The sequence below is a fragment of the Eretmochelys imbricata genome, chromosome 1 (genome assembly GCF_965152235.1).
Source record: "Eretmochelys imbricata isolate rEreImb1 chromosome 1, rEreImb1.hap1, whole genome shotgun sequence".
Classification (NCBI taxonomy): domain Eukaryota; kingdom Metazoa; phylum Chordata; order Testudines; family Cheloniidae; genus Eretmochelys; species Eretmochelys imbricata.
Genome location: NC_135572.1, coordinates 158,733,247 through 158,845,792, shown reverse-complemented (window position 1 = coordinate 158,845,792; position 112,546 = coordinate 158,733,247). Strand labels below are relative to the sequence as shown.

At 40.9% G+C, this 112,546-nt stretch overlaps 1 protein-coding gene across 18 annotated transcripts; it reads left to right on the top strand.

The window, feature by feature from the left end:
* Nucleotides 1–23,246: 23,246 nt before the first annotated feature.
* PKNOX1 (PBX/knotted 1 homeobox 1) lies at nt 23,247–87,503 on the top strand. 18 transcript variants are annotated; one of them, XM_077817939.1, is made up of 17 exons: nt 23,247–23,343; nt 34,822–35,074; nt 36,876–36,936; nt 39,039–39,128; nt 47,351–47,452; nt 49,190–49,416; nt 54,532–54,659; nt 56,226–56,397; nt 71,559–71,729; nt 74,169–74,268; nt 76,160–76,257; nt 79,721–79,759; nt 79,928–80,056; nt 81,076–81,152; nt 81,713–81,885; nt 82,258–82,344; nt 83,174–87,503. In XM_077817939.1, the coding sequence occupies exons 6-17, from the start codon at nt 49,303–49,305 to the stop codon at nt 83,383–83,385; spliced, it is 1,500 nt and encodes a 499-aa protein (XP_077674065.1). In that variant the 5' UTR covers nt 23,247–23,343; nt 34,822–35,074; nt 36,876–36,936; nt 39,039–39,128; nt 47,351–47,452; nt 49,190–49,302; the 3' UTR covers nt 83,386–87,503. The 18 variants fall into 18 exon arrangements, with proteins under 18 accessions (XP_077674065.1, XP_077674088.1, XP_077674156.1 ...); XM_077817930.1 differs by lacking the exon at nt 23,247–23,343 and adding an exon at nt 25,609–25,999; XM_077817958.1 differs by lacking the exon at nt 34,822–35,074 and having other exon boundaries at nt 23,325–23,343.
* Nucleotides 87,504–112,546: the final 25,043 nt, after the last annotated feature.

Here is a 112,546-nt window from a genome sequence, read left to right as displayed (position 1 = left end):
CCCCATTCTCCACCTATCATGCTGGCGGGAGGAGCTCGGGCTTCTGCTCTGAGGTGGGGTGATGGGGGTAGGGCTTCTGCCCTGCAAAGAGGGAAGTCTCAGGACTTCAACCTTGCGGGAGGTATCTGCTGGTGATCAGGGCTTCAGCAGGAGCAGGGCTGAAGCCCCAAGCCCCGACTCCCTGCTGGGCTGAAGCCCCAAGACACCCCACCTCCCCACGAGGCAGAAGCCTCTAGCCCCACCACCACGACGCAGGATTGAAGCCCCTCTCTGGCTGGCGCTCCCCAGCTCTCGAACTTCTGAAGATTGCTGTATGCAGCTCAGAGGGTCAGTATGTTTGGCCACCCCTGGTCTAAGCTGACACCTAACATTTGATATATAATCTGATTCTAAACTTTGGCCTTTATTCTGCCCTCTGATTCACAGCACTGTTTATTTTGAAGGAAATTAATGAATGTACATCTGTTTTTCCATTATATGCATCTCTGTATTATTATTATTTATTAATTTTATTACTTTTATTCTGCTAGTGTCCACATTGTGATGTTCTCTTCATACAAGAAGACAATCACTGCTTTAAAGAGCTTATGCATGATGTGAGGACTAAAGCCTTTGGTTGAAGATGGGGCTATGGTAAAGAATATCCTTGTTGATAGAAGCATTTGAATATAGATTTTCCTTATATCCTTACATAACATACAAAATTGAGACACTCCTTGGAACTTGTAATAGAGCAAATGAGGGGGCACCCATAAAGCTGATTAATTACAGCTTTAGTTGATTTTAGTTCATTCTATGCAGGTTCTCTGAAAAAAATCAAGCTATTTAATATTTAATGGAACATCAGTTGGACAATTCTTAATCCATTACATTGCATCAATTAAACTTTTAGGGGTATTATCTCCATATGTATGACAATTGAATATTTAATAATTAAAGCAACAGTGATAGTGTAAATCAGTAACTGCTTGTGCTGATAGGGTAGGAGCTTTGGTGCATAGCATTGGGACCATATTTAAATTCCTACTGTTCTTTCAGAATAAAAATAAAAGTAGCTGTTGGGTCTCACTTAATCTATGAAAAATGTGCTGTGATGGGAGAAAAGTAGTCTTCATTTCATAAATCCTGTGTTAATGGTTACATTGGTCCCAGTAAATTTATATTTTTATCCTATTAGTAACCACCTTCCATCCACTGGGAAACTACTTCGATGGTTGCCAGCTTATGTGTGTTTAGTTCCACTGTGGTTTTCTTCTTTCTATTTTAAAAATTAATTGGCCTTCAAGCAATGTGCTTTGCAGCAACCCCAGAATTTTCCATTACCTGCTTTTACTTTTACAAACACTAGAACAAGTTTGGTCAAAGGGAAAATGAAGTCAGCCAGTGGACAATCTGGATATTGGCCACAAATCCCTGGGTGCCATTAACAAAGCAGTTAGTTATATCTTCACCCAGCAAAACTAATTTAAAAAGCATTTTATTACTGTAGTAAAAGTGAGCAAGAGGCCCACATGAATCTGTTGCTCAGCGTTTTAAGTAGGAACCAAGAGAACTGTTCTTTGCTAATAAAATGAAAGTAAGACGCACATTAATCCTGCATTAACTACACTTAGAGCTGTGAAATTTAAAAATCAGCAAATGGAAAATACAGAGCCATGTGTTAACTCTTCATGCACATTTATACTAATAATGTTGACACTAACGTTAATGAAACATCGGGGTTCACTGGGACAGCAAGTCCTATTCTGAAACCATATATACTCTACCTGTAAGATGGGAAGGACTGTGCTGTTACTAAGAAACATAAACATGAAAATGTGTGTTTTCAAAAGTAGCCTTGTGAGTTTTCCTACTGAAGAGCTAGTCTTACATCAGTGAAGTCAGTGGGAGTTTTGTCATTGACTGAAATGGGAGCAGAATCGAGTCCTAAATGCACTGCATGTCAGGCCTATAATACAGAACTATACCAGTGCTAAAATATCTGCAAACCATGGTTTTAGTTTTGTAGTTACATAAGGAGTCTGTAGATCATGTCAGATATTATTTGTATAGAGTAAAAGTAAAAATAAAGTACAGTCTAATAATAATGAGTTCTTGTGGCACCTTCAAAAAGAAAAGTACTTGTGGCACCTTAAAGACTAACAAATTTATTTGAGCATAAGCTTTCTTGACCTACAGCTCACTTCATCGGATGCATGCAGTAGAAAATACAGTGGGGAGATTTTATATACACAGAGAACATGAAAAAATGGGTGTTACCATACACACTGTAACGATAGTGATCAGGTAAGGTGAGCTATTACCGGCAGGAGAGCGGGGGGAGAGGGGGAGAAATACCTTTTGTAGTGATAATCAAGGTGGGCCATTTCCAGCAGTTGACAAGAACATGTGAGGAACAGCGGGGGGGGAGGGGGTGTGTGAATAAACATGGGGAAATAGCTTTACTTTGTGTAATGACACATCCACTCCCAGTCTTTATTCAAGCCTAAGTTAATTGTGTCCAGTTTGCAAATTAATTCCAATTCAGCAGTCCCTCGTTGGAGTCTGTTTTTGAAGTTTTTTTAGTTGAAGAATTGCAACTTTTAGGTCTGTAATAGAGTGACCAAAGAGATTGAAGTGTTCTCCGAGGGGTTTTTGAATGTTATAATTCTTGACGTCTGATTTGTGTCCATTTATTCTTTTACGTAGAGACTGTCCAGTTTGGCCAATGTACATGGCAGAGGGTCATTGCTGGCACATGATGGCACATATCACATTGGTAGATGTGCAGGTGAACGAGCCTCTGATAGTGTGGCTGATGTGATTAGGCCCGCATTGGCACCCTGACAGCAGGATTGTCTGGCTATGTAGACTCCCTCCTCAGCTGGGAGTGCTGGTAGCGTAGGGCCTGGGGAGGGAGTCTACATAGCCAGACAATCCTGCTGTCAGGGTGCCAATGCGGGCCTAATCACATCAGCCACACTATCAGAGGCTCGTTCACCTGCACATCTACCAATGTGATATGTGCCATCATGTGCCAGCAATGACCCTCTGCCATGTACATTGGCCAAACTGGACAGTCTCTACGTAAAAGAATAAATGGACACAAATCAGACGTCAAGAATTATAACATTCAAAAACCCCTCGGAGAACACTTCAGTCTCTTTGGTCACTCTATTACAGACCTAAAAGTTGCAATTCTTCAACTAAAAAAACTTTAAAAACAGACTCCAACAAGAGACTGCTGAATTGGAATTAATTTGCAAACTGGATACAATTAACTTAGATTTACTTTGTGTAATGACACATCCACTCTCAGTCTTTATTCAATCCTATTTCACCCCTCTCTTCCCCTCCCTCCCCCCACTGTTCCTCACATGTCCTTGTCAACTGCTGGAAATGGCCCACCTTGATTATCACTACAAAAGGTTCCCCCCCTCCCCCGCACCCACTCTCCTGCTGGTAATAGCTTACCTTACCTGATCACTCTCCTTACAGTGTGTATGGTAACACCCATTGTTTCATGTTCTCTGTGTAATAAAATCTCCGCACTGTATTTTCTACTGCATGTATCCGATGAAGTGAGCTGTAGCTCATGAAAGCTTATGCTCAAATAAATTTGTTAGTCTCTAAGCTGCCACAAGTCCTCCTTTTCTTTTTACAGATACAGACTAACACGGCTGCTACTCTGAAACTTGTGGCACCTTAGAGACTAACAAATTTATTTGCGCATAAGCGTTCGTGAGCTACAGCTCACTTCATTGGATGCATGCAGTAGAAAATACAGTGTGGAGATTTTATATACACAGAGAACATGAAACAATGGGTGTTACCATACACACTGTAGAGAATGATCAGTTAAGGTGAGCTATTACCAGCAGGAGAGATAAAAAACCTTTTGTAGTGATAATCAAGGTGGGCCATTTCCAGCAGTTGAAAAGAACCTGTGAGGAACAGTAGGGAGCTGGGAGAGAGGAAATAAACATGGGGAAATAGTTTTACTTTGTGTAATGACACATCCACTATCAGTCTTTATTCAAGCCTAATTTAATGGTTTCCAGTTTGCAAATTAATTCCAATTCAGCAGTCTCTCATTGGAGTCTATTTTTGAAGTTTTTTTGTCGAAGAATTGCCACTTTTAGGTCTGTAATCGAGTGACCAGAGAGATTGAAGTGTTCTCTAACTGCTGGAAATGGCCCACCTTGATTATCACTGCAAAAGGTTTTTTTTTTTCTCCTGCTGGTAATAGCTCACCTTACCTGATCACTCTCTACAGTGTGTATGGTAACAGCCATTGCTTCATGTTATCTGTGTATATAAAATCTCCACACTGTATTTTCCACTGCATGCACCCGATGAAATGAGCTGTAGCTCACGAACGCTTATGCTCAAATAAATTTGTTAGTCTCTAAGCTGCCACAAGTAGTCCTTTTTTGTTTTTGCGGATACAGACTAACATGGCTGGTACTCTGAAACCTCTAATAATAATGTGGGGCATAGATTTGCTAAATACAATCACAGTGGTGTAGATTGTAAACTCTTTGGGGCCAAGACTGTTCATTTTGTGTGCTCCTCACTAAGTACACTGTCAGCCTCAGAAGTGGGTAAATAATACATAGTTTAGTAGATCTACTAAAAATAAATGAATTTTAGTAGAGTGGAAACACCTTTAGGTCCTAGTCTGTACTTGAAGTTAATAGGAATTTGCCACATAAATCAGTGTGCACAGGAGTAGCCTTTTGTAGTTGTGAAAGAAGGGTAGCAGAGACAACACACACAGAATGTCCTTTTGACCTGTATGACACAGTTCAAGTAACTATCAGATGGTGATCCTCTTCTCCACATCTTTTCATAGATTCCAAGACCAGAAGGGACCACTGTGGTCATCTAGTCTGACCTCCTGTATAACACAGGCCATAAAGGTCAAAATTGGAATAACTTCACAATTCTATCAATACATGCCCTAATACTATGTTCTCTTATAGTCCGTGTTGTAGTCTACAATGAAGAGAAGAGACCTGAACTGCTCTATGCTTCTACCATCACCACAGAAATATTACTTCCTGGATTTTTGTAGAAAAAGTTGTCAGTACAGAGTGAATTTCTTGTAGTTGCTTGTTACAGAAGGACTAGGTCCATTTCTTTTCTGAATGCAGTTTAATTTCAAAGCACCTCTTGCTCTGAAAACAGAATGCAATATAATGATTAAAAGACTTACAAATTTCTAACCTATCATTTTTTTTTATAATTTGTTTATAATACATGATATGTAATATATTATGACATCATCCAGGTCAGGATTGTGTCCTGTTGTCTACCTCTGACAAATGTCTAAGACGTGATCCCTGCTCCAAAAATCTTTCAGCCTGTGATGTTTACACAGTTCTGTTACACCTCCAAAAGTAAAACAAATTAGGCCCAAAACAAGTTCTACAAAACCCAGCAGAAAATTCTTAATAAAAATTTTAAAGCAGTGTTTGCAATCCAAATAATGTAGCATTCTGCAAGTAGATGAGAATGTAAAAGAGAAACTCACTAGAATCTAGCTAAAAGTGAAACTGGTTTATTTTCGTTGTCTAAGATGCTAAGATAAACAGCAGAAATCGATAAGAAATACGATTTTTTTAAATTCAGATGCAATAATTGAAGTTATGAATAACAGAAATATAAAGACTTTTTGTTTTGAGATCCAATAAACAGGTGTACTAGTAGTGAAGTCAGTACTCTTTTTCAGCCCTGTTTTAAATAGGTGAAAAGTCTTTTAACTTGATGGTGTTTAAGATAATTTCTTCCAAAGTGTGTTCCATGTTTTGAAAAGCTGAGCAGAAAAACAATCACTGCTGTTCAAAGTAAATGGTTTTCTGAATAGTTGCATTAGCCCTAGCATGTGAGTCTTGAACCCTGTCTTGCCATTGACCAAGCTGCTTTTAAATGTGCACTATGGTGACTCTTTCTTGTCTACAGTCAAAAGGTAATGAAAATACCAGGACCTTTTCCAAGCATTTAGGAAGGTTTGAGGAAGCTGGGTAACTCTTCAAATAGCTCGTGTTTTCTCTTCCATTAATACTGGCAGATGAGAGCCAAAACTGTCTGAGCCCGCTGGAGAGGTGTGGCAGAGTGGGAATGCCAGTTCTGTGAAATGTTCTGTCCACTTGGAACTACACACTTGAAGAGGTCATGCTGGCTCAGGCAATTGTGCAGAGGGACTGTATCTTCACGCTGTCCCAAGTGTACTGCTTGTAAGGAACCTGTTTTAAGAGCCTTACCAGTTCTTTGTTCTGGAATCCTTCCCAATAGGCTAGAAGTAAACTCAGGGAGTTGAAGCTGAATTATTTGTATTACCAGGACACCTAGAGGCCCCAACCAAGATTAGGGTCCCATTGTGCTAGATGCTGTACAAACACACAGTAAAGGACAGTCTCTGACCCAAAGAGTTTACAGTCTAAGGTCCCTATCCTACATTGTGTAGCATACAATTGTGTAATTTAAGACTGTATCATATCCATGTGCACAAGGGAGGCAAATGAAGTTTAAACAGGCCACATTGATCTGATGTTTCCTAACTTCTGAATGCTTGACTTTGATACTGTTAATGTTCTTTTAATATTTTGGTTTGGTTTTGGGGGATGGTGGTGGAGTGTTTATAAATAATTTCCTTTCTCCTCTTTTAGATGACAATCTTCTGTGGGGATTAGGATTTTAAATAAAATATCCCAGCAACATCCTTTCCAGATTTTCCCATTTCTAATTCTCTGCCTAAATAGATTTGATTTTTTTTTTCTTTTTTTAAATAATTGCATACACTTCATGGTTTTGGAGATGTATCCTAAATGTTTATTTCAGGAAGATATAGTTCCCAATGTACTTTTTCAGATCTGTTGTTGTTACTCCTTGAGAGACTGCGTCCGTTCAGTTATTTTTGGAAATCAAACCCTTACCCAGTGATGGGAAACACTTTTACAATATGTAATTGTGGGGAAAGCCACATTATAGGGCAGTGGTGGTGGTGGTGGAAAAGATGGCACAGTGACAGCCCAGTCTGATGCATGTGTTGGTCTGTAGCATCTACTTAGTGTACTATATACTGTACCTGTATCTTATAGGTTCAGTAAGATTGATACTTAGGTTTTTAGCAGACAACATTTTTCTGTCCCTACAAAACACTCTGCAGTTTGCTGAGCACCAGCTGGTGCCAACCCGCCCTCCCAAATGTGACTATTTCAGTGGCACTGGATGGATAGTTTTGTGAAGTGGGCTGTAGCTCATGAAAGCTTATGCTCAAATAAATTTGTTAGTTTCTAACGTGCCACAAGTACTCCTGTTCTTTTTGCTGTCACATAAAAGTTACTTAATTGTAACATTTGTATTTTTATTCAAATTTTCTGATTGCCTGCTACCTTTTTAATCCCTACCTTGGAAATAATCTGTGCCCTAAAATCTATGCAGTATTCCACAGAACATGTGAGGCTTGGTAAAGACGGCTGAGCCACAGCGCGTACCATTTTAGGCAGATGCTAGTACCCCAGTTAAATCAATGGACCATGATCGTGATGGCTTTTTCTTGCAGCTCCAGAAGGGGGCTAACGGAGGTTAGCCCCACCACACTTTCATTTCCCATTCTCATACATTCCCAACCCTGAAAGTATCCCCAACACTTAACAGTTCAAATTCAGCAATTCAAGCTATGTTTAAGTTACCTAAACTCTCTTCGGGGCTCATGTGAAACTATGAGCCAAAAATTCTCCACTCTTTAGAGGGAAAAGTAGTCTTTGGAAAACACATGTAGGATGTGAGAAGAGAGAGGAAGAATGATCTTGTGGCTAAGGCACTGGACTTGGACTGGATTAGTTACCTAAGGTACCATAGACTCCTTGTGAGACATTGGGCAAATCACTTAGGCCCAGATCCATACAGGTATTTAGGCTCCTAACTTTCAGTGATTTCAGTGGGATTTAGGAGCCTAAATGCCTTTGTGGATCTGTACCTTAATTTCTCTGGACCTCAGCTCCCCTTTAGTAAAATGGGGTAATAGTACTTACTTTCTCTCATCCTTTGAACATCTTGTTTATTTTCAGTGCCAACTGGAGTAAAAAGTAAGAAAAGCATTTTTAAAATATATCTTCCATAAGTGATCGTTTAATCCAAAAACTTTGAGCTAGTTCCAGTTCTCCCCAAGACACACATTATACACATTAACACCATCAGAAAAATATACTACACCTGCTCTGTTTATAAATGCCAGCAATTCTGAAATTACAGTCAAGCAGTGGTAAAGACATTCAGATACAAAATGGCTTTACAAATGTTCCAGGCACTTACTAGCCAGAGGCCTACTAGTGGAGACAGGGAAAATGGGGATTCCTACTCGGTTATTCGATCCTGCTCTGTGGCTTTCATATCAACCTGTTCTTAGCAGGTATCTGATAAAATCGAAGCCTTATTTCCAACCTCTCCTTCCCCTCAGCTGCTGGAAGCGAGAAGGAGTTTTTTCCCCCAACTCCTCATCACAGTCTCCGGCCTCACTGTTTGGGGTGAGGGGGAAGCACCATCTGCACTACTCTAAACTTCCCCAGCATCCTCGTGGATACCAAAGGGCAGAGAGGGATCTGCTAGGCTACACTTCCCACAGCCTCCTGGTTGCTGCTGTGAGTAGGCTTGCCAACTTTCTAATTCCAGAAAACTGAACACCCTTGCCCCTCCCACTGCTCTGCTCACTGCCCCTCCCATTCCCGGAGGTCCTGCCCTGCCCCTTCCCGAGGCCTTGCCCCCGCTCACTCCATCCCCCCTCCCTCCATCGCTTGCTCTCCCCCACCCTTGCTCATGTGCTCATTTTCACTGCAAGGCCCAAAAACGCATATTTATTGTTTTGACAAATATATTATGCTAATTTCAGGTTTTATTTGTTACAGGATGCTAGAGCTGGCAGCAAAATAGTTAAAAAGGGTAATTTTTTAAAAAATGAAATTTCACAAAGGTTTTCATGATTCTTTCCTTCCCCTCTTCCCATTTTTCATAACCAGCTTTACGATTTTTGTTCACTAAAGTTATTATAATTTTATGAGTAGAATTAGGACCACACATTATCACAGCTTCAATGGGTCCATTAAAGGCCCACTCCTGAAGCCCCCCTGCCTGCCCCTAAGCCTAGGAGCTGGACATGCCAGCTGCTTCCGAGGAGCCACGTGGCAGCTAGCAGAGAGCCAGCCAGTCCCACTGTGCAGCAAAGCCAATTGGACAGTCAACGACCTGGTCAGCAGTGCCGACCGGAGCCGCCAGGAGCCGCCAGGATCCCTTTTCGACCGGGTGTTCCAATCGAAAACTGGACACGTGGTCACCCTATCTGTAAGCTGTGAGGGTCTTAATCAGAGTGTGCTAGGCTCCTTATCCTTGGGTACCCCTCCTCCACAAATAGCTTCAGTATTTGCTTCTGCGTTCCCAAGCACGGTATTGCCAACTCAGAGCATTTGAAAATCCTGAGGTGTTCCCAAAAAATCATTAGATGGATTTAAAAATCATGACAGTTAAACATTAATAAAGGTTGTGTTCTTTTTATCTACCTTCTGCTCTTGAAGCCTTAAGTGTTCACGTTTTCAGGTTTTTCCTTCCAACTATGAGGGATGTAGAAACTGTTCGTTTTTTTTTTTTTTAATGGAAGTTTTGTTTCTCAGGTAGTAACATGATTCTAGCAGCTGGAGCCTTAAATAAAACATCAAATATCATGAGACTTAGGATAAAATTCAGAGAGTTGGCAACACTGCATGAAGCAACTAAGTGAAAACAATCTGTTTATTGTCCGTTTCATGTTTGTTCAGGTATTCTGTGAACTTGACCATTCTGATCTGTTTTACTCTGCTGTATCTTAGGAAAGCTGTGAGCAGGAGTAAAGGCAGTGATGCTGTCTGCTCTGAAAGCACCACTAGTGATGCTTCCCGGGGTACCCAGGGTTGTGAGGCACCTAATTACCACTTACCCTGATTGTGAAGAAATCTTGTCTGCATCTAGTGTGGATCAGCTCCCTGATTCTGCCAACCTCTGGCAACACAAACACTTTCTTCCAGGCCTCTGCTAGCCTTGCTTTCCCTGTACAGGTTAGTGCTCCGAGCACCTGTCTGTAGTGCCCAGCTCCTGATCCACTGAATGCTCACAGAACTCTCTGATTCATTACTCACAAATGCATAGGACAGGCTAGCTTACTAGTTTTAACTCAGAATCACCACTCTGGTTAACAAAAGCACTTAGATATATTTATAGTGAAAACAAGAATAAGTTAATTATCAAAGAACAGAAATTCAAATGACAGTAAGTAAGAATATTGGAAGCAAATAGTTACATAAAAACCAAAATCATAATATGCTTTCTAGAGCCTAAACTAAACTCACAAAACATTCCCATTTCCTGCTGAATAACTTACCCTAAGTCCTTTTCCTAGCATTTTCAACCAGGATTACTGAGATCTTCTTTTCATAAGATCATGCCTGTTGGCAATGTATCTTCACAGACTGAAGGATGCCAGGGCATGTCTCTGCACCCTAGATTTACTAAACCAGACCTTTGATCTTCACCTGAAAACAGGGTTCCCTCCCCACCCTTGTTTGCCTTTTCCTGTTAATTTTCTTCTGTAGTCTCCACAGGCTCTTCGTTAACATTTCACTCAGTATGCTAACAGAATTCTATTGTAAAACACTCAGTACACAATGGTCCACTAAGGAAATAAGTATCTCCCACTTCCAGTCTGGAGAAGTTTTTTCTCAATTTGAGTGACTTGCATTTAACTACAAGGCCTAGAGCAGGTAATTTTCAGCATAAATATATATACATCCTCACATTTTCTGTGCATACATCTCATAGTGATTAGGATGACCAGTGTGACACAGACTTTCATTAGAGGCTTTGCATGATGTTCTTTTGGTGAACCTAGGGGATCCCTGGACTGCCATGTATCCTTGTGCCCTCTGCCAGTTGGCTGAAAGAGGTGCTTGGGCAGTCCCACTGGTAAGAGGATTTTACAGCCCTGAAATACAACACATTATAAGATTTAAAAACAAAAATCAGTCTAAGAATATACCAGGATCCTGTTCCAGATGAGCCATTCATAGTGTTAACATTTTTACGGTATGTATTTTCTCAGTTGGTTTAGATCATAAAACAGATATATGTTGTCTTTTTTTATATGCAACCAATAAAAACTTATTGTCAGTAAAAAAAAAAAAAAAAGGAGTACTTGTGGCACCTTAGAGACTAACCAATTTATTTGACCATAAGCTTTCGTGAGCTACAGCTCACTTCATCGGATGCATAAAGTGGAAAATACAGTGAGGAGATTTATATACACACAGAACATGAAAAAATACACATTGTAAGGAGAGTGATCACTTAAGATGAGCTATTACCAGCAGGAGAGTGGGGTAGGGGGAGAGAAAACCTTTTGAAGTGATAATCAAGGTGGGCCATTTCCAGCACATTTCCAGGAGTTAACAAGAACGTCTGAGGAACAGTGGGGGGGTGGGGGGAGAAGGAATAAACAAGGGGAAATAGTTTTACTTAGTATAATGACTCAACCACTCCCAGTCTCTATTCAAGCCTAAGTTAATTGTATCCAATTTGCAAATTAATTCCAATTCAGCAGTCTCTCATTGGAGTCTGTTTTTAAAGTTTTTTTGTTGAAGAATAGTCACTTTTAGATCAGAAATCGAGTGACCAGAGAGATTGAAGTGTTCTCCGACTGGTTTTTGAATGTTATAATTCTTGACGTCTGATTTGTGTCCATTCTTTTACGTAGAGACTGTCCAGTTTGGCCAATGTACATGGCAGAGGGTCATTGCTGGCACATGATGGCATATATCACTTTGGTAGATGTGCAGGTGAACGAGCCTCTGATAGTGTGGCTGATGTGATTAGGCCCTATGAAGGTGTCCCCTGAATAGATATGTGGACACAGTTGGCAATGGGCTTTGTTGCAAAGGATAGGTTCCTGGGTTAGTGGTTCTGTTGTGTGGTGTGTGGTTGCTGGTGAGTATTTGCTTCAGGTTGGAGGGCTGTCTGTAAACAAGGATTGGCCTGTCTCCCAAGATCTGTGAGAGTGATGGGTCATCCTTCAGGATAGGTTGTAGATGATGCGTTGGATAGGTTTTAGTTGGGGGCTGAAGGTGACGGCTAGTGGCGTTCTGTTATTTTCTTTGTTGGGCCTGTTCTGTAGTAGGTGACTTCTGGGTACTCTTCTGGCTCTGTCAATCTGTTTCTTCACTTCAGCAGGTGGGTACTGTAGTTGTAAGAATACTTGATAGAGATCTTGTAGGCGTTTGTCTCTGTCTGAGGGGGTGGAGCAAATGCAGTTGTATCGTAGAGCTTGGCTGTAGACAATGGATTGTGTGGTGTGGTCTGGGTGAAAGCTGGAGGCACGTAGGAGGAATAGTGGTCAGTAGGTTTCCGGTATAGGGTGGTGTTTATGTGACCATCGCTTATTAGCACTGTAGTGTCCAGGAAGTGGATCTCTTGTGTGGACTGGTCCAGGCTGAGGTTGATGGTGGGATGGAAATTGTTGAAATCATGGTGGAATTCCTCAAGGGCTTCTTTTCCATGGGTCCAGATGATGAAGATGTCATTAATATAGTGCAAGTAGAGTAGGGGCATTAGGGGATGAGAGCTGAGGAAGCGTTGTTCTAAGTCAGACATAAAAATGTTGGCATACTGTGGGGCCATGCGGGTACCCATAGCAGTGCTGATTTGAAGGTATACATTGTCCCCAAATGTGAAATAGTTATGGGTGAGGACAAAGTCACAAAGTTCAGCCACCAGATTTGCCGTGACATTATTGGGCATAGTGTTCCTGACGGCTTGTAGTCCATCTTTGAGTGGAATGTTGGTGTAGAGGGCTTCTACATCCATAGTGGCCAGGATGGTGTTATCAGGAAGATCACCGATGGATTGTAGTTTCCTCAGGAAGTCAGTGGTGTCTTGAGGATAGCTGGGAGTACTGGTAGCGTAGGGCCTGAGGAGGGAGTCTACATAGCCAGACAATCCTGTTGTCAGGGTGCCAATGCCTGAGATGATGGAGCGTCCAGGATTTCCAGGTTTATGGATCTTGGGTAGCAGACAGAATACCCCAGGTCGGGGTTCCAGGGGTGTGTCTGTGCGGATTTGTTCTTGTGTTTTTTCAGGGAGTTTATTGAGCAAATGCTGTAGTTTCTTTTGGTAACTCTCAGTGGGATCAGAGGGTAATGGCTTGTAGAAAGTGGTGTTGGAGAGCTGCCGAGCAGCCTCTTGTTCATATTCCGACCTATTCATGATGACAACAGCGCCTCCTTTGTCAGCCTTTTTGATTATGATGTCAGAGTTGTTTCTGAGGCTGTGGATGGCATTGTGTTCTGCACAGCTGAGGTTATGGGGCAAGTGATGCTGCTTTTTCACAATTTCAGCCCGTGCATGTCGGCGGAAGCACTCTTTGTAGTAGTCCAGTCTGCTGTTTCGACCTTCAGGAGGAGTCCACCTAGAATCCTTTTTGTAGTGTTGGTAGGAAGGTCTCTGTGGATTAGTATGTTGTTCAGAGGTGTGTTGGAAATATTCCTTGAGTTGGAGACGTCGAAAATAGGATACTAGGTCACCACAGAACTGAATCATGTTCGTGGGGGTGGAGGGGCAGAAGGAGAGGCCCCGAGATAGGACAGATTCTTCTGCTGGGCTAAGAGTATAGTTGGATAGATTAACAATATTGCTGGGAGGATTGAGGGAACCATTGCTGTGGCCCCTTGTAGCATGTAGTAGTTCAGATAATTTAGTGTCCTTTTTCTTTTGTAGAGAAGCAAAGTGTGTGTTGTAAATGGCTTGTCTAGTTTTAGTAAAGTCCAGCCACGAGGAAGTTTGTGTCGAAGGTTGGTTTTTATGAGAGTATCCAGTTTTGAGAGCTCATTCTTAATCTTTCCCTGTTTGCTGTAGAGGATGTTGATCAGGTGGTTCCGCAGTTTCTTTGAGAGCGTGTGACACAAGCTGTCAGCATAGTCTGTGTGGTATGTAGATTGTAATGGATTTTTTACCTTCAGTCCTTTTGGTATGATGTCCATCTGTTTGCATTTGGAAAGGAAGATGATGTCTGTCTGTATCTGTACAAGTTTTTTCATGAAGTTGATAGATTTCCACTCCATACGGCTAAATGCAGTGCCTTGCATAATGACAGGTTTCAGAGCGGCAGCCATGTTAGTCTGTATTCGCAAAAAGAAAAGGAGTACTTGTGGCACCTTAGAGACTAACCAATTTATTTGACCATAAGCTTTTGTGAACTACAGCTCACTTCATCGGATGCATAAAGTGGAAAATACGGTGAGGAGATTTATATACACACAGAACATGAAAAAATACACATTGTAAGGAGAGTGATCACATAAGATGAGCTATTACAAGCACGAGAGTGGGGTGGGCGGAGAGAAAACCTTTTGAAGCGATATTCAAGGTGGGCCATTTCCAGGAGTTAACAAGAACGTCTGAGGAACGGGGGCGGGGGAGAGAATAAGTCTCTAAGGTGCCACAAGTACTCCTTTTCTTTTTGCGAATACAGACTAACATGGCTGCTACTCTGAAAATTGTCAGTAAAGTAAGCAGTTCAGGCTCTGAATGCACATAAGAAGCAGATGTGTTGAGGAAGAAAGCATTTTCACATAGTCACTTTTCTAACCATATCATTTTAAAAACTATTTGTTTATATAGAAACTAAAATATGGCGTGATCTGCTGTTGCATGGATAGCCACCTCACTGTGGAAGTGCAAGTTGATTAACAAATCCTGTTTCCCAAGCTATAGTGATATTATGAAAGATACTGTACTGATACACAAAAATACAGAGTAAAACAAATGGGAAAAGACAAAACTTACTTTTGAGCTTGTAAAAGGAGTCTTCAGACAATAGATAATGAAAGATTAAGTAAAATGAAATATTCTTTAAACATTTTTGAGACTATGGGTGAAATTCTGGCCCCATTGAAGTTAATGGCAAAATTCCAGTTGACTTCAGTGATGCCAGGATTTTGCCTTGTCAGTACATAGTTCTTATGGTGAAAATGTTTCTTGTCTAATTCATTTTTGCAATTTAGATAAATATAGAATAACATTTTTGGTGTTTTTCAGCCCACATAGGGCCCAATCCTGCAAGATGCTCAGTTGCTGAGCAACTTGAACTCCTAAATTAAGGGTTTTCAGCACCTTTCATGAGGAATTTAACATCCTGCAGGACTGGACTCATAATTGGTGGACATGTATACATTTCCTTCCATGGATTGTGTTTACACTTGATCCCTTTTTATTATTTTCTAAAATCTTCATAGTTACTCATAGCTTCCCTTTCTCTACCCTAACCTGCCCCACCCATTTCATTATTATACTGAGTTTTTATTTTTCAAATCCTGACTTTGTTATTGAGTATCAGATTGCAGGCTGGGGGCATTGGGATGTGTTAGAGATCCCTGGAGATCTTAACAAAACCTCATAACTGTATATTTAAAGTACATATTTTTCATTGTTCCTCAATATTCACCTTATTTTTTCACTATATTATTCACTCAGTCTCATGCTATTAATAGTTCCCTTTTGCATTATGAATTTTTATAGCTTTCTATTCCCCCTCTCTTTTTTCAACATCCTATCTTTTGTTTAAAACAGGTAGAATGGGTCAGGTAATATTATGCAGGGATTGCTACACCAGATAGTAAGTTTTAGGTGTCTTACTGCAGCTAGGGAGGTTTATAGTATACAAAGGAGAGAGGGTTACTGGAAGTATAACTGAATAGGTAGTAGGGTTTATATATAATGTATACATCTGTGTGATGGATAACTTTTTATTCATTATGACATTTTCAAATGACTTGCAGATATATTACTGCTGCAGCTGTTATAGACCTTATAATGGCATTAAGCTCTCACTCAGAGTAATTTTGAGCCAATGGATTCTCGCAGTGACTGCAGTTGCGACTACAGTCTTTTCCCACTAAGCAAACCATTATCAGCAATAGGGATGATGAGGAGAGACTGGACCTGGGATAAGCCTGGACCAAAACTTGACATAGAGGCATGGATTTTGAAACCTTTCTCTCTTTTAACTATCCCAGTAATGTCCCACCACAGTACTACCCGCTAGGGGAGTATCTGGAACTTATGTAGTCATTACATTTTTTCCCCCACACAATATTTTCAGTTTCTAAATATCTTCTAACCAGATTATTTATACTAAAAGCAAAAAGCTTTGGTAGGGTAAAATGTTATTGGTGAACTTTTTAAACCAAAAATGTATAGTTTTTATGGTTTCTGTAGCAGCTATAATTGGGCACCATTGTGCATGTATGGTGTCTTTTGTACACTTTTATGTTATAAAATTGTGTTACTTTGTGCTCTGGAGACTGTATATAATAATCAATATATTTATTTGGTTGGCAGTGTGAACCATGCCATTGTTCTAAGGATTAACATATAAAATAAACAATATTGTCAAATTACAGTTGACTTTTACCTTTAACATTGAACTTCCTGACTCTTATGGGCTTAAAAATGTCCACCATAATACAGAATTAATGTGACTTTTTGCATTTAATTTTCTATTTTTTTTAATTAAAGAAAGAAAATGTTGAGAATTGATTGAACATTCAAATATGCATACAGAGTACATTTATATGAATATCACACTGAAATAGACACTAAGTGGGTTTGTTTCAATCTTCTGATGTAAAAAATATATGGGAAATACAAGCATGCTCATTTTTGTGAGCAGACATTTTCATTTGCAGGGGCCAGCATGGCAAAAAGTGAATGAGTCTGACAGTGTTCAGTGGTGTTGCTCATAAAGCAGGAATATGTGAAACAGCCCCTTGAGACAGAAAGCTGAATTGGACATGTGAAATCTTTACTGTGAATAACATCAGAAAGCACATATGAAGAGGGTATTTCATTGGTGTAACTTCTGATATTTCAGAATGTTTTATAGGGTGTGCCCAGTTACAGTTCTGAAAAGTTAATTTATGGTAGCTCAGAGGGCTCTTGTAGTCTATGTAAAGGTGATAAAGTCATATATAATAGTATTCCTGACACTCTTTGAAAGTAGTTCAGGTTATGACACCAACATTTGAATTCTGGACACAGCTCAGTGTGATATTTAAGTGTATAGTTAAGTATATTGAAATTTATAAAAGGCACACAATCAACATAAAAGTATGCTGTATTAAAGTATCACCGCTACTAACAACACTTTACATTATTAAAAGAGAATTTTTAAAATATTGTTTACTTTTTACTATTCCTGGAATTCTCAAATATTCTGATAGTATAGACCATATCTTAATAGAGATTCCCCGTAATAAAACTTCTCATGCACTTCTAGTCACATAATATCACCCTGGGAACTACAGCAGTTGCTTGTATTGAGCAGTATTATCAGGAAAATATGTATGTATTTTAACTGCCTTAATGCAATGCATTGTGTCTTTTTTATTATATTCTTTATTATATTTATTATGTTATATTCGAATATATTCTCTTCTTTTCCTCTTCCTTTCATTTTTTCCTCCCATTTGTTCTATTTCTCTCTGTTCATGCTTCTCGACTGTTTTTTGCCATCTTTTACGTTTCTTTCGCTGCACATGCTTGCTTGATATGTAGTCCTCCTGTACCTCTGAATACATTTTCCCACAACTTGATTCTGTTTTCTCCTGGACATTATCTCCAGCAGCTACCTGTTTTTTTGGACATACCACCTAGCTGCCTTGTTTTCTTTTCTTCTGCTCCCCTGGTCACTCTACTCCCGTTTTTTATTCTAGTTGCTATGCGTAGCTCTTGGTTCCTCTCCTGTTCCATTTATACAGCAGAGGTTGGCTGGCTGGCTCCTTCACCTCATTCCCGGCTGCTCTTGGAAAGCCTCCCAGATCTTCTGTGCTATAAAAACCCTGGAGACCTGTAAAAGCAGCTGGAAATGAAGAGTAAAGGCAGGTCTCCATGGACCATAAGCAAGTGTTCTGTGGACCTTAGTTTGAGAACCTCTGATGTTTGTTTTCTTTTGGCATTTCATTGCATTTCACTTAGGACCCAATCCATCTCCCGTTGAAGCCAACAGGAGTCTTTCCACTGACTTTAGATTTGGGGGATGGATCTCACCCATTTATTGGAAAGTGAATGTAGACTAACTGGTTTTATTTTTATTTCTAGTCAGTTTCATTCTCAGGTTCTCATGCACTGACTAGAACAATGTTGTTTGCATTCGCAACACTAAAGGGTAACATTTAAATAAAATGTTCTCATTTAATTTTTATATTTAAATCAAGAAAGTGTTTTGATACATTTAAGGGCCTCCCCTCCTTCCCTGCCCCCCTTTAAAAAAAAAAAAAGATTAAATTTAGGTTTAAAATTTACTGTGTCTTTTCAAACAGTTTATGTTTTGGAAGAAAGTTTGCAATCAAGTGACAAATATCCACAATTTCTTGGCACCAATAAAAAACAGATAATTTCCCCTCAAACTCTGTCTATATAATTTGTTTATGATATCTCAAATGGAAAATAAATGTAGTGAGTTATGAAATAATTTAGCTCCATTACCATTAAATGCCTGTAGCAAAGAGTGTTGCAGGCAGGAAGGCAATATAGGGGTAGGGGTATTTTTGTAATACTATTCACTCTGCTGTATTTGTTGTACTGGTACTATCCGCTAACTTTTCAGCCATTTGTTAAAATGTTAAAACGGGAGTGAAAGGTGTCGAAGTATTGGCGAACATATAGAATGGAATATATATATATTTTATAATCAAGATAACCTAACATTCTTTCCAAATAACGCATTCGATACTGGTAATGCAGTGACTCAACTGTATAAACAGATGGAATAACTATTATGCAGCCAGTGATTCAGCTAATGTACTGCCCTGGAAATTAGAACTTGTTTTAATGAGAGGGAATGCCAAACGGGAGATAGGATTTATTCCTTTCTCTTTTTTGGGAAATGCCTTGAGGTCTTTACTTTTTCTCTGAATAGAGATGGGTAAATGAAACCACTGTGTGATATCTCATCCAAAGAATTACATCTTGATTACTGTGCAGAATTCCCTTTGAGCTGTACTGCACTGCAGTGCCAGAATTTGATATGAGCCCAAAGCCTGCTGTGGAACATGATCTCTTAACATTTTTTCCTAGAGGGAATGTTATCAACTGAGTTATACTGTATTCATGGGCTTAATATCTACTTAGACTCAGTTAAATCATTAATATTGATTTAAATAGATTATTATTAGTATTAACATGAGTCCCACATCTATTGTACAATGAGTCTCAAGTTTTTTTCACTACTGTTACTATGCCATATAAAACTCTAGTAGACTATATGACTGTTCAGCATACATGGACAGACATACAAAGGCTGCTTTTCTGGATGCACTCCAAATAGCCATGGGACATCAAAATGGTTAACATGTATCTCTTATTATTTAACTGTTTTTTTTCCATCAGTAACAAAAGAGAGCAGCAGTTGAGCCCTTCCTTTGTTAAAGCTCAGCACTTAAGAAACTGACAGCATTGTAATGGAAACCTGTGAAAAATACTGTTATGACAATGTTATGCCAACCTGATAATTGGGACTAAAGTTTTTATTCAGTATAATGTTATACACATTAGTGATTGCCACATACACAGTAACCCATCCCAACACCACTTTAAAACATAGCTTTTAATGCTTATATATCAAAAAGCTTCAAAGTACATAATAAAGACTAACTATTGTCAAATGAAATGTTTCCTTTTCTCTGTTTGAATACGTTAAGTATAAAACTTACATCAATATGATACTATGCATACCATTTTAACAATCAGAACTTAGGATTTGCAAAAGTTAAGGATGTCACAGTAACCTTAACAGGTATACTGTGTATATACAGGATCCTGTTTTGCCCTCAGATACAATTGTGCAAATCCTATTTCAGAAAATTGTGGTTGTATGTATATCTCTGAGAACAGAATTGGGCTTGTTATATATTAAGGCTACCTTTAATAACTTGAGTCCTGAGCTTGCAAACACTTAGGCAGATGCCTAACTTTACAACCATGAGCAGTCTCATTAAAATCCTTAGGGTTACTCGTGGTAGTAAAATTAAGCATATGCATAAGTGTTTGCAGGACTGGGGCTTAAGTTATTAAAGGTAGCCTTACTATATAATAAGCCTAATTCAGTTCTCAGAACTACACATACAGTTTGTATTCAATATGCGAAGTGTGAAAAAAAAGTTAAAATTAGCATGAGAACCGTGGTATTTAATTACTTGAACTGCAAGACTTTGGTAGTGCCAATCATTTTAAGCTTTTTGCAAATTGTAATTGAAAGCATTAAATACTATGACAGCTATGGCAATATCCTGGGCAAACTTTATTGAATTAAATTAAACCTTATCAAATTAAGTTTAAGTATTTTAACAGTTCATTGGATTAAAAATACAAAAGTTTATGCACTCTTAAGGGATTGTATGAATTTCTGTGTGCGAAGGGGACCACAGCCCTCCGGGAACTAAGAACAGTGGGAATTTGGGGGAGTGCGATTGGGCAAATTAACTCCGTTTGTAACACCTTCAGAGAGCTACCACCACCTGGAAAGAGACTTGCCTATACTGGTTCAAACTGAATTCTCCAGGGAATTGTCCAACAAAGAGGATTTTTGGTTAAATAACCTGAGCTAAAGTGACTCAAGTGCTTCATTCTGATCCAGCAAATGGACAGACCTCTGCTCCAAGTGGGGCCCCAATTGTTAGGGATGGGTTAGAAAGTCTTTGGTCCACTGAGGCCCTATTAGATATGGGAGTAAGTTCTGAGAAAAAACTGTTATGAACTGGAGGGGTTTGAAGGACTAATCACCAGTCAGAGCCTTGTTGGGGCGGGGTGATCTCTGGTAAGTTTACTAGCATGAGTGTAGGTTCTTTTACTGTTTTTAATATGATTTGTCTGTAGTGCTTTTAGCCTAAGAATAAAAGTGGTTGCTTAGAAAGAGCTGTGTGGTAACTTATAACTGTGGGTAATTACACTGTCTAATGTCTCTGAACAGAGCAGCAAAGCAGGCCTGCCAAGGCAGTCTATCTTTTGGGGTATAACACAGTGGAGGCAGGTAAATGTTCAGCCTGGAAATACCCCAGTCAGAAGGGAGAGAGACACAGGTCTCTACCCAAGAGAATTGACAACTGCGGAGCCTGGAGCTTAGAGCCTAGAATGTGTTCCCTTGATGGACCAAGGAGGGGGAATACAGATGCAGTTGCCCTGAACTGTGACAACCATTTTATGCAAAAAAGTTTTTGTATTCACTTTGCATGTTTTCTAAGTAAAAAAAAAGAGACTTGCACATCAATATCATCATTGCTTTATATTATGTATTCCCACAGCTATGGAACTCTACAGAGTGCAAAAGCACTCCACCCACCCCCCTCATTGTGGCTCTCCTCTACCTTTTGTTGTATCATTACTCCTGTCCTGGACCCTTTGTAGTGCTGGGAAGGGGGAGCACATGATCGTTTGGCAGCTAGGGGTGGAGAGAGAAAAGAGTGCATATTCTTTCCTCCAATTCCTTTTCTATGTTTTTCTTTTTCCTTGTTTTCTCCTTTCACTGTTGCCAACACTTGCAATTTTAATGTAAGTCTCTTGATATTTTGGTGGTTTTCTTAAAGCTTTATCTTTTGGAGTCAGCTTTCATTTTAAAAAGAGGATGTTTCTAGACCCAGTGGTTGCAGAGTAAAGCTTGACGTGAACCCTAAAGGCTCAAAAGCCAGAAGGGAAATAAAAAATACAAAATTTATTATTATTAAAATCTCATGATTTTTTAGACAATATTATGAGTTTTGTCACCTGGTTTTTGAAAACTTGAGGTTGGCAATACTGATTTCTCCCTGTTTCTGCCACACTTATTCTTATCACATTCACAGTCTCTAACTCCACATGGATCTGAATGTACAGAGAAGTGGCAAGAGGGAGCTCACTTGGAGTATTGTCTACATCACACTGGCACAGCAATGGTGCTACAGCTGTGGGGCTGTAATGTAGACACTTCCTACGTAGACCGAAGGGGTCTTTCCTTGATGTAGTTCATCCACCTCTCTGGGAGGCGGTAGCTAGGTCAATGGAAGAATTCTTCCATTAACCTAGCTGCATCTACAGTGGGAGTTAGGTCGACCCATGTTGCACAGGATATGAAGTTTCTCACAGCCCTGAGCAATATAGTTAGGGCTACCTAAGTTTTAGGTGTAGACCAGGCCTTGTAGGCCTCCTCAGGCAAGAAGGTAACTAAAATGACAATATATGACTGGCGAGGTGCTGATGTAGGTGTAGGGTGACCAGATTCTCAGAGACAAAAATTGCAAGTGGGGACAGAGTAGGGCTTTGATAGATGGGGAGAAGTGGGGTCATGTTTAGGGGATATGGGACATGCTTGCGTATTACATAGACACTCAGCTAGCCTGCTGCCAGTTTCACCAGCTCAGCTGGCCAAGGCTCTTCACGCGGCCTGGCTCTGCAGAAGGCTATGGCAAACGGAGTGCAGCAGTGCCCATTTGTGTAACACCAACAGAGCTGCTGAGATAGGCTCTGCCCATTCCCAGGCTGCTCCCCTTTGCCCCCTGCCTTTATTTGCATCCCTGAGCGTGGGCAGCTAGGCCCTGGCAACAGGCTGGCTGTGTGTGGGGCGAGCACTAGGGCCTTGCGTGGCTGGTGGGGTGGGGGGAAAGGGCAGCAGAGCGACTGGGACACAGGGGGTGGCAAAGCCACACACACACAAGGAGGCCTGGGGGCACCGCACCTGCCAGAGGCTGGAGGGAGGGGCGCCCTGGCAGCAGGGGCATTTGAGAGCCTGGGGGCGGCAGAGCAGGGGCGCCAAACGCCCGGCCTCTCGCGCCAGCTCAGGGCAGAACCATCAGGGGCAGCTCTAGCAGACCCCGCTGCAAATGCCTGCAGCTCCCCCTCCCCCGCTTCACTTGGTATCTCCGACCCCCCCCCCCGGACTGCCCTTGGGAGTTGGTTTCGCCTCCTTCCCACCCCGACCACACAGAAGAGGCGGGGAAGGGGGCGTGACAGAGACGGCGCTCGCCCCGCCCCCTCATGAGTATTCATTACGGACGTGTGGGGGCACGCCGGCGTGAGGAGGAGCCGTGCTGCTCACCTCGCCCACTCGCTCCGGCGAGTTTCGTGGTGGGCGTGCCTTGCGCCGCCGCTCGCCCCGCCCCCTTGGTGAATATTGATGAGGCGTGATGCGCAGCGTGTTGTCGTTAAGTGTGGCGCGGGCGGCGATTGGCCGGGTGCGTGTGTGCGTGGTGACGCGTGTCGCGGCGGTGCGGGTCCCGATTGCTGCAGCCGCTTGTCAGTGTGACGAAGATTGGCACCCAGGTAAGCGCTGTCACTCAAACCCGCTCCCAGCCAGCCATCCATCACGGCGCGCCCGTCGCCGGCGGCTAGCCGGCCGGGCCCAGACACACAAGCAGACCGGAGATGGCGGGGGAGCGAGAGCCCGCCACACGGAGCAGCGGGGAGGGGGGCACCCGCGCTATACCCAACTCGGGGGGGAGGATAGGGGCGGCGGCGGGTAGGCGCGGGGAAGGGAGGGGGGAGCGAGGAAATTTCTGGAACAGCCGCCGACTAACCGTTGCCTTTGTGGGAGCGCGAGGGAGGCGGCGCGCGCGTGCGCGCGCGCCCGCCCGCCCGCCGAAGGGGAGGGAGGCGGTGCGAGGGAAGGGGGACGGGTAACAGCTGTTTGTGCCGCGAGGGCGGAGGCGGCGGGAGGGGGGGATATTTAAAGGGCCTTTGCGAAGATTCCGATAGAGCGGGGGTCGGGCTGCTGCCGGGCGGGGGCATTGCTCTCCACCCCCGCCGCAGGGTGGGAGGTGGCTGCGGTCGCTGCCGCTGTGGCCTCGCCTGGCCCGGCCCGCGGCAGTCCCCGGGTGAGAGGAAAGAGCAGCTGCCCGCGTCGGCGCTAGCCGAGCTCGCCCGGGCCAGCGCCCCTCTGCGCAGTGTTAACCCCCCACCCCGCCACATCCCCGCCGGGGCCGGGCCGTGGGCTGCCCGCCGCGCCCACCGGCCTGCTGCTCCGGTGGTTGTTGGGTGCTGAGAGTTTGAGCCCTAGATCCCCAGATCACCTAGTCTGAGCTCCTCCATGGCCCACGCTGCTTCCTCCCTATAGAGGCTAGAAAAGCTGCCAAGGGTCCCTGCCCCAAGGGGCTTACAGTGTAAACACTTGAGCCTGACACCAATAGACCTGGCCTCCAGGGGTGGGTTGTTAGGTCCCCACATAAACAACAAAGATACCAACTGTATAGTTCACAGCCCTCCTCGCATCCCATCTTGAATTCCACTTTTGCCTTGACACCCACAAGAAATCAGCCAGTTAATGATGGCTATCTTGACTAGTGGTTGGGCATGATGTCTTTTAAATTACTCAGAAATTCCAAGTTGTGTTCATAGCTAGGCTAGGCAGTGGCTGGTCTTATTAGCTCTATGCTAAACTGACCTGCTACGTTATCGGTGTTTCAGTTTATATTATAAGCAATTTGAGACATGGAGCATGACTTCCTACATGTTTGCACAGCACCTAGAACAATTTGGCCCCAAAACTTGACTGGGGCCTTTGGGCACTGTTGTAGTACATATACTTAGATAAAATAGGGTACCGATATTGTTACTATCCTGAAATATTCCCTCAATTAGCCACACATCTTGAGTTTCTGGAAATGTGCGTCCCATGTACCAGTAGATATCACCCAGAGCTCACCAGTTAAACCTTCACTGGTTAACATATATACTGTGTGTTTCTCTGCCTGTCTTGCTTTATTTATTTTTAAGATTATTTTTCATCTGTAGAATGGTGTCCCAGCAGCTAACATTTCCAACACTCTTGGAGATACAATTGCTGTTTTTGGCTTTGTATGTATCTTTCAATTAATGTCCTCTCTTTGTCCCAGTCATCTACATAAGTGTAACTGATGTGTGGTTTCAGTGGGGAAAGTGAGGTTCCAGGTTTATTTTGATAGCTTTATGAATTAGGAATGTTGTGCTACATAATAAACTATTTTTCCCAAATAGAGCAATCCAGGCAAAATTTATTTTTTAATTTTTTTCCTTGACCCTACTTGGACTATGATGTCTGTTCCTTCAAATATCTTTCTGGTGTAAAGAGTATGAAACACATTTTGGCTTAGTTTGTAGACTTCTTTGGAGAATTTGGGAATCACAGGGTTTTTGTTTTTTTGTTTTTTGAAGGTCACTTTACTGTATTGTAAAAGGTTCATCTAATTTACAATGTCCAACTTAAAACTTGATTTATTTATTTTTTTAAAAATGATTTCTTGTTACACTGATCACTGGTTATCACTGCTTGCTTGTTCTAAAGTCCATGATCGTGCTTTCATTTCCAATGTTTGGTCTGTACTCAGTTTTTATACTGGTATACCGGATTCGGTTAGGGTTTTTTTTGTTTTGTTTTTATTTTAGCTTGAAGGAGTTATATTAGTTGGACCCCTAGTTATATGGGATTGGAAATAAACAATACCTATATGAGTATAGGTTTCAGAGTAACAGCCGTGTTAGTCTGTATTCGCAAAAAGAAAAGGAGTACTTGTGGCACCTTAGAGACTAACCAATTTATTTGAGCATAAGCTTATGCTCAAATAAATTGGTTAGTCTCTAAGGTGCCACAAGTACTCCTTTTCTTTTATATGAGTATATTGATACAAAGCATCTTTGTACTGGCATAACTGGGTCCACACAGGGGTGTTGTACCTCTTTGACTATACATGTATAGTCAAAGTGATACAGTGTGTATGTGTAGACAAACCCTAAAATGTATTTCAAGAATGTTAATTGTGTATACAGGATACTTTAATCTCTCAGATTATATTGCAGGCCAGAAAACTGATGACTGCTGGAGCATCAGAAATTTCCTGATCCAAACCCACAATCTCCAGGGTAGCAGATAATAAAAATATATTGTGGACACATTTTCTTAATACCTCTGCCAAAAATTGCAGATAATTTGTATATTTATAAACTAGTAAGTACAAAAGTTATAATGAACTGTCTTAAATTATTGAAAATGAGACCAATAACAAAGCAAATTTATTTGGTGAAATAGTACAGTGTGTCTTTTGAGTTTAACCTCTTTGTTTTTACTATATCTAAATTAGTGCTTCTATATTTTTTGTTACAAATGATAATTTCAATGCTCAGTTTGGGTTCCAAACATATCTTCAGTTTAGTCTGTCACCATGAATATTTTCAATTTTAGATATTCCCCTGTCCCTGATTTATAATAAAGGGCACAAATGTCAACGTCAAAATGTAAACTTTATGGCAAGTTCTTAATTTAAGCCTTAATTTAGTAAATCACTTAAGGACATATTTAAGCATATGAATAGTTTCATTGACTTCACTGGCAGTGTGGTGTAGAGGATTTAGCACTAGGGTGGAACTCAGGAGATCTGCAGTTCTATTCCTATCACTGATCTTTTGAGTGACCTTGGGCAAGCCACTTCGCCTGTTTCTCCATTTGTAAAGTGGGGTTAATTATACCTGCCTCCTTTCATCTGTGAGATATTTATTTATTACTCACTTGCTTTAAGTGCTCAGCTGAACTATAACAGTTCAGTTATCATTTGCTGTATGCTTTATGGAAGTTTAAGAGTTCTGTGTGGTGCGTTACATGGAAATTGTGATACACCTTTGGAAAGGCCAATTTGGCATACAAGTTGTTGGCTTACATTCATTTTCTTTATAGTAAAAGGCTTAACTTTTAGATTTTTGTTGTTTGTATTATTTTCCATGTTAAATATAGTTGTAGAGGCCTGCGTACTCCTTTGAGGCATTCTGTGTTTAAAAATACCATATTTTTAAAACAAGGTCCAATCTTGTATTCCCTATACTCCCACTTAAATCAGTAAGAGTTTGGGGTATGCTAGAAATACACGTTCAATCTCAGATTTTTCAGATTCTTACAAATTGGGTGTCTTTTGCTAGTTTTTGTTGCTGCGTTTTTTCTCTTTGGAAAAAAACAAACTACTGTGCAAGAACCAATTTTTATATATTATTTTATCCACACTGCAAATGCAATGCTGTAATAAAGTCAAAGGGTCTAATAGCTGATGTATAAGTAAACTGGAAATGGTTTAAAAGGCATTACCATACATAACTATTTGATTTATATTGAATGGCATATACTAACAACCAAGTATGAATGACCCACAGTACCACTGCATTCATGGAATTGTCTGTTGTAATGGTTCTGTTAATGTCCTGAATGCCAAAGAGATGATCAAAAACGTATGAGATTTGTATTTAGTAGTCTGGGGCTGAAGAGGCATTTCTGCAAAAATTATGCACCTGAGTTTACAAAAGTGTTGTACACCAGCAGGGTAAAGACATTAATGTGCTTTATTGTAGTAAGTGAAACAATTAGAGCTATTTTAGCGTAGTTTTAAAATTCCAGATATATTATTAATCTCTTGCAGTAGCTGGTGCCTTTTTACCTCATTTGTTTATGGGGTGTGTCTGGTTAAAAAGAATAACTCTGTCAAGGGATTATCTTACTCCATTTTTACTGTTTTACCATAATCCGTATTGTGTGCAATGTACAAATCACTGCTTTTCTAAGTGTTGTAAGGTTCTCAGAACAGTAAATTAAAGACAGAGCTGTAGATTTAACTCTTTGCTTTGGTTGCACCCAGACAAGTATAATACTTCATCAAAAGCCATCATATCCTTTCCCATGATTGCTGAATACTAAAATATGTTCATCCATAATCAAATTTTTCCTTTTACTCAGTTCATTCACTAGTATCATTATTTCTGATGTCACACTTCACTATCATGGAAGTGATTCTGATGTCATAAGCATGGAACATTGGTAGCCCGGAACGAAAGTGAAAGTGGGGGGTAGAAAATACAAGGCAACCATCATCTGACAGCGTCAAATATTAGCTAAGTAAGCCTCAAAACAATCCTGTGAGATAAGTAAATAGTAATAGCCTCCGTATTCCCATCCTACAGAGGAAGAAACTGAGTTATTCTATACTAGAGACCTTACAGCAGCACAACTGTACCGATGCAGCTGTGTCGGTGTAAGGTCTCCCATGTAGCTGCTCTATGCTGATGGGAGAGAGGTCTCCTGTTGGTGTAATTAAATCATCCCCAACAAGTGGCGGTAGCTATGTCAGCAGGAGAGCATCTCCCGCCGACATAGTGCTGTGCACACTGGTGCTTCTGTTGGGGTAACTTATGTTGGTCGGGTTGTGTTTTTGTTTTTTTTTCCCACATCCCTGACTGACAAAAGTGCTAATGTAGACATAACCTGAGTTAAGTGACGTATCCAAGGTCACTCTGTGTTAGAACTGGAAATAAAACCTAGATCTTCTGCTTTGCATACATGTGTTCTTCCTCCTTGAATGTACAGAACAAGTTTGTGGACCACTGTTTGGTTTAATATGATAAATGTGTGAACTAAGACAGAGTAGTTGTTGGTTATTCTAAATGTTCATTTCAGTTCTAAGTGGCAAAGTATAATCAAAAATTTAATTTACATAACCCTGGACTTTGATGGGTACTTTATGGGAGGGAGGGAGGGAAGGGTTTTCAAGTTGAGAGTTTAGCTAGGTCTCAGAGTGTTGTTTCTGGAGACAGTCTTTCTTGTTCTGTTATAATCTGTGTGTCATTTCTGTGTTATAATAGAAAGAGTATGTCAACAACTTAGTACATAATTTAAAGCAGTGATACTCAGACCTCAGTGGTTCAGGAGCCAAATTAATGATCAACATTACTCAAAAGAGCACAGTAGCATGAATTCGTTGTTTCATTTTCTATACACACATTTAACTATTCTCACAGCAAAATGACTATCAACTACAATTATTTAATAACATAGTAAAAGCGTTCTGATTGGTTAATAATTAAACCATACTGTTTTAATATCATGTACTTCAAAGAGCCTCAGGAGATGTATTAAGAAGCCACTTGTGGCTCCAGAGCTTTAATCTCAGTATCACTGATTTAAAGAGTGTATTTTCTAAACAATTTATAAAAAACCCAACTCTTAAAATTCAGTGGTGTGCATCAGCAGTAATAAGCCATGTTTAAATTAATGTATTATTTGTGCTGCTGTATTAAAGAACAAAAAAACCCTTGCTATTCCTTATTTGTCTCTTACTGGTGAAGCTTTTAGTAAATATTCAGCTGATAACTCAGCAAAATACTTTATCAAAAATATATAATAGTTGGGTCTACATTCCAGGCTTTGTAAAGCAGATCTTTACAACTGGGGGTAGAATTGCCAGCTTAAGTAATAATCATATACAGCCATTAGAGTGGCATTCTCTGGCTCTGTCTGGTGGAACTCCCCTTCTTCTGCAGTTCCTATTGCTGATAATAAAAGGGATATGATGATTTACTTCTAGTGGAATAAAATAAAAATGAATTACACTGCCAGCAGATTAAACCTGTGTTTGTGGGCTTTCGGGATTATTTCTCTGCCCTTTTTGAGGATATAGTGTGTTTTGGGGGTAGTCACAGTGGGCTAGGCTCTCTCCATTTACTTGCTTTAGAGTTAAAAACAATGGACTAAAGAGTGGGGAAAACAGTAATACAGGCTTAGTTTTTGTTCTCTCAAATATATGTCCTATATAAGAAACACGGGGGATTCTAAAATAGGAGTTGGAACTGAAGTACATAATATCTGTGTGTATAGAATATAGAGGAGTGAGAGGTGTGTGTATGTATGCACTTCTCATGCTGTACCTGTTTAGCCAAAGAACTTAGGTTTCCAGGTCAGTCAGTTCATAACCACTAAATTCATTTATATATTCTAAGTGATGAAGATAGCAATACCTATAGTAAGGTTGCCTGACACTCTCCAATATAAAATCCTGTTTTCAGTTGCTTCTAACTTCGGCAAACGTAAACTGTTTGGGCTGTCTTAAAATGAATTATTTTGGAAAGTTCCAGCTAAAACAGTTCAACCATTTCTGAGAATGCGATTAAGGAAAAATACATTTTGCCAATTAAAAAATCTTACATCCTTTGTTTTGAGGGACCTGGATGCAGAGACTTGAAATTTGATAGGGTGATTGCATTTGTGCCAGGATTATATTTTTTGCTGCCCCTGTGAAAACTTGCCTAAATTTGAGTTATAAGCCTCTGAAAAAAGTTTACATGTGATTAGCAGTTTGTTAGAGTTTGGCAGCTAAATTCCATGAAGATTCCATCTGCACTGAGCATGCAGCATCCCAGGGCTGTATGGGCTGAGCAGGACTTTCCCTGTAATTGCTTCTACCAGTTACCAATGCCACTGTGGTGCCAGGCACAGGAATGGAGTGTCTCTCCTGTCAGTGCTCCTCCTGCTGGTGCTCAGACTGCAAGAAGAGCAAGGAGGAAGCAGCCTTAGTGAAATGCGGAGGGGTAAAGAGCAGAGGGGTTGGTAATGAGACTAAGAACTTGGTGGGGAGGGGAACAGGAGCAGGAGTCAGGAGAGGGCAACAGGGGCAAGATTCAATAGGACAAAAAGAGGGGAAAGGGAATGGGGGAATAGGAACTAATGGGGGCGGAGGGAAAAGAGCAAAGGGAATAAGGGAGAGGGATAGGAGTTGGGTGTGGGGGCAGCAGGGGTGGGGATGGGCCAAGAGCTACGCACGGTGGATGGGAGCAGGAGGGGATAGGGAGAGGCTAGGGGGAACAAGAGCAGAAGATTCTCTAACCATTATAGCACACTGGAATTAAACCCATTATTTTTGACTCAACATTCCTTTGCTAGATACCAAATAGTTGTGAAAGCCACTGACAAAATTTGTCTCATGTCCCTCTAGTAGCAGGTCCACATAGAACATCGTCTTCTACTGCTACTGGTTAGTCCATTATCTTATGTGGCAGAGAACTGTGCTGTGGATATAACCATCCCAAACCTGCTGGACTCCTGACTTACTTAGTGCACACAAGGACTGTGCTCTCTAGAAGAATCCAGATTTTGTAGTGAATGAGGCTATGGTCTTTAGCACCCTTACTTCATTTGTTGCAGAAGTTGGAAGGTATGCTGTGAAAAGGCAGGGGACTGCAGGACGAGGAAAGGATGGTCTTGTGGTTAAGACAATTGAATGCGTCACTAGAGAATTGGATTCTATCCCTGCCTTTGTAATGTAGTTCCTCTGTGATTCTGGGCAAGTCACTAAACCCAGTGTTTTCACAGTTAGCTACTTATTGGGTGTGCCTTGTTTTCTGGGTGCCCAACAAGAGACATCTTGGGCCAAATTTGCAGAAGCGTGAAGAGCTCATGATTACAAGTGATGTGAATGGTAGCTCCAGTCTGAGCATATTCATTGCTATAAAATACTAAGTACTTTGAAAAACCAGGCCTTGGGCGTCTCAAGTTGGGCACCCAAAATTAGTAGACACGTCTGACATTTTTGTCATTGGTCTCTGTCCCTTAGTTCATCATGTCTAAAATTAGGATAATATCTAATCTCACAGGGATATTGTGAAGATAAATTCATTAATGTTTGTAAAGAACTAAGGTGTTACATTGAGAGCACCACAGAAAAAGCCTTAAGAAATTAATAATTCTTTATTCTGTGCTGGCTTTGGATGAAGTGCAGTAAATAGTGTATGGGCCACACTGAATTATGAGGCTAAAATAAAATACTGAATAACTACCTATTCAGAAAGCATTGCCTATGTTAGTCCCATGTGAACATAATTTGGCTAATTGGAGGCCAAGCGAAGCTGCTAAAGCCAGTGGGAATAGGGGACTGTGATGAGCATCCCAAGGTTCACTAGCAGGAGGCCACAAGCTTTCTAAGGTTCATGATGTAAGGAAGCCGGCATGAGCAGGTGAGTGAATCTTCATTTACCAGAAAACCCTAAATGGGTCCTGGAGACTAGTGAGGAAAGGCCGAGATCCCCTTCATGGTGCCTTGAGAGCAAAAGGAAGGATAAGGAGATTCCCCCTCCTACTCCACTTCTTCTGAACTTCAGGTCTCCTTCCAATCCGCTTTATTCCTCACCACCATTCCTGCAGGATTTAGGAGGACAGCCCAAATCCTGTGTACAATAGGAAGCTGAGAGGAAGGGAACTGTTGTGTCCTGTAGGAGAGGATCCCTGATTCTGAGTACCCTTGTAGAGTTACAGGACTTCCCACTCCCATCTGGTAAAGAGGACACTGGTTATTTGGAGACTTTGTAGCCAGCAGCCCCAGGTAGCATTCACTCGAGACCTCCAGGATATCTTCCAATCTTTGGACCCCCTTCGGTTCATAGGAAAAAGGGACCTTCCTCCAGCTAGCCTAAGGTTTCTTTTTAAAAACCCAGAACCTTTAAGGTGAAATGGAGATTGCAGGCATATATATTTGGGTTAAGTGAATGTTACCTCAAGAATGCTAATGTAAAAACAAAAAAAGGAAATGCAGAGTTAGGTTGTGCTTTTTAAATGAGGCATCCTAACTTGTTTAATTTTGCTTTCATAGTGATGCATTTAGAAAATTAAAAACTTGTACTTCCTTATCCATCCATACTAAAGTTTCATTTTCACAGTGACCGTAAAAACAGGTTCATTTAATCATACATTGGTTGTGCCAGTTCACAACATTGTTAGTCATAAGTAGCACATATAAAATAATTTTTCAAATTCCTGGTTTGATAAACTGTATATTGAAGGCAGCGTTTACTCACTCATCATTAAGGACCTAATCCTGTCAAATGCTGAGGGCACATAACACTTCCTGTGAAATGCATAGTACTTTATATGCTCAATCTCTATGATGGCATGTGGCATCCAATTTTCCAAGTGTCACTAGACACAAAATGATCCATATGCAGATTTAGCATGCCCAGATTATTACATTATATTATTACATGAAAAAAGCAAAGATTAATGTAGTAACAAAGTAACAGTAGAGATGTGTCTATGAAACATAAAACCAGTGTTATGTAATGCATATCTTTAACACTCCACATGCAAAGAAATGATGATGATAAGCTTTTGTCTCCTCATGGGCAAAGTTTGGGTGCCTTGCTTGAGAAATCCAAGCTTAACTCTATGTTTCTTGGATTTCCAACTTAACATTCTTGAAAGGTAAGATGCACTCAAACCTTAACTTTGCCTTACACTCTTTTTCATGTCTGTGTGGGGTAGTGGCTTGATTGGATCACAAAGCAATCGAGAAAAGTTACATAAAATCAAATTTTCCTCTTACTGTAATGGAAAATCATATCAGTGACTTTCTTAGGGCTTGTCTACATGGGAAAATGGACTAGCTATAGTGGAATAACTTTTCAGCTATAATGGAACAATTACTCTGCTACAGCTATGGTGTTATAACTCCCCTGTGTGGGCATACTATTCTGGAATAAAAGTGACACTCGGGAATAGAATGGCCATGCTGCAAAGTCACTCCAGCATAGTGGAATCATTCTTCTGCTGTAGATATGCTAGTCCATTTCCCCGTGTAGACAAGCTCTTTTTGCAAGCTGATGCTCTGGGAATCCCATAGACACATATGAATATCCTCCAAACAAAGATTACAATATTATTGGAAAAAAGAAAGGAGTGCTTGTGGCACCTTAGAGACTAACCAATTTATTTGAGCATAAGCTTTTGTGAGCTACAGCTCACTTCATCGGATGTTCATCATATTATTGGCTATCCTATAAATAACAAACACAGAACAACTGTAGTATATCTCAGTAGTGTTTAGGTAAGTCAGAGACAAGTAATCACTTCAACTGCAGTGGAATGAGTGAGTCCCTGTAACACAGTACACTCTTGTACACTATGTTGCTGTATTATTGCATTAGTAAGTTCATTGATTTAAACAATATCTTTAATGTATGCATCTGTTAAGGTATGCACAGGTCTTTGTGTTTTTAATACATAAAGTAGGCATTGTGAGAATGAGTGTGCAATGTAAATGCTTCAGTTAAGATGCTAGGGTATTATTTTGTGTGCTTTCTTTTATAGAATTGGGCCCTTGGGCCCAGGTTACCTTGTTTTGCTTTTTAGCAAAACCTCAATGGAGCTTTGTCTTTTTTATGTGACAAAAGCAAACTAACTTTGATTTTGACTTCCTAACCTATAGGGATATGGAGGATTTTACACTTGCCAAGTTATTGTACTCTCTCTGACCATATCAAGCTAAAATGGTCTCCATTTTGGCTTTCATTGGTTAAATTTAGGCAAGTTTCATTGGTTCCATGGTTAATATGGTTTTCTGCATATAAAAAACAGGGCCAGCATTAGCGGGTAGCAAGCAGGCCAATTGCCCAGAGCCCCATGTCACAGGGCCCCCACAAAGCTAAATTGCTAGGCTTTGGCTTGAGCTGTGGGTGGCAAGGTTCAGCCCTGCACAATGGGGCTTTGACTTTCTACCCTGGGCCCCAGAGAGTCTAACACTGACCCTGCTTGGCGGACCCTCTGAAATCTGTTCATGGCCCCCCAATGGGCCTCAGACCCCTGACTGAGAACTGCCGTCTTAGAGCACAGGTATTAGAAAAAATCCAATCTTGTTTTAAAAATTGTCAGTGATAAAGAATCCACCATGACCCTTGTAAATTGTTCCAATGGTAAATCACTGTCACTGTTTTTAAAAAAATTGTCTTATTTCCAGTCTGAATTTGTCTAGCTTCAACTTCTGGCCATTGGATTGTGTGATACTTTTCCCAACTGGATTTAAGAACCCATTATCACATGTTTGTTCCCCTTGTAGGTACTTAACGGACTAATCAAGTCACCCCCTTAACCTTCTCTTTTGTTAAGCTAAATAGATTGAGCTCCTTGAGTCTATCACTATACCACATATTTTCTAATCCTTTAATAATTCTCATGGCTCTCTGAACCCTTTCCAGTTTATCAACATCCTTTTTGAATTGTGGACATCAGAACTGGATACATTATTCCAGCAGCAGTCTCACCAGTGCCATATATGAGGTAAAATAACCTCTCTACCTCTGCTCAAGATTCCCCTGTTCGTGCAGCTGAGGATCGCATTAATCCTTTTGGCCACAATATCTCACTGGAAGCTCATGTTATGGTGATTGTCCACCAGGATCCCCAATTCTTTTTCAGAGTTGCAGCTTCCCAGGATAGAATCCCCCTCCTGTAAGTATGGCCTACATTCTTTGTTCCTAGTTGTATACATTTATTTTTATCTGTATTAAAATGCACATTGTTTGCTTGCGCCTAGTTTACCAAGCGATCCGGATCACTCTGCATCAGTGACCTGTCCTCTTCATTATTTATCACTCCTCTAATTTTTGTGTCATCTGCAAACTTTATCGGTGGTGATTTTGTTTTCTTCCAGATCACTGATAAAAGTGTTAAATAGCATAGGGCCAAACACCAATCCCTGCAGGACCCCATGAGAAACACACCTGCTTGATGATGATTTCCCATTTAAAGTTGCATTTTTGTGACCTATCAGCTAGCCAGCTTTTAATCCATTTAATATGTGCCATGTTAATTTTATGTCATTCTAGTTTCTTAATCAAAATGTCATGTTAGTACCAAGACAAATGCATTACAGAATTCTAAGTACATGACTTCAACACACATTTATCAACCAAATTTGTAGTATCATCCAAAAAAAAGGTACCAAGTTAGTTTGACAGGATCTATTTTCCATAAATCCATGTTAATTTGCATTGATTACCCTTCTTTAATTCTTTATTAATCAAGACACATATCAGCTGCTCCATTATCTTGCCCTGGATCAGTGTCAGGCTGAGAGGTCTATAATTACATGGGTAATCCTGTTTAGTCTTTTAAAATATTGGAACAACATTAGCTTACTTCCAGTATTCTGGAACGTCCCCAGTGTTCCAATACTTATTGAAAATCAACATTAATGGTCCAGTGAGCTCCTCAACCAGCTCTTTTAAAACTCTTGGATACAAGTTATGTGGGCCTGCTGATTTAAAAATGTCTAACTTCAGTAGCTGCTGTTTAACATCCTCCTGAGATACTAGCGGAATGGAAAGAATGTTATCATATGATATAACTCCCTCATCTTTTTTTTCACCTACATACAGAACAAACATATTTATTGAACACCTCTGCCTTTTCTGCATTACTACTGATAAATCTACCATTTTCATCTAGTAATGGGTCAATGCTATTTTTAGGATTCCTGTTGTTGCTAATACACTTTTAGAAAACTCCATACTGTCCTTAACTCTTCCGATCATAGATATCTCCTTGTATCCCTTTGCTTTCCTTATCCATATTCTACCATTCCTAGTTTCTGATTTATATTAACTACTATCAACTTCTCCTTTTTTCCATTTGTTTATATTTGCCTTCACTTCCTCTCTAAACCAGGTAGATTTTTTTTTTTAACCAATATGGCATTCTTCCTCAATTGTGAGATTTTGGGGATTTAGTACGGTGTTTTTAATGATTCCCAATTATCATTCACACTTCTCTGGTTAAATTCCTCTTTCCACCTGACTTGGCTCATAAGTGTGTTAAGTTTTGTGAAATTGGCCCTTTTAAAGTACCACGTATATATATTAGTGGTCTGGACTTTACATTTTTAGTGTGCAAACAGAATAATGAAGTCATGATCACTTGTATTTAGCTACCATTAATTTTTAATTTTGTGACCAGGTCCTTTTTATATGTTAAGATGAGGTCTTATATAGAGTTCCCCTATGTTGGATGCAACACTTCTTGAGTTAGGAAATTGTCATCTATACTGTTTAGAAATCCAAGAATATTTTATTGCTGCAGCATGAGACATCCAGAATATGTCACTCAAATTAAAGTCCTCCATGATCATGTAGCATTTTCCCCTATATTTTATAGATAAGTGTGTAAGGAGCTGGTCATCCTGTTCCCTGCTATGTTTTGCTGGTCTGTAGCAGACACCAACTAATACCCCATCTTGTGCTTTATCTGTTAGGACATTGATCCATAAATATTCAAGATCATTTTCTTCCAAGTTGTCAGTGATTCAGAAACAGGTAATGGCATTTTGACATAGCGTGCCACTCCCTTTCCCCTTTATCCTTCTTAAATAGGGTGTAACCATTGATTTTAACATTCTAATCATGTGAATCATCTCACCAGGTTTCAGTAATACCAACTAGACTGAATTTATGCCCAAAAAATGAGCAATTCCTTATGTTACCAGCATCCTAGCATTGGTATTTAGGCAATTAAAGAATTCTTCTCTTTATGTCCTTTGGTTCCTTCAATTTCTTATCAGCATCTAAATCTGTGATATATGAGTGCTCATACCTTCCCTCTTTAAATCTTGCCCTATTTGTAGGAGTACACGAGGAATAAAATTAATTTTAAAAAACCTCAGCAATATTAGACTCAAGCCCAGGCTTCACACTATCCCAACCTATGGAGGCCCCATGATTTCCTGTGGCACTCCAGTCTCCTCTGATGTCTTCTACAGGAAAACATAGTGGTCTGCTAAGGCCTCAAGTATCTTCATGGGGAGGACTGCACAACCACAGCCTCATGTGATTCCCTCCCATTCAAACTAACACAATTTCCTCCCACAGCATCTTTTCCCATCCAGTCTCCACACTTCAGTAACACCCTTCCACCTGGGTCTTGTCCTCCTTAAGCACCTTTCCCTGCTCATACTTGGTATCTTACATGAGGGAGGGTCAAGGGACTGTTTTTAATTCCTAGAGGAGCAATGTTAACCCTCCCCCATAGAGTAGAATACAATCCCTAGCCCACCACAATACATATAACGTACCGATAACATTCATAAAGCTAATGTAGTGGTCCCCAGATATACGGCCTGCAATTGCGGTACTGAGGCCACAGATCTCCCTCCACAAAGACAACAGTGGGGAGTTGCAGAAAACTAGGGATGTCCAGCTTCTTGGGGGAGGTGGGGCTTTGGTGGATAAAGGGAGAAAGTACTATGAACCACTGTGTCCTCATTATAGTTTATCCAAGGAATAAAAACTGGCCATTTGAGGTACTGGTTCTACACTGAACACAACTGAAGTTCTAGATCTCAAATCCAACCATTTCCAGTTCAGTTTCCAAAATTTGGATTTGGGGTTTTTCTTTTTTTCATTGTAGCTAAATTTTAGAAAAATTGCTTTATGATTAGAAATATGAAAGTCTTGAATAAGTGAATACATAGTTTTATTTTAAATCACAACTGTGTATTAAAGAATCACCACTCTTTAGTTGTTGTTGTTTCACCATTTGACCTCTGTATGGCGTTAGTATCTTGACCATTCCCCTGAGATAGTTTTATTGACCATAAACTTTGCTCTGGGTTAACTGCCATTTTTCAATAGTGTTTTCAGGAACCATATTTTCTGAGTACATTTTCATAATTTCTGCGTCAGCACTCATTAAGTGCTAGTTTTAATATGTCAAACATAATTCAATATTAAGTGATAATTTAAAGAAGTCTTTTTAAACTGCTTTGTAAACCTACAATACAACCTACCAGCTTTCTGCATATGGGATGAATAATTCCCAACATTACATTCTGCATATTTTTTCATGTAGTAGGTCACTTATTTTTTTCACTAATAATTGTTGAACTTATTTTGAGAGAGTACAATTAAGAAGGATATCAAAAAAGCTGATTAATAGTTCTTGGCTCTGTGTTTGATTTGATATGGAAGAGCTTCCTTTAAGACAGCTTCCTTTAAGACAGCTTCCTTTAAGACAGTTGTTCTGATTTGCCATCACTAGATTTATTTTGGAATTTGCCTTGTGTTGCCCAAGCAAATGGATGTTTATCCAGAGAGTAAAATACAAAGGTTCCACGTACAATGGAAAGATGATCAGCAGTCACAATATTTGCTTTCCTTTGCAAGCACTAACAAAAGCAACATTGGAGGTCGTAAGATCAGGGCAAGTCAACAATAAAGACTGGGCAGTTTATTCTTTTTTTTAATACATCCTTTTTTCCCCCCAAAATAGGAATGGTAGAAAAAACATCTTACCATTACATTTTTTTTATAACCCTTGTTTTTATTACTCTGTTTTCTGGGGGGAAAAAGATTTGTTTCCAGCTGATAAGCTATTTGCCAAATTATTATTTCCATCTGAATTTTTCCTTGTTGATTCCTAGGTGTGTATCTGCTATCTTGTGCAGCAATGAGCCTGGAATTCAGTCTGCTGGAATAAGACAATGGCTTCTACGTCCAGTTGAAATAAAGGGGTGAGCAGCTTCATTGCAGCTGGTACCATGTTAACTCCTCCTCTAACAGGCAGTGTGCAGATGGAGGCAAATTCCATTATATTTGAATGGAAAGTGCAGTCTGTTCCTCGCTAGCCTGCCTTGGGCAGGAGAAATACCCATTTTTATTTTTTTTCACTTTGCTATGTATGAACACAAAACCATGGACAGTTGTATAGAAAGCATTGGTACTACTACTGGTACTGCTACTAGTCATACTAGATCAGGTCAGTGGCCCACATCTACAGTATCTGTCTGTCTAACTGTGGCCAGTACTAAATGCTTCAGAGGAAGGTGTAGTTTAATAAACAAAAAATCCTATAAGGAACAATTATGCACTAATAATTCCATAGAAGTTTCTTCATGACCCACGGCAATTAATGGTTGGTTTATACCCTGAGGAATGAGGTTTTAGATCTCTTATAACTATCTGCCGTATGTAGTCTTCCTGCAAATGACATTGTTTATATCTGTGAATATCTGTTTCTTTATTGAATCCTACAAAGCTCTCTTTTAGCCATATCTTGCACCAATGAATCCCACAAGGTAGTTATGCTTTGAGTTAATATCACTGGATGTCCACTTTCTTATTATGAGAGTAAATAGGAGCACATGATTGACCTGTATACCATTAAGGATTTTATATACCTGACTCAGCTCACCTGTTGATTTCCTGTCTAAACTACATAGACCTTCTTGTTCACACAAGGAAATCTTTCCATGCCTCTAATCATCATTGTTGCTGTTCTGTGAACCTTCTCTATTTCTGCTCTATCCCTTTTTTAATTGAATTATATTTTTGCTGACTAGAATTGAGTGCAGTATTACAGATGAGGATGTACAGCCAATTTATATAAAGACATTATATTGTTCTTTCTTATATTCTCCCTTTCTTAATAAAACCTAACATAATTTGTTTTTTTTGCCACCACTGCATAATGAACAGCTATGTTTCTTTAGTTATACACAATGAAGACTCAGTCTTTCCTGAGTGGATTCAGTTAATTTAGAGCCAGTCAGTGTGCATGATTATCTCAAATTGTTCTTTTCAGTTTGCGTTACCTTGGAGTTATCTTAGCTGAATTTTTATCTGTCATTGGCTTGCCCAGTATCCTCCTCATCCACAGAAGGAGGCTATAGGGGAGGACCACTATGATAGGATTCCTTTTAGAGGTCCTCCTCAAATGTTCCATTTAGAGGTGGTGATGTTGGAGCCCTTCTCAGTGGAATGAGCTACTGATCTGCTTCCAATTACCAAATATCTCTTCCTCCTCCCCTTCCACCTAGGTGGGGGAGGTGCAAACGTGGAGAGTCTCCTCTGTGTCAGAATCAGGCATGATGGGGTCATCCAGGCCATTGTTAGGACCTTGTTAAGTTCCTCATGTTCTTCTGTAGTGTTGATTAGTGTACATAACTTATCTTCAGAATTTGCCACAATACTGTTCACACTATTTTCAGGTCATTTAATAATGGTATGAAATTACATTAGTCCGAAAAAGATTCCTTTGGACAGACTCCCTTTACACGTTGAAAATTAATGATTTATTCCTATTTTCTGTTTTCTCTCTCTTGACTAGTTTCTTACAAAGAACAGAACATCGTCTCTCATTCGGTGACTACATAGTTTCCATAGTAGCCTTCTGTGAGGGACTTAATATGAACTTTCAAAAGGATTTTACCAAATTATGTCTTCTGATTCTCCTTTATCCATTTAATTTGACTTATTCAAATAATTATAGTAGATCAGAGAGGCACAATGTAAATTTATAGAGCTATGTTGGTTTGTCCCTCTGATATCCCCCTAAGACATGAAATGAGAGTAGCCTATAAGAGTAGGGAAAATGTACAGTTCTTTTCCTCACTCCATTTAAGTGAAGACATCTACATGGTTTCCCCAAGCATAAACTGTCAGATAAAACAGAAAAAGAGACACACCTGAAGATATGATGAAACTCTGAGAAAGCAGCCACTTTAGAATGTGGCCCTTTAGAATCCTACAGATTTTACTGAAACCTCCACTTTAACTATTAAGATGAACGCTGGTCTTCACAAGACTGCTTAGTCCTTACAATCGCGTGTCTCAGTACAGTAACAAAATAATACAGGTTTGATGAGTAAGTGCATTTATTCCTTCTATTCCCACCTTCCCCTCTTTATAACTTCTGTACTGGAGAAATCTGTAATATTTTGCCATTCCAAAAAACATATACTGAATCTATAGTTTTATGGAGATGGAGTAGCAGTTAACTGATACCTTCAAGCTAAATATGCTGCTCTAGTAAATATATGGGATAGTGGAATTTAAATAGTAAACCCAAGATAAATGTAGCAAGAACTTTAAAGTGTTCCTCATTCTTTCCATTCCATAATTAAATAGTGGAATGACACTAACCTAGTAGTCATTATTTAATAAATTTGGGTTAGAAAATAGAAACCTCCAAGTATCTAAGGATTTGAGAAAACACGTTGATCTAATTCCCAAGAAAATAAATGAAAATTTGGCTTATGAAACCCTCATTTAAATACTTTATAATTTCATTATCCTTTTTTTATTTTATTTTTATTGGACTTTCCTAAGGTGGTATTTATAAAGTAGTATAATAGGTGAACCTTTTATTCATCCTTGTTACATTAATGGGTGGTGCCACACACAATATTTAGCACCACGTTTAAGAAATTAAATAGCAAAAATCTATGTTAAAATAAAGTTGTTTCTTGGTGCTGTAAAAGTTTTACAGAACATAAATACTCTCACCATCTTGAAGAGATTAGTCTTAGTAAGATCAGATAAGCACAAGATATAGGAGAGCTGGATTTATTTGAAGAGGGGCAGAGAGGGAGCTTCTCAGAGGAAGCCAAGGAGGTTGTTCAGGGGTAGTTGGTGGCAGTCTAGAAGGCAGAGATCTGAGGATGGAAAAAGGAGACGAAGGAAGGAGGAAGATAAGCGGTCGGGGGAGGGAGTGAAGGGGAAGAGGAAGAAAGCATAGGAAATTGAGGGGAGAAGAAGAAATGAGAGCAAAGATGTACGTGGAAGAAAGATTGTGTGAACCCTTCTAGGTGATGAGAAGGAGCTTTAATTTTTTACAGCAAAAGATGGGAAGGATGGAGGAATTAATAGGCTGCAGGTTTAAAACAAACAAAGGAAGTACTACTTCACACAATTAAAGTCAACCAGTGGAACTCATTGCCAGGGGATGTTGTGAAGGCTAAAACTATAACTGGGTTCAAAAGAGAATTAGATAAGTTCATGGAGGACAGGTCCATCAATGGCTATTGGGATGCAATCCCATGCTCTTGATCTCCTCAGCCTCTAACTGCCAGAAGCTGGGAGTGGATGACAGGGGATGGATCACTTGATATAAATATATCCTGTTCAATCCCTCTGAAGCATCTGGCATTGGCTACTATTGGAAGACAGGATACTGGGCTAAATGGACCATTGGTCTGACCCAGTATGATCATTCTTATGTTCTTAAGAATAAAATGTGGTAGTCAAATGGTGTGTGAGAAAACTAACATTAGTAATATATTGGAATGGTAAAAGATAATTGAAAGTTATCAGAATCAAGGTAAGAGGATGATCAGGTGTAGACATGTTTTGATCAATGGTCACAAAGAGAAAAGGACAGATTTGGAAATATTAAAGAGGAAGAAATAACATGAATTACAGGGATTGGATACATGAAGAGGAGGAGAGAGAATATAGATTTTGGAAGTATTGTAAGGTTGTCAGTTAAGTCAGAGAAGGGAAAAGTTTTAATAGAAAATCTTAAACCTGTTTTAATAGGTCTTAAATTTGAGATGGCAGTTAAACATGAAAAAATAGATTCTTCTTCGAGTAGTGTCCCTGTGGGTGCTTCACCTTAGGTGTGTATGCGTCCCTGTACCTAGGATCTGAGATTTTTGGTAGCAGTGCCTGTTGGACTGCACATGAGCCCATTCTCCCCTGGTCTCACGTTGTGAGCAGCAACTATGTAGGGCTGTGTAATCCAACCGTCATCCATTCCTTTGCAACCGCCCTTGTCCAGAGACAGAGTCTTTGCAGAGCCCGTTCTAGTGCCTTTAGTGCTTTTTATAATGATATGTTTTTTCTTTAAAATTTAGATAGTTAATAGTTGCTTCCATTTTCTTTCCCTTTTTCTCCTTGTTAAATTTTTTTTCTTCCTCCTCGTTACCCTTTAGTTCAGATTGGTATTTCCCTAAATTCTTTCCTTCACAGGAGTTATCCCTACATGGGGGTTATGCCAGGATACCCTGGGTTGAAAAGGTGCCTCTCTTGCCGAGAGGCATCCCCATGAGCAACGGGCACTCCCAATGCATTCGTTGCTTGGGAGAAGTGCGCTTCCCACAAAAATGCACACAGTGTCTCAGGCTCAAAACTCAGGCCTGAAAAGCCTGTGAATTGAAGCTGAAACTTTTAATGATGGAGAGTTTGCTGCGGCTAGCCTCAGACTCCAGTCCTGGCATCTCTCCAGAGCAGCGATCACCGACAGTACCGACATCTGCCACCTCACACTCTCCACTATCCATGAAGAGAAAGGCAGCAGACTCTCACAAAGAGAGTAAGAAAAGAGCCCCAAGTTTGCCTACCAAGGAGCTATCCCAGAAAGAGTTCCCTGACAAGGTCAGTAGCCTCCATGCTGTCAGGTATAAACACAGTATCTTTGACTCCCTGGGACCTCCAGTACCAACACTGCCGATAAGTCCAAGGACCCCAAGAGGACCGGACTGGACAAGACTGCACTGTCAGGCAATAGAGGCAAAGAGAAGCCCAGAACCTCAAAGACGGCACAGAGGACACCACCTAAACACACAGTACCAAGTGCTTCGGCACTGACAAGAACTTGGCCACCACCTACCTCACAATCGACAGAGCACATAGTCATCTCGACACCATCAGCACCAACGGTATGGGCATTGATGCACATGCTTCCCATGGTACCGACGCAAATACCGTCCCTGATACCGATGTTGTTGATGCCGGTAATACAGGAATTTAGATTCCCAAAAGACCTGCTCATCTCTGAAACTCTGGAATCACCCCTGCTTTGACTGAGCTCCCAGCGATACACACCTGTCCTTGCACAGTGTAACCGGTACCACATTGTTCACCATCACCATCTGGGACTGCTCGCTCCTTCTCAAGTGAAGACAAAGATGTCGATGAAGTTCTGTATTCAGTGATATTGCATACCCCCCCCCTCATATCATGGACTACACAGTGTGAACTGCACACGCGTATTAGATACCAGGAGACCAGGTGTGATTCTGGGCCTTGGTATGGGCACCCATGGATGGCCCCCCAGGCCTATGCCCATGCAATGACCTTGCTGGGATTCATGAGTTGCTTTTACACAACAGTTTCCCAGAGGGAGAGTACTCAGAGGGAAAGACCTAGACACTCCCCATCCTTCTCGGTATCCAGATCTTAGCCTGAAGCACAATCTTTTGAGGAGCAGGAGAGAATAGAGTAGTGTCTCCATTTAGGTGGTCCCTGACGGTGAGGTGGCAGAGAGGTCAGGGGTCCTGATCACGGGGTAGGGTGGTATCTTCTCCTCTGTGAGGTCATGCGCTCACTAGATGAGGCGCCAACTGTGTCTCAAGATGACTACTGCACAAGTGTGTCCCAAACGGGCACTTCTACTCAAAATGTCTGATCAACGGCACCGGGATGCACCGACACCTGAAGTAGAGCATTCACAGGGACAGCACTCAAAGAAGAAAGCATTATCTCCATTTTACAGATGGAAAAACTGAGCCATAAGGCTGTTTTAGTGACCTTCCACCTCAGTCTGGTCTTGTATTTCTAGGTAACACATGGAAGGAGGCACTGCTCTCCGGGCCACCTAAGGTGGAGAACCTTTAGAGACCTCCCTCACCAGATGGTACAAATACCAACTACCAACCAGGCTTTTGGCCACCGCTTACATCCTTTTTACCATGGTGTCAATCACTATGGACCAATGAGGTTTAAAGATCCCTTTAAAGGTGTTATAGAAGTCTAGTGTTGTAATATCTAGGTACAAAATACCTTTCTTGTTTTGATTTTTATCCCAGTATTAATGTGTGTAAGTTTGTTTATGGCAATATAGCAATGTACTTTTTGTCATGAGAAATTTTATGTAAGAAAGATTGTTATAATGGAAAAGTTTTATGAAAAAGATTGTTAATTTCTGCCCTACCCCCAGGGGTGCTGGAACTAGGGGTGTTGGTGGTGTAGCAACACCCCCTGGCTTGAAGTAGTAATAACAACCAAATACATGGTTTCTGCTTTCAGCACTCCACTATAAAAATTTGTTCCAGCATCTCTGCCCGCCCATATCTATATAGATTAATGAGAATGCAATGCAGTATTAATAGTTCTTATATCTTCAGTGCTTGCTTTGGGGTTGTGTGGGGTGAGTATAAGGACAATTGCATTTTAAATGGAGATGGGCCAAGAATACACAAATCAGGCCTAGGCTTTCTGTTATTAAATGACAGAATCTCATGATCTGCTCTTGTGAGGTTTTTGACTTGGAATGGTGTAACTTCTGCCAAGATCAGGTGTTCTTGTGAGGCTTCTACTGTCTTGGACTGAAATATTGTAAAAATCCTGTTCTCTCGAGATCTTTGCTGCCTCCAGACCAGAACCAGAAAATAGCCTCCTCCTACTTTTTCATTAATACTGTAAACAAAGGTTTAAAGGATCTAGGAATGTGAATCCAATCCCCTTTCTTCACAAAATTGAATGTCTTTCTAAACATTATGCTGAGCTCAACCACAGGATAAAGGCTTGATTTAGGAATTGCTGGGTGCTGTTCTATGGCCTGCATTATGCAGAGGATCAGATGATCATAATGGACCTTTATGGCCTTAAAATCAGTGAAAATGTACAGTAGTGCCTAGAGGCCCCAATCAGGATAGGAGCCCCCTTTAGGTGCCATATAAACACATACAAAGGCTTGTCCCAAAGAGCGAAGACTAAGGTTAACATTTTGTCATGGTTATTTTTAGTAAAAGTCACTGGCAATCAATAAAAATTCACAGGAGCCCATGACCTGTCTGTGACTTTACTAAAAGTAACCAGGAGACAGGGCTGGGGGGTAGGGGGGAGAGGTAGGGAAGAAGAATGACACCTGGAGCCCCAATTGGGGGTACGGACTGACAGCACCAGCCCCACTGCCATGGGTGGGGGGCACGCAGCCCCACGACTCCACCTCTGGCCACAGCTGTGGGGCAGGAGCACACAGTCCTGGCTCCAGCCCCAGCAGCAGCCATGGTGGGGAGTGCATAGCCCAGATTCCAGCTCTAGCCAAAGCCATGGGGCAGGGGCCCACAGCCCCAGCGGGGAGAGAGGAGTGGACAACAACATATGGCTCCAGCCATTTTCGTGTGGGGAGTGCGGCAGTGGCGCATGGCCCTGGCCCCAGTATGTGGGGTGGCAGTTTGCGCATGGCTTTGGCTCAAGCCCCAGCCAAAGGGGTAGGGAATACACAGCCCCAGCTGAAGCCGCACAGTCCCGGCTCCAGCCCCAGCTACAGGGCAGGGCACACATCACCAGCTGCAGTCAAGGGGGAAGGGGTACGTGCACAGTCACAGCCCCAGGACAGGGGCTCACAGCCCTGGCCAAAGCCACGGTCCTGGCTTCAGTCCCTGACAGCCGAAGAAGTCATGGAGTCCAGTAAAGTCATGGAATCCGTGACTGCCGTGATCTCTGTGACTAAATAGTATCCTTAGCTGTGACCTTCCTCTGTTCATGATATGAAAACCCTTCAACAAAATGAAAATGGAGAATATTCTTCAAACTACCTGAAATGTTTTCTCAATGGAAAAACTCCACTTGAGACTGTTTTTAATATCTAGAAAATAGAATACATCTGGAAAATAATGAATAATTAGTCATCTTAATTGTCATATACTACAGTGATATGCAAGAGTGTGGGAAAGATTTGGCAACAACCAAAGCACTCCTGATGACTGGACACATTACAGAAGGAAAACATGTAGGGTTCAGAGCCTTAAATTTCCATAGCTCAATTAATTTAAATGTTTTGTTTGCGAGAGTGATGGCTGCGTAAAAAAATAATATAATTGCATGATCAATTAAATAACTGAGTCACTTTGCTGTTGCGCACACAAATTTTGGTAACATTTTTTGCATTGTGTAGAATCCATTTTAAAAAAAATTATTTTTGTAACTGACATCTTTTACTCTTTTCTAGAATATGTGTTCTTTCTTGTGATGATTTGACATTATAAACCCTTCATTAACCATGATGGCAACACAGACATTAAGTATAGACAACTATCAAGATGGGCAACAAGTGAGAGCATTTTTTCTCCTCTGTGTATTGCATTACTATTAGCAAGTGAAAAATTTACCTTTTTGTTTAAGGTTAGGCTCTATATGTGATGTGATGTGATGTTGCATCTTGGAGCAGTGGTTCCTAAAACTGCATTCAAATTAACATTAGTCTGTGGGCAAGTTATGCCATTGATCCGCACTCTGAAGACCTGTTCTCCATTATTGCTGTATGCCAGCCTGAGCAGTAGGTACAAGTCTTCCTGCCAGTAGATGGAGATAGTGTTAACTGTCAGAAGAAAAACTGAGTTGTTGCTTCCCCTACAAAGAGGCCTGGTTAGCTGAACAGTAAGTTCTCTTTTATTTCCCAAGAGGCAGGTCTCTGGATTGCTGTCTTCTTTTTGGAGTACCTCCTGCTTTTATTTTGGAGAGCTTTTTTTCCATAAACCCTTTTCTTTGACAGGTTTACTTAGTTTAGAATACTTATTTGCCTTGGTAAAGAGATGGTGGAATGGTGGATAAAAATCACTGATTTTTTAAAAAAAAAAAATTTAAAAATTGGATTATTTTGATAAAATGCTTTTTGAGGAAAAAACCTATCTAAAGATATCTTTGAGCTATAATGTATCTTAATTAAAACAATCTCATCATGGAATAGGGATTATAAATTCTAATTCTATAGTATGAGACAATATGTTCATGTAATGTTTAAGAAAAGTTTTGTAAATGAGTTCCAATGGTTAATGGATTAGGGATCCAATCTTATGAGATTCCAGGGGCTTCTGTGTAGATTGTTTAAATTAATCTTTCTATCTACCCAATGGGGCTCAGTCTAGAAGATACCATCAGAGATGCTTAGTTTTGCAGTTCTCAACCTGTGAATTTGTGTCTGCACTCCAGAGATAACATGCTTGTTAACAGCAAAAGTGTTTTTAAATAAATAATATATAGAGGTGAGAAATAACAGACCTCGCCCTGTTGTCCCTCTGCAAATGTGTGTACACAGAGTCAATCCCTTTTATCTCTCTAAAAGTGCGAAGTTTCAAAAAGTTCAGTGAATAGAAGATTATTGGGGGCGCAATAGATCTGGACAAGGAGAAGAAGTCTGAAGATAAATGTGAGAAGGGAGGGACAGGCAGTAGAAACAAAAGTGAAACTATTCAAGCAGCATATTCCAGAAGTCTTAAGGTCTTTCTGAGTGTAGCCTTCATTGATTTGAGATCTACCATGCCATTCTCTCACTAGAAGGGAAAACCTATAATGGCAGAAGACTGTAAAAGAGACCCGGTTTGGGAATATTTTAATGTAGTTCCTCTACCTGTGGGTAAAACAGGCATGCTTGCAAAATGCAAACAGTGCAACAAAGAAATGCAAGGCCTGGTTGCCCAAATGAAACAACATCATGAGAAGTGCTCCTTCTCAGGAGGAAGCTGTATTGAAGATGATGAAAGGAACGTGTCTGAATATGCAGGATCTTCAGGTTGGTAAACTTTTTTTATTTCATACTTCTTTCTTAAGGACTGCCTGTCTTCCTTCTGGACTCTTCTTAAATTGTCGTGTTTGAGCAAAAAATATATTTGTTACTCTGTGGTACTGTCATTTTAGATGCAGTTGTGATAAAAAAAATAACTGAAATAGGCGGATCATCTTTTTACAATTTCACCTTTAAAGTAGTACTGAGTATCAGTGAATGAAATGAGTAATACTAAATGAGCAGTATGGTAATAATAAAATAACTGCATTGACTTATTTTGTTTAGGAGAATCCATCCTCAACATACAGGATTCTGAAGACTATCCACCTTCAAGATCACCATAATTTTCCATAGTTTCAGAGTTATCTGCCAATGATAATATTTCAGTCACATCATGTATGTCACATAGCCACAGTATATCAGCTGTAGCAAAAAGAAAAAAAAATCTCCATCATCCAGAAACAACCAGTAAAGATAAGTTTGTGATAAAAACCAGCAGATTACAAAAAGAGGTAATTGATGAAAAAATTGCCCGGTTTGTTTATGCAACAAACTCTCCTTTCCATATGATTGAGAACCCACACTTCATTAACATGGTTCAGTCACTCAGACTGGGATACAGTCCACCAACAGAGCAGATGTTGCAGGCAAATTTGGATAAAGTGTATGAAAGAAAAATTGAGCAGTGTGCAAAAAGTTTAGAGGGTAAAATTGTTAACCTGAGTCTTGATGGGTGGAACAATGTCCATAATGATCCTGTTGTATGTGCTTGTGTGACAACAGAAGAAGGGAATGTCTTCCTTACAGAAACAATTGATACATCAGGAAATGCACACACAGCAGAATACTTACAAGAAGTAGCAGTAAAAGCTATAACAAAGTGTGAAAAAAATTTCAAATGTCTGGTATGCAGTTTGGTCACAGAAAATGCTGCAAATGTATCCAAAATGAGAAGAAATTATTTAGAAGAGCATGAAGAGAGTCCCAAGCTAATAACATACGATTGCAGTGATCATGTGATGCACCTCCTAGCCAAAGACTTCAGTGTTCCAGAAATAAAGGCTAATGTTGTTGAAATTGCAAAATACTTCTGTAACAACCACTTTGCAGCGGCTGCTCTGAAAAGAGTGGGAGGAACCAAGCTAATTCTCCCACAAGACATGCGGTGAAACTGTAGTGGACTGTTTTGAGCACTATATCAAGAACTGGCCTAATCTGATGACAGTTTGGAACAAAATCATGAAAAAATAGATGGTACTGTCGCAGCCAAAGTTCTCAACGTTGATCTTAAGAGAAATGTTGATCTTAAGAGAAATGAACGCATGCTGAGTACCCTGAAGTCTATTTCCGTAACCTGGAACAAAATGCAGGGAAATAGCTGTTTTATTGCTGACGCTGTTGAAATTTGGAAGGAACTGAGTGAGATCTTAAAATGAGAAATATGCAATGACAGAGTTAAATTACAAGCATTAAAAAAACGAATGGGACAAGCACTATTTCCAGCTTATTTTCTTGCAAATATTCTCAATACTTGGTACCAGGATCAAACCTTAACTGCTGAAGAAAAGGAGTTGGCTATGACATGGACATCCAGCAATCATCCCTCCATAATGCCAACTATAATAAACTTCAGAGCTAAGGATGAACCATTCAAGAAATATGTTTGCTGATGATCTTTTAAAGAAAGACACAAGAGTTAACTAGTGGATTTGGAGTCTTCAATCCATTTTCAACAGAAAAGCACTGTTAAAGTCTCTGTAATCAGAAATAAGGTGTCAGATGGGGGTTTCAATTCTTTTTTGTTTTAAGCACTTGGATTCAGAGACTGCTGAAGTGATAATCTCACTTTTAACAGCAGTAGCTTCTTCAGCCAGTGTAGAAAGAATATTTTCTTCCTTTGGACTAATTCATTCCAAATTGAGAAATCATTTGGGACCTGAAAAGCTTGTTTTTTCTTTCCCAGATTATGACCAAACAGGAAAATGAAGGTAAAGACAACTGAGTGAGCTGCAGAAGCCAATATTTTAAGTTTCTCATGTTGACCTGGATGACATAATCAATTTAATTTTTTTTAAATGTTTCATTTAACTATTTTAGTTTAAAAACAATTTTAACAAAAACAAACCTGGTTTTAAAAAAAACTTGAATGTTTAATTAAATTCAAAAATTCTTGTGCTTGTTTTGTTAAAATATCACACGTTTGCTGTTGAAGAGAAAAATCCAGAATACATAACGTTGTTTTAGTTAAATAAAACAATTTGAATGTCTGTCTGGTGGTGATCTCCTCCTAATACAGCATGGCAAGAAAATCCTCCAAATATTAATGATTAACCTGTTGAATTGGAGATAGTTCACTTCCCAATGACTTCATAAATATCTGCCTCAGTTACCTTTGGTAAATGAAATAACCAAACAATTGTTTCTTTTCTGATATAGCTGTAAAACTAATCTGAAAAGTTTTCACTTTAAAAATGTATAGTGTGCACCTTCTAAAAATGAAACCTACATCTATCTCTGAGTTGTGAAGAATATGTATTAAGGTTATAACAACCAACAAGAATGCACTTTTATGTAGAAATCCATGATTAGATCGAGTCTTCCTGACTAGTGATTTAAGTCATGATTTAAATCAATTTGATTTAAATCAAATCCACCCTGGCTAGTGGCAGTTTACTCCTGGGAGAATTCTGCACCCTAAAAAAAATTCTGCACCATAAGTTTAAAAATTCTGTATACAATAGTTTCAAATTTGGCAAAATTCTGTATATTTTATTTGGCAAAATAACACAATATAATTATGCCAGTTTCAATTATTTTGGTAATTTATTTCAAAATATCTATCCGCAATTATGTAATTTTGAGTAGTAATTTATTTAAACTACAATACAGAAATGTATTTCCCACACCCCTCAGAAGCAGTGCAAAGACTTGGAGAAGTCAAGGGTAATGGAGGAGCTGAGGAAGAGGAAAGTAATTGCTGGGAGGGAGCCTAGGTGTGAACTTGGAGGGTTGTTGGGTATGTGTGGAAGAAGTATGGAACCGTTTTTTGGGGGGTGGAGTAGGAGGGGTTGTTAGGGAGCCTCCCCCATGCAGACTCTCGCTGATCCCTAGCCTCATTCAGTCAGGCACCTCTGCCCCTTCCCCATGTGTCCCTGAACTCCCACTCAGCCGGCCACCTTTCCCACCGTGTCCCTGCACCCTTCTGTCCCCATGTGTCCCCACTCAGCCATCCCCATGTGTCCCTGCACCCCCATTCCCATTCAGCTCCCACCCTAGTCTGTCCCCCCTTCTGAACTAGCCCTTCTGAACCCCAGTCTGTAACTCCCCAGCAGCTCCATGTGTTCCACCCTCCCCATATACCATGCTTCCTGAACTAGCCCCACAGGTAGGATGCTGTGAGGAACAGAGTCTTTTCTCTTCCCTGTCTGCAGCTGGGGCTGCTTCCACCGAGCAGTGTCTGCTCTCTGTTCTGGCATAACAGCGGCCCATGGTGGGCAAAAGGCGTAACTGCAGCACTTCTTGGCAGAATATATTTTGTGCTGAGGAAAGAAAATTCTGCACGGCACACGAATTATGTGAATGCACAGTGGTGCAGAATTCCCTCAGGAGCAGAGCGGTGGTTCTTTTTTTGTTTTGTGCTTCAGGGCACTCTGCCACAAGGTAGTCTTCTGGTTTTGGTGTGTCTTGGCTTCTGTCATCAGCAGGAAACAGCTGAAAGAATGTAGCCCCCAGATTTAGGTAACTTGTTTTCCCATTGTTAGCCAAAAAATAAGTCCATCAATTATGTCTTTCTCCAGGCACAGTGGCTTCCAAATCAGCTAACCCTTCCAAGAGAACTTCTTGAGGGTTAGGAAGTTCTGCCATTTTCTCAAAATTTCCTGTTGAGCTAAAAGAGGGCTCAGCCATGTCAGACAACAAAGTCCAAACAGCCTATGCAAGACTCACTCCAGGATAGTGTCTTAAATTCCTTTTCTTTGTTGTGTGCGGAATTAGGTGAAGCTTTGTCCCTAGATGACGTCTGAATTGGTTACTCTAATATTTATTAAGGGGCTGACTCTTTCTTCAAAGGATTGCTCTTGAGAACAAGGTGGTGACAGCCCTTGTGAGGGTGGGTCCTTCTGTGCTTTTTAATTTTCTTTCTGAGGCCTTGATCCTAATGTGGTGTTGGTGCTTAATGCAGCCTGGCTTTTCTGCGTAAGACACAAACTGCCATGGTTCAAGCAGAAAAAGAATCTTCTTATGCCACTGGTTCGGTGCCCCTAGGGGGACGTGACAAATGTTCAAGCTGGAAGAAAAATGCAATCCTTTTTGAAGGGAAGATTGGATTCCATGGTGGATAAGTTCTTCAAGTGGGATGATCTTTTTGTCCCCCTTAAGCGGGCTCTTAGTCTAAAGATACCTTGCTGTAGGTGAAAAAGAATGGAAGTCCCATTTTAGAAAGCCATCAGAAAGTCTCAAAGGCATTCCCAGTCCGTTGGTGCCATTCAGGATGTTCTATATGTGCAGATTGAATTGCCCTACTGTAACTCTAACAATGTTCTTGTGGAGCTATAATATACCCAATATGATCATGGAATAGCATAAAACTACCCAAAGATTACAGGACTCTATATCCTGTTAGTAATGTTTAAATCATGACTCTTTAAGCTTATCTTTTAAGGTGCTTTGGTGCTTTCCTGTTTTGCATCTTTTTCTTGCCTCTTACTATTGCAGCATTTACTTGTGCCCTGCACTCCCACACAAACTGCAGAGTGGCTTTTCAGACTCATAGTCTCTCTCTAACATACGCTATTGGATGCCTTTTTAGGCTGGTATCTTTCACTTAACTTGATTTTAATTTGTCGTTGTTCTGTTTTAAGCTGATTAAGTTTGTTCTGCATGGATATGAAGATGAGCTCATTTAGTTGAACTGGCAAACAAATGCCTTGTTAAAATATTTTTAATGGCAGTTACTTCACTCCATTCTGCTGAAAAACTAGTAAATATTACTTTTTAAATACAACTACTGTTGCTTTTTACATTGAGTAGGTATTCCTATATTGTTTAATATCATCTGCATATGTAAAAGTTTAGAGGTAAATTGTAAGGCGAAATTACATTCCTGATTAGCGAAAGACTGCAACAAATGCTATATTTCAGTTCTGTATAACAAAGTGTAAATTTTAATGGATTAGGAAACTAGCTTCAGAGTCCCTATTTCCATCAGCATATCTGTGGAAAGGGAGAAGGAAATCAATAGGAGGGTAAAAATTTTATTGTGATTTCACCACAAAGGCTGGTAAGTCAGCCTTTTCATAATCTCATTTTTGGAGTAATATATGTCTAACCTGTTCCAAAAATAGCTGCTTGGAGACACAAAATGCTTTAGCAGTTCACTAATATCAATCATCCCAATTTTAAAGCTGAGTGCTGAAACTTGAAATGACCTTTACACTATCCAACAGAAAGTGTCAAGGATTAAATGAGTTTCTTGTTACTGCTTATGCTTTTTGTATAATTGCCAAATCATACCAACCTTCTGGCAATTTACTAGCTTTTTGCATTGCTATTTACTTAGAAAACAGTATACTTACTAATAAATCTTTGTGCTTGGTGACGTAAAATAACTTATCCTCCTTTTTCTACAGATGCAAGTGGTAACCGAGTTAAAAACTGAACAAGACCCAAACTGCTCTGAAACTGATGCAGAAGGAGTGAGTCCTGCCCCTGTAGAATCTCAGACGCCAATGGATGCAGACAAGCAGGCCATTTACAGGTAGTATTATGGACTTTGGTTGTGTATTTGAAGGGTAAAAAGTACTGTTCGGGGTGTGTTTTTGCCTTTTTTTTTTCTTTTAACTAGGCAGATTAAAACCAGATGAGTTGTAGTTTGCAAGTAAACGATGAGTAAGTTCAAATAAAATGGTTTCATTTTTAGATTCTTTACTTAAGGCAAAAATTTCCCCAAATTTAGGATTCTGTTGCATGATCTTGAAGACTATTATGAAGTGCACATGTCAGTTATTAAAAACAGATATTGCTATAGCTGTAGTGTGGGCAGCAGGCATCAAGCTTTAAGTTAGCAATAGTATTTTGTCTAGGCTATTGAGGAATAGTGACTTTAACTCAAGCTGTCCCGTTATATTTTATATGTTAGAATTAGCTTCAATAGTATGTAAGGCCTTTTCTCATTGATTTTATTTTATTTTATTTTTTTGTGATCAACGAAACCTGTACCACTTTTTCTTTAGATTAAAAATAAATAAATAAAAATGTGCCTTTTCTCACAACTCTGTAATACAAAAATACTTATCTTAGCACTTTTCATTTGAAGATATTAATCAGTATGTATAAACTGCAAAGTGAGGATGTAATTATAGCATGTGTAGGCATACCTGTGTTAGCTTTAATCTAGCTAGTGTGGGTAACAGTAGCAGTGTACACAGAGTGGCAAGGACTTTAGTATGGGCTATCAACCAGAATACAAGCCCTCCATGGACCCTACCCATGTACTTTGGTTGGTAGCCCATTCTGAAACCTGTGCTGCTATGAATACACTGCTATTGTGACCTGTGCTAGCTAAATTTAAAGCTATCATATGTATGCCTAGCCATGCTACAATCACATCTTCACTTTGCAGTGTAGACATACCAAAAGTGTTTTACAAAAGCACTGTTATTGCCAGTTTACACATGGGGAAAATGACACATAGGAGGGAGGGTAAGTGAGTTGGCCAAGATGACAAAGTGAGTTAATGGTAAAATCATCTTAGTCCTGACCTTAGCCAAGTTAGCTAATTTCACAGTGAGTCTTTCATAATACAGGCCGTTCTCAATTGTACCAAACTGTAAGGTGATTTTATTATATTGAAATGGGGCACATATTGGAGACCAGATGTGTGCTCTCAGGCTTGTTTTTTTTTGTAATTTAAATCTGGTTTCATTCTTTGTGTCAGTGTTAATCCATTACACAGTGTACTAATACATCACCTTCTACTAAATAACAATTAATAAAATGGCATTTCATAGCTTCATAACTGCAATTATGATTTCTTCTTATTAAGGTCCAATTACATAGTCCTGCTTTATTATACAGCTTTAGTTATGTCTAAATCTTATACAGTTTCACTCTTATTTAAAAAAACAAAAAAAACCCTCACATGTATTTTGGCTAATATTATCAGCTGTGTTGTATATAATCTGTTAATAAAACTTACAGAATTGCTTTTCTGGATGAGTGGTGGTTAGGTTTTTACTTTTTGGATACCTAACATTATAAAGTAGTAAATATAAATTAAAAAAATATTTATTCAGGCCTGATTTTATTATTTATTTATTCCTAGGCACCCACTGTTTCCATTGTTAGCACTATTGTTTGAAAAATGTGAACAATCTACACAGGGCTCAGAAGGCACTACCTCTGCTAGTTTTGATGTAGATATTGAAAATTTTGTAAGGAAGCAGGAGAAGGAAGGAAAACCCTTTTTTTGTGAAGATCCAGAGACTGATAATTTAGTAAGTATAAAGCATTTTTATGAAGCAAATGACACTTCTCCCTCTTATTCCCAATTACTTCTCTCAACTGCTGCTCTTGGTAGATTCCCAAATCTTTTGATCCTACAATGGGGTATTGTTAGTATTGCAAGTACTGAATTCTGAAACTATAGATCAGAAAAAGTTTGTAAACTTAGTCTTTTTATCCTTTTTTTTTTCTTATCTATAAACATCTATTGCAGTGATTCCCAAACTGGGGTTCATGAACCCCTGGGGGTTCACGAAATGTTACAGGGAGTTTTCGGAGGGGGAAAAATTCCCTAATGGCGGACAGAGCTGTCTCTAGGGACCCCAGGCAGCCCGGGGCCAGCAGTCCGGAGCCCTGGACTTCCAAGAGCTAAGCAGATCAAAGCAAGCATATCTATCACACACATTTAAACTTCAAGACTCCTTATATGAAATAGAAAGGGAGATGGATATTTTTTTCTGTTTTTAAAATTAAATAGGCAACTAATATTGTTTTTAAAATTATTATGAAGAATAAGTTTAAGCTTTGTTGTAACGTGCGTTGTGTGCCTGGACTGCTCAAGACCTGAATGCTTGTGCAAGAGGAAGTCTTTGAGTTGGCTTCTTAAATACCTTCACTCTGTTTCACATCTGATACTCCTTGATGAAACATAGGAGCCTTGTCTTATAACAGGCTTATTCAAAATTATACAAGCTATGAAAGTGAGATCTTGGAAGAATGTTGCCTTTTTCATAATGTAATTATACATAATAATTAATAATAAATAGTGTATAATCATGTCATAAAAACAAATTTTATATTTCCAAGATCACTGCTTTTATAATTTATACTCAGGTAAAGGAGAAAATCCCTGGAAATATTCATTTTTAGGAGAGGGTTCGTGAAACTTGACATTTTAATGAAAGGGGTTCACAGGTTGTTGAAGTTTGGGAACCACTGATGTATTGCATCCTTCATTTTGACCACATGCCTCACATTTTTCAATAGTTGTTTCCAGTATGTGTTCATAAAACAGCTGAGGTTGACATTATATTTAGAGATGAGTTAAGACATATACCCACTACAATCCAGTCGACTGTACAGAGTAGTTTCTCAGAAAGCAATCAGATAATTTTTGCTTCACTGTTTTATATAACTTATCTAGTCAGATTTTCCTGTTCTGTGTTCTTTGCCCTGATGCATCCGCATTGTCTGAGGGAGGAAAGGTTAGAAAATTTGCCCACTAACTTTTATACATAAAAATAAGTCTGAGGCATGGTATGCAATAGGAATATAAGCAAATCTTTTTTTAAAAAAAAAATCAAGTAGAACAGTTTGTGTTGAATGATAAATCAGTTTGAGACAGCATTTCTAAATGATACTCAATTTGGTATTTTGGGCCTATGTAAAAAGCTGTTCAAATGTAGAGTCCTATAAGGTTGTGTCTGTTTTGTAGCAATAAATGGAATTCTGCCATTTCAGACAAGACAGAGAGAAGGAACTTCAAATTAGGCTGCTCATGAGTACTTGCAGGTAGAGGATCAGAGATTCAGTACCTCTGAAGTCCCAGTTGCTCAAAAGAAGCCTACCAAAAGAGCATTCCAACTTACACAGAAAGAACTCACTGTCTGGTCCAAAAAGGCCCATGTGACTCTTTTGGCATGCATCACACAAATGTTTGACTACCTTATTTTTATGTTACAGTGAAATATCTTTTCTCTGTATTCTACTTAAGTCAGTGAGTCCTGCTAGTTTCTCATGCACACATGTCAAGCCCAGTAAAGGCCCTTCTCCATAAATTCAACCTCAGAAGTTTGTCTTAGTACATTTTGCATTGCTATTTCTTGTTAGGGCTATGATTTCGGTGGTTTTAACGATGAGTGTCAGAAAAATGTTGGCTTGGGATCTATGGCATCCACACAGAGTTCCAAACATATTTTTACAAGGTATTATTCCTTGAAGTCCACCTCATTGAACCTGTTGAAAGCAGGCAAAAAAGATTATTGTATTGTCTTTTGATCAAGATATATTTTACGTTTTTGGTTTTTGCACTCTGTTACAGCATATTTATATTATTCCTACATGGTTGCAAGTTCTGTATTTTTACAAACACAGTCTTGGAGCTTTAGAGACTCAGAATAGTGATCTATTATGTATCTTTGGAGAAAAGAGAGTTTCATATCCTTAGTTTTCTAAAAGTGTGTGCATAAGTATATTTTATAGCTTAAAAGACTGTAAACAAAGATTAATGATAAATGGTAATAGATTGAATTGGGGAAGGTATCTATTGGGATGCCCACAAAGGCTGATGTTAACATTTTTAGCTGTCTTGAAGAGTCAGTAAACATGTTTCATTTATGAATTTAACGAAATTGGGGAAACAAGTCAGGGCAGAAGAATGTTGTAATAGAAAGGGACTTAGAAAGATTAAAAACATGCAGTTAATAACTTGGGGGAAGGGAAAGGTGGGAGACACAAGTCAATACATATAGAAAGACATGATATCATGGAGCAGGGAGGTAGGTAATAGTTCTTATCTATATGGCACTTGTGTGACTGTGGTTGAAATACTGGGTTTCTTTCTGGGTACAAGACCAGAAAGGTATTGACAAACTGGAAGGAATTCAGAAAGGATCATTGGAAACTATCAGGGGACTGGAGGGAGTGAAGTATAAGGAAACATTGAAAGAGCTTAATACATATTTAAATTAAGCTACTTGGAGGGGAAGGAAGACAATGTGCTGTATTGGAAAGGTTACAATAGGCTTACTTGCAGATTATATACATTTGAGGTGCAGAGAGGAGCTCATGGTGGAGGGCGACTCATGACTAGACTTGAATGAAAGGGAGATAGTTAGCTTAGGATATTTCCATTGTCAAGTAGAAAGTTTGTTTTGGTGACTTCTAATTGAACAGAGTTAGACTGGAAGACCCAGTTTGTGTTGAAGAAAGATGGAGACGTAGTTAAGGAGTTAGTGAAATATTTACATTATATTTATTTATAGGCCTTTCAATGGCACTCCTCTGTAGTCTGAGTACCTTAGAGGCATTAATGCATAATCAACACCTATATGAGGTGAAGAGATCTTACTGTCCCCACTTTGCAGATGGGGAACTGAAGCACAGAGATTCAGTGGTTTGTCCAAGGTCCCAACTAGGAAGAGAATTCAGAACTCCTGAGTCCCTGTCTAGTGTTTCAACCATGAGGCCTTTGTATCTCTCTAACAGAGAAGCAAGGTTTGATGTAACTTGCATAAGAAAAGGTCATTGACATTGTGAAATAATTTGCCCAGACAGAAAGAAGAAGAAATGTGTTTGTATCCTATAACGGTTCTGTGGCTAAATCCTGTAGTAGAGTGGCTTTTGCCACCATAGACCAAAATAATGAACAGAATGTGGAAGAGAGAAAATAAACCAGGTCCTTCCACCGGCTTTTTGAAAGCTGCAAGCAGCAGGGGCACGTGGTGTTTGTTCATTTTAACTGGAATGTTAATGACCCAGTGAAGCCTTGTGAAGTACTCATACCACTATATTATCATAAGTATTGGTAATAAGAATAACTGCTATGTTAATGGCTATAATGATATGTTCTCTCCCATCATATGAAAAGTGTAGCCGAGGCAATAGAAAACACTGCAGGTTTACTGATATTCTGTAAGACCCACCACATTGCTGCCACCATTTTAGATTCCTCTTGAAAAGGAAAGAGCCCCGCTGCAGACATTTCACACCTTCAAAGATTGTTTTCAATTAAAATATCTTGTTTAAATATGAGGTTCATTGTCAAGGGGGGAAATACATTTAATGGTTTTAAATAGCCATAAAGATTTCTTTCTGAGAGAGATTTCAGCCATTATTTCAGATTCAGTCATCTTTAATGTCATGAGTGACATGGTACGTGCTCTTGTGAGTCTGCTTGCTAACATGACAGAACTGTAAGCAGAATTCCCTAAACAGACCATTGGTGTTAGTCTCATTTTTAAGTCCATGATCCTAGTATATTGACTGGCAGGAATTCTTATAGTTTTAGAATTGAGGGACAGCTCTTTTCTTCCCTCAGTTCTGCCAGTTTATTAGCCTGTAGTGCCTCTGTCAGTTCTTTCACGACTGACAGCAATGGAGTGCCTGACTGCTGCTGCTCCTATATCAGCCACAGCTTTTGACTGGCATCTTAACATTTCCTGTGGGTTTTTTTTTCTTCCAGACTTCTATTAATCTGCCTTAGATTCTGTCATCAAAATAAGTAAAAATGAAAGTCATTTTATTCTGCATGAGGTAGATCAGATGATACTGCCTCAAGGTATTTTTAACTTTTTGAATATTAACAAAGACGCTGTTTTCCTTTGTCCCCCGTTCCTGGTTTCTTTCAAGAGGAATAATCAAAATCTTTAAAGCTCATTTGCCCCTAGATCATTTTGGCCTTGTTTATGTCTTACTCCAAATACCTTAGATAGGTTCTCAATGGTATATGTGTTCGTCATACTCCTCCCCTATTTGGGAGCTTTCCACTATGAGATAATTAAGAAATGACACCTCTGACCAGTGTAACCTCTTCCCCCACCTGTTGGTATTATTGGACATTCTGGATTGCTCACACGTCAATATACAGTCCGGTCAGTCAAGGGCACCAAAGAAATGAGCAGAAGAGTTACTCCCCAGGAGCCAACCAGACACAGGGTTCTTATGTCAACCCTCCTTGAATTATTAGTGCTCCCACAACAAGGGAGGCTTGCAACTGGTTGCAATGGCAGCCTTTCCTCCCTTATAACTTTTAAATTATATATATATATATATATATATATATATAAAAATCCAGGTGGAATGGGCAGGAACCTTCATTACAAGGTTGATTTCTCCTCCTCCTTCCCCCCACCCTCCAGCTTCTCTTTTTCTGTCTTTGGCCCCAGCTCATCCTGGCAAAGAATGCAGGCACCAACAGGGACTGTTATCAGGACAGCCCAGAGAGACTCAGAGTGGGCCAGACGACTGCAACGCTCCCTTCCTTCCAGTCCAGTCCCCGTTGCATTGCCTCAGTTCTGACCCTCTGTCTCAGATTAGTGGTGATACTGTAATTAATGTTAAAGCAAGGACAAAACTAACATAAGATCAAGTGAGAGCTAGACACACTAAAAACAAGAGAATAAAAATAAAATTCTAACAGAATAGTCCAACACAGAACAAATGGATCATAGAGAAACGCTTCCAGACTGGAAGGAAGGGAGCCTTGCAGTTGTCTGGCCCACTCTGAGTCTTTCTGGGCTGTCCTGATAACAGTCCCTGTTGGTGCCTGCATTCTTTGCCAGGATGAGCTGGGGCCAAAGACAGAAGAAGAGAAGCTGGGGGGCGGGGGGAAGGAGGAGGAGAAATCAACCTTGTAATGAAGGTTCCTGCCCATTCCACCTGGATTTATAAATATATATTTTTAAAAGTTATAAGGGAGGAAAGGCTGCCATTGCAACCAGTTGCAAGCCTCCCTTGTTGTGGGAGCACTAATAATTCAAGGAGGGTTGACATAAGAACCCTGTGTCTGGTTGGCTCATCGTGGAACAAGAGCTGAATTAGGAAGAGCCATGCATTTCAGTATTGATTTAAAAGAAACCACATATTTCGGCACCAACAGAAGAGCAATGAGCTTGGCCAAGATGAAAGAGCTTTCTTTTTACTTTTTGTGTCTGGAAGGGGGGAAACAGCTTTCAGAATTTAGACTTAATGGACAGCAGGTTTAAAACAAACAAAAGGAAGTATTTCTTCACACAATGCACAGTCAACCTGTGGAACTCCTTGCAAAAGGATGTTGTGAAGGCCAAGACTATAACAGGGTTCAAAACCTCCATCAATGGTTATTAGCCAGGATGGGCAGGGATGGTGTCCTTAGCCTCGATTTGCCAGAAGCTGGGAATTGGCGACAGGGGGTGAATCACTTGATGATTACCTGTTCCGTTCATCCCCTCTGGGGCACCTGGCATTGGCCACTGTCGGAAGACAAGATACTGGGCTAGATGGACCTTTGGTCTGACCAGTATGGCCGTTCTTATGACTTACTCAGTGTTGCTTCAAGGACTGTTCTGAGGGAACAGTAGCTCCACAATAATTGGGATACTGTGACCATGGTTCTTGGCAAACCCACATGGCTCAAGGGCAGCACAGAGACTAATCCACTAATTGCAGGACATTCTGAGCAGTCATAAAGGATGGTCTGGGAGTCTCCCATGGATCAGTAACAGCACCCTACAGGTGATTCACGTGGCTCATACACCTAAACTGGCTGAGATACTCCCAAGAAAGGGGTTGATAAAGTGTGCATGGCCTCTAAAGAGTGCTTTGCCCACATGGCACAGATCTTTTGGGAATGAAGCCATTTGGCTAAAATGGGAGTGGATTGTGAGCTGTATTGGGCTGCAGAACCTTAAAGCTGATTACCTTCAGCAATTTTTAGTAAATTTTAGTCATTTTGATGACTTCCTAGTACTTTGATACTATGAGGGCTATTCACTTAAGTGAGTTGATGGATTTCTGCATTAATGCTATGCAAAAGATTTCAGCATGCAAAACTCCAGCAGAATTTACTTGAAATATCTCTAAGGACTACCTTAGTGCACCTGTAGTTGAGGGTGACATCTAAATTAAATTTTCAGCACTGTCTGATTATTTGAATTGAGAGGATTCAGTTCCTCCATGCTGCGCCCAATTGAACCAGTTGGCATAGTATCCTAAAGGGTACCACTCCGAACATCGTCTCATACAAAGACCATTGAAATCAATGGAAAGACTCACATTGATTTCAGTGGACTTTGGATCAGACCCCAGTGAATGATTCTGAAGTAATCTATCCGAGAGAAGATAGACATTAGAACTTGTATTTTTTTTCATCCTAGATGCAGTGTAATGTAACCATTGTTACAGTGTAACCATTGTTAGCATTAGGTAATGAGATTTCTTTATTGGGTCAGTACTAAGAATGCCACAGGGGCTTACCAATGAGACTTGTTAGCAGTATGTTTTGCAAATTCTGTTACAGATATTACCAAGCAGAGTATTTCGAGTAGGTCAGATTGCCCAGAGTAGTGAAAAGGCTATCTGGCAACATTTAAAAAGAAAACTTAACAAATTAGCAGTTTAACATTATCAGTTTATTTTTACACTGATTTGAATTGCTCCAGAGAGTTAAAGATTAGTTAGAATTATCTAACTAATGGTTGGTTGCATTACTCAGAAGTGTACACTAACAATTTTCAAAGGCAACGCTCAGGCGTATGTGCATTCTTTTGTAACATAATCTTTGATGTGTCTGCTGACCCCAAGGTATTGAGCTGGCCTTCTGCGAGTAGTGTGTCTGACTGTATTTCCCAATATATTCCTGTGGGGGACATATGGAGGTGGTGTTGCTAATCCAAGCAGTTATTATCATATGAGAAGTAGTTTCGAAACTCAGAGCTGTCCATGTTACCTTCATCAGATTTATGGTATTATTTAAAGGCAAGGAGAGACTTTCCACAGGAAAAGTGATCTTGAGACAAATAAAATGGTCATGGTAAAGGTGGACAAAATAATGAATAATATATAGAAAAATCTGCGCACTCCTGTTTACTCTTTCTCATAATACCAGAGCAAGGGATTTTCAGTGCAATTTAAAGGCAACACGTTTAAGGCCAATTTTAAAAAATAGTTTTCACACAACACGTGAAATTCATTGTCATTGAAGCCAAACTTAATAGATATCAAAGGATTAGACATCAAAGGATTTTTTAGTGATAATATGCCTGATATGACTCTCATTGAAGTCAGTGGGAGTCTTTCCATTGACTTTAATGGACTTTGTTTTAGATTCAGTACAGTTGCAACAGATACAGTTTTTTAGAAGAACAATAAACCCTCATCTTTTAGTGCATAAGTCAATTTGATAAGATATCTGAGATGGTGGAGAGTCTGAAGGAAACTTCTTCCATGGGTAGTTTATTTTGTAACTGTCCTGCTATAAGGTTTCTTTCAACTTCCTCTGACCTATCTGGTGCTGGCCACTTTCACTGAAAGGATATTGAAGTAAATGGACAAAGGATCTGTCTGGCATAGCCATTCCTCTAGTCCTGTTCCCTGTTTTGTAGTATGTTCCTGGCTTTGTTTAAAACAATATCAATGTAGTTTTTACTATCTGGCACCTATGGACAAATTATTCTACTTACTGGATTTAACCATTAGTGGATGTTCCAGATTTGTTTCTGCAACTGGAAAGACAATATCAGATGGCCATTGACACCCATAGTTAGGTGGCATGTAATAGTCAAGTCATGCTGGGGGAAAAGAATTCTAATGCTTTGTCCACAGGAAGCTAAGACTGCTGATGTACTTGTTACATGCGAAAACGTGGTCATCCAAATTTACAGGCTGTGGTCTCTTTCTCTCAAGCGAATTAAAATGAAATATTATTTTTGCTGTGATTGTCTGGAAGCGTTTCTCTATGGTCTGTTTGTTCTGTGTTAGACTATTCTGCTAGAATTTTATTTTTATTCTCTTGTTTTTAGTGCGTCTAGCTCTCACTTGATCTTATGTTAGTTTTGTCCTTGCTTTAATGTTAATTACAGTATCACCACTAATCTGAGACATAGGGTCAGAACTGAGGCAAGGTAACTTATTTCAAACAAGTAAAAGTTTTGATACCCAGGTAATACTATGAGTGCTGTCCATCTGATCCTATAGACTAGCATTAGTCAAGCCCTCCAGTAATGCTACCTACTGTTGTATGCTCATTGTGACTGTGTCCATGAAAGTGTTTTGTTCTTGATCCTTCTTCAAGCCATTAGAACAGTGGTGAGCAAACTTTTTGGCCCGAGGGCCCCATTGGGGTTACAAAACTGTATGGAGGGCTGGGTAGGGAAGTCTGTGCCTCCCCAAACAGCCTGGTCTCTGCCCCTTCCCACTTCCTGCCCCGTGAACACCCGACCTATCCACGCACACACACCCCTGCTCCTTGTCCCCTGACCGCCCCCCTCCCGAGACCTCCCCCGGGACCCTACCCCTGACACACACACACACACACACACACACACACACACACCGCCCTGTCTCCTGACTGCCCGGACCCCTATCCACACCCCCGCCCCCTGACAGGCCCCCTGGGACTCCGATCCCCATCCCCTGACCACCCTCGCCCCCAGAACCTCCGCCCCATCCAACCGCCCCCTCTTCCCAGTCCCCTGACTGCCCCCCAGGACTCCCTGCCCCTTATTCAATGCCCCTGCTCCCTGCCCCCTTACCATGCCGCTCAGAGCAACAGGACTGCCACCTGCGCCTTCCGGCCAGAGCCTGCCACGCTGCCCGGCAGGAGCTCGCAGCCCCGCCACCCAGAATGCTGGTAGCAAGGCGAGCTGAGGCTGCCGAGGACGGGGGACAGCAGGGGAGGGGCTGGGGGCTAGCCTCCCCGGCCTGGAGCTCAAGGGCTGGGCAGGATGGTCCCGCGGGCCGTAGTTTGCCCACCTCTGCATAGAGAATAGTTTGAGGCTAAAAAAAGTTTATATTTAGGCTGTTTACTTGTACCTACATCAAGTCTTGCTTTGCCACTTGGTAGTTTTTGTTTTTAAGTTCTTTGTGAAAACCCATGTTCTACCACTGCGGCATTACAGGACAATTATTTAACAATATTTCCACCAAGAACAATATACCCCTAAAAGTAGGTGACCTGCTGGTTAAACATTTTGTTAAATATGCATGTTCATGACCATTTATTTGGGATTTGGTGGTATTTAAACACAATTTGAAAGGCAACCGCTGGAGGACTGCATTGGTCTAGAACAGGGGTCGGCAACCTTTCAGAAGTGGTGTGCCGAGTCTTCATTTATTCACTTTAATTTTAAGGTTTCGCGTGCCAGTAATACATTTTAACATTTTTTAGAAGGTCTCTTTCTATAAGTCTGTATGTCATATAACTAAACCTATTGTTGTATGTAAAGTAAACAAGGTTTTCAAAACGTTTTAAGAAGCTTCATTTTAAATTAAAATGTTGATCTTATGCCGCCGGCCCGCTCAGCCCGCTGCCAGCCTGGGGTTCCGTTCACCTAGGCCGGCAGCGGGCTGAGCGGGGCCGGCGGTGAGGACCCCAGACCGGCAGTGGGCTGAGCAGTTCAGCTCACTGCCACTCAGCCCACTGCCAGTCTGGGGTTCCGTCCGCCGGCTCCTGCCAGCCAGGGTCCCGGCTGCCGGTGGGCACCTACCTTCTCCCTGGTTCTAGCCCATTCTCTTCCTCTCTCTCTCTGCACCGAGCTGAGGGTGGGAGTGCACTGAGCATAGAGCTGGGGGTGAAGGAGCAGGCTGGGGGTAGGGGTTTAGGGTCTGGCCAGGAGCTAGAATGAGGGAGGGGGCTCAGGGTTGGGGCAGGAGGTTTGGGTGTGGAGTGCTTACCTGGGCAGCTCCCATTTGGTGCGAGGGGTGCAGGTGGGAATGTGGGGGAGGGGGGGGTGTGCAGGAGCTCCCATTTGGTGCGAGGGGTGGGAAAGTGGGGGGTGCAGGGTCAGGGCAGAGGGCTGGGGTGTGTGTGGTGGGGTGTGTGTGGTGGGGTGTAGGGATCAGGGCAGAGAGCTTGGGGTGTGGGCTAGGGACATGGGGGTGCTCCCAGCCCCCTGCCCAAAGTGGCTCATGGTGGGGCTAGAGGGGATATGCCCTGATTCCACCCCCCTTACCCAGGGCCCCATCCCACTTCTTCTCTGCCTCCTCCCCGAAGCAGTGAGCAAGCTGTGGCTCCTCTTCTCCCCCTCCCTCGCAAGGGCCATCAGCTGATCAGCGGCAGGGAGGGAGAGGAGGAGGGGCAGGAACCCAGCATGCTGGGGGAAGAGGCGGGGGAGGCGGGAGCTTGCCTGCCCTGCAGCAGCAGGTGGTGGGACCAAGCTTCTTCACCCTGTCGCCGCGGCGGGGAGCGGAGAAGAGCAGGCCGGGGCGGGCAGGATTTTTAATGGTACACTGCTGCCTGCTGGGGTCCCGGCCGCCGGCCCCGCTCAGCCCCCTGCTGGCCTGGTTTTGGCAGCGGCCGGAGTGCGGCCAGCGGCTGGGACCCGGCAGGCAGCAGCGTGCCATTAAAAATCGTCTCATGTTCCGTCTTTGGCACGCGTGCCATAGCTTGCCGACCCCTGGTCTAGAAGATTATCTATTATATACTTTCAAAATGGCTCGGTGCTTTTTTATCTTTTTTATCACTAGGACTCTGTGTAGTCAAGATATTGAAACCCAGTGAATGTGCATTCATATTTAAAATAACACTTTGAGCACATGGATCTGATTTTTCTTCAGCTCTTCTTTTAAAGACTCAGAAGCATTTTGTCATCCCTACAGGTTTTGAACCAAAGGGCTAGGACTGCCTTTCATTGCTGTAAGTTCGGACATACCACTTTCTAGATTTGCTGAAACTTCATACAAGAAAAGATCCTCTCCTTGAAGAGTAAGGAAAAACTTCAGGCATAATGTAGGCTCCATCCATCATGGAAAACAATGTGCGCACAAATTTGCCTGTCTTGATCTCCTTAAGATGCCCTTAACTTAGTTTCTGCAATATGTAGCAAATGGGTGACTGTTAGTGATCAAAAATGATCATTTGGCTTCAGTGCTCTGGCCGGGCAAGCAAATCAATGTACATGGTGAATACATCCATAATAGTGCACTGCTTGAAACTGCTGTCATCTTTTGAGACTTTTATGTTTTACAAAAGAAATCCAAACTTTATATAGAATAAGGAGAATCTTTTTTGAGATCCAGAATAGCACCTCAGTGTTGTGGATGATGCAACAGCCAGCGAAGGAGAATTGTACCTATATTTGGCTTGCACACTACTTTAACATCCTGTATTCACTACTGTACAATCAGTCTTGAAAGGCCATTTGGTTTTGGTTGTAGCTATTCTGCCATGACATTTACAATTCCTGACACTGTTTTTATTCCGAGTAATACCACTAGCTATCCCAGATTCCAAGTCTTCGGTATCAGTAAAGAGTACAAGATTTGTCATCATGCACAAATCAGATTTCACCATTTCTTGCTCCGTTACTTACCTGTCAGTTGATTCATCAGCAAGCACAGTAACAAAGATAGCTATCTGTATATATTTCTGAGGCACTTCCTGAAGAAACTTTGCATTTGTAAAGTCTTCCATGCCATAGTTATTAATATGATTTGATCTAGGACTGGTATGGGCAAAATTTTGGCCTGGGTATGGAAATTGTATGGCTGGCCATGAATGCTCATGAAATTGGGGGTTGAGGTGTGGAAGGGGGTGAGTGTGAGGGCTTCAGCTGTGGGTGTGGGCTCTGGGGAGCAGGAGGGATTCGGCAGGCAGAAGGGGGATCAGGGCTGGGGCAGGGGGTTGGGACGTTGGAGGGGTTCAGGGATGCAGGCTCTGGGTGGCACTTACCTAAAGCAGCACCTGGAAGCAGTGGCATGTCCCCCCTCGAGTTCTTACGCGGAGGCGCAGCCAGGCAGGTCTGCGTGCTGCCCTGTCCACAGACGCCGCCCCTGCAGCTCCCATCAGCTGCAGTTCTTAGCCAATGGGAGCTGCAGGGGCAGTGCTTTAGGTGGGGCAGCATGTGGAGCTCCCTGACTGCCCCTACACATAGGAGCTGGAGTGGAGACATGCTGCTGCTTCCGGGAGCTGCGCTTAGCCACATCACATGCAGAGCGGGGCAAGCCCTGGACCCTGCTCCCTGCGAGGAGCTTGAGGACCGGATTAAAATGTTTGAAGGGCCAGATGCAGCCCCCAGGCAATAGTTTGCCCACCTCTCATCTAGGATTAAGGCCACTTTTGGCCTTCAAATTACAAAATCTCAATCTCAGAATCTCTAGAACTAAAATCTTGTTTAGTGATTGTAAAGAGTGTTAAACAAGGTGACAAATTTGTTGGATCTCCTTATTTAACACTTTACAGAAAATTATATAGTAACAGGTTCTTGTTGGGGACAGCAACTTGTTTTCTGCTTTGGTGTATTTTGCATGAGCAGCAGAGAGATCATGTATTTGTAGCAAATCAGTTCTAAAGGTTTTTCACCCATTTACAAGAAGATCTCATGCTTTCTGCAAATTACACAGAACATTTAATCTTTCTGACATGAAATATATCAATAGTAGCTTTTAATTAATTCTGGAAATTGCATTTAACTCTAAGTACCCCATTTTCCTTATGTGTCATGTTCTTTATTCTTACTTGACTCAGGGCCTCCAATATTGCGCTCTGCTGATGATGGTTTTTTACCCCAAAACCCAGCAGTGTTGTTCAATGTCTTCCAGACACTTTTCAGATTTGTTTAAAATTACGTGTGTAGATAGTCTTTACACAAATGATTCTTAAGTATTTAGTGTGTAAAGCAAGGATTGCTGCGAAAAATCAACTACCTGTCCTTAGAGGAGCCAATTTGCAGTTTGAAGGCTGCAACAGAGTATTAAAGAGAGATCATCTCCATTCTAAATACAATCAAATTGTGTTTAGCAGCAGCAAGTAATTCAATTTTTAGTTCGTTTGAGTCAGGTATAAGCTTTATGGGGACAGGGGCAGACTTTGTTAGGTACATATACTGCTTAGCACAATGGTGTCTTGATCTCTGATTGAGACCTCTAGTGCTGCTACAGTATAAATAATAATACACAGCCTACTTTGGCTTGGCTGAAAAGTTAAACCATTGCTTCTCTTTTTGGGAAAGATACCGGACTGTCTTTGAACTGCCTGACTGCAGCACAGACCTCTGATCAGAGCACTTATATCCAACACATTATCCTCAAATATGCTCAGTAGTGTGCTTTTTCCCTTGTATCAGCCCCTTTTCCCAAAGCATTGCATATCTTGCTGACAGCATCTAAGCCCATCCCTCTGCCCAGCATCTCCTCCTGTCCACTCACTGGTAGCTCAGTATTGCTGCTCCTCTCTGTCCCTGAGGCAACTTAGTTCTTTCTGCTCCCCTTTCACCAGTCTCCTCCATCCACTCTGTCCTCTGACTATGGTCTATGCTGCTGTGTCTGATGTCATTCTGGCTCTCCGAATGTCCTTGTTTGATGAACAGGAAGTCTGATGCTTTTATTTGCCCAGATAACAATTCAACTTGTCTAAGGCTTCTGGGTGATACAAAAAAATCCAGTGGCAGGCAAGGGAAAAAACATATTTTGTACATTGTAAGTAATAAAGTTCTGTAGGCCAGATAAGATTACACATGCATTCCCATTGTCTTCAAATTATCCCCTGAGTGACACCAGTGCAACCGTCTTATCCCAGTACAAACTCACTGAAGGTAACGGATTGGAGTTTTGTGAGCAATCCTGTTGATGCACAAGGTGAAATAGGGTGAGCTGAGCTGTGGATTCTTTCTTAGATGTGTTAGCTCTGCAAACTGGCATAAAAAGCAGAAAAACAATGCTTTTTTGTTACTAAAGTCAGCAGATATGGCTGAATACACATCGGAGCAGATTTGTTGAGTAAGATGTCAGTTTTATGTAGTCTTGCTTTGGAATAGAACTGTATTTTAAAGCATATGATTACAAATATGTTCATATTCAAAGGACGGCATGAATGCTCATTTTTATTTATTTGTTTATTTGCTGACAGGCTCTATTCTTGTCTAAGAACTGAAGGTTCCTCTCCCTCTTTTTCACTTTCACAGCTCTGTTCTTGAGGCCTTATGTTGCTGCCAATGTCCTTTTAGGTAATAGGGCAGCATTAGTTGGCCACATGGGTTGCCGAGTAATGGGTAGCACTCCTCCCCAGCGGGGCTACTATACCACTTACAGTTTCTCCTGGCCCAGGGAGTGAGGGAATGGGATTGAAGAATTGAACCCATTCTTCTGAGTATAGCTCAGAGTACTATTGTTCACCACACCTGCCCCAACCATTTTTTAAAAATTGTCCAGTAATATAGACTGTGGCCAAGACAAGAAAAATCCTATGCTGTATTTGTGTTTGTTCTGTCTTGTTTGACAGTTTACCTAAGCAGTGGAGCAACACAGGATTTTGTTCTAAACACATGCCTTTCACATTCCAGTGTAATACAACCTGGGAAAGAGTATTGTGAGCAGCCTTCTGCATCAGTAATTCTGTGTTCTGGTAATTGAAATAGTATATTCTTACATGTATTTAAAGTTTGCCCTAAATTAATTATTCATGCAAGTAATAGTGTTTTCTTGCCTTGTTTCTAAGTCTTTTTTCCATCTTTCTCTCTAGATGGTAAAGGCAATCCAGGTGCTACGTATTCATCTGCTTGAGCTAGAAAAGGTTAATGAACTCTGCAAGGATTTCTGTAGTCGTTACATTGCCTGTCTGAAAACTAAAATGAACAGTGAAACTCTACTAAGTGGAGAACCTGGAAGTCCTTACTCACCTGTACCATCACAGGTACATTTCATGCTCATTTAAATGGGCTTTTTCTTAGAAATACTGTGAAATTTATAAAACGTTTTTGCTACACTTTGTAAGAATTCCACTTATACGCTGCTTAGCTTGTTCTTTGTAACTGTGTTTTTATTGAGGGTTGCTAACCTTTTTTGAGGAGCTGAACAGTGGACAAGTTTATTGAAAAGTGTCAACACTTAGAGACATGCCATAATTAGTTTGCCTGCATTCCTTTTACTTCTTACCTCAGTCCAGCAACTTCAAAAATAAAATAAAATAAAATTAAAAAAAAACCCTTGGATTTGCTGGAGTTGCTGCCTTGATGACAGCAGATGTTAGGAAAGAGAATGGACACAAGAAAAAGTTGTCATAATATGCATTGTATCTCTTTGGCAATGTCTTCTTAGCCTTGACCCCGCTGTCCAGTTTATCTGCCTCACTAAAGATGGTTTGGCTCTGTGTGTGTGTATAAACTGAACATATAAGTTGATCCAAACATTTTAGAGTGGACAAAGGTTACTTGTTGGTTTTTAGTCATAATATTTTAGAGATGTGTCACGTGTGTCTGTTCTGTCTACCTTGTAATATCAACAGCTGCACATATTCTTATACACGTGCACTGTATTTGCTAGGTTGTTGAAATATCTGATTACAATACCTAATCTATTTTATAAAGTAATCGGAGAGGTAATGATTGCTTTATTACCCTTTTTGGAACATCCAGTCGAAAAGGAACCGTGGTGGCTCCAGTCAGCTCCGCCAGCTGGGCCATTAAAAGTCTACTCGGCGGTGCTGGGGGGCTAAGGCATGCTCGTCCATACCTGTCCTGGCACCGCGCTGCACCCCAGAAGCGGTCAGTAGGTCCAGCTCGTAGGCGGGAGGCCACGGGGCTCCGTGCGTTTCCCCCGCCCATTGTTCCCAGCCACTGAGAGCTGGGGGGCGGTGCTTGCGGGTGACAGCCTGCCTTAGCCTCGCTGAGCTGCTGACCGGAGCCTCCTGAGGTAAGCCTGTGCTCCAACCCCGAGTCCCAACCTTCTGTCCCAGCCCTGCACCCCAAACCTCCTATGCCCTAAACCCTCATCCGCAGCCCCACCTCAGAGCCTGCACCCCCAGCCCAGAGCCCATACCACCTCCTGCCCCCCAACCCCTTGCCCCTGCCCACACCCTGGACTCCTCATCCCCAGTCCCACCCTGCACTTCCAGCCAGAGCCCTCACCCCCTCCTGCGCCCCAGAGCCCCCTCCTGCACTCCAAACCCCTCACCCCCAGCCCAGAGCCCCCTCCCACACCATGAACCCCCTCATCCCCGCCTCCGCCCCAGAGCCCTCACCCCCTCCTCCACCGCAGCCCCATCCCACATTCCGAATCCCTTGGCCGCAGCCTGGAGCCCACTCACAGCCGGAGCCTGCACCCCAACTCCCTGCCCCAGCCCAGAGCCTCTCTCACACCTTGAACCCCTCATTTCTGGCCCCACCCTGGAGCCCACACCCCCAGTTAGGGCCCTCACCGCCTCCTGAACCCGAACCCCATGCCCCAGCCCAGTGAAAGTGAGGGAGGGTTGGGGAGAGTGAGCCACTGAGGGAGGGGGAATGTAGTGGGTGGGGTTAGGGTGTTCGGTTTTGTGTGATTAGAAAGTTGGCAACACTATTTCCTTGAGTGTGGACAATGATGTCATACTACCTAGTAGTGCTTCAGTCTAGGGTGCCGATCCTGTAGTGACTTATGTACATGTTTAATTTTATGCACTATGAATATTCCTAATGGTTTAAATTTCAGTTTTTAAAATTCACTTTTTGCTTTTGGTACCTTGAAGCATGGAGAGGAAAGTTTGAAATTAGATAGAGATTACTTAAAACAATTTTTGGTGGCATGGCTACTAATTCTCAATGCTGTAGACGCACATTTGTTTAACTTTACACATGTGTTTCCTTTGAAGTCAATGGAACTATTCACAGGCAGAGTTAAGAATATGTACAAATATTTGCAGGATCAGGGTTTACCAACATAATTTAAATTACATAACTGTAGTACACAGTTTAATTAGATTAAGATATTGTGTGCATATTGCATTTTTAAGTCAGAAAGCTACAGAAGGAATGAAGTTATTTATTAAACCTCCAAACTCACTTATAATTTTACTTCCTGAGACCCATTGTATCTACTCTTTATCTTCTGTGTCTTTGAAAATTGTTGTTTGACTTCTGGTTTAGTTATGTATCCAAAATCTTTTTTATCCCCAAATATATTTGGTTATTTCATGTCTGCTTTATGGATTTATTATTTAATGACTAATGTTTTCAAGCTGGTCAGTTTGCAGTAATGCCCTTTGAGTGATGGAGTCTTTCTCTTGGAGATGATCCTCTTTTTAAAGCCCCAGCTTTGTTGCAACTACAAATTACATGAGCATACTTAGTTTTTAAAATTAATTATTTTATTTTTCTAGCAAATTCAAAGTGCCATTGCAGGCACACTCAGTCCCCAAGGGATTATGGTGCCTGCATCAGCATTGCAGCAGGGAAATGTAACTATGGCAACAGTAGCAGGTATGACACAGAAAAGAAAAACTGACATATTGCTCTTTATTTTGCTTTCTTTCACCGTTGTTAAGAAATGTACAAAGATAGGAATTTTTTTTATTAAAAACTCCTATAATAGTAACTTTCCAAATGTTCTACAACTAAGTGTCCCAGTAGTTCTTTTGAATACTGGTTTTATATGTTTTGTGTAAATTAAGAATAGTATATACCAGGGGTTCTCAAACTCTTTCTTTCTGACCCCCACCCCACCTTCATGCTATTAAAAACTCCATGGCCCACCTGTGCCAAAACTACTGTTTTTCTGCATATGAAAGCCAGGGCTGGTGTTATGGAGTAGCAAGCAGGGCAGTTGCCTTGGGCCCCATGCCACAGGGGGCCCCGTGAAGCTAAGTTGCTCAGGCTTTGGCTTCAGCCCCATGCGGTGGGGCTTTGACTTTCTGCCCCAGGTCTCAGCGAGTCTAACGCTGGCCCTGCTTGTGGCCCTCCAGGGGGCCCCGGAACCCTGGTTGAGAACCACTGGTATATACTTATGTATATACAACCGAAAAAAGGACATTGCACAGAAATATATCTAAAGGGTTATGTGTATGTGGGGTGGGGGAGGGTGATATATTTCTATGCAATGTCCTTTTATAAATGGAAAAATTATTTGATCTATTATTGAAAAGAATAATATTTTGAAAAAAAATTGTTAGGCAAAAAATATGTATTATTAAAATGCCGTGCTTTAAAGCAGGGGCGGGCAAACTTTTTGGCCTGAGGGCCACATCGGGTTTCCAAAATTGTATGGCGGGCTGGTTAGGGGAGGCTGTGTCTCTCCAAACAGCCACGCGTGGCCTGGCCCCTGCCTCCTATCTGACCCCACCGCTTCTCGCCCCATCATGGCTTCCCGGGACTCCTACCCCATCCGCCACCCCTTCCAACCCCCCATCTCATTCCTGACTTGTCCCCCGGGACGCCTGCCCTATCCAGCCCCGCTGCTCCCCACCCTCTGACCGCCCCGATCCCTATCCACACCCCCGCCTCCCAACTCCCCTGCCCTCTATCCAACCCCCCACCCCCACCCCACTCCCTGCCCCCTTACCACGCTGCCTGGAGCACCAGTGGCTGGCGGCACTACAACCGCACCTCCCAGAACACTAGGTCAGGCCGCGGCTCTGGCCGCGGCTCTGCAACTGCGCTGCCCGGCCACCCAGAGCATTGTGGCAGTGGCGCGGTGCACTGAGGCTGCAGGGGAGGGAAAACAGCGGGGGACTAGCCTCTGGGGCCAGGCAGGAGGTTCCCATGGGCCGGATGTGGCCCGCTGGCTGTAGTTTGCCCACCTCCGCTTCAAAGTCTTTCACTACATTATGTAGGTTTGTAACAGGATCTGGAAGACAGTGAAATCCTGACAACTCCAAACTGCACCATTGTGTTGGGCTGGCAGTCAAGATGAAATACACTTGAAATGTCTTGTCACTAAGGTCACTATGGGCATCTGATCCGGCATATCTAAAATGGATGGAAATTGAGTCAAACGTGTTGCAGTTTTCTGTAAATGAAACTTTAATATCAAAGAGTGCATCTTAATGTGTTAGAGAAGTTGTAATAAAATATAGTTAATATCAGCTATCTAAAAAATGCATTTATATTTGTCAGCAGTAATTATATTAAAATAATTAAATAGAATGATTATTTGTCCCTCAGTAAAGTAACTCCCACCAAGATGTTCACTTCATTGAATCATAGAATATCGGGGTTGGAAGGGCCCTCAGGAGGTCATCTAGTCCAACCCCCTGCTCAAAGCAGGACCAATCCCCAACTAAATCAATAGTGATCTTAGTGTTGAAATGCATGTTTTTCAAATATTCACTTTTTATCTACTTTATAATCATAATTTTGTATTTTGTTTTTAAAGGGGGTACAGTGTATCAGCCAGTCACTGTGGTCACTCCACAAGGTCAAGTAGTGACACAAGCACTGTCACCTGGGACAATTAGGATCCAGAATTCACAGGTTTGTTTCATGGTCTTCATGGAATAGTTTCTTGGAGTAAAAAAACCTATTTTTTTTAAATTAGTAGTAATATATTCAGTATGATTAAAGTGCCAGACTGAGCATTACACAAATAAACATTAATTACCTTAATTCCAGAAAAAAAAGTTAAGCATTGTTGCAAAGATCCCCACATTTGTAATATGGCATAGGATCTCAAAGATTTGCAAAAATCTCCCTTGACAGGACAGAGCATCATGACATCAACTATCAATTTCTTTCTTCTTGGTGATAGCAGAGAAGTATTTGTATAGAAGAAAAATATTTTACTGAGTAAACATTAAGCATTTTTAAACTCTTTGTAGCTGAACTAGGATTATGGCAGGATGGATTTATATGAGTATGTTATGATGTCATACTGCTGGTGTCAGAAGTGTCATTTTACTGGTGCTGGCAGACTTCTTGCAATTTAAAACTTTATTTTTATATATTTCAGATTTTACACTTGTTAAGAGGTGTTTCTCACTACACAAACTTTCAGAGTACTGTGTTGAATTAAATGGGTGACAGCCAAATAGTGTGCATTACGTCAAACTCAAGAAAGAGAAAGGTCAGCCTTCTTTTGCTGGGAAGCCCTTTACAGTTTAGAATAGGACAGTCCAATGAAATCTGCATTTCAGGAAGGGAAAATATTTGATAACAGGTTGACGGTCTCAAATCAGAACATCAAGATAGTGGTCTATGTATCAGAAAGTGGTAAATCAGATCATCCAGGAATAAGAAGACCCTAGAGTGGATTAATTTGTTAAACATTTGAACAGGAAGATTCATCTGCACAATATAAAGCCCATTAACAATTACTGATTTTCTTTCATGAAAGAGTATATTTAAAATTCACTTATCCTTTGTAATAGCACATACATGGCCAAATTCTGCCCTCAGATACATATACCTCTGAGTTAATAAGAATTTCATCCATACCCATGACCTGTAAAATTGGTCTGGATTGTTGGGAGGGAAAACTGTTGCCACTTTGAATGGGAAAAGTGTGGCATCCAATGGAAAATAACCTCAATTTATGCACATATATGTCCATAGCTTCCTTTGACTTCAGTTGGAACTCCCAAGTCCATCTGTGGGTTGACTGTGACCCTGTATTCCACTGTAACCCTTGGGCATGAAATAGAACTTCCTAAATTCCTATTTCTAGTGTTCCATAGCTTTCTGAGGGAGTGGGGAAGAAATTATCTTGTGGGAGTTGAAAAATACAATGGTGAGCCTCTGCAGAGAAGCCGATTGCTGTGAATTTAAAATATTTGGCTGTGTGTGTTGTCAATTCTGAATGTGTTTGGGGGCTCGAAGAATTTTTTTTTCATATGATACTTTACACTTAGCTCAAGAACATCCTTTTTAAAATAGATTCACACTCAGCATATACACAGTGCTTGGTGATGAACCAGTGTTCTGTCTTGTTTGAAGAAACTTGGTTTAGAAATAATAAAGTTGTAACACAGCTGTTTGAAATGATATATCATATGTGAGCTCTATGCTGTTTCCTACTAGGTTTGGATAAACACTGAAGAGCATCTCTCCAAATGTTCATAGATGCAGATTTTTTCAATGTGGGAACATCTAGATACATCAATTGAGAGTGAAAAAAGGAGACAAAAGAGGGAAAGATTGATACCTCATGAAGGTTTCATACATCTGTGTTAAAAATCATTAAGGTCTAGCTTTTAATAATACAACAATTAAGAATTAAGCTACTCAGTGTTAAGGATCCTATAGTAGCCTGAACTCTTCACCTTGTAGGCAGTACATTAGGGTCTTCCATTAAATGATCATACAGTATAGATACAATACAGTACAACTTCTTTTTTTTTTTTTCTTCAGATGTCTTGGGGGTTGTGGGGAGACCTGGCCACCAGGCTTTGAAATCTGTTTCATGATCTCTATTCCCAAGTGCAGACTTTTCAAATCCTGCTGACTTCAGTTTCAGAGGATTCCAGCTGACTGAGAGGACTGTCTCGTTTCAAGTCTGTATGCTGTGCTCCTTTTAATCATGCAGTGGCCTGCCAGGTTTGGGAGACCAAAAACATTTACATGTGAAGCCAGTCAGCCCTTTCTAAAACAGCTGATGCCACTTGGTTATGCTCTGTAGCTGAGGGGACATGGAGAATATAATACAGCCTCATGGTCTTGTAAAACAAATACAGCCTCTGTATCAGAGTTGGTAAAACAAAACATTAAATATGTGCCTCTGAAGCTGTAGAAAAGGTACAGCATAAATATAAATCAAGTGCATGCAGCATTGATTACTGACTGGGTAGAGTTAGAATTTGTGTGGAAACTCTAATTCAGAATCTCCTGATTTTTGTGCAGTTAAACTTTAAAACTTAATTTTGCTTTAGTGTAGTTTTTAAAAATGTATGCACACATATAGCTAGAGATATATGAGGAAAACCTCATTAATTGGTATTTTAAGCATGTAAATTTAAGTAATAGATTCTCCCTGTAGAGTGGCTTTGCATACAGTTATATACTTTCTAAAGGAGCTGCTGAATTTCCACTACAATCAGTTAAACTTTGTCATTTATTTTACTCTGGTCTCATGCTCTTTTGAACTTATTGTTGCAATAATCTAAATTCATCAGGCCAAACTCAACTTGAACGTGAATACATGCAGTTCCCAAGAAACTGCATACCTACTTCAAGGACAGAGTTTAGCCGATTTTTCTCTTAGAAGTGGAGCTGGTGATAGGATAGCTGTTCATTTTACAAAGTTAGTTGTCATACATATATTCTTTGTATCTGTTTTATATATATGGTTTTCTTTAAGGAGCCGGTGTGTACGCCTCTCACCGGTTCAGCTTTGTAATTTCCAGAGGCTGGAGGCTGGGAGAACGTTAAGTAGTGAGAGCTGCTTTTTATACCAGTCATCATTGTCGTCTTTGATGATGATGATAATATGGATTGAGGCACATGCACAGACCTATTGTGCTTCGAGAGTTTTGGTGTATTTGTTTAGGCTGGGGAAGTAAGGGCCTTAGAGTTAAATTCACCTCAGTGCAGAAGACCCACACAAGGTGTCTTACACTATTTAAGCTCCATGTTAAGCCCCTAGGGCCTGATTCTTCACAGCCTTGCATCTTGTGTAGTCACGCCTGTGTAAAGTAAGTGTGAAACACTACCAAATAAGCATAGCATGTTACACTCTGTGCACCATGTGTAAATGGATACACAAATTGCAAGTCAGTAGAGAATCAGATTCTCAATATGGTGTTTACAGGATAAGGAGGATATTATGCTTGGCCCCCTGCACTGGAATGAATTTTATTGTAAGTGAAAATAAATGGGCATTTGGTAGCTGTGATGCAATGAATACAGCCTTCTGGCAACTACAGCAATTCTTGAAAGAGGTTCTAGAAAATGCTAAAACGTCAGAAACCTGATAATATGTAACCCAGAGTATGGATCTCTTTAGGATAATACTGCAAGAGAACTTCCACCACTACCACTGCAGGTAAATAAAGTTCCCTTTTTTGACACAGATTATAGAGCTAACGTATTTCATTGCTTCTGTAAATATATTCATTTTTTCACATAATGATAAAAACAGTTTTTGTGCAATATCTTTATTCATTAAAGTAACTGTATAACTTTCTACATTTTTCTTAAATTATTTGTGCAGCTTCAGTTACAGTTAAACCAAGATCTAAGTATCTTGCATCAAGATGATGGCTCGTCAAAAAATAAGAGAGGGGTTCTTCCAAAGCACGCTACTAATGTGATGAGATCTTGGCTCTTTCAGCACATAGGGGTAAGGACTAAACATGATCAGCAGACATAAGTATTCAGAGAAGACTTTCTGTGTGGTCTATTTGGATTTGCTTCCTGAGGAAGATAAAACTTTTTGGCCTTACTTTTTATGCATTAAGGGCTCAATCCAGCTTCCACTGAAGTCTGTTAGAGTTTTCCATTGACTCTAATATGAATTGGATAAGGACCTAATTTTGAATATATTTAACATTTGAACTGCAAGATTTTATTAAATTTTCTAGACGTTGTTATTCTTTATTTCAGTGTGCTCAGGATTTAGTGCCAGGTACTCCTCCAGTGCATGGCTCACTCAGGAGCAATCATGTATAAATTATATGTGGATGGAGAATTGAATTTTCACCAAACCTTCCAACAACTGCTGTGTGCCATCTGCTCTGTGTTATTCTACAGTGTCCTCCCTGTGCGTGCATACTTGCGCTGGAAGGGGAAGATAGGTTCTATTTGTAATAAATAGAGCACTATAAATTAATGGAGTATCTTCTGTTTTAGCTAACTGATGTTACAACAGATAAATTATGCATGAAAATCACACGTGTATTTCTTATGTTACATACAGTTTCCTTGTCCTTTTTAATTCGGAGGGAGGGAGGGTGTTGTTTAACCACAAAAGGCTCATCAGCACTCTCATGTGACATAGCTGTCAGACAGTGTAACTAATCAAATCTTACCACATGCTGTGCTGGTGAAGGATCACACTGTCTAACAAGGACTCTGGCAGCTGTGAGAAGCATTTTTTTCCTGAATTTGACATGGGCAATTAAATGGTGGCGTATACACTTCATAAGGATAAAATCAGTTTTTGTTTAGTAAAGTTTTACTTATTAAGTGACTGTATCAGTAAAAGTTTGTTTTAAAATGTATTTTGTTGATGAAACAGGTTTTTTTTTATTCCAGCAATTTTTAATCAATTGTAATGAAGAAAGTTTCATTTTCTTTTAAGGAAAGAAAAAAGCAAAAAGTTTACATACAAAGTTTTTTTTGTCTTTTTTTTGTCCTTAGCATCCATATCCAACAGAAGATGAGAAAAAGCAGATTGCAGCCCAGACAAATCTTACACTACTGCAGGTTAACAATTGGTAAGATCCAAAACTTTGGTTTAATGTCCATTATTGGAGTGTAGGTATGGAGGTACACTCTGTGTATGTGAGTGCCATCCACATGTGTACAATACATAGAAATAAAATTAGGAGTCTAACTTAAACTGAAAAAATCATGAACATCTAGAGTTAAATCTACAGTTCTACACTAAACTTGCCTGGAAACAATGGGTGATCTTCCACATACAGTACTCTGCAAACTTAAAGCACCTAAGGACCTCAAAACACTCTACAGGCACTAAGGAAAGAGGGCCTGCCAGCCAGGGAGAAGTAGAGAGCTGCTTCCTTAGTTAAATTTGCAATATCAAAGGACTTCAGTGCTCCAGGAGCAGGTGTTGTGGTTCTTGTGCATCCCTAACATGGAGTATGAGAACAAGGTGCTGAGAAATAACATTTTTCATTTTTAATATGAATTTCTATTTAATTTTTATTTTTTGCATAAAACATTGGTTGAGACCGTCTCCGTGTGTGCGTGAACACGCATGCATTCACAATTTTTTGGTCATAAGCTGTGTGGTGTTTTTGTTGGTCATGTTTAGGTTTATCAATGCTAGAAGACGAATTCTTCAGCCAATGCTGGATTCCAGCTGTTCTGAAACTCCAAAAACAAAGAAAAAAACAGCTCAAAACAGACCAGTTCAGAGGTTCTGGCCTGATTCCATTGCATCAGGAGTTGCTCAGCAGCAATCTAATGAACTTACAATGTCAGATGGTAAGGAAAATTGGCTGGAACATGTATAGTAAAATGAATTCCTTATTTAAATGTCTTTATTACATAGAAATAAAGTGGCTTTTGTTGTTGTTATGTTTTGGGGCATTTCCTGATGTAGCTAAATCACTGTGTCGATAGTCTGGAAAAAATTAACAGAAATTTCTCTCTCAGAATTTTAGCTAAATACTTGGATTTTTTGGTATATAATATATTATATATAGAAAGAATGTTGTTTAAGTTTCTCAAAGTCAAACACTCAGCAGTTAGGAAATGTCAGAATTAAAGTTGCCCACGCAACCTTAATTCTTCGCCCTGGTGCATATGTATTATGATATAGTTTTTAGTTACATGATCATGTATTATTTTTCCCAGAGTGGAAGAGCCAGACTTGTTACATGGGGCCTCCTGACTCTCCACGCTGTTCTCATTCCTGCAGACCACACTGCCTTACTGCCCAAGGTACTACAGCTCCCGTTGAATTCTCTTACAGTGTTTGTGTGCTCAGTGCTGCAAATCAGGCCCCAAGAGTCTCACATTTGGGCACTGAGAAAATGAGGAATATATAATTGGTGACCACCTGTTGAACTTTTGGTTTAAATGACTTGGCTAGTATCATGTAGGAACTTTTGTGGCAGAGGCAGGAATAGACCCAGTTATCCCTCCTGGATGGCATCCAACTGCCTTAATCACAGGACCAGCCTTTCCCTTCCTGCACTCCCCTGCCTCAGGTCCCTACTCACCTTGCAACGTCTGCATCAAGGGCCTGATCTGACTCTCACTGAAGTCAATAGGAAAGCTGCCAGTAACTGTTGACAGGGTGGGTGAGGTAATATCTTTTATTGGACTCTCTAATATCCTGGGAGCAACACGGCTACAACAACACTTCAATTAATTGTTGACATCAATGGGAGCTAAATAAGGCAGCAGTCTCATCCATTTAAGTAACCCTGATTCACTCCCTGAGCACCTTCCAGCCTGTGCACTGAATGAGGTAGGGGTACAGTGGGAAATATTTAGTTTGTGATCATGTAATTAAAGACTGATTCATGCATGCACACAGAGGGACCAAACAGTGTCTTGCAATCTCAATTCTGACATTTCCTAACTTTTGAGTGCTTGACTTTGCAACCTAAATAACATAGTTAGTTGTTGTACGTAATTTCCAAGATATCCTATTTAAAAAAATACAAATTCTCTTGTGTAATGTTAAATCTAAATTCTGATTTGATCATTGTTTTCAGTTTACTAATGGTTTACTAATTCAGTTTACACGTTTTCATCTCTGCAGGAGCTGTTGTAACAATTACAGCTCCGGTCAACATGAATGTAGACAGTCTCCAGTCTCTGTCATCTGATGGTGCTACTTTGGCTGTTCAGCAAGTTATGATGGCAGGACAAAGTGAGGATGAATCTGTGGATAGTGGTGAAGATGATGGAGCAGACCTCTCAACAACAAACATCAGTGGTCTTGTTTTGGATAACAGTGATTCTTTGCAGTAGGAAGCAAGAGTGTGACAAAATATTTAGGAAAATGAATGGACTGACTGACTGTTTTTATAGTTTGCACAGCAAACATTTTACACAAGTTTTATTTCTAATATGTTTTATATGTAGATATAGAAGGGTGCACTTTTTTGTATTTCATAGTAAGCTTAAAGAGTGTCTTTGCAGGTGCAGCAACTTCTTTCAAATGTGTTTTTGAATTTTGAAGAGGGGTTAGGTTTTTGGGTTTTTTTTTTATTTCAAAAAATTGCATCTAATAATATAATGATCCACATAAATATCCCTTTTTTTTTCTCTCATTATATTGAAAGTGCTACAATTTCTAAAGAATTATGCCGTTTCAATTAGACCTATAGTTTAACACAACTCTTGGTTGGCTAACGATGTAAATTCAAAGCATGTGTCACTTGATCATTAAGTTAGACACACATTTGAAAGATGCTTCTGCACCTTAAAAACTGCCAGTCTGTGGTGGGCAACAACACACACACATACACACACACACACACACACAAAATAGAGATGTGTGATTCAGTAGCGAATGTATGACAGTTTAAATAAGTTTAATTTCTCTCATAGTCAGTGAGCTTGTTTATCATTTGCTATAAAAACTCCTATTTTTACCTTGGCGGGATTATTGGATAAAAAAAATATTTTTATAAATTCAGTAGGAATTGGAATGACAACTGTATTGAGCATGAGAAAAAAATTTCCAGAAGGGGAAAATAAATGTTTAGTATTCCTATTTGGAAGGTTCTGAAAATTTGACCAAATTTAATAAACATGCCTAATGCTAGTGTTCCATGATTCTCTGCTATCCCATAGTGGTATAGTATATTTGATAATAGCATAAGAAGGGCCCACGGTTTGATGGGATTTTGATATTGTCAAACTTTGATTTATATATCTGTAAACTAATGCTCAAATTACATTTAACTCTGTATCTAAACTTGTATCTGAAGATATTTGCTAAATAAGTATTCAGGTAAGTAAGTACAATTATCCACAAAATTTCTAGTAATCAACAGGGAAATTTAATAGTTCGTGTTTTTTCAGTCTGATTTTTAAAAATGAAAAACTGACTGGCTAGTTTTTCCACCTGGGTTATGTTATTGAATTTGAAAATTTTTTCCGCATACAAAAAATATAATTCATGGATTCTATAAAGAATCTTTTCAAATACAAACATCACTACCAGAATTTACAACAGGCTTGTAAAAAATCCTTGTGTATCTTTTAACAAACTCAGAACTAGTGATGAAAATCGATTTATCTGTGATAATGGTTAATTTCAGTTTATCTGCAGATCTTGAGTTGTGTATTGTTATTTCTGAACACCTGTTATTAACGCTTCATGCTGAAAAAGTTGGGTCTTTCCCCATTGTTAAGTGCAAATAACAGAAGACTCAAGAAGTCTTGTAGCAGGACAGTGTGAAAAGAAGGAGGGTGCTACCTTCAAATCTTAAGCACTGATCAAGCAAAGCACTTAGTTATGTGCTTAACTGTAAGCACCTACTTAAAGCCATTCCTGTTCCACAAAATATCCAAGCATGTGCTTAAATCCCATTGACTTCAGTGGGGTTAAACCATATACTTGAAATTAAACACATGCTTACGTGCTTTGTTGAATTGGGGCTTTAAAGTCTGCCCTATTGAGCAATTTATAGGCAGCATGAACAGAGACCTTGACAGGAGATGCTAAAGAATTGTTACATGTACACAGACGGAAAATTTATTTTTCAGAGGTTACCATTAAAAAAACCCTTGTTTTACTGGCATTGGGCTACACTCACCACTAGCATAAGCAGCTGACTTCGCTACTATAGCACCCACTTATGCCTGTGATAAATTGGGCCTGTTGACTCAACTGCAGTAATCAGGTATTATTATGGTTAGAATTATTAATTTTTTTAAAGTATTTGTTTAATCCAACTTCTCTGTTTTTGCCTCTAATACCCTTTCCCTATGTACTGAGCAGTTTAAAGAAAATACTAAGAGTGTATAATGAAAGATTTAATTATGAAAACTGGTATAATGTAATTGATTTAAGGCATACTGACAAGTCCAATTTTACCCCAAAATTAAAAGGACACAGTCAACTTTAAAAATCAAACTCCTGTCTGAAAACATTTTGCCTACTATTGTTACAAGCAACACCTAAGATGAATATAACTGACAGAGATTGGAAGCAAATATACTTTTCTCTATCTTTTCAATTTGTTTACCGTTTGCTTCTGCCAGCACTTTGTTTTCACTGTTTCCATGGAAGAGCCATTTTTTCCTATTGTATTGTGTCCGTTTTTCATACAACGGAAGGTGAGAGGAAAAATATTTGTAGGGCTAGATTCAGCCAACTGTGTTCATGTTTAGTAGCAGTTGAAGCCACGGTGCTGTAAATACTTACATACGTGAGTAGAATAATGTAGTGCTCAATACAAGTAAGGCTGGCAGAATTGAGTCCTCAAAAAATAGGAAAATGTGATTTTAAAATATGTATATATTGGCAGGGTGACTCAGGCAGGTGTAGTACCTGAAACTTTTAACTCAGTTGAAAATAACTAGATTTCAAGTTGATGATGTCCCTTTTGATTTTACGAAAGCAAGCTTGTACAAATCATTACACCAATTAAAAGTGTTTCCTTGGATTTTTTCCTTAGTTCTAGTGGAAATATATATATTTGTATTCAATAGAATAAGTAAGCGTTCTCGCTGGTGTTTGCAGCATTTAGCTAGTGCATAAGTACCTGGAAAGTGAAATTGACTGGAAAGTTACTAGTGACAAAAGAAAATGGAGTAATCCATTTTTAATGTCAGTCTCAAGAGAACTGCAAAAAGTAAACAGTATAGTGAAAAGTAAACTATATTTGTAAAATTACTTCAGTGTTCGTAATCAGAGATACTGTTTAACAAACTATGGGGCCCAAATTTTTTCAAGGACTGACTAAATAACTAAAACTGCAGCATTTAAAAAGAAATCATGGAAATTGTGCAAAATTAAAACAGATGCACTTGATTGTAATTAAGTTAATTTAAGTTACTAATGATTCAATTTCAAACCTGCTTGGGAGCAATTAATGAATAATTATTCAGTCTGTGCAAGGTGAAAGTCACCCCTCCAGCCATAACTGTGTGATTTATAGGTACTCTGTTCTATTTTTGGTCTTCTTTTATTTTTGATAATCATTCAGACAAAACATTCATGAAAAATTCAGCTGGGTTTAAAGTTGACTAGGCAAAATATAATTTGGAAAGCATGTTGGAAATATATGTAACCTTAATTCCCTCCTGAAAATCTAAGATGTTAAATGCCTGAAGTTCTACGTAGTGAAACATTTCTATTTCTAAACAGTTCTCCCCTCTTCCATAGTAAATGGAATGTATTCAGACTGTAATCATCTCCCCCAAAAAGCAAAGCTAGCCAAGAAAAATCAATGAGAATGCAAGTTTAACTGTAGTATTCAAATGAACAAAGTAAAACCTAAACAGGTATTACTTCTGAATTGTTAAATGTATAGCTGAAGAGTACTCTTGGAACATTTAGGACTTGACTGTACTTTGTTGTTGTTTCATTGTAGATTGAATAGTTAGGTTGGCTTTGCCAAACCCAAATCTGATTTTCTAGACTTGCTAAACTCTTTCAAGAATTTTATTTTTCACATTATTAAGTAATTTTACTCAATCATCCAGCACGAAGTAGAATGAAAGATGGCGCAAGTATGCTGTTAAAAGGTCACCCTAACCATGTCATTTGGTTACCTGTGCAACGTGGAAATACAAATGTTGTTCTGCTCTGTAGTTCTGTAGGATCTACTGAAAAATCACTTTCTTCTTTTTTTTTTTTGACTGTGTGAGAGAGCGCGCCTTTTTACAAACTTACTAACTTTGTAGTCTACTGTCAAAATATTTACCTAATGTTAGTTGATACCCATGTTTTCAGATAGTAACAGAAATGATCCATCAATCTTCCACTGTTTTAGCAACATTTGTTCTATGAAACTGACAATCTTTAAAATGTGAACACTGTCAATTTAGCTTTTCTTGGATAGTTGTCTTTTAAGGGATATTGTGAAGCAACTGATCTATCAAAGCAAAGAAAAATTAAAAATCAGAACATGCTTCATGGATGATGGATTTTTACATGAACAGTTTCTCTGAATGGAAAAAGCATGCCTTATCTTTAAACTTAAAGTATTCACATTGCTTTAATTATATTAGCATTATTTAGTTCGTCAGTCATATTTTCAGGAATCTGTAACGTAGCTGGAAAATACCATATCAAACTAGTTACCCAAGATTTTTGTGTGGGACAATTTTTTGGCCTTTTTGTTTTGTTTACACAAATGCAGAAAAAATGGTTTACTAGTTCTTAATGTTTTTGGGTGGGAGAGGGAGACTGATTTTTGCAGTGCAAAAACCGTTTTGAGGAATGAAAGACTTAGCAGGTAGTTAGTCTATGATATGTGTTCTTTGTTTTTGTTAATTGTTAATTAAAATGGCATGGACATTGAACTTCCAAAAAGTAGCTTTCAGGCATGTACAGTAACTGCTTTTTCAAAACACTTTCAGAAGGATTTTTCCTGTGCAATGCAGTACAAGTCCTATGTGCCAACTTGTTTTTTCAAAGGCAGATAGACAGTTCTGGAAATCCATTACAATCATGCTCTATTAGATCAGAAATCCTCACTTTAAAAATCCTCACTTGTTTTTATGCGATACAGTTGCATTTCCTCCAAAGTCATTGCTTTGCTGGATATGTAATTATAAGTTCATAAAAATATTTTCAAGCACAAAGGTTTTATGATTGCAACTCTGGTATGTGTCCATGAGAGAGAGAGAGATTTTGTTAGTCACACTTCATACTAGGAATACATTTATAAATAGTTAATAAAGGGTTAATGATTATAATAAACGTTATAGACATGAGTAGTGTGTTATAGTTGGTCTTAGACACATCAGTATTTTATTATGTCTTTAATGTGACATTGAAACCACAGATTCAAAGCTGTCCTGGCAATAATTAAACTTACAATAACCACCTAGCAGCACAGCATATTTACAAATCGATTAACTCCACCAGCCTTCCCTTATGAAGGGCAGGTAACAATGTACATCAGATGAAGACTACACATTTAAAAAAAAAAAATCTGAAAAAAGCCTTTCAGCCACAGGTCATGGACATACATCCTCATCCTTCCCCCAAAAAACTTACAAATGGCTTTACTAGAAGGTGACAGAGATGGCTCTAAGCAACTTATTTCTTTTCTTGATACCAAAACAATTGATTAACCACTTATTACGGTATCGAAGAAGCCTTTATTAACCCTTTTTGTAAACAGTTTATAAATGCACCTTTTAATATAAAGTGGGAATTTTTTAAAAATCTACACTTAATAAAAGGAAACACATACACCCACAAAAAGGTTAGATTAACCCTCTAACTTAAACTGACACAAGCCATAAAGTCAGAGCTCTGCCAAATGCTTGGTCCATCCCCCATTTAATAGTGCTGAGGGTGTTGCAGGACAATGCAAGTGCCCAGTACTGCATTCCTGGCATACTCAAAATCCTACTGAAGTCAGTGGGAGTTTTAAGTGTGCAAGGCATGCAGGATCCGGCCTGTCGTCTGTTAAATTACCTACTGTTAGGAAACCCCTGCAAAATCTAGAGCTGGGACAATAGGTCAGATCCGAACTTTACTTCTTAAAAGATTATTAATGCAAATGAGGCATGATCTAAAGCCTACTGAAGTCACTGAAAAATCTCCTATTGAATTAAATGGACTTTGGATCAGGCCTATTGTTCCCTTGACTTCAACTGGGCTATTCACACAAGACACAGGAGATTAAAATAATTTCCAGCCTTCTTTCTCAATATATTGGTTTGGGTTAGTTTCTGGCAGACACTGAATGTTGCTTGAAGTAGGTTTTGTGTGACATTAGTATTAAAATAAAAACATCACAATGGAGATGAGAGGAGATTTTTGTCTCAATCCAAATGTCTTTCTGCTTTATGGGTTTTACTACTCATGTGAAAAGTGTGCAGATTATACTGATGGTCCCTGGTGAAATTGGGTATTTCTTACATATAGTACTTTAATCTGCAAAAGAAAATGAGCAGCCTTTAATCATAGGGAAAAAATCAACGGGATGCTGCGTTTTGTTTTGATGTTTATAAAATATATATACTTCTAATGTGGAATACAATTCTGTTACAAACCTTGGCTGGTCTTGCAGTCCTTAACCTCTATTAATTTGTGTGTGGGTAAACGTGTCAATACATCTCTGCTATGTCAGTTCAGCCACTGGTCTGGAGCAGGTATGGTGTCTTGGAGACCTTTTACACTTATATGAATCTGTCTTAAGCATTTTTGACATAAAACATTGTGCATGTTTTCTTCCAAATATTGAGGAAAAAAGATTTTCAAAGATGACACGAGGATTTATCTGCATCACTTCTATTAATTTCAGTGGGTGTGTTACAGCTAAATTGCCGAGTCAGCTTTGAAAGTCTTAATCACAAGGACTATAATGCTATAGTTCTGATCTTCAGATGTGTCACCTGAATAGAAGTTGTGGATGCAGAGCACGTCTCAGGGTCAGATCCTTTCATCAGAGAATATTATGTCTGGAAAAGACTGACAGCAGGCACAGCTATAAGCATATTCCTGTAGAGGCTTACCAGGTGTTCAGATGGAAAAATATGGTCCAGAGATGCCAGACGTTTGGAGAGAGAAGCCAATCTAGATAAGCTGCCTGGAAACCTTGCTTTTTTTGAGATGTGCTGTGCCCATACACATTCCATAACCCTCCCACCTTCCCCACGACTTCAGACATTACATTACATACAGCGGTGCGAAGGAGGAGAGAGGGAGGCATAGACACACCTCTTTTATGTCTTTGCCTGAGAGCACCCGGAGAGTAGGAGCACATGCACCACCTTGTGGTCCTGCTGGCAAATGTCGCTGACTCGAGTGTATTGGGAACACACACACCTGCAGTGGAATGTATATGTGCACAACACATTTCAAAGAACAACATTTACTGTTGGTAAGTAACTGTTTTTGCAGGGAGCTTTGACTTTGTGCATTGATATGCTGAAAGAACACATAATAGATTTCCACTCCTTCGTAGTTCACTTTAATGTTTCATAGTTTTATGTAACAGGAATTTCGGGGGGCTCATGTTAAAAGGAGAGTGACAAGTAGTATAGGTTCAAAACTTGACGTACCTTAATATTGTTGCAATCTGGTGAAGAAAACCCCATCAAGTCTATATATATGGCTACAGAAAACAATAACTGAGAATGCTTTGCAGAATTATCGCACAGAGCTCAGGCAAAAGCCAACATTTGATTTGTTATATATAAAATCAATTTATTTTTAAAAAGCAGAAAAAATGTTTTCGTGTTTTCATTGACTATTTTCCAACATTTTCACTATATTTTCAGGGCGGGGGTGTGTGTGTGTGTGTGTACACACACATACATGTGCAGTTTTTTGCAGATGTGAAAAGTAATGATCACATGTAAATCCTGACTTGCATACAGACATACTTGTATATGCTGCAAAAAGAACTTAGTGCATATGCAAATCAAGTACCTACCGAAGTGTTTGTGCAATCACTGTTGAAAATCTGAGCCTCAAAGTAGATATATACACAAATACAAGCAATACTCTATTCTAAAAACAGACAACAATAAACGATACAGGACAGCACCACTAGAACTAAAATACACATGCTTGGGATATGTGTCTTTTTTTTCTCTCTCTTTTAAATACATTCTGGCAACAATTCAAATGAAGCTTTATCACAAAGTCTATTTTTCTTATACAGAGTTTTTTCACTTCATATGTTAATGCAGTTGATCTAAGAAGGAATCATATGAATTGCTCATTCATTCTAATATAGTGAAATATATACACAGATCGAAAGAGAGTGGCTGTTTCTTGTGCTCATACAAATATTGGTATTTGTACAAAACAAGATTGTTTGCTATTTGTCAGTTCTTTCTATTTAGAAAGTTTATTATACAATCAAAGGGCAGAAACAATACCATGTGACATACATGACCAATCTCACAACAAATAGTGATCAATGGCTCCATGTCTAGTTGGCAGCCGGTGTCAAGTGGAGTGCCCCAGGGGTCGGTCCTGGGGCCGGTTTTGTTCAATATCTTCATAAATGATCTGGAGGATGGTGTGGATTGCACTCTCAGCAAATTTGCGGACGATACTAAACTGGGAGGAGTGGTAGATACGCTGGAGGGCAGGGATAGGATACAGAGGGACCTAGACAAATTGGAGGATTGGGCCAAAAGAAATCTGATGAGGTTCAATAAGGATAAGTGCAGGGTTCTGCACTTAGGACGGAAGAACCCAATGCACAGCTACAGACTAGGGACCGAATGGCTAGGCAGCAGTTCTGCGGAAAAGGACCTAGGGGTGACAGTGGACGAGAAGCTGGATATGAGTCAGCAGTGTGCCCTTGTTGCCAAGAAGGCCAATGGCATTTTGGGATGTATAAGTAGGGGCATAGCGAGCAGATCGAGGGACGTGATCGTCCCCCTCTATTCGACATTGGTGAGGCCTCATCTGGAGTACTGTGTCCAGTTTTGGGCCCCACACTACAAGAAGGATGTGGATAAATTGGAAAGAGTCCAGCGAAGGGCAACAAAAATGATTAGGGGTCTAGAACACATGACTTATGAGGAGAGGCTGAGGGAGCTGGGATTGTTTAGCCTGCAGAAGAGAAGAATGAGGGGGGATTTGATAGCTGCTTTCAACTACCTGAAAGGGGGTTCCAAAGAGGATGGCTCTAGACTGTTCTCAATGGTAGCAGATGACAGAACGAGGAGTAATGGTCTCAAGTTGCAGTGGGGGAGGTTTAGATTGGATATTAAGAAAAACTTTTTCACTAAGAGGGTGGTGAAACACTGGAATGCGTTGCCTAGGGAGGTGGTGGAATCTCCTTCCTTGGAAGTTTTTAAGGTCAGGCTTGACAAAGCCCTGGCTGGGATGATTTAACTGGGAATTGGTCCTGCTTCGAGCAGGGGGTTGGACTAGATGACCTTCAGGGGTCCCTTCCAACCCTGATATTCTATGATTCTAGTGAATAGTCAAAAATGAACAGTTCTCATATACCTCATTGACTGAAAGTTGTTTGCACAAAATATTCAGTGTACACCTGTAGATAATGAATATATTTGCAAACTGATCCTGATTTCCTCAAATGGTCTGCAAGCAAGAAAGACAATTATATTCATTGTAATATATTCAAACTTGAAATAATGCACAGGATGTTAGTTCCATTTGTATAATTTTAAATACCTGCACAGCAGGTAATTAAGACCTGTAATGTGGTAATGGTTCTGCTGCTTCAAGTGTTCAATGCTAACAAAGGAGGTCCTGAAAAGTTTGGGTATTATAATGGATTGTATGTGTACCAGAGTTCTTTCTCTGGAACGGATCAGATCTGTGTTTGGGGGGTGGCTTCCTCCTCTAATGTTTGATCTACAAGAAGGGTAAGAACCGTAGTGCTACTGTGAGCTAAGGGACCTTTACCTTCGGCTCAAATGCAAAAGAACTAGTGATGGAGGTGCTTGAGCTGAAATTACAAGTTCTATTCCCTGTGCCAGAGATATGCACTCTGCAAACACCTGTGATATTTTTATGGAGCCACAGATTCTTATCGATTGGCTCCTGGCTGAAGTTTTGAATGGACCCCCAGATACTTTGGTTAGTGCTGCCTTAGCTTGGGTCAGTGTGTACTTATAATGTTTTCTGTGTCCTGTGTTGTCATCTGCTGGATGGAATCAGACCTGATGAAGTGTTTTTGTTTTGTGCTCTAGTCTAGTGATTGGTTGTGACCATCTGCTGGGGTTCCCAGAATTGTGAGTTACTGTGTTAGCCTTCTCAACCTCAGCAAGTGAAAGTTTTGCTACTGCGTGACAAAGCCCTGACACACCAGCTTGTCTTTCTTGCCACGAAACTCTTCAGGACTCTGCCAATCCAAACCTTGTCTTACCAGTAACAAAACTGAATCCCAACTCTTGAATTCCCCAGAGACGTCTCCATGCAGTTTCTAGCCCTCTTTCTGAACACTCACAGAAGTTTTATGTTTGTTGCTCCTTGAAAGAGGCAGTACACTGCAGCCTGTTAGCTTAACTGGGGTTAACACACCCTTCCTTTCAATCAGCGCACTGAATTGTTTTATAGTAAAAGTAAAACAAGTTTATTAAACAAAAATTCCTAGGTTTAAGGATCAAGTATAAGGAATAAAGATAGGGTTACAAACGAAAGAAAAATACACTTCTATGACTTAGAAGTTAATTTCAGCAAGTTACAATCTTTGCCTAAACAGTTTTCACACTGAAACTCAGTTCCCAGAGACTTCAACCCCCTTGCTTGAAGGATCCAACATTCTGTGATTTTTTTCAAGAGCTGTGGTCCCTTTAATCCCTCAATTAAATCCCCCAAAATGGCTCCCTGTTTCTGCTTATATCTCCCAACGTTCATTGACCCTGTTACAAGAGGCAGGAAGGCTCCCTGCTGTTCATCCCTTTCTGTTGACTTCCCATCCCTCTGCTGATTCGTATGTAAATGGAGGCTTCCATTGTTTTGTTTCCATAATGCTTAATTTACACTGGAGATAGCTACTTCCCCTCCTGTCTGGGGGAGAACCTATTTTTCCCTCTATTTAGTTGGACTTTAAAGCATATCAGTAAGTACCCATTATGTCGCATATAGTGTCAATACATACACTTCAAAATGGTATTAAAGCCTGTGACACACTGGTGATTCATAAAAGACCTTATTCAGTACACTTCTGATACAGTAATATTCTGTATAATCAGTTTAATTCACTAGCTTATCACATGATGTTCAGACCCCCTGTCTTTTATAGTCCACTAAACCTTTGCAATGTATGCTTTGAAAAGTAAGCCCAAACCATGCTTCTCTCTCCTGCTGGGGTGTAGACACCATGCTGTATTCCCAAAGTTCATTGACTGTGATTCAAGAGGCAGGAGGCCTCCCTGAGGATGCAATATCCATCCCCTTCCCCCCGCCCCCACGTCAAGACTGTTAAGTATTCATTTTTCTGCACTTGCTCTCCAGATGGCTTTGTTTACCTTGTGCTTCTCTTTGTCTTTGGTCACACTCTGCCTAACTTACATTAGAGACGCATTCAAGGAGATGGAACCATACTCCTTTGTCTGGAACAGGCATGGCTTTCTTAAGCGTTGTTTTCCAAAATACATTGTGAGAACACATTTGCAGCACATAGCTTATAAAATCCTTTGTGGATTTACCATACATACATCACATAGTGATTTTCAGACCAGCACATTACCAGTATATGATCCCTTACATGACACCTTTTAGATACCGATTATGACAACAGTATTTTAGGTGTGGTGAGTATGTCAGGTCTGACAAGAGTTACTGTAAACCAACAATGTATAGTAAACCAACAATGGGCCTCTGTGTCACAGTGGTTTACAAAGAGCAGAGTAAGCTCTTAATTAGAGAGTGAAGGAGAGCACCCTTTAGCACAAGTGATATGTCTACATTCTTCTCCGATGTTTCCTCTCCATATTTGCACTACTGGGATGAACCTACAGTGCAGGACCCTTCTTGAGAGCAAGGCTTATGGGGGCTTCATAAGTACACTGTTGCAACCTTGAAAATTTGGAGTACAGGTTATATAAGAGGAATGCAGTTCCAAAAGCCTCAGTCCTTTTCTGGGGCTAGCTGCAAGTGTAAGGACATTTTCTCCAGGCCTAGAAAGGTGTCTTTTTAATTCAGAACTCCACTACAATTGTTAAATGTCAGTATAATTAGTAAATGTTAGGAGCTTGCACTGTTGCACACTTAATTTTTACCTCAGCCAGAATCCTTAGAACTCTTGAGTAGTGGCCAGGCTTATCCAAACACCTGGATAAGAAGGTATGGATTTTGAAGGGGGTGATGCACACTGTTCATGTTCATAGAGATGGGAGTGCATTCCCAGTGCCTGCTCTGCATGAGCGGAGCCCATTCCTCAGAACACCACTAGGCACATAGGAGCTTCACACCTCAGCCTACACTGATAAGAAGCAAAGTCTCTTTGCCTTGCTCATGGAGGAAAACTTACAAATCTAGTTCCTGGATTAGACATCACATCAGCTGCCTACACCGTCAACATTAGAAAACCCACTGGAAAGTTGAAAGAGGTATTGGTTCCAAACCTCTTTAATTGTTACTTGCTTGGTTCTTTCTTACTTTTGAACTGCTCAGTATTTATTGCTTAAAAAAAAAAAGTCTAGATTAAGCAGCGCAAAAATTGCTGACTTCAGTGTGCCCAAGTTTGTCTTCCTTTTGAATTTCCACTCCTTCAGTTTTATTGCATGTTTCTGTGAATCCAACCTGGTGAAGGCAAAACTCTAAAAATAGAAGTGTTGGACCTGTCTGGCTTTACAAGGATTCCCTGGTGCTCATTTTCATCAAGAGGACCTACCATGTGACCTATTGTCCTGCATTTCATTTTGGCAGTGGGGTTGGGTCCAGGAAAGTTTGGAGTCAGATCAGATTCTAAATACAAATTTTGCAATTCAGACAGGACTATCACTTAATGTAACTCTGAAACTCAGTTTAGAACAATCTGGAGAGGGCCAAAAGGTTCCCTGGGACTTACAACGAAATCAAATGGCAGGCTCCAAAAATTTCCAGCTACAACTTGTTTTTCATTCCCAAGTCCAAACTCGAAGAAAGCTCACAACATCTTATTGATATTGTGAAAATTTGTACTGTTGGGTTCTCCTGTATTACTCTAAATGTTTGCTGCTCTCTGGTATCTGAAGACAAAAATAGTTTTGTTTCTCAGATAAGGCTTCCTTTTTTGATTTTTTAAATTGTCACTAAAGAACACTGAAGTCACTGGAGGCTGTAGGAGCTCCGGTCCCAAGATGCAGCAAATCTGACTTAGGGCCTGCTCCTGGAGTATTTCTCCCTGGGACTTCAGCAAGAATTGAGGTTATGTTCTGCATTTTGCAGGATTGGACCTAACATTATTGCCCAGTAATCTCAGTGTGTGTGGGAACGAGAGGGAGGGTTTCCTAAAGCATTCGAGCTTGTCTACGGTTCAAAACTGTGTTGCATTCCTAGGCACCAACTCCGTGGAAAAAATGGGTGCTGAGCACCCGCCGGCAGCCCCCCTGTCAGAACATCCCCCTCCCTTCCCAGTGCCTCCTCCCCACTGCAGGCCCCACCGATCAGTGCCTCCCCTTCCCACGCCATGAGCTGTTTTGTGGCGTGCGGGAGGCTCGGGGGGGAGGAGGGTGGATGCAGCACATTCAGGAGAGGAGGCGGAACTGGGTGGGAAGAGGTGGGACAGGGGTAGGGCCTTGGAGAAGCGGTGGAGTGGGGGCAGGGCCTGGGGTCAAGCACCCCCCAGTACTTTGGAAAGACGGCACCGGTGATTGCATCATTGTGAAGAGTGAAGTTAGCTGACATAATACTGTCCACAACAGACCAGTCAGAGCCACGCAAATCATGTCAGCCAGCGATGATGATCAAAATTAGCTTACACCATGATAAGAATGATTTGCCATGATCTGCACTAGCCACTCAGGTGTGGTCAGCAGTGTGCCAGCTAACTCTTCACAATTGAGTTTGAATACTACAATTTATAATATAGACAAGTCCACTGTCTGTCTCTCTCTCTTCCCTCCCACCCCGTTTAGATTAATGCACAGCCATATCTGGCAGCTTGCTCTCATTTCTGCCTGGTTAAGTTCTTCCAACTCTTCTGTTCCTTGTTCCTTTTCTTTCCTCGTCTCTGGCCACTGCTGCTTGTGGAATCAAACAAGATTCTCCCAAGCTCTTTAACTGGGTTTAGCTCTTACGGACTGAAATTCAATATTTAATCACTGAGCAGCAAAACAAATGCTTTTGCTTCAGACCCAGTTTAAAATCAATGCCTTGGGTATTAAACAAACATCATTCTGATAGTTTGTGAAGGCCCCACAGTCTCAAAGCCATCAATGTAAACAAATGGCCTGCTGATGGAAATTACTGTCATGCTGGGAGAGAGAAAGCTCACATCTAGCTTCCAAAAATAGAACAGCTGGTTAAAGAGAGATTAGACGCAGGTCATCCAACTGAAAAAAATAGAGCAAAATGCCTGAGCAATTTACATTTCTCGAGAAAGGGCATAAAGTGCCCTCGATTTGCACACATGACGCCCCCGGCAGCCTCATGGCACTAATGGGTATTCCATGTACAAAGTTCAGAATCTGGCACTAATTCTAATGTTTTTTTTCCCCCACAGACATAAGGGATATCTGCAAGAGTGTTTTAAAATGAACACATCAATTGCTGTAATTTAATTTTGCCTCAATGAATCAGTTTTTGTCAGGCATTATTACGCCATGTCTACACTAGTCAATGCAAGATACGTTGGCATACAGCTGCCAAAGTTTGTATATCACTTGGCTGCTTGCATCGGTACTGCGGGCACTCACCAGGAGTGCTTGGGTCAATGCAAAGTGCAATGCACCATGGGTAGGTATCCCAGTGTGCCACATGCCACTTTCTGGCACAAAGCCTTTGGGGAAATTTTCACCAGGTGTTGTGAGACAGAAATGACCCTCCCAGAGATCCCTGGGAGTAGGGGTCAAGTTCCCAGCATGCAACTTTCTGCATTCCATAATGCCATCCATATCCCATACCTTTAATGCCTTTTTTTAAAAAAATCCCACAAACCCGTGCAGCACTCTTTTGCGTCTGCTATCCCTGACAGACGCATGGAGTTCACAGAGCTCTGCATTAATCTCATGGATGTTAAAAATACAGGCCCCATGAGTCTCCTGTATTTGCAGACCCACAACAACAGGGGACATGATGGTTTCTTTGAGGACAGTTCACCAAGGGACATAGCGAAAACAATTCAAGGTTGTTGGTGGCCTTCAGAGAGCAGCTGCTGACGATGGAACGCTGATTCTGGCCCTTAGAAATGAGCACTGGTGCGATTTCACTGTAATGTAGGTTTGGGGGGAATGAGCAGTGGCTGCATAACTTCTGGATGCGCAAGGTCACACAGCACACAGGTCCAGCAGAGCTTACTCCAGCACAGGGGCACCAAAATGAGAGCTGTACTGACAATGGAGAAGTGAGTAGTGATTGCAGTTCGGAAGCTTGCAACACCACCAGACTGGTTTCAGAGTAGCAGCCATGTTAGTCTGTATTCGCAAAAAGAACAGGAGTACTAGTGGCACCTTAGAGACTAACCAATTTATTTGAGCATAAGCTTTCGTGAGCTACAGCTCACTTCACCGGATGTATTCCTACCAGTCCATGAGCAATCATGTTAGACTTGCAAAAACCACAGTACGGGCCACTGCCATGCAAGAGTGCAGGGCCACGCAGGACTGTGATTCTAGGCAATGTGCAGGACATAGTGGATGGATTTGCAGCAATGGAGTTCCCAAACTGCAATGGGGCAATAGAGGGCATGCTGCATATGCCTATTTGGCACCAGCCCCCGGGCCACAGAGTACATCAAAAGAAAAGGCTACTTTTCTATGGTTAGGTAAGCGCTGAAGGATCACCATGGATGCTTTGCCGAGATCAGCATGGGCTGATAGATGACACTCACATGACCACAAGACTGTTCAGAAAGCAATAAACACGAACCTTCTTTCCCAACCGGCAGAGTACCATTGGCAATATTGAAATGCGGATAGTGTTTCTGGAGGACGCAGGCTACGCCCTGTTTCCTGGCTCATGAAGCCGTTCACTGGCCACCTTGACAGCAGCAAAGCACGATTCAGTTCCCAGCTCCAGAGGAGCAGAATGACGGTTAAATGTGCTTTTGGTAGCCTGGAGGAATGTTTGGCTTCTCAGTGAGAAAAATATCCCCGGGGTTTATAGCAGCCTGTTGTGCACTGCATAATATCTCTGAGCACAAAAGGAAAAATTGATGCCCGTGTGGAGATGAAGCAGTTGTCTGGTATCTTTGAACAGTCAGACACAAGGGTTATTACAAGCTCTGAGCCTGAGGGTGGCTTTCGAAGAACATTTTAAAGGTCAGCCACGGTCATGTTCTCTGGACCTCCAGCTTTGGGTAATGCTAAGAAGTGTGTAGTGCTGACTGTACATTTATAAATATGACAGGGTGTCTTCCTGAAGTTATGAATTATGTGGTGCTTGTTGTACATTTATACGTACTGTTTGCCTTGAGTACAGCTGTGCATTCTTCAATATGTGGCATGGGCTACTAAAGATAATTTTATTCTCCAAAAATAAAAATGTATTGCGTGGGCAAAACAATGTGCAAAAAAAACCAGGCAATGTTCTACAACTTTTTACCATAAATCAAAGAGGTGGGCACTTTAAAATTGGAACAGGAGTAAACATTTCTGTCCATTTGAGTGCACAAATGTGTAACCATAACAGACTACATACACCAACTGCAGTTGTCAGAGGTCAGCATGTGTATGTAAAGCTGTGGTTTTCCTTGCTAGCTCCTGCTGTGGAGCACTAGGGCTAAGGATGAGGCCAGTGATGCCCTGTGTTGGGGGGCGTGGGGTGGGGGGAGGTGTATGTGTGTGTGGGTGCATGCGTGCGTGCAGGAAACAGTGATAACGGAGTTCTTCGAGGACTGCAAAGGATGATTTTTTTTTTATTTTATTTTTATTTTTTTTAGACCTGTATGTCAACCAGCATCTGCAGCATTTGGATTGGCTGCCTGAGGAGACTTCTTAATTCCTGGTGCACTTCCGGCTCCTTGGCCCGGGCCTTTGCATTCCTTCTCCATGCTGTCTGCCGTGTTGGACCACAAAACGGCTTAGTGGTTCTGCTGCAGCACGGTCTTGCAGGCTCTTTCTGAACGGGTCCCCCTCCTCAGCAGGGTCAGGCATTCTGGGTATGTGGAAGAAGCACCTCTCAAGGCTGCCATGCTAGAAGCTGCTGATTAAAAACAGACAGATGCACCATTGAATTTACAGTCTCAAGAGAAAGGTAAGTTTCAAAACTCCCATCCCTTATTCCCATGAACACTTTTAAGCAGACACCCTCTGCCCCAGTCATTGACAGCCTCCCACTAACAGCCAATCAAGCACTGGGAGAGAAAAATCGACATTCCAATTCCCTGGTAGGGCCATAATACTTTTTAGGCAGGCAGTGCAATAGCTGGGATTTGCCAAATGGTCTTAACAGGTTCCTTAAGAGCATCATTAATTGGCCTGGCAATCCTCATGATTGGTGAGACTCCTGCACCGCCTCCAAGGGACTCATCAGTTCCTGGAACTGCTTGAAGTCAGCTGCTATGGAAGGTAGTGGAGTCATCACCACTTCATGAAGTGATAAGGAGGAAGTATTAGTAAGAGGGGGTCATCTCCTTGTCTGCTCTTGATTCTTGCTCCTCAAAGCACAGGCGCTGGCTTCCTCTGGGCCCCAACCCCCTGTACCCCCCCAAGCCCCGCCCCCCACCTGCCCCTTTCCCCCAAACTCCCACCCCCGTCCCGCCTCTTCCCTCCCAGTTTCACCCCTCTCCCCCAAGTGCACCCTGCTCCTCCCCCCAACACCTCCTGCGCACCGTGGAACAGCTGATTGCGATGGGCACGAGGAGGGAGGGGGAGGAGTTGATCGGCAGGGCTGCCGATGGATGGGAGGTGCTGGGGGTAAGGGGGGAAACTGCCTGCCGCTGGAGCACCCACAGAGTCAGCACCTATGCCTCGAAGGCCTCCTCCTCTGGCAGTGGTGGTGCGAGAGGTGGTTGAGACACATGCGCTCTCCTCTGCTCCCTCTGGTGCTGTGACGACCTTGTTGATGATAGAATGTCCCTGGATCCCAACAAGGCCCCTGGGGGACGGGCATAGGGTACAGGTGGTGACAAGCCTCTGTGCTCTTGCCTTGTTGATGTCTCTTCAAGTCTAGCCTCCTCCAGTACCTCAGCGGAGGAGGGGGCGTGATGTGAGTAAATAGGGAACCCTAGACAGAGATTTGAGTGTCAACATACTCCAAGGGGGGTGGGGTGGGAGAATAGTGGTTCTGCTTGTACTGTACAAGAGGGTGAGCATGGTACTCTAGGTGATGGGGGAGGGAGGTTATCAGGGACTGAGTAAATCTCAGTAGGGATAGACACCCCCCATACTGGTTAATAGGGGAGACGCTGACTCCAAAATACTAGCATGTCCTTAGACTATCTAAATTCTTGCTGTACCCATGCCATCAAAGTTGAGACCGAGCAAAACCACTCCCACCCCTCCGTAGGTGGGCAATGGTTCTACACCATTTGGGGTGGTGGTAACTGCATTGCTATAACGGGGCACTTACATTGGCCAGAGAAAAATTTGAGTATAGCCACATGCACAAATAGATCAACGCAAGTAGCCCTAACTTTGAAGTGTAGACACGGGCTATGGTTGTTCTTAGTCTTGGTTATCTCAGGGAGACAGTCTTTTTGTGACCTGAACCTTGGATTACACCTGCATTCCACTGAGACAATGAAATTGTTGACCAATTGGGGCAGGCATGTGACCACAGGTGACAACAGTTTCACAGGAACTAGACCTAGCCTATAGCACTCACGGCTCAACAAAAAACCAACCACTCGCCTCAACTGCCTTCAGAGTTAAATACAAAGTCCACCTTGCACTTTGGCATTCCCACAATCATATCCTCATTTTCACCAAAAGTGAGTATCCCCATTTTTCCACATGGGACACCTGAGGCACAGAGAGAGAAAGGCCTCTGTGTTCAACAGTAGATGCCCTACTTTTGGTGTAACGAGCTTGAGATGCACAAGGGTCCTGATTTACAGTGGTGCTGAATACATACATCTCCACCTGAAAGTAATGGAAGCTGGAGCTATTAGGCCCAACATGTCTTGGGTTGGGCACCTAAAATTTGTCGATACCTCTAAGGATAACATCCCCAAGGGTACACTGTGTAGCTTGAAAGCTTGTCTCTTTCACCAACAGAAGTTGGTCCAATAAAAGATAATACGTCACCCACCCGGTCTCTGGTGTCCTCAGACCAACAAGTCTCCAACAACACTGCAAACAACTGAGTCAGTAACACAATTGGCAATAACACCCAGTCCCTCCACTCCATCTTGTCCCATTCGTCTACTCAACTCCCTTCATGGATAGGTGAACCTCAAAAGGCCTTGAGGGTTCACTTTGATGTATTGTAATAGGCAGGTGCTTGTTTGAAGCATATCTGAAACTATCTTCCTGGAAATCTTGTATGAATAGCTATTCTTGCTAGTATGGAGTTTGACTAGCTGTCTTGTGGGGCTGGTTAGGTCAGAAACACTGTAAGAACAGCAGCCTCGCACATGACGTCAAGATTTCAGCTGGGATCAGACGTGGAAATGGAGAGGGACATGGAAAAAGATTAGGGAGGAAAGAAGAACACACCATTTTGGAACCTCCTCGGTGTGCTTTAGCCAGAGGTTCAGGTTAAGTCCTGTGTGTTATCTAAAGAAAATTGTCTGTCCACCAGTAATAAGGGCTAATGAATAATGATTTACAAGTATTCTGAAAATGAACATTAAAATTGCTTTTATTGGGACTCAAAGAAGAAACAATTACAAATTTCCCTGCAGCTCATTCCCTGCTGAAGGTGGCGTACGGTCATGTTTATATATATAAAATAAAATTATGCTGTGACCTTTTTCTTGTAGTTGGAAGCAGGGCAGAGGTGGACGGAGGATAACTGTGCTCGTATTTGGAGAGACATTTCTTGTAGTAAGCTTGCTGCAGCAGACCCAACAGTCATTTGTGTTGCCAGGAGGTATACAGTAATGGATGGAAACTGATACTTTATTTCTGTACATGGGCACAGGGCAAACGAAGGGAAATTTATATAGAAAACACAAAGAATGATAAGGTGGCACCATCAAGCACTGGGAAATGACAGAACGAAGGGTACCCATGGACCCTTAGTTCAGCTTCCCTATGGTACAAGAAAAGGAGTACTTGTGGCACCTTAGAGACTAACCAATTTATTTGAGCATGAGCTTTCGAGAGCTACAGCTCACTTCATCGGAAACTGTCCCTGGTCTCAGTCCTGGTCCCTGGAACCACAGCCTTGGAACAGCAATTTCAGAGAGTACCTGCAGACCATGCTGAAGCGTGCTCAGCACAGACCGAAATCTTCAAAGAATCTAACTATCATCTGCAAACTGAGATTGTCAGAGGCTCATAACTTGGCCAGATTGGGGCAGATTTTCATGGAAGAAGGCAAAAGGCACAGCTCTTACATCAGGGTGATCCCTCTGCCAAATGGCAACCCCATGCTCCAAAGTATGGAGGTGTACAAGCTTCTCAGACCATTATAAGACTATTTTTAACATGGGAAAATACACCGTTTGCCCCTCGTCTCATTCTGAGACTGTGCTGAAACATTTATGCTGAAGATTAAAAATTATATGAGGCCTGAGGCTGACAGCTGGTCTAGAAAATTTTAACCCAAATGCTTAAAGTTTGGCAAAGTTAAGCAACTGAAAACAGGCTTGGAATGTGTCTTAATGAAAAGCATTGCAATCCGTCCGTCTGTCCGTCCATACATACACACACACACACATACACACACACACACACACAGTCATTTTATAAATATATAAATAGTTGCTTTTTTTTTTTTTTTTTACATTTATGATCTATCAGCAGTCACTCAAACTTTCCTGGACACCATCACGGAGAATGCCTATAGGTCATAACAGAAAATAATAACCTTACTATAAATGTTTGGAGCTGGTTTCAAGATTTAATAGAGAATGGCATGCCTTTGTATAGTTTTGTTTTCTTTTTTAGCCCTATGTAATTCCACAGCAAGACTATAAATCACTATTCCATTTTATAGGACAGTTTCAAACACCAATAGCAAAAAATAATAATAATTTTCTTGTACGTTCTATAGGATTTTCCATAAGGGTGCCCAAAGTTATTTTAGAAGTTCTCTTATAGTCTAATAACAAAAAGCTTGGCCCTCCTGCAATACTTAGCTTACTTGGAGAACAGAGCCTATTCATTGTTAGACTGTAGTGGGCTGAGGTGTGGTTGGGGTGCAAAGTAGTTTGCCTCCTTCAGGGGGACATACACAAATCTCACTGACCCTGGGGATGGTGCTGCCAGCAATTACGATTCTGTCATTGTCAATGGGACATACACACTGGGGACAGCCATCAGGAGGGCTTCCGGTCTCCTTGCACGTAGGTGAAACCGTGGGACAAACTGAAGTGCAGGAGATATTCCCTGTAGAAACACAGGTGCAGAGTTGGGTGGCAAAGTCTATGTGGAAAGATTTCCCCACAGGGACGTTTCCATCCTTATAGCCTTGCATGGCGCATTCAAATTGCTGGTAATCTGGACAGGAACATGCAGGGGCACATGGAGCACAGCAGGTATTCGCTGAAGTCACTGCTGTGTGTTGGTCAGGGCATGGGCTACATTTGACAAGAGTGCAGTCTGGTTTCAAGGGTTTACAGGCAGCTTCGGGTAGCGGAAAGCAGCTCAGCAACAGGCAAAGCAAGTGTTCAGGCTTCATTTTCTCTATTTAAAAAAAGAGAGAGAGAGAGGCAAAGAGATATAGCAGTAATTGCTGGCTCAGACACCTGAGTCAATTATACCATTGTAAATGTAAGCGTTCTGTGTGAAACTGTGGTACTGAAATCAAATGGTCACATTCCCATGAAATAGTTACTCACTGGTCAGCTGTATTATTATTGAATCTATTTCCCCATGTTAAGTATCCGCACACCTTCTTGTCAACTGTCTAAATGGGCCATCTTGATTATCACTCCAAAAGTTTTTTTCTCCTGCTGATAATAGCTCATCTTAATTAATTAGCCTCTTACAGTTGGTATGGCAACTTCCACCTTCTCTGTCTGTATATATCTATCTTCTTACTATATGTTCCATTCTATGCATCCGATGAAGTGGGCTGCAGCCCACGAAAGCTTATGCTCTAATAAATGTGTTAGTTAGTCTCTAAGGTGCCACAAGTCCTCCTGTTCTTTTTACAGATACAGACTAACACGGCTGCTACTCTGAAACCTACTATAATGATAATTTGTATAGCAATAGCACCTCAGGCCCCTAGGCCAACCACGCTAGCTGCTGTACAAAACACAGAACAAAACAAAACCCCCTGCACCAGAAAGCTTAAATTAGTTCTTCCTTTACTTACCCGGCAAGGCCAGCATTCCAGTTCTGGGTTTCTCCTCAAGTGGACTCAAACACAGTTAGTATGTTGTAATGGACTGATCATTGTACTGCGAGCCAGGGACCCTGAGAACAAATGTTGGCTTTGCCACTTACACTCTGTAACCTTGGGCAAATTACTTAATCTCTGCCTCAATTTCCCCATCTATAAAGAGGAGATAAAATTTACTTTCCTACTTCAGAGGAGTGATATAATTCACAAAGTGCTTTAAGGATGAGAACATTTAAATATTAAACTTTTAAGTCTATTTATAAAAGCTGGTTTGGTCATTTTTAATCTGTATGACACTGCCTGCTTCAATAAAGTGTAGTGTTACAAGATCTGTAGATTTTTTTCAGGCCAGGAGGGACAATTAGATCACCTACTCTGACCTTCTGTACAGCACAAGCCATAGAATTTCATCTCGTTCCCCCTGTACTGTGTCCAATCACTTGTGTTTTGGCTAAAGCAGATCTTCTAGAAAGGCATCCAGTCTTGATTTGAAGTTTGTTCCCAGAGCTGATGCTAGCCCCCTGGGGTCCATAAACAGGAACATCCCTCCCACCCCCCCAATACTAAAGCAGGCAAGTTCTTGCAATAAAAAGCAAATGGGGGCCCCACTGAGCTTTCAGGCCTCTAAGATATTGCTTAGTCTGCTTATGCCTAGCATCAGCTCTGTTTGTTTCCGTGGTTGATCACTGTCACTGTTGTTCTGATTAGAATGGTTTTGGTCTGGCTTCAGCTTCTAGTCATTGGTTCTTGTTATGCCTTTATCTACTAGAATTAAAGAGCCCTGAAGTACCTAGTATTTTGTCTCGGTGAAAGTACTTATACCCTGTAATCAAGTCACCTCCTGATCTTCTTTATGATAAACAAAACATGCTGAGCTCTAAGTCTCCTGATGTAAGGCATGTTTTCCAGCTCTCAAATCATTTTGTGGCTCTTCTCCTCTCCAAGTTTTCATCATCCTTTGTAAAACATGGACACCAGAACTATACACAATATTCTAGTAGCAGTCTCACCAAGGCCATATACAAAGGTCAAATCACCTCTCTGATCTTACCCACTGCGCCGGTGTTTGGTTTGAGCATTGGCCTGCTAAGCCCAGGGTTGTGAGCTCAATCCTTTAGGGGGCCATTTAGGGATCTGAGGCAAAAATTGTGGAGCGGTCCTGCTTTGAGCAGGGGGTTGGACTAGATGACCTCCTGAGGTCCCTTCCAACCCTGATATCCTATTACCTCTTTTAGCCACAGCATCACACTGGGTGTTCATGTTCAGTTGTTTGGTCTTTCTGACACTAAATCCTTTACAGAGTCACTGCTTGCCAGGATACAGTCCCCCATTCTGTAGGCCAAATGCAGGCCATATTAAAGGCATTTTGTTTGAATGAGCCCAGCTTACCAAGTGCTGACAAGCACTCTCCTGATTTAGCATGAGTCTTGTGATATTTCGTGTGTTTCTTAAAGCCCCAGCTCCTAGAGTTATGTGAATGCACAAGAATTTCAAGTTTTTTATTTTTTTTAATGAAATTCTCTAGGATTCATCGTTGTGGAGAGAAGCTTGAAAAACATTCCCCAAATGAAACTTTAAAGGGTCTGAAACCAAAAGGCAAATAACAAGAACTCAAAAGGGATTATTTTTAAAGATTCTCATGATTTTTAAGCCAATCTTCCAATTTCGGAATGCTTGCCAGTGGCAATATTGCTTCCTTGTCCTCATCATTATTTACCATTCAGCCAATGTTTGTTTCATCCACAAATTTTCTCTGCAGTGATTTTACATTTGCTTCCAGATCACTGATAAAAATGGCACCAGATTTAGAACCGATCCCTGCAGAAACTGACTAGAAACACTTCCATTAGATGGTGATTTCCCATTGACAACTACTTTTTGAGATCTGTCAGCTAGCCTGTTCTTAATCCTTTTAACGTGTGCTTTATTACTATTGTCTCGTGCTAAGCTTTTAATCAGAATGCTGTGCAGTACTAAGTCAAAAAAATCTAAGTGTATGACATCAGTGCAGTCCCCTTTGTCAACCAAACTCATAAGCCTAGCAAAAACTAAAATCGGGTTTGGTTGCCAAGACCAATTTTCCATAAAGATACAACATTCCAAAAAATTGTTAGTTAATAGTTACATAGGGATGAATTTTCTGCTCAAATCAGTCCATTTTTCTTTAAGATACTCCATGTCTCCTGACCTGATCTCCAGACCCATTCCCCAGCTACCATACACTCCTGGAAAATGGTCGCTCTAATTTAATTAACTGCTTGTAATTTATATTTCAGAATAGTAGAAGGAATCCTTTTTTACATCAAATATGTGACTGTGCTCTAAAATATAAAACAGTTTTAATTACCTGGATAGTCTTCATGCCAAATGTGACAGATGGTTTGGCCCAGGAATGGTGATCAGCCTTTTGATTTTTCTCCCAGCATAACCATACCAGTTCAGCTGCAAGGTTATCTATTTATATGCAATGGCTCTCTGAGCCTTGATGCAGTAGAAACAGGGGGGGAAAGCCTTGGCTGGGAGTGGTCAAAAAGATTTTTATCTTGCTAATGGCTTCAGTTTAGTCTATATCTCCCTTGGTGATCTGTACATTTGTGAAGTCTATTCCAGATTGTGGTGCAATCCTACCCTTCCCCCACCCCGCTTTAAACTTTGACTGAGTGTACTGAAAAGCCCATTAGACTGATAGCCTGCTCAGCGCAGTAAATATAGTGTATATTTGTATATGGTTTTCCATCCACAAGCATACAGAAATGATTCAAAAGCTATGAATGTACCACACTTCTGAAATGCATCCAACACTGGGGAATAATGAACTCAGGGGTCGCACAGCTAGTAGCTGCTGTAGGCCGAGCGCATGGCCCATTCTAGGGGCTCCTGACATCCCTTCATTCCCCACCCCCACCCCCACCCTCACCTCACATCCTCCTCTAACTGGGAGTCCCTGCAACTCCCCCCCCACCTCAGGTTGCCATATTCTTTCCCCCCATTGCAGAGACTGGGAACACTCCACATGCTCCTCTACCAGATTCCCCACCTTTTGTCCCCATGGAAGGGGATCTGTTTGCTCCCTTTCCCTCCATGCTCCCCCTTCACTCCCAATCTCTTCCCTGCCAGGGATTATGTGCAACCCCCATTTGCCCCCCCCCCACCATAGCAAGGTCCCCCATCCCTGTCAATTTTATTCCCATCCTAATCTCCTTGGAGCTTCCCCCTCCCTCTCGGATTTCTGTTCAGCCAACCATTTTCGACGGGCTCCTGACAAATGTCTATTGTTTCTGTGGAGTCTATTAGCTGGGACAAGCTTTGCCCATTCTTTTCTAATTCATTAGTGCCACAACTCTTCCGGCCTCAACTTCCACAGCTACAGTGCCAGTTTCTTGGGGCAGCCCAACTAAGCTTCTGTCTTCCCTTCTCAGGTGCACCCCTTAAACCTAAAAAGCACTTTGCACTTCACAAGTCAGATAACACCCAACACTTGGCCTAAATGAGCAAGGAAGCATGTGATCCTCTAGTTTACTGTGGTATGGTAAATGCAGGTGGCTTGAGTCATCCCAGCCGTGCCTCAGAGGGCATTTGCAAGCACGGGTATTTGTAGGAGTGGGCCCATTAAAGGAGTGAATTTAGGCCTGATGTTGCAAACAGTTATACATGTTCTTCCTGTAACTTCACTGTGATTCCTCCTAGCGAAATGACACAAATACTCAAGTGTTTGTTTGCAAGATTGGACTCTCCCAGTCATTGTGAAAATAAATGTCCTGGTTAGTTTTTAGCCATAATCCTGACACGGTCTCCAAATTTAGCCTAACGGTGGGAAAAAGAAAAGAAAAATACACCTGGCAACATTACTAACAAAATCCCCTTTCAGCTGTCAAACTTGTTCATAGTCCTCCTGACTTGCGCTCCAGTCCCATCCCCCAGCTGCCACACACTTCTGAAATCATCCAATAACCACTCAGACCAACCCTCATTCCCAGCTCACCTGCAAAACCTTCATTTTCTCAAAAGATTGGAAGGTAAAGGAACCCTGCCCAGGAGAAGGGTGGCAGAGTGAGGAGGGTTATACAAGACAGACATGGTGGGTGAGGTAATGTCTTTTATTGGACCAGCTTCCCTTGGTGGGAGAGACAAGCTGACCAGCTACACAGAAGAAGAGCTCTGTGTAGCTGAAAAGCTCATTGCTTTCAGCAACAGAACTTGGTCCAATACAAGATATTACCTCACCCACCTTGTCTCTCTAATATCCTGGGACCAACACAGCTACAACACTACTGCAAACAAGGGTTATACAAAACACTTGTGGCTATAAACAGCAGGAGAGGGAGAGACTTTACTGTATTACCAAAAAAAAAAAAAAAAAAATCTGTCCGTCAGAGGGGGGAGAGGAAATAGAAAGAAAGACCTGTTAGGTCACAGGTTTTGTTGTTCAGCTACATAATTGCAGTATATTGGCCCCAAGTGCATGGGGAGGGGTAGCTGAGGCAAAGGCTGAAATAGCTAATTGCTGTTTTTTGTTTGCTCTACCCACTGTATTTGTTTAACCTTGCAGTCTTTTTGCATGTGAGGGACAATGATATTTCAGCTCCTTTGTAAAGCCCTTTGAGAGCTACAGATAAGCCGTACTGTATAAGAGCTAGGTATTGTCATTATGGTTCTATCACACAATCCCAAATTCCTCACATACTGTCCCAGCAAATAAAATCCCCACCCGGCTGCCTGATTTAAGCCACCTTCTTCCCCACTCATAATGTCTACAAAACAGTTTTGCTTTGTCACTACAAAAATCTGCACCAAAGTGAAAATGTACAGAGTAAAGTAAATGTAATATAAAAGCAAATAGCACGAGGAATTTTGTTCGGGGTGTATTTGTTCATTTTCATATTTCATATAATCCTTTATTTTAAACTTACCTGTGTCTACCCCAGAATTTGTAGTCTGCCTTAGAAAATGTATTGCGATTCTGATTATTCATGATCGTATGATCAAGGTCATGGCACCTGCCCTTGGGGTTTTACAGTCTAAAACCAAACAAGATGTGGTTGTAACAAACAGGTGGGAAGAGGGCATGGAGGACAAGGGTAATGGTAATAAAGACACCAGCTTTCAAAGGATAACAATCTCATGGCTCTGAATCATTTCAGAGAATATTCCTTTTGTAAATAAATGAAACCAGCTACTCAGAAACCAAGGTGCCTTGCTACTGATTGTAGGTAGTTTGCTTCAGGCAGCACACACTTGGCCTTGAGTTAGGCATGGGTGAGAATGACTTTTATAAAGAATCTTTCTCAGATCCTACTCAGAAGGATCCCAAAATATTTTACAAACTATGAACCCAATCCTGCATCGATTTAAGCAGCATGACTTGGGCTCCTATGCCCTATGGTAATACAAATAATAATAATCATCTTAACTTTAACTATTGATCCCATGCTTAAAGTTCATGCTTAAGTCACTCCAGAAACATGGTTAAGATACAGGTATCATTACCCCCTCTGCTAGAATGCAACTTCCTCTAGGGTGGAATGTGACATATGTCAAATAGTACACAGCAACACTTCAGCAGTTTAGGACAGAACAGAAAGACTACTGTACGCTGCAGGGAGACATTTAATTACACACATTGGAATATGGCCAACACACTGAGTTAACAATCCCCCCATTACTCCTGCAAAACATTCCATGAATTCTTTAATGACCACAAATGACTCAGGCCTCTGAGCTCTGTTTCAGATCTTGTCCGAAAGGGGCAAAACCCTCTCAAATAAATAATTAACTATATTTTGTTTTAAATATTGCATTTGTTTTTGTTCGAGTACACAGTCATATAAAATACAATGCTTTTTCTTCATATATATAACACAGACAATTTCTTGCAGCTATCAGAACCTCGTGTGCTGCTGGACAAACAGCAAATGGAAAATGTCATCTCTCTCTCACACACACATGCATACAGCCAGCTGCACTATTTCCTACTGAAAAGTTCTTGTGATTAATTTGTTGATTTTTTTCTCTCAATTTATGAAACTATTCTCTGGATGAATTAAAAAAAAAATCCACCAGCAAGGGCCTGATTCTGTCTTCTCCGAAATCAAAGGCGAGGTTCCTTCAGTTCAGTAAGGGTAAGATCTATGCTATCAATTTATGTCGGTATAACCACGTCACTCATGGGTGTGGAAAATATGGCTACTGCCTGTCGGGGAGGTGGATTAACTACACCGCTGTAGATGAAGACAAGCTCTAAGTCTCCATCCAGGTAACAAACATTGTTCTTCAGGATTCCCTCTCTGGTTTAGGGAGAGAGACTTTATCACTTTTTGTTGTTCCCCCTCCTCTCCGCTCCCGTCCCCGCTCAATGGTTTTTCCTTAGTGATAGTGAACAGCTTGGGTTTGGTGTGGAGACCTTCCCAAACTGTCTGAACTTCCTGAGTCTGCAAAGCTTCTCCTGAGATTTCCAGGTCTAGCTCTAGTAAGAGGACAGTTTATTGGAGTGGTCTGCTTTTCTGGCCAAAAACCAGACGTGAACAAACACTTACCCAAATACTTGCAAAAGACTTGATGTATTGCGAATAACTCAGCAAACAAAAAGCAGCAGACGCCATTCCTAACCATAAATACTTTATCATTTATCAAAAACCTTGTACATACCAGATTCGATTAAAAACACAGACTTGTCGCTTAGGAAAAGCTAAAACTGAAAGTAGCTGCTCCTCTCTCAAACTGCCCACAGCACATGCCTGAAGCAATTGTGCCTATTTCCCTAAACTGGGCTGCAAAAGTGATTTCATTTGTTTACTCTTCTCTTGCTGTGCACTTAGTTCCTTCTGTGTGGCTGTTCTGAGCTCTGCTAACAGCTCTTGGAATGGACTCCAAAGCTTCAAAAATCACATCGGAAACCAAAAATAATTAATTGGCCCACAAATCATGATTTTTTTTTAAAAGAAAAGATTACATTGTGTT

Bases quoted from the DNA above. Each gene is read 5' to 3' on its own strand.
- PKNOX1 (XM_077817939.1), top strand. From the start codon at position 49,303: ATGTCACATAGCCACAGTATATCAGCTGTAGCAAAAAGAAAAAAAAAT. The intron at 80,057-81,075 runs GTAAGGACTAAA...TTTTGTCCTTAG, and splicing joins GGCTCTTTCAGCACATAGGG to CATCCATATCCAACAGAAGA. The intron at 81,153-81,712 runs GTAAGATCCAAA...GGTCATGTTTAG, and splicing joins CTACTGCAGGTTAACAATTG to GTTTATCAATGCTAGAAGAC.